Source organism: Microtus oregoni, unplaced genomic scaffold, assembly GCF_018167655.1.
Source record: "Microtus oregoni isolate MIOR12 unplaced genomic scaffold, Mior012 000000F_ref0000247, whole genome shotgun sequence".
In the NCBI taxonomy this organism is placed as follows: Eukaryota; Metazoa; Chordata; class Mammalia; order Rodentia; family Cricetidae; genus Microtus; species Microtus oregoni.
In genome coordinates, this window is record NW_024543059.1 from 55,114,900 (window position 1) to 55,259,078 (window position 144,179).

General features: G+C 43.8%; 1 protein-coding gene across 1 annotated transcript; it reads left to right on the forward strand.

Annotated features, from left to right (window-relative positions):
- The first annotated feature begins 1,143 nt into the window (after window positions 1–1,143).
- Gipc2 (GIPC PDZ domain containing family member 2) lies at window positions 1,144–61,344 on the forward strand. Its single transcript, XM_041650752.1, has 6 exons — window positions 1,144–1,530; window positions 24,649–24,834; window positions 30,521–30,701; window positions 48,167–48,273; window positions 52,097–52,178; window positions 60,397–61,344. Exons 1-6 carry the CDS (start codon window positions 1,291–1,293, stop codon window positions 60,543–60,545), a joined length of 945 nt encoding a protein of 314 aa, XP_041506686.1. The 5' UTR covers window positions 1,144–1,290; the 3' UTR covers window positions 60,546–61,344.
- The last annotated feature ends 82,835 nt before the right edge of the window (window positions 61,345–144,179 follow it).

Sequence of the window (144,179 nt, forward strand, 5' to 3'; positions counted from 1 at the left end):
AGACTAGAGACCTTGTCTTCAATAAGGTGGCAGGTGAGGACTGGCACTGTTCTCTGAGCTCCATATACACACTTGCAGTATACAGACAGATGTGTGCAGGAGCTTGCGCACGCGCTTTCTCTCTCACACACGGTTTTAAAGAGAGCCTTGATTGTCGAAATCAAATGGGGTGAGATGCAAGATTGCTTCAGAGCTTAGAGACTGAGGTGGACAGAGTTACTGGCAAGGCATGGGGAGCTGAGGGCACACGCGTCTGAAGAGCAGGAGTGAGTTTCTCTGAGCATGCGGAACAATGAACTTGGGAGTGTTGAAAACCTAGGGGAGAAAGCCCTCTTTCCGAAATGAACAGGTCAAAGAGATGAGCTGAGGGCCTGGCTGAGAGGTTTGAACTTGACAGACTCTCAAGGTTGTGTGAGTTTCTTACACAGGTGAGGAAGGGTGACTTCTATATGAATGCCTATAGACAGAGAGTCACAGGCTGTGATTACCTGAATGTGACCAAATGCCACCTCTACTACAATTTCCCCTTTAAAGTTAGCCCACAGAGTTATGAGCTTCCTTGTGGCGTTTCCCTGCACGCAGGCCCTCGCTCTTTGTTCCTGCGTCTCTTCCTCCACTGATCACTTTCAGGTCATATGTATTCCAGTGCCCTGTCCCCGCTTCTCACATTTTCTTTTCAGCTTGCATCCCCCCCTCCCACATATAGATTCTATGTATGAGAAAAGAAAAACATGTAACATTTTTCTTTGGCCGAATCTGCATAATGTAGAGGGCATAACATAATGTCCTCTTTCCATCTTTTAATTTTCCTGCAAATATTATAATTTATGAGACATTTAGTCTCTAGCCAAGGCAGGCCTTAAACTTGTGGCACTGACCCAGCCCCACCCTTAATAGCATGGGCTACTGGCTCGAACCACTGTATCTAGCTGAAAGTCCAGATAATAAAAGGCAAGGCAGGGCCAACATGCTAGTTTTTTCGTTTCTTTGTAAGCATCCCCAGGTCTTCACAGAAATCAGAGGAGGCCTGGGCGGAGAAGGGAGTTGACCCGCCCTGCATAGCTTTCCTTCTGACTGAGCTGCAGAGAGCCGTGACTGCTTCGCTCAGGTGCCCTGTCCTCTACTGGGAGGGGGCCTGAAGCCTGCGCCTCCAGACGGAAGCGTTGCTGCCATTGGCCCAGCAGCCGCTGTCACCTGCACCGAGCCCAGGGCCGGAGCTCAAAGTCCGTTGCCCGAGGCCAGCGAGCTGGCGCGGGCAGCACAGGTGGTTCACGCCATCGGCCCTGCAAGATGCCGCTTGGACTGCGCGGGAAGAAGAAGTCGGCCAAGTTCAAGGAGACGGCGCGGCTGGTGGAGGGCGAGAGGTCGAGCGTCCACGAGGAGGTCCCCAGGCCCCCAGCTCCGGCACGCAAGCTGGTGTTCCACGCACAATTGGCACACGGCAGCGCCACGGGCCGAGTGGAGGAGTTCTCCAGCATCCAGGAGCTCTACGCCAAGATCGCCGGCGTGTTTGAGATCGCGCCGTCCGAGGTAAGCACAGGGAGATGTAGCCCAAGCTGGTGGCGCAGTCCCGGAACCGCGAATCGCTTGCAGGGTGGGGTCGGTCCCCAGCGCCTCCCGGGGAAGAGAGAACTCAAAGGAAAAGGGCAGTCCTGGGGCCGGCTGGAACTCTCCGCTCAGGTCCGGATTGTGGGTCACAGGGGTCGGGCGACTTAGACTTTCTTTTGTTAAGGAGTCTGCCTAGGTCCAGTCGTTCAGGGTAGGTCGTGCCCCAGCTCCTACTGGGACTCAGATCTGCCTGGACAAATGAATGCGCTCCATCGGACCTGAACTTTACTCTTAGGCGCTCTGTCATTAAGTTGCACTGGGAGTCTAACCAGAGATAAAGGGGAGGGAAAAAGTTGGAGTGGCTTCCTGGACACACCAGAGTAAAGGGGAAAGACGTCCCCGGAGCGTCCAAGGTGAAGCTCATTTTCTTCACCACTGCTTTTCTTAACAGACCCAGAAAGAAATGCTTTGGTGGTAAAATATAAGAAATTAAAAGCCTGGGTTGAAGCCGGGGAGTGGTGGCACACGCCTTTAATCCCAGCACACGGGAGGCAGAGGCAGGTGGATCTCTGTGAGTTCAAGGCTCCAAAGCTACAGAGAAACCCTGTCTTGAAAAAAATCAAATCAAAACAAAACAACAACAACAACAAAAATCTGGTTGTTATTCCAATGGAGGTACCTGAGAATATCAGCCAATTGTCTGACTAGCAAGCTTTTACGGAAGAGCTCAGTTTCATTTTTCCAAGGTATCTTTAAAAAGGGACCAAGAAAATTTAGCGGAAGTATATGGTGCTTAGAATCTGACCAAGGTTCTATCTTGAATGTATTAGTTTATGGGGATTTTTATTGACCCTTTATGTTTACCCAAAATAGTTACCTGAAAATTCATTTGTGAGATAAATGTTTTGGAGCTTCGGTCAAAGCAGGAGACTCTTGAGTTCAAATTCCTGAACTCAACAACCTGTGTTATCTCCCATTGGTAGGTAACCTCAGTGCCTAGGGAGGCTGATTCCTGGGGCCTGAGTCAGCCTTGGCTTCTGAGAGTGTTATAGGCTCCTGAGACAACTTGTCTCAAAAAAGGAGGAGGAGGAGGAGGAGGAGAAGAAAGAAGTGAACAGAGCCCAAGAAACAGTTCTCAGAGCTGCCTCTGGCTTTCACACGCGCCTCTTGTGTGAATGTGTGCATGCGTGCGCACACACACACGTACACACACGGACATGCACACGTTTTGTCTCTTTAGAAGTGCAGACTTTTGTTGCTGTGGGCTTCCAGAAGTGTAGAGCTGACACAGAGTGGCCTGCACACATCTGTAGTTGGAGGCTGCTTGTTCCTTCCCGACTGCCCAGAACAGAAAAAAAACAAACAAACATAGAAATTGTGTTAATTTATTAATTAAAACACTGCTTGGCCTATTAGCTTATGCATTTTTAGCTAGCTCTTATATCTTAAATTTTATAAAATATAAAATATTTCCATTATTTTATACTTTACCCTGAGGCTCATGGTTTATTGGTAAAGTCTGTCGCCTTTGGCAGTGGCTACTTGGCATCTCACTGACTCTGCCTACCCTCTCTCTCCATCTTTTCCAGTCTGGCTATATTCTGTTAAGCCATTGGCCAAGAGCAGTTTCTTTATTAACCAATGGTATTCACAGCATACAGCAGGGAATCACACATCACGTATCTGTTTTGTAATTAATTGTGTGTGTGTATGTTTTCTTTCTTTTTTAAATTAGTTGTTTATTGGGTCTGTTTAATGAAATTGAGGTCAAGATGAAGCTTCAATAAGAAAGGGATTACTTTATTAATTTTGGAGATTAAAGCAATTGTTTTATGTATGTGGGTGTTCTGGGAGCATGTGCCTGGTGAACCAGATGCCCTGGGACTGGAGTTACAGATGCTTGTGAGCTGCCATGTGGGTGCTGGAAATCAAACCAGGGCTGTCTGCAAGATCCGTCAGGGCTCTTAGTCACTGAGGCATCTCTCCAGCCCCAAGAAAAGAGTTTTAAAAAGTGTAACACTTGCTTCTTTTAGAGTTCCCGGGCTCTAAGGACAAATCAGAAGCCTTTTTTGTTAGTTGCTTATTTTAATAAAGGCTCACCAACACAACACTTCAAAGTGACTCTTTCCTTTAACCTTCCCAGATGAGGTAGGTGCCAGGCTAACCAGATACAGGTAACTGTGGACCCAGGTTCTAGTCCTGGGTGGCTTGGCCAAGGCTGACTTCTGGAGATAAGGGCGTCTGTGAATGAGGCTGTGAGACAGACCCGAGGCACTGGACTTGGTCAGCCCTCCGAGACCTGTAAATAATACCACTGATACAGGCTGGCTGACGTGCGAAGAGGTTGGGTCTTCACTAAGGTCACGTAGCTTGGGACCGAAAGCACAAGTTTTCTCTTTAAGTTTGGGTCCTCCAGTTCCCTTTGTTAAGCTCTTGGCTGTAACCAGGGACTCCAGACTGTTTCCCTTATCGCTCATCGGTCCATTATTCTTAGTCAATCTACTTGAGCCTTAAGAAGTTAGGATTACTGTGTTCTTGCTTCCCAGAGAAGAAGCGAGGGCTTTGAGGTTCAGGCACGAACCCACACCTGGCAAATGGCAGAGCCCATGTGTAAGCCCATCTTTCTCCTGACCCCCAAATTCTACAAAGCTGCATCCATAACCAGTTTTTCCAGTCTTTTAGCAATAGCTTGATAAACACGGTCTTTGTTTTTGGTTCACGCCGCACTGATTTTCAAGATAAAATTCCAGGGCAAATAATAAGCATGAGGTGTTTCCATGTGCAAAGTCCATAAACCCATTTTATAGCAGCGATGTGTATATTAGGGTGTTTATGTGAGTATCCAACATTAGTTCTCCATCTGGAGCATAAAAACCGAATGGTGGGTGAGATAGCTTTGTGGGTAAGGGCCTGGCTGCCAAGACAGACCCCTTGAGTTCTCCCCTCAGGATCCACACGGTGGGAAGATAATGGACTCTTGCAAGCTGTTCTCTGATCCCTATTCTTGGACTGTGGTACGGTGGCCACTCCCTACCCCCGCCCCGCCCCCCCCAAAAAAAACAGTGAAAAAAAAACTCAGCCATGCATAATGAGAGTAATGACTAAACGCAGCACAGAGTATCTGTCACCTTCTCCTTCCTGGGAAGCAATTGTCTAGTGGAGGGCTCCTGGAGAGAGGGAGTCCTGTCTTCGGTGGTGTAGATGCTTGGAGTCACCCATACTCCAGTGGACAGCGCCACACCCATGCTCATGAAGGCTGTCCTAGCTAAACTCAAACCAATATGAAAGTGGGAGGGGGACTTGCTGGCAAGAGGCGGGGCTTGGCAGGAGTTAGAGGAGGGATAAGAGAGCATGGGAGGAGAGTTTGACCAGATAGCATTATACGCATGTGTGAAATTGTCGAATAATACATTTATTTGTTCGTCATTGTCTAGTGTAAATACCCCAGTAGCTGACGCTGAAACTGAAGTTGCTTAATGAAATCAAGATCACATCACACGGTTCTGTGACCATCATGCATGTTGCACACACTCTCTGTACTAAGGAAACTAAAAACAAAACCGAAAACCTTCAAATGTACATTAAGAGGCTCAAGGATCACAAGTTTGAGGCCAGCCTGGGCTACAGAGCAAGTCTGAAGCCAGTTTGTGCTACATACATGGCAAGATCCTGTCTCAATAAACAAAGCAAAAGCTGGGAGGTGGTGGCCCATGCCTTTAACCACCTACACTGGGGAGGCAGAAGCAGGCAGGTCTTTGTGAGTTCAAGGCCATTCTACTTGACTCAGCCAGTTCCGGCACTTCTAGGACTACGCAGAGACGCCCCGTCTTGAAAAACAAAACAAAACAAAAACTGAACAAACTAAACAAAAACAACAAAAAAACCAAAACCACCCACAAACAGCAACAGCAAAGAGCACAGCACAGGGATTCCGTTCCCTACCCTGTTCTCCAACGAGGAACATGGGGCTGTGCTCTTGCTTTTTGAGATGTTAGTGTATACTATGACGCTTCAGAGAATGGCGTAGACAGTAAGCTCAGAAGCCTCCTGACTCCAGATAAGTGGCACAGGGACAGGAGTGGCACTGGACCAAGAGCTACGCTCCTTCCTGGGAGGAGGAGGGAGTCTGAGGTTGGGTGAGGCAGATGCAGGCAAGCTTCCAGACACTCCTATGTGCTCAGCTGTGCCAGGCATGCAGTGGGCGGCGTGGCTACTCTGCTCTCACTGGGTTTTGTCTCACTTTCTAGTTGGACTGAGTGCACCTCTGAGACGTTAAGCAGCTTTCCCCGAATCTGTAGGCTCACAGGAGCCAAGACTTGATTTCAGTTTCCTGGTTCCAATTGTTTACATAGAAGCTGGGAAGTTCTTAGTAATTGCGCTCAAATTCTAAATACAAATCCAGGAAAACTGTTTTTTTTAAGACAGGGTTTCATTATGTAGCCCTGGTTGATCTGCAATTCGGCATGAAGACTAGGCTGGCCTTGAACTCACAGAGATCCGCCTGTCTATGCCTCCTGAGTGCTGGGATTAAATGCGTATGTCACCATGCCTAAAAATTAAAATCAAATGTTTATTTCTTAAATTTTTGTGTGTATGGATGTGAGCCTACATGTATGTATGTATGTATGTATGTATGCAGTGCCCTTGGAGCCCAGAAGGAGCATCAGATCTCCTGGGGCTGTAGTTATGGATGGCTGTGAGCCCCCATATAGCTGCTGGGATTTGAACCTGGGTCTTCTGCAAGGACAGCCAGTATTCTTAACCACTATGCCATATCTCCAGCCAAGGAAAACCTTTTAAGCAAACAGTTTTTCAACTCAGACACAAAGATACTTGTTGCCCTTGTACCCAAAAGATGTTGTATTAGTCATTAGGAGAATGCAAGTCAAAACACCATTGAGATCAATTACCAAATTCAGAATTGTTCTCATTAAGAAAACAAATAGCAGGGTTGGCAATTTGGCTTAGTGGTAAACCCTTGCTTTACGAACTTAGTGACTTGGAACCATATCAAGGGGGAAGAATCAACTCCGCAAAATATCCTCTGACCTACACATGTGTCATCCGGCATACAGGCACTCTCTTTATCATGCACACACACAGACACACACACACAATTACAGCAACTACAATAATAACAGAACCAAGCACTGGGCAGGGGGTGGAAGGGGAGCAGCAACCCTATGTGTGGCTGGTGGGAGTGTAAGCTAGTGCAGCTACTAGGAAATTAGAGTAAATATTACCAAACCAAGGCTGGAACGCGGTAGAATCCAACTGTCCCATTTCTGGGTAATTGCTCGAAAGGACTTTTCATCAGCGTGCCGTAGAGGGACCTACACAGCCGTGTGTCTTGTTGTACTGTTCCTAGTAGCTGAGCTATGACAGCAGCTTAGGTGTCTGTCAGATGATGGATGGACAGAGGAAATTATATATGTATGTGTGTGCATGTATGCATGTATTACACACACTTAATGGAGCTTTATTCAACTATAAAGAAGAATGCAATTATGTCATTTGAAGGAAAACAGAGCAATTGTAGATAAACATATTGAGTGAAAGAAGCCAGACTCAGACAAACATTGCAGATTTTCACATATATATGAATATATATATATTCTAGATTATATAAGATGTATGTGTAGATACATAATAACATATATATGTCATGAAAGTAGACACAAGGCTGTGGGAAAAGGAAGGGTCCTTACAGGATAGGGAGTGTATGAGGAGTGAACACAGTCAAAGCACATGATATTTTTGAATGAAATCATCTCTACGGAACTCGTCATGGCGCACAGCAAACATATGCAAAACCAAGAAGGCGCTGCTGTGAGCTCACTGCTGTGGGTGTTAGCTGTCTCATGGCCGCTGCTGTGAGCTGACTGTTGTGGGTGTCGGCTGTCTCATGGCCACTGCTGTGAGCTGACTGTTGTGGGTGTCAGCTGTCTCTCGTGGCTGCTGCTGTGAGCTGACTGCTGTAGGCATCGGCTATCTCGGCTGTCTCAAGGCAGCTGCTGTGAGCTGACTGTTGTGGGTGTTGGCTATCTCGGCTGTCTCTCGTGGCCGCTGCTGTGAGCTGACTGTTGTGGTGTTGACTGTCTTGTGGCCCCTGGAGGAGGAAGCCTGTGAACTGATTTGCATTTGTTACTGATGTTGGCTGGGTGCAGACAATTGTGATCACTACATAGAAACAGATGGCCAATTATGCAAAAAGCCTCTTGCTGATGCTTTCCCCCCAACAACTAAATGAGCAATTCAGTAAAAAGAAAGAGAAAGAAAGAAAAAGAAAGTAATTGACTCTAAAAGGCTGGTTAACTCATCACACACATGAAGGATATCTCTTCAGAAAGTCAAATGATACTTTTCATTTTCTGTGTGTGCATACGTCTGTTGGAGAATGGGCTGTGTGTGTGTTTGTGCATGTGGGTGGTATGTGTGTGTGTATGGTATGTGTGTATGTAGATGTGTGTGATATGGTGAGTGCATGTGGTATGGTGTGTGTGTGGTATGTGTGTGTATAGATGTATGTGGTATGGCGTGTGTGTGGTATGTGTGTGTATAGATGTATGTGGTATGGCGTGTGTGTGGTATGTGTGTGTATAGATGTATGTGGTATGGTGTGTGTGGTATGGTGTTTGTATGTGGTGTGTGTGTGTGGTATGGTGTGTGTGTGGTATGTGTGTGTGTAGATGTTTGTGGTATAGTATGTGTGTGTGGTATGGTGTGTGTGGTATGTGTGTGGCATATGTATGCATGTTTGGCTCATGCACATGAGGTGTGCACATGTTCGAATATAGAAGGCAAAGCAGAATCGGACACTCACTGAATCTGACCATCTCCTCTGCACCGAGGCGGACTGACCAGTGGGATTTTCCTCCTTTGTCCCACAACATTGGGCTCATAGGCATACATAGCTATACTCAACTTTTTACGCGTGCATTAATTTGAACTCAGGTCCTCAGGCTTGTACAAGCATCTTAACCACTCAGCCATTTCCCCAATCCCGAAAGTATTTAAAAATATTCGGGTTACATAAAGAAGCTGAGTCATTGTGGCTGTAGCTCCTGAGCGTGGTGGTTATACATTTTGTTGAAGAGGCGTTTTGAATATTTAACTACTGTAACTCTGTTCAGCAAGTAGGTGGTGGCTGTTATGTCTTCTAAATCCTTATCATGAGGAAAGATGCAGGAGCAAGTCATGTGCTTGAATGTGGTTAGAAGTTTGTATTTCCAGAAACCAGAACCTCAGACTCACTTTCTTTACATGGTTCAGGAATTATTTCCGTGGTCTTGATTATACTGCTCAGTGATCTCCCTTACCCAAAGTGCTTGTGACCAGGGTGTTTCAGTGTAACTGGAGGCTTCTCTCCTGCCCACCAGTTCCTGAATAACCACTCTCAGGCTTAATGTAAATTACAAACTGAGCCGGGCGGTGGTGGCGCATGCCTGTAATCCCAGCACTCGGGAGGCAGAGACAGGCGGATCTCTGGGAGTTCGAGGCCAGCCTGGTCTACCAAGGGAGTTCCAGGACAGGCTCCAAAGCTACAGAGAAACCCTGTCTCGAAAACCCAAAATAAATAAATAAATAAATAAATAAATAAATAACTGTTTGGTCTATTAGCTCAGGCTTATTATTAGCTAGCTCTTACAACTTAAATAAACTCATTTCTATTCTATATTTTGCCATGAGGCTCATGACTTGTCACCTCACATCTTGCTTCTCCAGCAGTTGTTGGCATCTCCCTGACTCTGCCTTCTTTCTCCCTATCTTTCTGCTTGGATTTCCCTACCTGCTATATTCTGCCTGGCTATTGGCCAAATCCACTTCTTTATTAACCAATGGTAATAAGACATATTCACAGCATACAGAAGGGTATCCTACACCATTTCAGACTTTTAAAAAATATTTTTTAACATTTGCATATGCATAATGGAATGTCTTGGGGAAAGAACTTAAGTCTAAACAGAAAATTAACTTCTGTTTTTTATATACTTTATAACACACAGCAAAATTAATTTTATGCTTTGTATTCACCTTATACATAGCACTAATGTAATTTTATACACCACTCTGAATGTATGCCCAGATTTTATCTGTGTCCCAATTTCAGGTGTGAAATTGGTAGAATTTTATACCCGTGCCATGTTGATACTTAAAAAGTTTCAGGTTTGGCAACATTTCGGCTTAGAAAGAGGCAACCTTTATCGGTTTGTATAGTTAGATGCCCAGTAGCTCATCAAATGAGTGAGTGACCCATCTAGGGGTTGGTTCTCTCTTGACATACACACAAACTGCAAGGCAGCGTCATTGCCTGTTGAGATGGAGGTCTCACTCTGTTGCACAGACTCACCTCTAACTCGTGGCTTCAGTCAGTTCTGTCTGTCAGGTAGCTAGGACCATGGAAATGTATGTGTCTTCATGTCAGGCCCAAACCACAACGTGATTTTAAAATTTAAAGCTCTCCGTTTCCAAATGTGTCATTACTAATGTTAAAGGGAAAACAGCCTGTTCTTCCCATGGCCTTTGTTCCCATCTCTGGAGCCTGTTCTCACCTCCACCTTATTGAGGAAGGGTCTCTCTTTCTCTGCCACTACATGTACTTCAGGCTTACCATCTTCTTCTTTTCCATGTTAAGCACCTTTATTTTATTTTGTATCTTATTTTGTCGACGTGAAAGGCAAGAAGGCAAAAACTACAAATGGGCTGGGAATGGAGGCACATGCTTGCAGTCTTGGGCTCAGAAGACCATGCCAGGAGAATCAATATGGGCTGAATAGTGAGTTCTAGATTAGCCTGGGCTGTATAGCGAGATCCTGTCTCAAAAATGAATCCTATAAACAAAACAAAGCAAAACAACCTCCCTGAACAACAACAAAACCCAACAAAGAACAGCTGCCTAGAGGGCAGCATGCAGGCTTCTTCCCTTCCATAATGCAGGCCCACCATCTTCTGGCTGGTTGCCCAGTGTTACCTCCCATCTCCCTTGCGGAAGCCTGAGATTACAGACACACTCCAGGTTTTGATTAGGTGGCTCCGGAGATGGGCCACCCAGCTTCCAGGATCTGCCTGTCTCTGTCCCGCAGTGCTGGTGTTACAGACATATGTGGCCATGCCCAACTGGGGAGCCAAATTCAGGTTTTCATGCTTGTATATCTCCCTTTACTATATATCAAAGAAATTGTATGTGTTTAAGGTGTAAAACACAGCATTTGGTAGATGTATATGGTGCAATTACTGCAGTCAATCTAATCAGCATATTCACTGTATAAATGGTGACATTCGCAGCTGTTTGGGAGCAGAGTCACTTGCTAGGTGGCTTCCAGCATACAGGGAGCTGCCTTCGAGGCTTAGGAGCACTTTCCTTTTTCAGCTCTTTGGCACCAGTGCCAGGCTGTGGAGTTCTGGAGAATATAAAATGTTCTTCAGTCTTTACCATTTCCCAGTGACACAGAAAACAGGCAGGTAGAGCTGCTCTTGACCTGACTCATACGTGTGAACTCCAGGAAGACCTGGGGGCTGGGACTCACAGGCTCCCCCACCCCCAGTGACAGGATGGCCACAGAATGGCAGGACTTGGAATTTGGAATTAATGTTCCTGTTGATTTCTGAGGACAATGAATTAAGCCCAGCAGAGTGTGAGGGAGAAATGTAGCTGATGCTCAGGAGGTACTTACGGTAGCGTTGGCAGCTTCCTGTTGCGCAGAAACAACCCCTTCAGACTGGCTGTCAGGTAAAATCACCCCAAGACTACAATGTTTTCCCCTGATAAACAGCTTTTTTTTTAAAATTTATTTATTTATTAAGGATTTCTGCCTCCTCCCCGCCACCGCCTCCCATTTCCCTCCCCCTCCCCCGTCGATAAACAGCTTTATCAAGGTCCATGGTTGTAAGATCAACACCATTTCCTGAGCATGCACAGGGCAAACCTATGCTTTGATGACCTTGCCCCCAGTCACTAAACACTAAACCTAAAACCTTCCAATTGTCATTCCTTCCATCCCTTCTTTTTTCTTTTTCTCTTTCTTCCTTTCCACTTTGAATTTTTTTGTTTATTCTTTGACAGTTTTATGTATGTGTATTGTGCCGTTTGATCAGATTCACTCACCATCACCCTGTCTGGTTCCCTCCCATTTCTGCTGTGAACCCTTCTTCCCGACAAGCCCCCCCCCCCCCATTTCATGTCCATTTTGTTCAAACCCAGTGAGTTTCATTAGGGATGCATTCATGGAGCATGAGTGGGGAGTTATTTAATGGAGCGTGGGAGACTTTCCAGTAGTTACGCTATTGAAGAAAAATGACTCTTCTCCTCCAGCAGTCATTAATTCCCAATAACTCTTAGTTAGCCAAATGTTGTCTTACAGACACACGTGCACGTGTATATGGGGCCAAAGGTCAGCCTTGGGTGTCAGTCCTCAGGTCTTGTCCATTCCAGTTCCTGAGATGGGGTCTCTTACTAACTTGGAGCCCAGCAGATTGGATGTGATTGAGCACCAAGACTCACCTACCTATATTGCCCTTGAAGTGCACAGCACCATGTATAGTTTTTAATTTTATTTATTTATGTGCACCATGTGCATGCAGATGCCCGTGGAAGCTAAAAGAGGGCGTTAGAACCTGTGGAACTGGAGTTGCAGGTTGCTGTGAGCTGCAACCCGTGGGTGACAGTGATCAGTCCTTTTCAAGAGAAGGGAGAGCTCTTAACCACTGAGCCATCTCTCCAGCACCACCCTCCCACCCCGGTTTAGTGTGGGTTATTAAAACATGAACTGAACTCAGGCCTTCACACTTGCAAGGCAAGTGCCTGAGCTATCCCTCCAGATCTTCTAGCCCAAGACCCCAAAACTCCCCTTGGAAGTGTTCTCGTTTATAGTTTATCATACGTAGGAATGAACTCTGGGGCAGAATCCCTGGTGGTCTTTGGACAGGCGTTACTGATGGTTGTCACTGCTGGATCAGTGATGTGTGTGTACTAAAGAGACACCCTGAGTTTGGATTCCCTCACTCCACCCATTTTCTGTTCTAATACTCCGAGTCTTTGTTATTTTCAATCTTCAGGGCTTCTGATTGCTTCTAAGTACCTTCCACCAAGCAAGGTAGCTTCCCACTACCTCCTGCATCTTCCCCTGCAATTCCTGCTCCCATCATATGCTTCTCTTTACATTTCAGACTTTTTAGTTCAGAGCTCATGTATCCCAGGCTGGTCTTACAGTGCATGTAGGCGAGGATGGTCTTGAACTTCTGATCATCTTGCCCCCACCTCCCGAGTGCCAGGTTACAGGTGTGTTCCACCGTGCTCAGGCTATGTGACGTTGAGGAGCGAATCCAAGGTGTTGTGCACGTTAGTCACGTCTCCAACCCCACGCTTAGTAATCTTGGAGCATTCTATTCATGCCCTGCCAAGGAACGTTTCCTATGGGCCTACCCATTTTGAAAGCAATAAGTGCACACTGCACCCCAAGGCATCAGCACCGTGAGTTACATTCAGAGACTTCTCTCTCTCTTCCTGAGAGCAGGGCTGTTTAAAAAAAAAAAAAAATCTAGTTTCTTAAGTCCCCAGATAACGGTTAGGTGCTCCGTTAACCTTCGTTAAATAAGCATACACAGTGAGTACGGTGAGGCGAAGTTGACGGTTAGATGGCGGTGGGACTGGCGGCTCCAGGAAGCTACAGGTAGAGCTAAATCAACCACGCGTTTGCTCTGCTTCCTTTAGAAATAATGTTTGCTGGTATTGCTGGATTTGTGCTGAGTTGTCTGAGAACTTAGGAATGTGTCAACAATCACTCTGTGTGCTCAGTGTTCCCCTTTGAGCCTAAGTTTCGTTGCCATGTGAAAATGTCAGGAAAATGACTCATTTTGAGAAGGAAAAGGGGAGGGCTGCTGAGACGGCTCAGTGGGTAAAGGCGCCTGTGGCCAGGCCTGGCCGCCTGAGTTCCATACCTGGGGTCCGAACTCTGGATAGAGCTGTTTGCAGCAAGTTGTTCTCTGACCACCACATTCCCGCTGTGGTACGTGCTCATATGTGCACACACACGCAAATACACAAATAAAATGCAAAGAACAAAAAGAATTTCAGAGATGAGTGTATGCTCTTAGCCGGAAGGAGCTGATGGGATGGCGGGCCCCTCACTTCCGCTCATCACTTCAGCTGTGTGAAGTAGGCGGTAGGTGTGTTATGCCAGAGATAGAGACACTCAGATAATCTCGGGCATTTAGTCTGTGTGCCTGTGTCTCTCTGGGCTGCTGTCCTAGACGAACTGTCCTAGCCCGAGTGGCTAATAGGTTTTTTTCTAGGGCTGGGAGATGTCACCTTAGGTACAGCACCTGCTCTGTGAGGACCTGACTTCAGATTTCCAGAGCCCACATAAGGCTGGATGTGGAGCGAGTCTGTAATCCCAGTGCTCCTGTGGAAAGACAGAAAGAAGAGGAAAATCCCTGCAGACTTTAGGGCCGGTTGTCCTGGTGAACACAGCAGTGAACAGTGAATGAAAGACCCTGCCTCAAACAAGGGAGGACTGACCTCTGAGATCGTCCTCTGACCTCCATCTGTCCTCCAGGTGTTTCAGTTTGTTCGCGAGTAGGAGAAAACACTCGCACCCTCAAACACGACTCACGCCAAAGACCAAACACTCTGTAGGCTAAACCACTCCCTGGGTGAAATCCCAAGTTATTTCCTTAAAGGGAACTGGAATTTAGTTGGATCCTTAGACTTTTGTTTTAAGTAGAAACAAACTACTTCCCTATTCCAGGAGCCCGTGGTCTGGCAACTAGCCACACCTGTTGACAATAACCTTGAGCTAGCAAAACTCTCTGATTAACAACTAGGTGGGACTTTTGTCTGAGGGGGAAGCACAGTAACCTTGAAGGGATTAGAAACTCCCAAACTCTCTGACCTTTGGCCTCTTTGGGCCTCCACACTTTTCTGATCTTCAGGTTGAGCCCCAATTTCTCTCTGTGTGTTTTAATTGTGCTACACGGTGTGGTGCCACTCTCCCCCGACATTAACAAGGAGGCTGGTTAGAAGCACATTGAACCCCTGCTCTGCCCCGTTGGTAGTGAGTGGCAGGAGAGGAGAATATCTGAGAAAGAGACAAAGGCCTGGGAGGTGAAGCCCCTGGGAGCTCACAGTGTCCCAAGGGCCAACATCCCCTCCCCATGCATTAAGAGAACTGCTATTGTGTCATCAAGGAGGAGCCAAATTTTAATGATTGCTAAGAAATCTGTGTGTCTTCTGGAAGGCTCTTGCACTCTCTGTCTCCTGAGGAGAAAGCCCTGAGCTCGCCAAGGGTGCTCCTTGAAACTAATTATTCAGAGAGGAGTAACTAATTAACAAATACCTTTGAGCTAGATTCTTGCTGAGCTAGACAGGAGAAAGGCAGAGAAGTGTGTTGTGCTTTCCTGTCCCTTTAAGGGACAAGCCACGCCCACTCCCATTACCTCTGACCTGCCCTCCGCCATCTTGCCCCTTTTCTGCTTCCTTGGCGTGCACACGCGTTCTCTCTGTCTCTCTCTCCTTTTATGTCTTTTTCTCCTTTTATCTCTCTCTCTCTCTCTCTCTCTCTCTCTCTCTCTCTCTCTCTCTCTCTCCTGTAATAAATATTTTACCTTTATACCTATCTTTTGTGTTTATGTGTCTGTTCCCCGCTGCCACCTCCCGCGTGGCATGTGCCCTCCGCTGGTGGGAAACTGTAGCCACTTGTAGCATGGCGGCTCCGCCCACCCTGGGGACCGACAACAGTCTGGCAGCTGTGCCGCAAACATCTGAAAAATATTTTAAGAATAACAAGGTGGCTTTTCTGGGTTAGGATACAAGTGTATGCATAGCTGGAAGTCAAAGCTTGGACTTGGCTGACACCAGCAAGGTCCTGAAGTAGATTGGTGCTGCTTGGTCTCATTCTCAAAAAACATCATGTTATTAAAACATCTTAAATGCCATATTCTGTAGATCTCTGAAGTGTTTGAAGACAACCTATCTAAAATATATCTCTGTTTGACCTTGAAAACATAACAGTAAAAGGACTATAAGTTTGATTGTAATAGGTGCCTAACTACTAACCTGCACTTCTCTATTAATAGCCTGCAAGGTCCTGCAGTTTTCTGGAAGGGATTTAGAGCTTGTTAGTGGCAGGATGTTCAGTTTGACCCTCTGTTAGTGGCTGGGCAGGCTAAGAACTCAAGCATTGAGAAAACACCATTGTTGTGTGTATAAAAATGTCCCTGGAGACAGAGTGCTTGTAGAGCGACAGGCCCAAATGTTTTCATTTGGTGGCTGACACCCAGGATCCACAGAATAGTTTGTAAAAGTAACAGGTTCCTAGGTTACAGCGTTGAAGTGGCCTCAGAGGGATACATAGTGTCAGAGCTAAGGAGATGGCGATTCTGTATCATTGTTACAATGATACACACATCAGTGTGTCACTTTCATGCAGTGGTGGCCGTTTGGTCTGTGTTAGAGCTTTTTCCTTCCTGATCCAGGGCCAGTTCTGATTCAGCCTCCCCAGATTCTCCTCATCTGGACATTGGTTCACGTTCTGGTTGTAGTTAGGGTGGTTGTAGTTAGGATGTTCCCCAACCCTGTTACTTGATTCTCTGCCTGTATTTTTTTTTTTTTTTGTATTTCCCACTTCCAAGCTTGATTTTTCTGTCTGCATAAATGGGGGCGGGATGCACACACTAAGAAACAGGAAGCACATGACTGCTGTTGAGTTAACACAAGCTCTCTGATCCAATGTTATGATTCCTTCCAGAACCTCTAGAAATTGCCGTGATTCACAGTGGAGGCAACTGGCACAGCACATGTGAAGTGTGCAAGACAGGACAGGGCAATGTTTTGTTTTTTCTTTTTTATTCCTTTATGAGGAAAGTAAGATTCAGACTAGTAAATTTTTTACATTTGGAACACAATTTTTATTTGATAATTGTTCTTACTGTATACAGTATGTTCAAGTTTAAGTTTTGCCTTTTTGTTTAGAAAAAAAGTGAGATATGTTAGGAATAGTATTTTTTAAATTGTTTTCCCCTCCCTTTCTCTCCCCTCCCCTTCTATCCTCTTCCATGGTCCCCATACTCCCAATTTACTCAGGAGATCTTGTCTTTTTCTACTTTCCATGTAGATTAGCTCCTTGAATGGCTCTCTCTTAGGGTCCTCTTTGTTGTCTAGGTTCTCTGGGATTATGAATTGTAGGCTGGTCTTTCTTTGCTTTATGTCTAAAAGCCACTTATGAGTGAGTGCATATGATATTTGTCTTTCTGGGTCTGGGTTACCTCACCCAATATGATATTTTCTAGATCCATCCATATGTTTTGATCCCATGTGTCTGTCCAAATCCAAAGCTCACTCCCTCTTCCTTTTCTCTCCAAACAACACAAGGTCTTGTTATGTAGTCTGGCTTGGCTAGAAATCTCTATGTAGCCCAAACTGGTCTCAAAATCACCATCCTCCTCCTGTGTGCCTTCCTTCAAAGCCAGTGCTCTCTCTTTCCTTTATATAATGATTCTTCTTTTTTAATAGACAGGATCTCTCTATGTAGTTCTGGCTGTTCTGTAACCCACTAGGTAGACCAGGCTGGCCTTAAATTCACAAATATCTGCCTGGCTCTGGCTCTAAAGTACTGGGATGAGCCTGTGGTAATTCAGTGTGAACCTCCCAAATGCTGGGATTACAGGTATGGACCACCATGCTCAGCTTTCTTTGTCTTCATACGTGACATTTAAACCTTTTAAATTGACTGTGTGGTTGTGGTGTGTGTGTGTGCTATGATATGAAGCTCAGAGGACAACTCTCAGGAGCTGATTCTCTTTCCACTGCATATTACAGGAACTGAACCCAGGCCTTGTATGGCAAGTGCCCTTACCTGCTGAACCATTTTGCTGGCCCATGATATTTAAATTTAGTTTTATGTTTATTGGTGTTTTGTCTGCATGTATGCCTGTGCACTCTGGCACTCAAAGAGGTCAGAAGAAGGCTGAAGAGTCCCTTGCAATGGAGTTACAGGCAGTTGTGAGCTGCCACATGGATGCTGAGAATCTGGAAGAGCAGCCAATGCTCTTAGCTTCTAAACCATTGCTCTAGCCTCCTTCTGTGAAAATTTAAAGTAGAGAAGAGCCAAGTAATATTTATGAACAGTCAAAATTATTGCAAAAGAACACCACCAGGAGCTGACTGAAATACTTGTTAAAAAGTAAATAATATGGCCGGGCGATGGTGGCGCACGCCTTTAATCCCAGCACTCGGGAGGCAGAGACAGGCGGATCTCTGTGAGTTCGAGACCAGCCTGGACTACAGAGCTAGTTCCAGGACAGGCTCCAAAGCCACAGAGAAACCCTGTCTCAAAAAAAAAAAAAAAAAAAAAAAAAAAAAAAAAAAAAGAAAGAAAAAGTAAATAATATGGGTAGGGTTATGTTAGTGACTTCATTTTCTCAAACGAACGATTCTTGGTGAGCATTTGCATGAAGCAAATGGGCCTTTGATTTGCATAGTCACTGTGGTCCAGGAGAACTCAGAACCAAGAGTTCTTACTTCCCTTGTGACACAGAATTAGAGCCTGGACTTAAGTGAATGTGTTCCCCACCTTCTCAGTGTGAATATCTACTAGGACACTTGAAACTTATTTGGAATGTTACCCACTTCTTCACCAAGCCAGGCGGTTCATGTGGCATCTCCGAGCCCTTCCAAACCTCCTGCAAATGCCAGCATCACACGCTTATCGTGGCAACCAGGAGCTCTAGCAGGTTTCACTTATTTCCTTAGAGGTTGGTGCCACCCACCTTTGCCCAAAGCCGTTTGACTCTCGGCTTCTTCAGGTGCTGTTCTCCAAGGTGCTGTTCTCCACCGGGAGGACAGGAGGAGACCATTGCTGGGCTTAGACTTTTAGAATCAATCGTATGCAATGTTTTGGCTTTTCTCTAGATGCTGGAAATAGGAAGCCAGGGATTGGCACATGCCAGGCAAGCCCTGAACCACAGGCCCAGCCCTTACAGGAATATCGTTTGCGGAGAAGAGCATGCTGTCACACTGTCTCGGAGTGTCACAGATTGCCGCAGCTCTGAACAGGTTTCCAGTGTTCTAGACAGGTGGGGCGTCAGTGTGGGGTGACAGAAAGCACAGGCTTTGAGATCAGATGGGGAGGTGGGTTTTGGGAGGGTGTTTCTTTGTGTATTATTGCTAAGCATAGACAATACTGTGATGGGATGTTTCTTAGCTTATAATTCTGCTAATTTACCAAACATTCTATTAAACATGTATCCATTTTCAGCAGCTGAAGCTAATTTTGGGCTCTTTCCACACTACATCTTCTAGAATCTTGGTAATTATGTTCTTATCACGCCCGAGAAGCCCAGACAGGGGTGGGGTTGGTTATCTGTGGCAGAGCATTCAAGAACAGCCTCTGCTCAGCTCCTGACATAGGGTTTTCCTTTTATTTTAATATTATTATTGTTGTTGTTGTTATCTGTGGTGGTGGTGGTGGTGTGCATCTGTCTGTCTGCTGTCTACCTGTTCCTTTTCAGACACTTGAGTGTCATGGGAATGACACATGGGAGTGTCATGCCAGAGGACAATGTTCAGGAGATGGCTTCCGTGCCTTCACTTTGTCAAGGAGGGGTTTCCCTTACTCTTCCTGCCATACTTGGTATCCCAAGCTATTTGGTCTTCGGAGATTCTCCTGTCTCTGCCTCTCCTTTTGCTGTTGGATGCTGGGATTTCAGATGCCCACCACCAAATCTGTCCTTTTAACAAGGGCTCTGAGGACCAGACTCAAGCCATTAGCTTCATACTGCAAGAGCTTTTCCCACTGAGCCACTTACCAGAATTTTCTTTTTACATGTTTCTTAATCTCAGTGTGCTAACACAGGGCCATGCCTGTTAGTCTTCTGCAGAGGAAAGGAAACACGAACAGGAGACCATACAAATACATCCCACAGCTGAATAATCCAGAGAGCAAAGGCAGTGCTACTCATAATTGCTTTGAGACAAAGGATAACCTGGGACCAGAAGTTAACTGAATGATAACCAAATTGCCTGAGGGCAAAGGAAGCCAGGAGGTGATTTGCTGCCCCCCTCTCTCCCCCAAGCCGTGAGGAGGGTTATACATCACAGGCATCTGAGGAGGGCTGGAGGAGGGGAGTATGTGTGGGCATAAAAATAGAAGCAGGTAGCACAGTCACAAAGCCAGTACCTAGTCTGGAGCCAGGCGCCTGGTACTCTTTGTCCTGGCTCTGGTGTGGCGACACATTCTTGGGAGTTGAGCCTGGAGCCCTGTAGTAGCCTGCCAGCCTTTAGGGAAGACTTCTAACCCTGCTAGGTCCTCTCTCCTTCTCCGAATTCTCTGCCTGTCCCAGTACTAGGAATCTCACAGGCAAGCAGAGGGTGGGAAGAGGCTGTATGGTGGGAACTGGGTAGGAAACGGTGGTGGGGGGAGGGGCAAGCATAGGCAACTCCCAGCAGAGAGCTCTTTACTTAAGCCTGTGACCTACTCTTCCACAGACTTCCATCCACCCAATCTTTGGTTCTACGGATCTCTATCTCTGGATCGTCTCTATCCCTGGAGCGAGGAGAGGGCCAACCTAGCACCTCTCGCTCATCCGGAACCTCACACATATATACAATAAGGGAAACCACACTTGTGAATTTAGCCACTCCCCCCACTCTACCTGTTGGTTTCTTACATTTTCCAACCTCCTAATGAAGATTAAAGTTCCTGTTCACCCTCTTCTCCCAAATTCTTTATTTGCCTCATCTAGGGAGCCCACAAGAACCTTTTCCTAACAGTTTTCAAATGTCTTGTTCCGGAAAGAATATTTATGTACCCTTCCCTCTGCCCTTTCTTTCCGATAGTTTCTCTAGTGTGCTCTTACCCCAGTGCAGCTTTTCGTCAGGATTTCTGTTCTAGACTGTAGCAATAGACCATCTTCCCTTATCGCTCTACTTTGATGTCTGCTTGCCTCATTCTGGTCTTATTTTAATATGTGCGCGTGCGGGCACGCGCACGTGTGTGTGTGTGTGTGTGTGTGTGTGTGTGTGTGTGTGTACACCTGCATACGAGAACCCACAGAGGCCAGAAGGAGGCACTGGATCCCTGGAGCTGGAATTAGAGGTGGTTGTAAGCTCCCTGACATGGGTGCTGGGAGCTGACCTCCAGTCCTAAGCTCAGCAAGTCTAACTGCTAGGTCTTCTCTCCAGTGCCCGTTTAGGTGGTTTTAAAATGTCACCTGCTCTTTAGATTTTCGTGTGAGTGTTATGGGTCAGACTCCCTGAAGGACTCACCGCAGTTCTTCATGAGCATTTTGCCAAACAAGGTGGGATATTTAGGCTAAAGATTCTCTTAATGCCTAATGGCCCCTTTACAACCGTGTGTGCAGACTGGCTGATGTGCCTAGAGTTCAGTTCACATAGCTCACCAATGTGTACGATGTCAGGATGTCAGGATGCTGACCCAGTCTCCTTGCCTGCCTGGGTTTTCCTTCATCTTTCGTATCAAGGAGCAGGAACCTTTATGGAAGGGAATTGTTAGGAGAGCTGGAAGCATTGCAGCATTTATGATTTATGATGTCTTAAGATTGGCAAGTACCTTACGTTACTCAGGTAGGATAAACTCAATTGCCTCGTCTCATTGCAGGGATATTGTGGAGAGGGCGATGTCTCACTTGTTGGGTGAGTGTCTGGGCCATGTCCACACAGGCAAGATTGAAACCCATGCCCTTGTAACCTTCTCTTGTGTCTCAAGAGCTGCCTTGTGATTCTGATTTTCTTAGACACACAGCTTCCCTGATTAGACTTCACAGCAGAAAAATATGTTCCTTGGTTATTCCGGGAAGTCAGTGGCGATCTAAAAATATGGATTTGGCTTTCATTTTTTGGATAGAATCCTTTTGTCTTCCTATTTTAGTCATGAGAAACACTGGGGAAAAGCACTCGTGTTGTGTGGGCGAAGGATCACAAAGAGTGGCTCAGGGCTTATTCAAGACATGCCACTGCTGACCTGGGGCAGCTGATTTAAAAGTGAATCATTTATAGAAAGTTCCACCCTGTTCGAGGCAGGGCTTACTACAATATCCCCATGAAGGTCTAAATAAAGCATACAGTATCATGTTGCTAAATGTCTGTCTTGTTGCCAAATTTGTATCTTCTCTAAGCCGTGAAACTGTTTCTAGTGACTGCAGGTATTAAGGACTTTTATATAGGATGATGCATTGTTTAAAGCAATACTAGGAGAAAAAGACAAGATCTCCTGAGTAAATTGGGAGCATGGGGACCATGGGAGAAGATAAAAGGGGAAGGGAGGGAAGCAGAGAAAAATATATAACTCAATAAAAATAATAAATAAACAAAAAATAAAACAATACTAGAGATTTGTTATGTATGTTATATTGAGAAAAAATACTAGGCAAGAGATTCTGGAATGCCTATTTTTATAATATGAAGAAATGAATGTAAATAGTTTAAAATTACCAGAAGCAACATTAAAAAAAAAAACTCCTCAATTACTATAATTCAATTGAGCGATCGTGCTTTGCAGATATTTTGGTATTTGTTAAAGTAACTGGTATGTACGATTTTTTTTTTTTTGGTTTTTCGAGACAGGGTTTCTCTGTGGCTTTGGAGCTTTGGAGCCTGTCCTGGAACTAGCTCTGTAGACCAGGCTGGTCTCGAACTCACAGAGATCCGCCTGCCTCTGCCTCCCGAGTGCTGGGATTAAAGGCATGTGCCACCATCGCCCGGCGTGTGTATGATTTTTAGAGCCACTTAGAAGTAATTCCTTTTGGAAGCTGTCTTTCTCCTTTTAGGAAGTGAATAATTTACTACACAAACTATTTAGTTCCACACAGTAAAAATGCAGTCTTTGATTGAGAGAAGCTTTTGATTGAAGACTGGATTTACATTAACACCACTGTGGGTTAGACAAAAGCCACTGGAGCCTGAATTCTTGCTTTGACTTTGACCTTAGACAAACGAACACTCTTTGGGGTCTGAGCTGACATCCTCATCTGCTGAGAGCAGAGGATACTCGCCTTCACACCTGACTCCCAGTTGTGCTAACGCATTAGGAAGTGACAGGGATTTAGGTGGCCCTATGCAGTTGTTAGATCTCAGAGAAGCACTGAGGATAAAGAGATTGGAGTCAGTTCGCCATGGCTGGGGTCCTAGACAAGGTTTCCTTTTCCTCTCTAAGCCATTATTTTCTAAGTTGGGAAAAATAAGTGGAAAAGTAAGCCTGGAGATGTAGCTCAGTGGTAGTGTGTTCGTAATGATTATTTTGCGAGGCAGCATGTATATGACATGGCACCTGTGTGGAAGTCGGGGGACACCTTTCAGCCAATGGCTCTCTTCTTTTGTCTTTCTTTGAGGCAGGGCCTCTCTTGTTTGATTTGGGATGGCCTTCTGTATATGTGATGCTTTTATTGGTTAATGAATAAAGCTGTTTTGGCCAATGGCTTAGCAGAGTTAAACCAGGTAGGAAATCAGGAGAGAGAGAGAGAGAGAGAGAGAGAGAGAGAGAGAGAGAGAAGGCAGAGTGAGAGAGATGCCATGTAGCCACCTAAGAAGCAAGAGTTAACAAACCATGATCCTCATGGTAAAACATAAAATAATAGAAATGGATTGATTTAATATGTAAGATTTCGAGGACAGTTTCCAAAACTACAGAGAAATGCTGTCTCAAAAATCCAAAAAAAAAAAAAACTCCCTAAAAACCTAAGAGTTAGTTAATAAGAACCCTGAGCTAATTTATTAATTACGGTGTTGTAATTAGCATAGTTTCTGTGTGATTATTCAGGTCTGGGAGTCTGGAAACAAAAGCGTGGTCTCCATTTGCCCTTGTTTCTACCTGGCTGAGTATGTGAGCTTCTGGTGGGTTCCACTCACCTCACCTCTTTATGGAGGAGTACTGAGATCAGAGATGCAAGCAGCTGCATCTGCCTTTTTGTGTGGGTTCTGGAGATTCAACTCGTGTTTGTCAGTCTTGCTTGGCAAGCACCTTCACCACTGAGCCACCTAACTGCCCCTGAGGCATGTTCATATCGTGCTTGGGACCCTGAACTAGAACCAACCGACAAACACACCTGTCGGCTGCACGTCCCTTTGGATTTCAGCTTAATTTTGGATTTTGAAATATTTGCATATTTAACACAAAATTCATTTACATTTTGTTTAAATTGTATACATATAGACTACAGGCAATGGCGTATAATATTTTAAAAGTAAATTTGGGCAGGAAACAAAATTTTGTGCTATAGAGTATTCTACGTCAGGTTGAGGTACAAAAAGTTTTGGATTGTGGAACATTCTGAATTTGCACTCACGAGGCAGAAGCAGGCAGAAGGAACTCTGAGCTGAGGCTAGCCCGGTCTAAGGAGTGAGTTCTATAACAGCCAGGTTTACAAAGTGGGCCCTTTGTGGGCTGGCCACTTTTGACAGGAAATATGTCTTTCCCCCATAAACCCACAGCCTGATTCATGGTAGGCAAGAGGTCCACCGCCTTCAGTTAAGTGCTATTTTGAAGCACTATGATACAAAAGAAATAACATTTCTCATTTAAAAAGGTCTGCTTACTGGTTTTTATATGCATTCCCATCGTGTGTGTGTGTGTGTGTGTGTGTGTGTGTGTGTGTGTGTATGTGTGTGTGTGTGTGTGTGTGTGTGTGACTATCATGCGCATGCGTCATGCAGACCTCTGGGATTAGGCTCTTACATTTTGGAGGTGTGAGCAACAGGTCACCACCTAACTTAAACCACTTTGAAGTTGATAAGCATTGAAGTCAGCCCCTTGGCTTTGACAGCGATAACTGTGACTCTAAGCAAATTACTATATCTTGCTAAGTCTCCAGTTCCTGTTTGTGATGTAAGGATAACAATGTCCTTTATACACTCATTGGGAGGGTTATGAGATCTTGGATGTAAATGACTTAGTTTAGGGACTGGCCTTCAGAAATATTCAGTCTGTTTGGTCTAATGTTAACGGATGAAAACGTTGCTTCAAATTCTACCTGTCCACCAATTTACTAATCTATGTTACGGCAGAGGCTTTTACAACAGAAGTTGAGGACTGTTACTGAAGACAGTTGCTAATGACCGGGCTGATCTAAAAGGTTTCTTTCTCCTTGCAGATCTTATTTTGTACTTTAAACACTCCCAGGATTGACATGGGGAAGCTCCTAGGAGGGCACTTGGGTCTTGAGGATTTCATATTTGCCCACGTGAAGGGGATCAAAAAGGAAGTAAACGTCTATAAGTCAGAGGACTCGCTTGGACTCACCATCACAGATAACGGCGTCGGCTACGCTTTCATCAAGGTAAGCTTTTGAAAAAGAAAATACAGGGTGGCCCCATTAAGGAAGCTGCCAGGTCAAAGAGAATTAGAGATTATCTCTAGGAAGAGCTAGGTAGCTCAGCTGGGGTCACAAATTGGTATTTCACTGTCATTTAAAACATGTCAAAGATAGCATTTTTTTGGTACTCTTTTTGAAATTCTTCCTTTTGTTTCAAACATCCTCAACAATTTAAGCTTATTGAGGGAGGACTGGCCCTAGTGCCTTCCCTTCTCTTTACTAATTGAACTGCCCTGGTGTATCTCTGAGGACGTACTGAATAACTTCCAGGGATTTACTGTTACTTTTAAGTGCGCAGATTTCATTAAAAAAGCCTTCTTGGAATTGTCTGAGCAATGTCATTCTTTTGGGTGAATACACAGAAAGAGTAATACAGAGTTGTAAAGATAAGATGCTAAAAATAGTTTGAAAATGAGAACAGCTAAGAAATAAAAGTTCTGCTGTAATCAGTACAGTTGTCCCCCTCCCCCCGACTTGTGCCTGTGTGTGTATATGGGTTGGTTCAGGAACTCCCATGCCTGCTCAAGTGTGTAATACAAATAGCGTAACATTTGCATGGAACCTATGTCCACCCTACCGTGTGGCGTAAGCCATCTTTAGATCTCATGGCATCTATATAACATTATCATGCCACATTGCTTAGAGACCAAGGAAATATCTCCATATGTCCAGTACAGACACAGCTCCTGAATGTTCTCTTGAGACAGTGTCTTGCCCTGTAGTCCAGGCTGTCCATGAACTGGGCTCAGTTGATTCTCTTGCCTCTGGGTGGACAGACATGGGAGGCTTATCAAACGCTAGTCACGTCACACTCCTTTTTTGTTTAATCTTCGCCATAATCCTATTTTAATTTATTTTGATTTAGCCCTATACATACAATGGACTTGTGTTTGTGTGGATGTCTGCACATGCATGTAGGTATGTGTGTGTGTTCATGTGTGTGGAGGCCAGAGGTTGATGTTCCTCAGCTTTCCGCAATCACTATCTCACTTTTTGAGACAAGGCCTTTCCCTGAGCTATAACTCACTGATCAGTTTAGGATGGCTGTCAGATGTCTTAGGGATCTGCTTGTCTCTGCCTCCCTATTGCTGGAATTACAGAGACATGCCTGACTCTTTATGCGGGTGATAGAGACCCAAGCTCTGGTCCTCAGGGTCTCACAGCAAGCCCCTTTTCTACTGACCTGTCTCCCATTTTCAGAAGAGTCTTATTTTATTGGCACTATGTCTTTTTAAATTTGTTTTTACGTTGCAGTCTAGAGCATTAAAAATAAATCTTCAGCTTAATGAATGTTCACTTTCTAATGCCGGTATAATGCTATAAGACCTATTGGAATTGCGTTTCTGCCACTCTGAAGGCGCCCTTGTTTGCCCTTCCGGCTGCCCTGAAAAGTGTCATCTGCTGCCATTTGCTTCTTGAAGTTTACAGAACCATGCATTATTTACCCTTCCATCTCTGCCTTTGCAATCTATCTGTGATGGGCAATGTTACTAACCCCCACTCCACAGCGCCAAGATAGGATCCAGAAGCTTACAAAGCTTGGCCAAATTGTACAATTAAGCAGGTTCAGGATTTGGGCCCAAGAAGTCTGACTCCAGACCCAGCCTTGCTAGGCACTGAGAAGACTCAGTGAAGGGCTTTCTGTGATACAGCAGCACAGCTTATGCCTTCCTTTGCTAATGCGCTGTCACCGTTAAAGAAACAGTCCCAGGGATGCTAAGTGAGCTGTGGATGCTGCTCTAACTGGCCTCTTGATAAGATGGTTATTTTTAGCTCTGCAGAAGATAGGAATGCACTGGAGGTTGTTGAGTGGATGACCAAATGGAAAACCCTTGAGTTGGGAAAGTCACGCGGGACGGTCCAGGGGAAGTTCAGGACACCAGGCGTTGGCAGCAGAGCCTGCTCGCTGTCCCTGCTGTCCCTGCTGCAGAGGAGGGCTCGGAAGTTTCGCAAACGCCTGTGGATGCCTTAGATGTTGGCCTCTAACATTCAAAGCTGCTGTTTCTATTTTTTTTAAATGTCTTGTCAAACATGTGCCTGCCTCAGAGTACTCGTCATTGGTCCTCTGGGGACAGAGGGCATGGTGAGACTGTGTACTTTAAAATACGGATGACAAAAATTGTACAAATTGGATAATTTCAAAATTGAACACATTACAATAATTATAAAAATAGGTTTTATATGTCATTTACATAAATATCCAGTTTTTACCGTTTGCTAATTTGAAATTATTCCTCAGGGGACCATTTTGGAAGGGATATGGGTTTGTTGTCTCATTATTTGTGGTAGTGTATTTTTCTTTTATAAATGAAAAATGAGAAGTGTGGAGATATGCTGAGAGACAGGAGGATTGCTGTGGCTTGCTTGCCATCATTCTAGATCCAGACTAAATATGCCTTCTTTGCCTTTTGCAGCATCGATTTCCAAAACCAGATGAGAAAAAAGCTCTTTTGATTCTTAAGTAAATATTGAATAATATAAATGACTCAAGAGACATTAGCAAATAATGTTTCTCTTTTATGCCTCTTGATACTTAGGTCTAGATAATACTGAGAAATACTATCAGTCTCTGTTCAGTGTTTGAACTGTGTGATTGTTCAAACACATTGTATTTCAGAAATTTGTATTCATTGACACTTCATTTAAATTTGGAAAGACTTCGTTCGTGTGTACACAGGTACAGTGGAGGCCAGAGGTCAATACCAGGTGTCCCTCAGGAGCTATCTACCTTCTTTTCTAAGACAGGATCACTCCCTGGGATCTAGGCTCATCAATTGACTAGACTGCCTAGCCAGGAAGCCCCAGGCATCCTCTTGCCTCAGCCTTTCCTGAGCTGGGGTTAGATACACTGGTCCCCATGCTTGCATAATTAACCCTTTACCAACTGGACAATCTTGCCCAGCCCCACTATACGGCTTGGTTTTTTGTTTGTTTGGTTGTTTTTGGTTTTGTTTTTAATTTTCCAGCTTAACACAAATTAGAATTACATGGGAAGAAGAACCTCAACTGAGAAACTGAGAAAAATCTGTTTCCATCAGATTGCCTTTAGGCAGATCTTTGGGGTATATGCCCGACTCACTGTGGGCACTTCCATCCCTGAGCAGGTGGTTCTGGGCTGTGTAACAAAGCAACTGAGCATGCCAGGAGGGACAACCCAGTAAGCAGCACTCCTCCAAGGTCTCTATCAGTTCTTGACTCCTGGTTCTCGTCTTGAGTTCCCACCGTGGTTTCCCTCAATGGATTGTGACCCAGGAATGTAAGCCAGATAAACTTTTTCTTTCTCGTTGTTTTTTGCTTGTTTTTGTTTTTTGTTTTTTTTTAACTATCCTGAAATTCTTTATGTAGACCAGGCTGCCTCAAACTCACAGAGATCCACCTGCCTCTGTCTCCAGAGCACTGGGATTAAAGACATGTACCATCATTCCCGGCCTGGTTATTGGTGTCTCATCACAGCAACAAAACCCTGATTAAGACACCCACCATCTCAGTTTTTATTCTGTTGGCTTAGGAGTTGACTTAGACCACACGTCAAACAACCAGGCATCTTCCGGCACTCCTCTGCAGGTCACTGTCGTGTTCTCTCCCATCCGCAACCCACTTCTGTCCTCACAGAAGCCTTGACCTCCGCTGCTGCCTGGGTCTCTCTCTGCTGCTGCCTGGGTCTCTCTCTGCTGCTGCCTGGGTCTCTCTGCTGCTGCCCGACTTCTGCAGCCTGCCTCTCCTCCTGGACTCTGGTCATTCTCTGGTGACCTTTCTAGCTTCTTGCAGACTGGGGTGACAGTGTCTCTCCATGACCCTGACCCTAAACTCACAGGTAAGAGTCATGCATCACCACTAAGTCTTTTAGCTGATTAATCTTCTCCATTTCATTATTTTATTTTTATTTTTTTTGGTTTTTCGAGACAGGGTTTCTCTGTGGCTTTGGAGTCTGTCCTGGGACTAGCTCTGTAGACCAGGCTGGTCTCGAACTCCCAGAGATCCGCCTGCCTCTGCCTCCTGAGTGCTGGGATTAAAGGCGTGCACCACCACCGCCCGGCCTCATTATTTTAAATGAGATTGCAAGTGTTGAAAAAACTAAAGGTGTGTGTGAGGTTACTGAAATTCGTTTGCTATAACTGATCAAAGGGAAAAAATAGCCTCCAGGTGTATCAAGATGTCAATTAGAATTTTAAAAAGGTCAAAGTTAAATGCAGATTTTCAAATGTCATGGTGGCCTAAGAGTGGTTATTTAGCAGTGGATTTAATAGGTTTTTTTTCTTTTAGAAGGAAAATCTTTTGTTTAATCTTGTTTTTTGCAATAGTTTAGAAACTGTAGGGGCTGGAGAGATGGCTCAGCGGTTAAGAGCACTGGCTGCTCTTCCAGAGGTCCTGAGTTCAATTCCCAGCAACCACATGGTGGCTCACAACCATCTGTAATGAGATCTGGCACCTTCCTCTGGCATGTGGGCATACATGGAGGCAGAATGTTGTATAATAAATAAATAAATAAATAAATAAATCTTTAAAAAAAAAAACTGTAGATTGTTTTGAGGGGGGCGGTTTTGAGACAGGGTTTCTCTGTGTAGCCCTGGCAGTCCTGGAACTCACTCTGTAGGCCAGGCTGACTGCAAACTCACAGAGATCTGCCTGTCTCTGCCTTCCGAGTGCTGGGATTAAAGGCATGTGTTACCGCTGCCGGACAGAACTGTAGATTTTCAAGCAGTGTGCTGTGGTTGTCACGCTTGTTTCTGTCAGTTGTATAAGAGATGATGAATGCCAGCGAAGCAATGTCAGTTGGATTTGGAAACTTCTGCTTGCACTACATCTTGTTTGTAATAATAAACGAGGGTTATTTAAAAGTGTGTTAGCATGCCAGTTTATACAATGGGTTAATAATTACTAGAATGGAAAAGGTAACCCTGCTTTTAGAATCTGGAAGTAACATGAAATCTATTGTTGGTTGTGGTATGCAATAATGCAATTAAAAAATGCTTATCTTGGTGGGACGGTGCTGGTGCACGCCTTTAATCCGAGCACGCGGGAGACTGAGGCAGGTGGATCTGTGTGAGTTCAAGGCCAGCCTAGTTTACAAAGCAAGTTCCAGGACATCCAGGGATATTACACAGAGAAATTCTGTCTCAAAAACCGAAAATAAATATCAATCAATCAATAAATAGATAGATAAAAAAATAAAATTTAAAGAATGCTTCTCTCTTTAAGCTCCATATCAACTTTTCCCTGATGACAGCATTATAAAAATGTTGCTGCCTCTCGTTTTGCTCAGCTCTTGCACGTGGTGATCAGGCAGGCACGGTGTCGCGTGTCTACCTGGTAAGGTTAGGGTACAGACACTTGTATCAGAGCAGCCAAGCCCCTCCCCTGCCTGGCCTGTCTTTCCCACTAAGGACTTATGGCCGCTGTTTTGTTCTCCTCCTTGTCGTTGGGGAGATCGTGTATGAGTTTTCAGGGCTCTTAGCTGCCGAATTCTGAATGGAAGCAAGATGAAGAATGGGGGTGGCGGGGAGGATGCTTGCTCTTTCTTGCTTGGTTTTCTGTCTTTAAGTGAGCAGTAAACTGTACTGTGAATATGTCAGTGTGATGTATGTCAGGGGCATGAGAAGTCATGCCGCACAGTCACACTTGAGAGCATCATTGATTTTCTTTCTTTCAGAGAATTAAAGATGGCAGCACCATTGACTCAGTCAAGACGATCTGTGTGGGGGATCATATTGAGTCCATAAATGGAGAAAATATTGTCGGGTGGCGTCACTATGAAGTTGCTAAGAAGTTAAAGGAATTGAAGAAAGAGGAGCTCTTTACTTTGCAGTTAATAGAACCCAAGAAGGCATTTGGTAAGTTGAGTGTGTGTGTGTGGTGTGTGTGTGGTGGGGGGGCATGTGCCTTCACCACATCATCTTATCTACTGTACTAGTGAAGAACACAGAAAATACAGACAGCATTTCTTAGAAAATAGCTATGGAAGGAGAAGAAAATTTCCCGGTAAAAGGACAATTTTCGTTGTTTTTGGTTTTCCCACCCCTGACCCCCTGAGACAGGGTTTCTCTGGGTAACAGCCCTGACTGTTCTGGAACTCGCTTTGTATACCAGACTGGCCTCAGACTCACTGAGATCTGCCTGCCTCTGCCTCCTGAGTGCTGGGATTAAAGGCGTGGGCCACTATGCCTGGCTAGAAAGTCCTGTGCTGGAGAGATGGCTCAGTGGTTAAGAGCACTGGCTGCTTTTCCAAAGGTCCTGAGTTCAATTCCCAGCAACCACATGGTGGCTCACAACCATCTGTAATGAGGTCTGGCACCCTCCTCTGGCTTGTGGGCTTACATGGAGGCAGAATGTTATATACATAATAAATAAATAAAAATCTTTTAAAAAAAAAAAAGTCCTTTTACTAAACCAACTTGGGGATCGTGGTGCCTGATGTTGGTGTGGAGTTGGAGGTGGGGCTGAGTCGGCCAGCCTCTGCAGTATTCTCTTGCTCTGCTGAGCTGGGAGATTTCTGACAGAGCTTTTCAAAGCACCATTGTTTTCCAGGGACCCGAGCAACCGAGGGCTCGCTCTGCGTGGAAGTGGTATCTAACACAGTCATTCGCTGTTTCACAGACACCGTCAACACTTTCTCCCGTAATGTTCAGAGTTTGGATGTCATGACGTGACTCCTTTCCTGTCACGTCTGTCCTTGCCTGGTTTTAGCCACGGCAGCTGTGTCTCAACTGTTGCTCTAACCTCCAGGGCCATCTCATGGGTGTGGGAATGTACCAGCTCCTCTCACTACCCGGCACTATTTTAATAAGGCAGATGGACGCCTCATGCACATCAGTGCGAAAATATCTTCAGCGGAAGCATCTGGGCCTGCCCTGACTCATCCCTGACCCCACCCCCCACACCCTGTGTTCTTGCTGATGCCCACAGAACACAGATATTTCTCGTAACTTGTCTCTAACGTTGTTTTCTCAGGCCAGCTAATGGAAACAGTGGACAAATGACAAATCTCTTTCCCCCTTCCAGTGAGTCACAGGCCGCCTCTATCTCCGTGGAATTAGAAAGTTCTCTCTTCCTGCGTGACTCTGTAATAGAATTGTGATGGGAATTGTGCTGCATATGGGAGACAGCCCCACAGGAAGGCTGAGAGGAGGATGCTCGCAGCCCCATGGCTGCTCAGGGACCACGGCAGGAGCTAACAGTGACGCTAACACTCCTGCCTGGTGCAGCGGCATCCAGCCTTTCTTCTCCACAAGGAAGGCGGAGTGCGCAGGCGTCTGGGCAGCAGCCCATTTCCACATGGCTCTTCTGACATTTGGTTGTTTCACTGATGGGAGTAGGTACCTCAGATGTGTGGTCTGTCAGACTCTTTTTAAATCAAAGTTATTTTCTGTGTAACTCAAGAAATAGATTTTTCTTCTGATGTTTGTCTCAAATGCATAATCTGTCTTCAAGTTAATCTTTTTCTGTTTTTTTTTTCCCCCGTTGTATACACTTTTTTTGTAGTATTTATTTTGTAGCCTAACCTGGTTTCAAATTCATTGTATATTGGAGGATGACTGTGAACGTCTGGTCCTTTTCCTTCCTCCCAAGTGCTGGAATTACAGGCACATGCTATTACACCCGGCTGTTGTATGCACTGACACTCTTGGGGTCCCTGTGTCTATCTGGGCATTGCTCACACCCCTTAATTTGGGTGCAAATTGCAGGTTACGGGGGTCGCTGTGCTTAGTCATTTCTGTTCTAGACTTGGCTTTTGTCCTCCAGCATCAGAGACAAGAGTAATAAATGCACTTTACTTCTGTGCCAGCTGCTACCGAATCTTCTCTCTGTTGCCTCAGGGCGTCCACTGACAGACTGAAGAAGCCCCTGGGTAGGATTTTTCTGGCAGAAATGTATTGGAGCATTGTGGCACTGGAGCAGTGACTGGGTTTTGCTTTGTGAGTTGATTGATGGTCTATGGGGCTTTTCTCCCTCAGTGGACTGAGCCCAGAGTCTCCCTCAGAAGGAAGCCTCGCTACTCTGCCATCTTCTGAGCCTGTGTTATGGTGCTTCATTTTAGTCTCTGGAATATGGCTAAAGTTTTCTGTTTGCTTGTTGTCTTTTTCCCAGGTTGTCTTTGTAAGGGTCAAGCCTGTTATGGGGTCAGGTTTCTCCCAGGTCCCTTGATCCCCACCTGCCGTTTGAGTATTTCCTTGCTTCCTTTCTGTGTTTTCCAGAACTATCACTGATGTAGGGCCAGGAACTCAAATTTCTTTTCTTTCTTTCCCTATTTATTTATTTATTTGTCAAAGTTTTGTTGATGCGAGACATCATGACCAAGGCAATTCTTAAAAAAAAGAAAGCATTTAATTAGGGCAGCTTATAGTTTCAGAGGTTTCGTTCATTATCATCATGCTGGGGAACACGGGCACACTCAGGTAGAAGTAGCTGAGAGTTCTACATCGGGATCCACAGGCAGCAGAAAGGAGAGTCACTGGGCCTGACTTGGACTTTGGAATCCTCAGAGCACAGCCCAGTGACCCACTTTCTCCAATGAGGCCACACCTAATCCTTTCCAACAGTGCCACTCCCTAAGCCTTCAAATGTATGGTGTCATTATTAATCAAGCTACCGTAGGGATGGAGGGAAAGAACATTCCATTGCCTGTTCTTGGACTATAGGTGAAGATCTTGGGTTCTCTAACAATCTAGCATGTACTGATATTTTAGCATTTATTGGGTCTTGATAGATGGCAAGAGCAGACAGGTACATGTCTTTTTTTTTTTTTTTTGGTTTTTCGAGACAGGGTTTCTCTGTGGCTGTGGAGCCTGTCCTGGAACTAGTTCTGTAGACCAGGCTGGTCTCGAACTCACAGAGATCCACCTGCCTCTGCCTCCCGAGTGCTGGGATTAAAGGCGTGCGCCACCATCGCCCGGCTGGGTACATGTCTTTTACAGGAACTTGTGGAGCCATTTGTGTGTGCTGGGTTTGGGTACTAGAGAATGATACTGACCATTTATTGATAGTCTTCTGTGTGCCGTCTCTGTGCCATGTGCTCTTATATGCTAAGATCCAGGTCTTAGCTCCTCTCTAGCGAGATGAGATGAATATGAAAACAAACCAGTTGAACAATGGGTGTTGAGGCGCTAAATACACTAGAAGTATAAACACTGGGAACGGATGAACTCGGTATGGAATGCCATGTGCATTTGGGAGTGTTGCACACATCAGTGTGCTGGGCACAGAAGCGTGATGTGGAGGTGTTCCAAGGCATGAAAGCCAAGAGTCAGGAAGGCCCAAATTATCAAAAATCCTGTTTGTGAAGACAAGGAGTGGTCCATGGAAGACCAAGGATGGGGTTGAGGAGGTAGCAGCATGGTCGGCTCTGGATTTCAGAATAATATTTGGAAACTGTATCCGACGAACAGGCAGGATTTGAGGTTGAAGTCAGGAAATCTCATGTTGTGTTATCTGTGGAGAAGACAGAATCCTGAATTGAGGCTGTCTAGCAGATGTGGAGAGAAATGGCTTGGAGGAACAGAAAAGGGTGAGCAGGAACCATTTGTGGGCATGAATGTTTTCTCATCCCCGCCATGGGGTGTCAGCTGGACTGCTTAACCTTGTTAGAGTAGTGACTTCCACCTTAGAAGCAGAGCAATCCCACAAGGCATGGCCCCCCTCCACTCCCCAGTACTTGCTATCAATCCCAGGGCATACTAGGTAAATACCCTACAACTGAGCCACCTCTCCAGCCTAAGATGGAACTTTTATTTATAGGGCTGACTGTTGAATGTTTATTATTATTCCTGAGTGTTAAGAAGATTGGATTGCAAAGCCATTTAGTACAGAGCTAAAGGAATGAGGTGTTGTAAATAATGACCCTCAGATCTGTGGCGTGGTTGAGAGATTCTTTGCAATGAGGAAAGTGGGGGAAGATTTAGGAAGGAGACAGGGAGGAGGGCTGAGAAGTACAGCTTGGGATCGAATGCGTTTGCAATTTATGACGCAGTTTAATTGGAAATGTGGGGCTGGAGGGCACCGAGAACTGAAGCCTAGAAGGGTTTTATGAATGACTGAACTGTAATTCTCTGGAAACAGATCTATTCATTCAGAGTTAAGACAGAGGACAGAAACCAGAGCTTCATGGGGGATGCCAGCATCCAAGCAGCAGAAGGAAGAGGAACTAGCTTAGTGAGGAATGGGAGGACTGCCTTGTAGGTGCCCTTCTCAGTCTTCCTAACAGCAGATCCACGGACTCTCCTGAGTTGACCTTGGGTCTCAGGTAGCCTGGGCTGCCGTGGCACGTGCTGTGTGGGCAATAATGATTGGACTGTCCTAGTCACTGTTTTATTGCTGTGAAGAGACACCGTGACCACATCAACTCTTATAAAGGAAAAAACCATTTAACTGGGGTTGGCTTACAGTCTCAGAGATCTGGTCTCTGAGACTGTAAGCTACGGTGTGGAGCATGGCAGCCTCAGTACAGACTTATGCTGGAGAAGGAGCTCAGAGTTCTGATGAGGGAATTCAAGGACAGCAGGAAGAGAGAGAGCCCTGGTCTTGGGCTCTTGACATCTCAAAGCACCCCTGCCCCTCCCCCCCCCCCCCACCAGTGACACACTTCTTCCAACAAGGCCAGACCCCTCAGGACATTCCTCCTAACCTAAGTTTGCCTTTTAAGTAGTGACTCACTGATGACTAATCATTCAAATCCATGGGCTATGGGGACCGTTCTAGTCCCTACTGCCACAATGACCTTGAATTTTGGATCCTCCTCTACCTGCCAAGCACTGGAGTCATAACTGAGTACTGACCACCCTGTTTCTGCTGTGCTGCGGTCTGAACCCAGGGCCTCATGAAGACAAGGCCAACACTCTCCCAACTGAGTTACATTTCCACGCAATGTTTCTTTTATTACAAACATATGTCTGTTTCAGTTACGTATGTTTGTATATGTTTATAGTATTCTTTAAACAGTAGCACATATCTGTTTCTCACAGTGAGTCAGGAGAAACCCCAACATTTAAAACTTGTGGGTTAGAGGGTTTCCCTGCTGGAAACGGGAGGTGTAGCCTTCCCCTTACCTGACGTGGATTCTCTTGCCTAGCTGCTGTCTGATCCGGTTTTTCTTTCTCCAGACCTTATCATGGCAGCCTTCCAACCCTTATCAAGTGTTGGCTGGAATGTCTCTAGAGATATTTTTTAGGGCTTGGCTCATTTCCTTTCTCCTTGTGCCAGTACAGAGGGACAAAACTTTCACAATGAACTCAACCCAGACTGTCCCAGGCTGTGAACATCTACTCTACCTTGGAGACGACTCTTGAGACCAGATCAACCGGTTCTTTTCTCAGGAGATCTTTGAACTGTAGGGATTGGGTCCAGGTAGCTCTGCCTTTGTTTCATGTATCCTGGAGAATCTGCCCACTATAGCACTTTCGTCTTTTGTGCCAGGAGATTCCCGGAAGGAGACCTGTGTTTACCGAATCAGAAAGGGAGCTCTGCTATGTCTGCTTTCAGAGGCTTCCTTCCTGTGGTGTGTAGCCATCAGAACAGGATGTTAAGTATGCCACCAGTGTGCTTGGTCCCCGAGTCATGCACAGCTGGGCACGTCATTGTCCCAAGTCAGCTCGCTAAGCGCTTTCTTCAAACTCTGCCTTGCAGCACCTTAGGAGGGAAACTTCGGTTCTTCATTGTTATACATCTTTTTAAATGTTTCAAACATTAAAAAAAATAAGACTTCTCCCCCACTCCCCCTCCCCTTCTTTCCTTCCTTATTAAGGTCTCACTATGGAGACCAGGCTGGCCTCCATTTTGCAGAGGCAATTATCTGGCTTCTGTGTCTTAAGTGTTGGTATTATAGGTGTGAGCCATCACATATATCTCAAGGAAATGCTTTCTACTATTTGTAGAATATATATTGAATATATATTCAGTAGCAAATGCTTTTGATTGTTTGTTGGATATTCTTCTGGACGCTACAAACTACCCTGGAGAACATGAAATGAATTACAGAAGATGAATTGAATACTTAAGTATGTCACTCTGCCAGGTGTGTGATAACAGGTAATTTCTCAATCTTCCTGTGCCTTGGTTTCCCATACAAAAAGTGAAGCTGTCACTAGAGTTTACCTCATTAATCTGTTGTGAAGACTAAATACATTAAAAAAAAATCATTCAGTCGTCCTTGACAGAGAGTCTTCAGTAATAGCTGTTGTCACAGGGTAAGCTTCTCTTGCTGAAAAATCTAAAATCAGAAATATTCCCTAACTAAAAGGTTTTGAGCATTGATCCGGACTAGAAATGGAAAAATCTATATCTGACCCAACATCATGGGCCATAGCAAGTGTTCAGGTGCATCAGAAATGTTGTTTACAGTGACCTTCAGGCTGTGAGTTAGGGGTACATGAGATGCAAATGAAGTTCACGTGTGGTCTCCTGTCCCAGGCTATCCCATCATACACAGGGCTGTCCCCAAATCTGAACACCTGATAACCAAAACACTTCTGACTCTAAGCATGTCAGACAGGGACTCTTCAGCTCTTTGCAAAGGTATAACCTTTTCTGCAAGTAGACAATTTTAGCAACGAGAGAAACTTAGAGGACACAGGGACGGGTGAGTTGGTGGTGAGCAGACATTTGTTGACAGCTGGTACTGTTTCACTTCAGATCAAATGGTGAAAACAGCAACATCCCATGGTAGTAGCTGCCATTCAAGTTTGTAATAGTTTTCTATGTGTGTGTGTGTTTACAAGGGGATAATAAATGTGTGGGAGGGACGTGCATGTGGGTGTGGATTAGATGTGGAGACCAGAGGACGTGGGTATCTTCTTGTGTGTGTGTGTATGTGTGTGTGTGTGTGTGTGTGTGATGATACATGTGTGTGTGGGAGGGACGTGCATGTGGGTATGAATAACATGTAGAGACCAGAGGACATGGGTATCTTCTTGTGTGTGTGTGTGGGGGGGGATAATACATGTGTGGGAGGGACATGTATGTGGGTGTGGCTTACATGTGGAGACCAGAGGAAGTGGGTATCTTCTTGTGTGTGTGTGTGGGGCAATACATGTGTGTGAGGGACATGTGGCTAACATGTAGAGACCAGAGGACAGTGGTTATCTTCTTGTGTGGGTGTGGCTTACATGTGGAGACCAGAGGACATAGGTATCTTTTCTTACCCTCTCTGTCTCATTACCTTGGGACAGGGTCTCTCATCGAGCCCAAAGCTCAGAGTTTCAGCAAGGCTAGCTGGCCAGTGAGCTCCTAGGTTCTGCCTGTCTCTGCTCCTCCACTCCCCCAACCCTGGGGTTTGAGGTGTGTGCAGCTTTATTATGTAGGTGCCGAAGATTTGAACTAAAATCTTCAAACTCAAGTAGCAAGTGCTTTTATCCACTGAGCCATCTCTCCAATCTTCTTTTGTAAGTACTTCCTAAGCAAGAAATCATTTGCTCCCTATAGTTGTCCTAAACTTAAAGCTGTTTGCTCAGGGTCTCAGTGAGAAGGGGTGGGCAGTGCCCAGGGTGTTAGTGAGAAGTGGTGAGCAGTGCCCAGGGCCTTAGTGAGCAGGAAGTGGGCAGTGCCCAGAGCCTTAGTGAGCAGGGGCCATCATTTTCTGTCCTCAAGAGTTTATATTAGCACAAAGAGGCAAACACACTAAGAATCTACTAATATAATGGCTATAGCGGCATTTATCGGATGTGTGAGTAAAGTACCTTAGGGTGAGAGAGAAGGTTAAGGACTCTGACCCAAAACACTGGTGTTTGCCTCCTTTCCCTTATTCTTGTTAGGTCCGCGATCATTGGTGTTATAAAATACAGATTTATGTGCCTCCTAACCCATAGCAACGCTGAATCTTACCTGGACTCCGCATGCAGAGTGCTTGGAATAGGTCTGGAGTAGCCACAGAGTTGGAAGCTAGCACTGGCAGGCCTAGCACTGTTATGACCCAAGTTAATCCTCATGCTATTCTGCTGAGACTTCTCCAATTGAGTGAAGTGAGGCCTGGGGTGGTTTAATCAGTCATTGAGTCCCATAGGGTGGAGCGGAAGTGCAGGGAGAGATGAGTCTGACTGTCTGTGTTCCTGCGTCAGAATATCACACAGGCTCAGAGACCGATACATGGCTGATATGGGCCATACAGTTCACTCAGGAGCTGACTGATGGTTGGAGGGGCTCTAAGAGAGTGATGGAGCAGGGAGGAGTGGGAAGACTGGATGGGAACTTTCCCAAAGAGAATGCATGAGACAGATGGCTATGCCAGGCTCTTGTCAATGTCAAGGACCAGATACTTCCCAGGGAAATACTGGGCTGTCTGACCAGATGATGCAGGGTGTTAGAACCTTGAGTGGTGGTTTTGCAAGAGACTTCCTTCACTCTGACTTGGCTCAAAACTGGACACACTGGCCTAGCTATTGGCCAGTTAGCTTTTTATTAAACCAGTGAGCTCAACACATCTTCACAGTGTACAAAAGGATTATTCACAGCGTTTCATGACATGGAGAATTATTATTAATTATAAAAGCTCAGCCAATAGCTTGAGCTTATTACTAAATAGCTCTTACCACTTAAATTAATCCATTTTTAAAAAAGTCAATCTACTTTTTGTCTCGTGGCTTTATTACCTGTACTCTACTGCCATGCCGCTCCCTCTGCATCCGGCTGTGACTCTCTCCTTCCTTGCATTCTCTGTGTCTGGCTATCCTGCTTATACCTCCTGCCTAGCTAATGGCCATTTAGTTTTTTATTAAGCCAGTCCAAGTGGCAAATCTTCACAGTGTACAAAAGGATTATTCCACAGCAATTTTTTTTTTACACTTTTTGAAAAGATTTACATGTATAGTGTTTTGTCTGCATGTATGTTTGTGCCTGGTGCCTGAGGAAGCCAGAAGAGGGTGTCACCAAGAACTGGAGTTTAAGGTGATTAGCTGTCAGATCTGGGTGCTAGGAACCAAACCCAAGTCATTGAGAGAGCAGCCCATGCTTTTAACCACTGAGCCATCTCTCCAGTCCCCATACTGACATTTCTTATGCATGGAATTATGGAGTTACATTTAAAACACACTGTGGGAATTCAGTGGGCATTATGAGAGGGTTCGTAATAGCAGGTTAGACTGGGTCAGATAGATTCTCTGTGAAAACTGCACTTGAACTTGCCCTGGGAGGGTGAGAAGGACATGTTCCAAGGCAGGAAGGTTTCTGCGGGTGACGGTGAAGAGCATGGCCCTGAAGGAGCCGTAAAGGATCAGCCTGCAAAAGTTGCTTAGAGTAATGTCACAGGAGCTTGTAGACAGACGGCAAACACATGTGTTCCTTGGAGTAATGTCACAGGAGCTTGTAAACATGTGGGAAACGCGTATGTTCCTTGGAGGCTGATATTGAGCCGTTGCATACTGTCACAAAAGGAAGTTACGGGGGTTTATGTCAGAAAGACGAGTATTGCTATTGCTAGCTCCCACTAGAGGAGAAGCTAAGGGAGGTGTTTTGCTAACAGTTTAGGAGAGAGGGCGTGGTAAATGCTGAGGTCTAGGAACTGAAGTGGGAATTCTTGGGAGAAAGTAACCCGGTGAGGGTGGGAGCTGGGTTGCTGAGACCTAGGCCAATGGCAGGGAAGTCCCCAAGCCAACCTTCCTCCCAAGATTTCTGTCCTGCGAGGCTGAACCAAAGAACGGTGTTAAGATTAGAAAGGGGCACTTGGGGTGCAGAGCTGCTCTGGGGAAAGTCAGGAAAGCTTCGGTTTTGCACATATATTGCATTTTATCTGTTACCGAGGCATTTTAGACACGTATTTTATCTCTCATTGACACAATACTGTGTTGATCAAGGTTTAAAGTATTTACAAGGGCAAAATGGCACGGTCACTAATCATGTTTCAGTGTAGTAGAGCTCACTCACTCTGGCCTTCTAACATCCAGCTGGACATGGGTTTGACATTTGTCACAATTATCCCGTGGAAGGAAGTGAATGAAGGGCCAGGTTGGCCCTTATGGGGTGTGCCCGATGTTTGAGATGAGTTCTAAGTGAAATTGGCCTAAGTATTTTCGGTCTATGATCCAGCTAACTACCACTATAGAGACTCCTTTTAGCAAGCTGTAAACTTTTACTGAAAACAAAAATTTGCCAGGTATGGTGGCACATGGCTTTGACTCCAGCATTCAGGAAGCAGAGGCAAGCAGATCTCTGAGTTTTGAGACTAGCGTAGTCTATCTAGTGAGTATGACCCCTTCCCCAGTCCCTACAAGGAAAAAAAAGCATGAGAAAAGAAAAAAGAATCAATGCTGGGATGTAGCTCAGCTCTAGAGTATTTGCCTAGAATGCCCAAAGCCTTGGGTTTGCACATAAGCCAGGACTTTAAGCATCTTCTACCTGCAATCCCACCGTGTGGGAGATGAATGCAGGAGAATCAGGAATTCAAGATCATCTTTGTCTAAAAGTAAATTCAATGCCATTATGGGCCATGTCTTAAAAAAAAAATTGACAACCAAGAAGTTGTCAACTAATTAAAAAAAAAACCCTCAAAACTAAAAACACGGTATGCCTAGAGCATGCACACCTGCTTCTGACGTGATTGCTAACTCCCTGTTTAGAGCCTTGACCTAAGGAAACGCCCTCCATGCCCAGCCCTTTGATCTGCTGCCAAGTATCCTCAGCGGCTCAGGTATCCAGTGGGAGGGAATTTCAGATGAATCATTCCAGGGAAAGCTGGGGAGTGCGAGGGCCTAGTCACGCAGCTGGGAGGGACCCTGAGACTCTCTGGCTCTCTCCTTGTTTCTGGCGTCTTTGACTTTGCCGGAACACTTTCTCCTCTGTCCTCCTCTCTCCTCTCTTCCTCTCCTTTGGCTGTGGTCTCTCCATCTTTACCCTCAATGGCTGGGCTTCTGCTTACACATCACTTTTTAAGGGAAGACTCCTGCCCCCGTGCACGAAGTCCAAGAGCCCCGTTGGGGGGGGGTTATTTGCTGTTACTCTTAATCGAAGTGAGACATTATATAGTTTTATTTAAGAGAGGGGTAAAATCTATGCTAATACATATAAGACACAGAGACAGAGAGAGAGAGAGAGAGAGAGAGAGAGAGAGAGAGCAAGAGGGAGGGGCCTGTGACCCTAGTGTCTGAAATGACAATTTCTTGAGTTTATTTATTTATTTATTTTCGAGACAGGGTTTCTCTGTGGCTTTGGAGCCTGTCGTGGAACTAGCTCTTTAGACCAGGCTGGTCTCGAACTCACAGAGATCCGCCTGCCTCTGCCTCCCGAGTGCTGGGATTAAAGGCGTGCGCCACCACTGCCCAGCTAATTTCTTGAGTTTATGAAGAGGAGCTTTGGCATATTTCTTTTCTTTTCTTTTTTTTTTTTTTGTCTGTTTTGGTTTTTATGAGACAGGGTTTCTCTGTGTAGCCCTGGTTGTCCTGGAACTCACTTTGTAGATCAGTCTGGCCTCAAACTCACAGAGATCCGCCTGCCTCTGCCTACCCTTCTGAGTGCTGGGATTAAAGGCGTCACCACTGCCCGATGTTTTTGTTGTTGCTGTTGTTTTGGTTTTTCATCTTCAGATAGAATGTGAACAGCTATGTTCTGGAGCAAGGGAAGAGCAGACTGCAGACACCCCTCTCTCTTGGCAGCAGCAGTCAGCTAACAGGAGTAGGCTGCTGGCTGCAGCCCTGTCAGCTGCAGTCCCTGGTGCCTGCTTAGCTCTGCAGGCGACTTCTGCTTACAGATTAGGTGGAGGCTCTGAGGATGCTAACTCAGGTGTTCAGATCCTAAAGTCCATGCTTTCAACCACTACCTGTGGGTCACAGCGCAGATTTGGCCAGAGGGTGATTGTCCCATAGGGGGAATCATTAGCCACGGCCCGGCCCGTAGAACACAGATGTGAGATATGAAACCGTATGAGCCACACTGAAAACCGAGTGTGAAGCAGGCTGGCAGGCTCTCCTGGCAATCATCTTTGTTCTTTGACTCCTGAAAGGTCTTTCCCTTGGGTTGACCACACAAACCAGCTCAGCCTGTTTCACTCCTTCCTTTCAGGGTCTCACGTAACTGGCCTTGAATTTACTAGGTAGCCATGCTGGGCCTTGAACTCCTGGCCTTGAACACCTCCGTCTCCTGAGTGTAACTGCCATACCTAATCGTACATTTTCCTTATATAATTACAATCTAATGAACACTTAGTCAGCTGTGTGAAACGACGGTTGTTAAACTACTTTCCCTAATCTCTCAGGGCCTTCTTGCCCACACCCCTCTTTTTTCAGCTCTTCTGGAGTTGTTCCAGTGCACTCGACCTAATTTACATGGTGATTGTAGCTCCCCGTGCCATTAGCTCATGTTCTTTAGAATTAAATCATTTAATTAGAATGAAAGATGAACGGCTGTGAGAAGGTCTGGGGAGGAACACAGCTGTCTCTTGCTGTGTGAAATTCAACTGCAGCAGCAGCAGCCAGGCCTCACAAGCTGGGGTGTTCTATACCCTCGGTGATATCTGAGGCTCTTGTCCATGCACCTCCTGGGTGGCCTGGGGAGCCCTCAGGAGTGGGTGCAGTCATTTCACAGGTCAGGACTGGTTACCGTAGTCTACAGTCTGGGTGATGTCGTCTCCTGACTCTTCCCGGAGAGAGGCCTTGTGTCCATCCATTTCTGTGAACTGACAGATTTAGGGCTTGCCCAGACATGCTTAGGTAGGCTAGACCCCAAATTAGGCCAGACTATCAGCCTTCAGAATCTTTAAGACATTCTCTGAACACTAAACCTGTGGTCTCCTCCACCACCTCAGCCTGAGTTGCAGGATCATCCTGCCTGTTTTCATGTTGGGACAAGTTGTTTCAAACCTCCCTGGAACCTCCTCTAATCTTGGAAAACCTGGGCTATGGAAATCTGGAGGCTGGTCTAAACCAGAGCTTAATGTTTAACTTCTGCTTTGGTGCCACCAAGTGGTTAGTTTGGATATGACATGCTCCAAGGGAAAGATGGCTGTCAAAAAACCAAAGCAAATAAAACAACAACAACAACAAACCCCAAACCAAAAAACAAACAAAACAAAACAAAAGATGATGATAAAAATAGATTCTGTGACAAGGAGATTCCAGGTCAGTGACAATATTCTGCGTGATATCGGTGATGGTGCATGTCTTTAAGCAGCTTCCCAGACGAATAGGATATCAAAGTGAGCCTCAATGTCAGCAATGAACTCTGGGTGATGGATACAGTCGACATCTGCTCCTGCTCGCTCAGGGTGCTGATCACGGGGTGGTGGTCTACGAGGGCGTGGACTATACGAGGGTGTGGAGTATACGGGGGAAACTTCTGTCCTTTTTGCTCACTTTCTGTAGCTCTAAAAGTAATTTATGAATGATATATACACGTCTACTTTTATAGTTTCCCCTTCTAGATTCTGGTGTGGGGCAAAGAGTAAGATATAAGGTGGAGACTTGTCTGAGCCTCTTTTCTGTTGCTGGGATAAAATATCCTGGCAAAAAGTGGAGGAAATGGTTCTTGTAGCTCACAGCTCCAGGCTACGGTCCATCCTAGCAGGGCAGTCATGGCGGCAGGAAAACACCCGTTTCTCATCAACAGTTGAGAGCAGAGAGACCCGATGCACACATACGCACGACTCAGCTCAGTGCCTCTATAATCCAGGAGCCAAACTCAGGGAGTGGTGCTGCCGACTTTCAGGATGGTCTTCTCACATCAATTAGTGCGCTTGTGACAGTGTCCCATGGCGGTGTGCAGGCCCTCCTGATCCAGACAGCCTCTCACTGAGACTTCCCTCTCATGTGATTCTAGACTGTGTCAACTTGACAATTAAAAACTACCTGTCACAGCTATCTACAGAGGTCAGACGAATTCACAGATCATGTCTTTCTGAAGGTACATGATTCGGCATCATAGTCCTTAGCTTTGTAAACACCAGAAACCTATTGGTTCAACAGTATGCAGAGCTGTTTCATTTTCCAGATCTGGCTCCCAAACCTTCGAGCAACACTTGTTGAATCAGAGGCTAATATGCACTCAGTTAGCCATGTGTACGCAATGCTAGAATAAAACACGTGTGTTGAGTGAGCGGTTTACTGTCGACTCTGCAGAAAAATGTTTGGTTGAAGACAAAGGGCAAAGTATGCCTGGCAGGTGGCATCGTAGTGGTGGTGGCATCACCATGCCACCTACCTGCCGTACTTGCTGCGCTGTTTAGTCTTCAGAGGAATGAGTGGATTGATGTGGGCTTGCGTGCAGTGCGTGTTTAGTCTTCAGAGGAATGAGTGGATTGGTGTGGGCTTGCGTGCACTGCGTGTTTTTGAGCTCGGTTAGCACATGGTAAAACTTTAGTGTGTGTGTCCTCGTGTGTGTTGTTGTGTTCTCTTGTTGATACCACCAAGCTAAGTCTGACTGTAGCCAGCTTTCTTTTGGGCCACCAACCAGCTTCTAAATCATGACATGGAGAACTAGTACTAGTTTTGAATGCTTTGCCTTAGCTCTCTTATTTTAATCCATTTCTCTTTACATTTTTGACTTGAAGGTTTTTTTTTCCCTGTTGTTGTTGTTTTGTTTTCGACATAAAATTTCTTTGTAGCTTTGGAACTAGCTCTTGTAGACCAGACTGGCCCCAAACTTATAGAGATCCACCTGCCTCTGCCTCCCAGAGTACAGGGATTAAAGGCGTGCACCATCACCATCTGGCATGCTTTGAGGGGATTTTTTTTACCTTTCTTTCTTTTTATGTATCTTATTTTCATTGCTTCTTGTGTCTGACTGGTGGCTGCCTGGCTTCTGACTCTAAAGTGTCCCCTTCTCTCTCTCTCTCTCTCTCTCTCTCTCTCTCTCTCTCTCTCTCTCTCTCTCTGTCTCTCTCTCTCTCTAGTTCTCCTACTTATTCTCTCTGCTTGCCAGCCCCTCCTATCCCTCTCCTGCCTAGCTATTGACTGTTCATCTTTTTAATTAGACCAATCAAGTGTCTTTGGCAGGCAAGGTGAAACAACACGTTTTTTCATAATTAAACAAATGCAGCAGAAACAAATGTAACACATCGTTACATAGTTAACAAAGGCAGAAGAAACAATGTAACAGCTTCACACAGTTAAAGTAACAGTCTGCAGGATAAACAAATGTAACACATCGTTACATAGTTAACAAAGGCAGAAGAAATGATGTAACAGCTTTACACAGTGAAAGTAACAGTCTGCAGCATAAACAAATGTAACACATCTTTGCCCAGCTAAAATAACATTTTACAACACCGGACTTTCCTACCTTAGGGATGTGACCCTTGCTGTGAACACTCCTATTGTTGGCCAGTGCTGAAGACAGACTGACCTAATCTTTCTCATTGGGCACTCTCTTTGGAACTGTGCTCTAGTAGCTGAGAATGCTTTCTTGCCCAGGGACATGTAGTGACTGACAAGGAGAGGCTGGAAGGCATAGTGTCAGGGTTCTGGAAAGCAGCTCAGTCACTGACTAGCATTCAGGTTCTCTCGCCACCATTTATGGCTTACTGCCTTGTGGGGAGCTCATCTGGCCATCCTGTGGTAACTTTCAGAAGAGAACTTGGGCTTTGGAGAGTCTGTCCCTAACTTCAGTTAAAATGAATGTGTAAGATTCTTAATCACCTTGCCCTAGATCTCCAGCAAGAAAACAAAGCTTGGCAGGAGATAGGAATGTGTCTAGGGTTCCTATCAAGAATGCATTCACGTGTACCTAGGATACTTGCACCTCTAGAGCTTGCACAGACCTCTCTGCCTGCTGTATCTAGCAGCCTGTGCTGCGAGTCCTCACTGTCTGCAACCCCAGCTGTCTCCTCAGTGGCTGAGCCCCTGGACCACGCCGTAAGCTGCAGCTGCAGAGACCTCAGCCAAAGGGACTTGGGCACATTTGCAGAAGCTATGGACTGATAAGTAACTGATAACTTACTTGGATGCTGATTTCTTTTTATTTTTGCCAGTGTGGTATTTTTAAAGGACTGGGTATAACGGTTTAAACTGGAAAAAAAAAATCAGAAAATTCCTACAAACCTCTGAATATCCAGTTTCTCTGGCTAAGCAGGGTTCGCGTTCCCACAGGGCATGTGTTACTGGAGAGGTCTAAATGGGGCACACGCCTTCCAGTTACCCTCCTTGCCCTTCCCTCGTTTGGTTGCGTTGCTGCTTAGGATTAGTGCCTTGCAAAACCACTCTTGGTGTGTTGCAAAAGAAAAACAAGCAGGCAAAGCCAGTCCCAGGACAGGGCTGGACTCTTTCGGATGGGTCGTGGTGTCCCTGGGGTATTCCTTCTGTGGAACTGCTCCAGGCTCTTTTCTTTCTGACCTCATTCTTTGGTATTGCCATCTTTTTTTTTTTTAAAGATTTATTTAATTACACATACTGTATTCTGCTTGCATGTATGCCTGCAGGCCAGAAGAGGACACCAGATCTCATTACAGATGGTTGTGAGTTGCCAATGTGGTTGCTGGGAATTGAACTCCGGACCTCTAGAAGAGCACCCAGTGCTCTTAACCTCTGAGCCATTTCTCCAGCCCTGGTATTGCCATCTTTGAGTTTGTTCTTTCAGCTTCTGGTCCCAGTGGGTCTGCAGTGTTGTTGAATAAGGAGTGAAGAGTCTGGGATCACATGATATGGTTTTAGCAATCCCCTGCCTCAGTTTTCAAGTGCTGAGATTAGTCATGAGCGACTATGCCTGGCAAGACTTGGTTTTGGATTTCAGCTGCACTGATTTGTAAAATGGGGTTGATAACAGGCCTCACAGGCAGTCCGTGTAGTGGGTGGAATTTTGTCTACAAAGCATCAAATTACTGTGCTCCATCTCTTCTTTAAGACTGAGAAAAAAAGCTGGGCTATGGTGGCGCACACCTTTAATCCCAGCACCGGGAGGCAGAGGTAGGCGGAGGCAGAGGTAGGCGGATCTCTGTGAGTTCGAGACCAGCCTGGTCTAGAGAGCTAGTTCCAGGACAGGCTCCAAAGCCACAGAGAAACCCTGTCTCGACAAACCAAAAAAAAAAAAAAAAAAAAAAAAAAAAAAAAAAACCTGAGATCAAGGCCAGATGCGATTTCTTGACTGCCTTCTGGCCACTCACACCTTTTTGACTCTGAGAATAAAGTCAACTCCTATGGTTTCGTCCCTGAAGCTTCCAGCCCTTCTCACTGTGTGTGCTCTTGCTTAGTAGATCCAACTGTCCCTTAGTTACTCCCATCTGAGAATAATGGAGGCAGGTGGGCATGCTGTGTGTTAGGTAATTCCATGGAAGGCATGCTCCATATCAAACCTTCCACAACTGCGCCTTGTTTCCTGAAGGAGACGACTCCACTTTCACACAGTCCGTTGGAATTTGATCTGAGCTCATGCCTTTCCTATTCACGTGTCTCTACAGAAATAGGACCACGGACCAAAGCTGGAAAGTCGTCGATAGAAAAAATTGGTACTGCAAGAGGGACTCTTCGTCTGAGATCCAAGGGTCCTGCTACCGTGGAAGAGCTGGTATGTCATGTTCAGTGAGTCCCCATTCCGTTTGCACACATGCAGTTATGCACACATACAGTTATGCAATTCCATTAGCACATATACAGTTATGCACATTTATTAGAGCTAGAAATAAAACTAAGTAATCATAGTAAAATGCAAGGTTGGGTGCTTTGAATTCATCTTCTCATCAGTGTTTCCTCCTCCTGCAAACCACCGAGGTATTAAGAGGAAAATACAGCAAAGCATGGGAGGGAGACTGAGGCTTTTGGGAGTCTCCTCTTCCAGCAGGTCACTAGTCTAGACTTGCCTGTGGACGTTTGAATTGTCAGAGGACGTGCACTTGTGAAGGCTGCTATGACAGAAGACTATATCCTAGATATCCAGTCTCCTAAGAAAACTATTTTCGAGTCATGCCTGACTCTGCTCGTTCATGCTCTGCACTCCTGCCAGGGACACCTTGGGGATCCAGCTCTGCACAATTTCAGACTCCTACAACCTCCCCCTGCATGCACTGGGACTCCAGGCACCTGGAGGCTGCTGGACCATTCCCTGTTCTCCTCCCTTTCCTTCTGTGCTGGGTACAGCAGCCAGGATTATCCTCTAGAGATGCAAGTTGGGGGAGGTGGGGGTTTCCTGTGTCCCAAGAATGAAAGCTGTGGCCTGACCCCATATTTCTGGTCATTACCACCACCTTCTGCCACTCCCTCAGCCATCCCCACCTTCTGCCACCTCCACCTTCTGCCACCCCCTCTGCCACCCCTACCTTCTGCCACCCCCTCTGCCACCCCCACCTTCTGCCACCCCCACCTTCTGCCACCCCCACCTTCTGCCACCCCCACCTTCTGCCACCCCCACCTTCTGCCACCCCCACCTTCTGCCACCCCCACCTTCTGCCACCCCCTCTGGCGCAGCCAGGTTCCGCTCATCCTCACCAGCTCCCAGTGTTTCCCTTGCTCAGGGTGTTAGGGCTGCTGTTACCACCGCCCCCTTCCTGGTGTACTCTCACCTTCTTCATTTTTCTGCCTGTGTATCTCCTTACCCACACAGTCTTTTCAGAATATCTGGCACAAGTTGCAATTCTCTGCCTTTAGCTCTTCTTAACCTTAATTTTCCTCAATGCACCAAATATGGCTGACTCATATCTTTATTTTATTTAATTTCATCTGTTGTTATTTCATAGTCTCGGTCACCCAGCCTAGAATCTCATGTGCCAAAGGAACTCAAGTTTTTGCAGCATCAATGAATTAATTATGGATTTATTTTAGGTTGAGGAAAGCAAGGGCTTCACTTATTGACTGACTGTCAGGGCAAAGGTCAGTCTCCGAGTGGAAAATGCCAGAAGGTGAAGAGACAAATGGAGGGGGAAGGTGAAAGAAGAGATCAGGATGGGCAAGGGCAGGAGCAGGTCTGCCCACCCCAGTGAGGACAGTGCGCGATGAAGTTGACGCAGTGACATCCAAGGCTTGCAGCTCCTGGGAGCAGAGCTCAGGCAGGGGCCCTCACAGCCTGTATGTGAATGTTACCCTCAGATCCCCAGGTTTGCAGAAAGGAGAGTCAGGTGACCAGTAGGTGACTGTTTACAAACTGATCCTGTCCCTAGAATCTGTTGAATGACAATGTCCAGGGTCAGTGAAGGGCTGTTTGGTTAGAGCTGATACGTAAAGACCACTAGGTGAAGGCCATCTTTGGGGCTGTGTGAGGAGTCGCTCAGGATGCTGTGTGTTTTGAGGAACCCTGAGGAGGATGGTGAGTCAGGGACCCAGTCCCTCATGCTGGAGAAAGGATGGTGGCAGGGGTTCGCGCAGCTGCTTGTGACGCAAAAGGAAATGCGTGCTGGAGCTCAGCTCCTTTCCCCCCTTTTTATTCAGTCTGGCCCTCAAGGAACAGCGCTGCCCGCAGTTAGAGCAGGCCTTCCTAATCGAGGACCTAATCTAGACCCTAATCACAGGTGCACCCAGAGATGTGTTTCCATGGAAATGCCACCTCTCATCAGGTTCACGCTTAAGATTAGCTAGCAGAGAGGCAAACACAGCTGTAAAACACGGCAGAGTCAGAGTGTTTGGAGAATGAGCGGTGCTGAATTCTGTACGCCTCAACAGGGTGGGGATATTTGGCTGAGCCTTTCCTTTTTCCTCTGCTTATCTTACCCCCTGGTGGATTGCTGAAGACTGTCCCTGTCTCTTCAATTGATGCACAAGCCTGCACAGAGGACATTCTGTAGGAGAATGTAAAATCAGTGGGCACAGCTTGCAGTGGGCCACTAGGAAAAGGCCCTTTTGATTCTCTGTATGAGGCTGTGAGGAAGATGAGCAGCCTTGACACGTTGTGTGGAGGAAGCAGGGCATGCTGGGCAGTTCCACATCCTGTGGGGATGAGCATTGTTTCCCAACAGTGAATATAACTAGTGACTATGTGTTAAGCACCCTGTTGTACATGAGGTGCTGCAATGAAAGGAAGGGAGCTAGGACATCTATCTGCAATCTTTGGGGACCTAGGAAGAAACCATTCAAATGTAAGCATTAAAATTCCATCCATTTGCATAGTCTGCATAATTAATAGGTCAATTAAAACTATCTCATAATGAAAGGGAGCTAGTTTGATGCTAATATTGAATCAGTACAAGTACACCCTCTCATGCGATTCACACTCACACACATGCACCCAAAAGCTCACTCATTTATGTATATACACTTAAAAAATTTATTTATTTATTTATTTATTTATTTATTTATTTATTTATTTATTATGTATACAATATTCTGTCTGTGTGTATGCCTGAAGGCCAGAAGAGGGCACCAGACCTCATTACAGATGGCTGTGAGCCACCATGTGGTTGCTGGGAATTGAACTCAGGACCTTTGGAAGAGCAGGCAATGCTCTTAACCACTGAGCCATCTCTCCAGCTCTGTATATACACTTATATAAACACATATACCCACACTCCCCGCACAAGTATACAGTGACACCTAATGCACTGGCATTTTCTCATGTTTGCATTCACACACACGGGGGAGGTGGAGACTGGAGGCTCCTGGGACTTTGCAGCTGAATCAGTAAACTCCAGGTGCAGTGAGAGACCCTGTCTCAAAAGTATAAGGGAGAGCAATTGAGGAGAGCTCTTAATATTAGTCATACATGTGCATATACACGGAATACACAGACACAGACACACAAAGACATACACACATGGACACAGACAGACAGACAGACACACACACACACACAGGCAAAGAGGAGTTTGGAGATTCCCAACCTTTTAGTGGCCCATTGTTGCGGGAGGTCCTCCCACTCCTCCAGCCTATCACCGCTGAGGTACCAGCCCATTGGGGCGTGGTTTCTCTCCCTTTAAAAAAGCGGCCACTTCCCTCTCCTCTCTCTCTTCACTTCCTGCTCCGCTGACGACTAGACTCCTTTCCTGGTTGCGTAGAGGGCTGTTGCCTGGGACAGTGATCTGTAAGTTTTTTCCCCTTTAAATAAATACCACCCTATTAATCATAACCCCAAATTGGTGTGGCATTGTTTGTGACTTACGCCTTCAGCCCATGACCCTAACTTCTAGTCGTGCAACTGTTCTCTCCAGGGACTTCTTACTGTGACTGTAATATTCTCTTCTATCGACTTTAACTCTCTCTCTCTCTCTCTCTTTCTCTCTCTCTCTCTCTCTCTCTCTCTTTAGTGTTGACACTACAGCTATTTACTGTACTGATTTACATTTAGCTATAAGGTTACAAGGTATATTCCAGATATGTCCATTAGAATTAGCTAATGGACCAGCTATTTCCTGCTGTCAAGAGATTTTATTGTGTAAATGCATTATCTTGTCATTCTCTCTTTAAAGCCCTCTGAAGCCAAAGCAAAGGCGATCGAAAAGGTTGATGATCTCCTCGAACTGTACATGGGAATTCGAGATATCGACTTGGGTAAGGCCACACTGTTAACGGTAATTTCCACGTTGTTTATAGATGATAGCCAACTATATACGCTTCAGGATGAAAAGGATTGTGGAACCCAAAAGAGCATAAAAACAGTAAAAAAAGATGATTTTCCCAGATGACTGCTAATTTAACTTAAAATTTTAGCTAAACTGGGCGTGGTGGCACGTTCCTTTAACTCTGGACAGCCTGGTTTACACACTGTGTTCCAGGACAGCCAGAGCTACATAAAAATTTAATAGGATTCCTGAAATAGGAAGACAAAGATACAGGACTCGTGAGTAAGGATGACGCAACAGTGGGGTTTCTGGGTGCTTCCTAGCTTCTTTCTTTCTTTTTTTTTTTTTAAATATTTTTATGGTTTATTTAACTTTATTTTATGTGCATTGGTGTGAAGTGTCAGATCCCCTGGAACTGATCTTCAGACAGTTGTGAGCTGCCATGTGGGTGCTGGGAATTGAACCCGGGTCCTCTGGAAGAGCAGTCAGGGCTCTTAACCACTGAGCCATCTCTCCAGCCCTTCCTAGCTTATTTCTTTTGTTTCTTTGTTTGTTTATTTGTTTTTTGATACAGGGTTTCTTTGTGTAACAGTCCTGGATGTTCTGGAATTTGTTTTTGTAGTCCAGGGTGGCCTCGAACTCACTGAGATCCACCTGCCTCTGCTCCCAAGTGCTGGGATTAAGGACTTGCACCACCACTGCCCAGCCCTGGGTTATTTCTTATGTTACCATGAATGTGTCAAGTTCTTGTTTTATCAACTAAAACTCTACTGGTAGCAAATACTGCAAAACAGAATGAATGCAAAAACCCTAATTCCAACTGTATTAAGTAGGAAAAAATGGGGGAAATTTATGGTTTTTATAACCAAAAAATCCAGAGATGGGTCTTGTCTTCAAAAATGGCTGAATCTGGGTGCTGAAGAGATGGCTCAGAGGTTAGGTGCTCTTAATGCTGCATTCAGTTCCCAGCACTCCTATGGCAGCTCACCTCTTATGGCTCCAGTTCCAGGGTCTGATGCCCTCTTCTGGCCTCCATGGGTACTGCACGCAGTGCAGCTGAAACACATAAAAGAATGCTAGATCTGTAACATAAATACAGTATAACAAAAATCACTTTAAATTTGTATCAATATGCAAAAATCCATACCACTGTAAAATATTTGAGACTAGTGATTATTCAGAAGTGGATTCAACAATCCACCCTTTTATACCATCATTTCTATACTGTATCCCTCTTTTTTACCCTCAGAAAGAGATCCCTGAATCTAATCTCTTTTGTTCAGCTTTTGATCAATAAAAACTTGTAATCAACCCCTCTAGCCGGGCGATGGTGGTGCACGCCTTTAATCCCAGCACTTGGGAGGCAGAGGCAGGCGGATCTCTGAGTTCGAGACCAGCCTGGTATACAAGAGCTAGTTCCAGGACAGGCTCCAAAGCCACAGAGAAACCCTGTCTCGAAAAACCAAAAAAAAAAAAAATCAACCCCTCTAAATGATTACAAGCATCCATAACCCATTGAATGACAAGGGAACACCCACCCCACCTCTTAAGAATGTGGCATCGTGTTATCTAGACTACTTCCTGTTGTCTGGGGGCCATGGCATCTTTGGGGAATCCTGAGAAAACTGAGATATTGGTCAAGTTCAGGAAACACTATCTGTAATATTTGCTGTCTAGTCTATGTGATGGGAAAGCACAAAGCTTATCTGTCGTCCTGACTGGAATAGTCTATGAGGCTGGACCACCTTAGTGAGCAGCCTTGAAACCATTCTGGACATGGAACTCTGAGGAAGCTTCAACAGAGGCACTCTGAGAGGCCGGATCACCTGGACCACCTCTTTGCACTGGTGTCTGGTCCCCTTACTCTGAAAACACACAAACTTTCAAAGGTAACATACATATCTTCATTAACACAAGTATAGACTATGCATTGTACATAAAAGCCAGCCAAAGATAATTTTTTAAGTTTGAGCTGTAAAATATATATTACCTGTCTTGTAGGTTTTCTACATTTATTTCTTTATGTCTTTAGCCAGGATTTTCAGGGCGTCTCTCCCAGTCAAACCTGATCCTCTTTAACTTTGAATGAATCTTCAGCCTTTTGTTTTCTGTGGAAATAAAAGCATATCCTCTTTCCCTAAGCAATACATCTCCTGAATTCTGTTTTAAAGTTCAGGCATCCTGAAGTATTGAGGTTTAACTCAGCAGTCATTTCCACAGTCCAGTGTCTCCAGTACCTGTCATTCTCTGTTCATTTGCATCCAAAAAATTAAAATTAACACAACACCATGTAGGATCCAGTCTGTGTATTTTCCATCTTTGTGTGGCTTATCCTTTTTATATTATTTTATTTCTTCTTTAGAGACTTTACCTTGCTCTTTATAAACTATTTTTTTTGATTATCTATACCCATATTTTTTTCTTTTTTAACCTCTGTGCCTTTCCAGAGGTTTTGTGTATCTGGACCTGATTTTCTAAGCATTTGTAGAGTTCTCTGATGACATGAGACAAATCTTAAATGGCTATGCCAGCCACCAGTGCATCTCAGCTTAGCACATAGTGCTGGCCACTGGCTCCAGCCCACAGGCAGTCTCTGTAAGCTGAGCCTACTGAGAGACCTTGGTCACCAAGAAGCTGCATTTGACTCTGTGTTTTGAACTTTTTTTTTTTCTTTCTCAGACCTTATGTGGATGTATGTGGCTGGAAGTTGGGCACCATTTATTGGTAGATTTTTCTTTAAGCAGCCAGTTCTCTCTCTCTCTCTCTCTCTCTCTCTCTCTCTCTCTCTCTCTCTCACACACACACACACACACACACACACACACACAAACCAAACCAACTCTACGGAGACTCATTATTGATTATGAAAGCTTGGCCTTAGTTTCTTAGCCTTGTTCCTAACTAGTTCTCATGCCTTAAATTAATCCATGTTTTTAATCTGCACTCTTTGATGTCACTCTGTCCTGCCCATTCTGCTTCTTCAACATCTGGCTGGTGACTCTTCCTTTCTTCCCAGAGCTCTCTGTCCCCAGAAGTCCGCCTAGCCTCTTCCTGCCTAGCTAATGGGCTCTTTATAAACCAACCACGGTGGCATATCTCACACGATGTAAAGGAATATTCCACAACGCGTTAGGGGAACAGCTGACACATGACCTCCATAGGCATAGACGTGGCATAAACTAAGGAAGACAAGCATCTGCAAGTTCAGCTGCCGTGGCTGACTTCGCCTGGCTTTAAGGGACCCAGGAGAAGACACACTCTCTCTCACACTCCCTCTGTTCTTCTATTTCTTGTTTCCCACTTTCCTTTTTGTCTACTCTGCCAGGATATTGTGACTTTTCTGTATTTCTAAAGCTTTTATGTTTATACTACTTCTCTGGTTTTGTTTATGTGTTTTTGCATTATCAGGCGACCTCCTTTTGACTTTTGTTTTCTTTTATAAAGGTTTCCCTTCAACCCCCTCTTATAGCATTCTCCTTCACCCTTTGTTTCCTTCACCTTGGGCCTCTTCTGGCCTCCTCCTCTCCACCGTATTATTCTCTCGTATTCGTTTCTACGCTAACCTTAAATAATTTTAACCTCATCTCACAGTCTACGTTGCCCTTTTCTGTTTTGTGATAATTGTTTTAATCTAAGTGCACCACTGTACCTTGTTTGGTTGCGTTGTTGCTGCTTGAATAATTTTTCTCCTCTCTGAGCTGTGCTGGGGCTGAACCTTAAGAGCAACTGCTCCCTAAGACCCCAGATGAAACTGCACACCTCTCAACACAGAAAAAACAAGAAACATAAAATGCGAGGCAATATCACTTCTCGGCTAGTCAAAAGATCATAAATCTGCAATAGTTGGATTCAAAGATACTAACTAAAATGGGTAAAATGTCAGACAAAGAATTTAAGAGCTTGTAAAAATGACCAGGGACTTCACACAAGATACATAGATACATAAAAACACAAATATGAAGTAATAAAATCAATCTTGAGTGTAGGAAAGAAAGTCAGTAAAATGGAAAGGAAATTCAACAAGAAAATTGAAGTTTTTTTAGAAAAGAAATGTCCCAGGTGCTATGATGTATGCTTTTAATGACAGCACTCAGGAGGGAGAGGCAGGTGTGTCGGGGACCAACCTCAACAAAAATACCACTTGCCAGGGTAAGGGTATGGGGATTTAGAAAATATTAGTAAAGAATATGAAGACACGAATAAAAACAATAAAACGGAGAAACATAGAATAGTATTGGGAGGGAATTCCAGTGAGTACTGAAATTTACCCGTGCTTAATTTCCAATTGCTTTAAATACCCCTGACCCCAAGAGGTAGGAGTAAGACAAAAAACCTGCAGCAACACGACACAAGGCGATGAACATACCAGTTGAAGGTCACAGGCTACATTCTGTTGCTAGAACAAAACTAGTTTCGCTCACACCACAGACCAAAACATTCTGTAGGCAAATCACTCCCTGGGTAGAATCCCAAGTTATCTCCATAAAGGAACTGGAACTTAGCTGGATCCTTAGACTTTTGTTTGAGGTAGGAACACATCTACTTCTTTATTCCTGTAGTAGAAACTCTGGCTATTAGCCACACCTGTTGACAATAACCTTGAGAGTAGAACTCTCTGGTCTAAATCTAGGTGGGACCTTTGTTTGAGGTAGAAACACAATAACCTTGAAGGACCTAGAGGTAAGTTCCCACTCTCTGACCTTTGGTCAACAGGAAATAGGCTCACATTTTCTGGCTTCCACACAGGTGGATCTCTGAGTTCCAGGACAGCCATGGCTACACAGTGAAACCCTGTCTCAAAAACCCTATAAAACAAAGAAAAAAATTGGAAATGAAAAATTAAATGAATCATAAACAAAATAACCACAAAATAAATAAAACAATTACAGCAACAAAACTGAGAAAAACCACAGTGGACACCATCACCAATATACTACATCAAACAATAGAAAGACTGTCTTGACCAGTTGGCTAGGCCAACACATCCCACTTAGACACCAGTGAAGAAGAGAACTGAATACTCCAGCCCGCAGATTTCCAAGATCTCTGGACCAAACTGATAATCCATGGGACAGACAAAGGAACTGAGATAAAGCTAAAGGAACAGAAAAATTCTAGCTAATATAAGAGAAAACTCCCAAAATCTGGGGAACGAAATGAACACCCCAACACAGTAGAACCCCAGATCGTTAAAGATGAGTTTTCTGGTTGATGAGATGGCCCAGCAGGGAAAACCACGCCCACCAGGCCAGGTGACCCAAGTGTGGTCCTAGGGATCTGTGTGGTGGAAGGAGAACGCTGCCTCCTGCAAGCTGAAGTTGTCCTCTGACCGTGAGGTCCACACTGTGGTGTACCAGATTTCCCTTCCTCAAATGCATGTGCATGCACACACACACACACACACACACACACACACACACACACTATATATATATATATATATATATATATATATATATAATTTTAAAAAGAACCTAATAAAAAATAATGAATTTTATCTTGTTCTCAGAAATCTAGACCATTGCATATTCTAAAAATTTCATTGAAATCACCCAGTGGTCCCTTGTCAGTTTAGTTAAATATCTGTAGCAAATTCCTTCAATTGACATGAAGCCATTGCCATCAAACATGATTAGTAGTGAGATCAGTCACTTAGGGAGGCAAAGTGTGAGGGAAATAATTATTTGAAGAGTGTCAGCTGTTGTTATTAGGAATTTCTGTTGCTCAGATACGATTAACATGAGATATAATCCAGAAATGTGAGCCTATCTTAACAGAAAAATGGATGCCTTTATTTTTTGCATTTCCAGTATTTCTTGGTTTTCAAAAATGTCCTTCCTTCCTTCCTTCCTTCCTTCCCTCCTTCCCTCCTATCTCTCTTTCTCTCTCTCTCTCTCTCTCTCTCTCTCTCTCTCTCTCGATACAGGGTTTCTCTGTGTTGCCCTGGCTGTCCTGGAACTTGTTCTGTAAACCAGGCTGGCCTCAAACTCAGAGATCCACCTGCCTCTACCTCCTGAGTGCTGGGATTAAAAGCACGCCCCACCCTGCCCCCACCACCTGGCCTCAAATGAGTCTTTGTAGGAAATAACTTTGAGGATGAATGCGCTTCAGTGGTTGTGAAGTTAAGTTGTGAAATGTGATTTTTTCAACCAGCTAAGCTCACATGGAGTACCATGGGATGCTATTTGTAAAGGAATAAGTGCTGGAAGCTGTGGAGTCCCCTGGAGTGAGCTAACATAAGGATACATTGTCATACTTTCAATTGGAAGCTTTAGGCAACAGTGTTACTACCTGTGGACCTACATTGTTTTCTGATACCAATGCAGGATTTTGGAACTATCTATGGGAATGCCAGAATTTTTTTTCAAGGCAGGGTTTCTCTGTAGCTTTAGAGCCTGTCCTGGAACTAGCTCTTGTAGACCAGGCTGGACTCAAATTCACAGAAATACACCCTGCCTCTGCCTCCCAAGTGCTGGGATTAAAGGCGTGTGCCACCACCACCTGGTGGCAGTTTCAGAATTTAAAAAATTATCCCATTAAAAACACTAGAGATGTGTGGGAAGGCAATTCAAATGGTAGTTTCTAAGTTGTTTTTCCCACAGCGTCTTATGCTGGTTTTCAAAAATGTCCTATATACTAATGATGTTTCATAGGGAGGAACCCATTTCTCCCTTGGGTTCCTTGCTTTGGTCAGTGAAGCCATGCGCACTGTGAAGAGCTCCTTCTACGTTGAGATCAATGAAATCTGGAGTAGATTTTTATTAAAAAGTGCTTTGTAGGGGCTGGAAACGACTCATTGGTTAAGAGCTCTGGCTGCTGTTTCAGAGGAGCTGGCCCACCGAGCATCTCAGTCATGTGTGACATTCCGTCACAGGGTGTACCACCCTCTTACAGCTCCACAGGCACTGCCTACATATGGTGTACAAACATACATGCTGGCAAAACACCCAAACAAAAAATAACAGATACATCTTTTTTAAAACGTGCATTGGAGGGCACTATGTATGCTACCTGGCATACATAAGACCCTGAGTTAGATAGAGTTCCAGTAACACATGCGCACGTGCACACACACACACCCACACACCACACCCCATATATGCAGTTGCCTTTATATACATACACATATACACACATATACTTACCTATACATATATACATATAAATACACACATTTAATAAAGATTTTATGTAATAGGTTAATTTTTATACCTAAAAGTTCTTTAAATATTTACAAACTTAATGGAAACTGTATATTGGTCAAAGTTTTGTGGCAGTAGGAACATAAAAATATTCTCAGAGTGGCCACAGGAGGTCAGCACTTAGCTGTGCTATGTGGCATTAAAAAAAATCCTTTATGGTTGTTAGTGCTTATAAGGGGTGGGGCAAAAATGTAGGTGACCTTCAAGGGCTTTCAGATCCTGGGGAAAGTCCTTTGGGAGTGTGCTCACGGGATGCTCTTTCCCAGACCTGGAACACGGGGTTTGAGTGTCTTCCTAGGAAGGCAGACCACACACACTATCTTAATTTTCTACCCTAACTTAGAAGGTGATCAGGAAAGATGCCACAGAACTCAGACTGCTGTGCGCTGTAAACTATTCCTTCGTGGAGGGAAGCGTATACTGCGGCTGTCTGGGAGTAGGGCATGGATAGAAGACACAAAGAGTGCTAGCCTGTGGTGAAGTCAGGGGCTGTGTGTGCTGATGTTCCTGGTGAGGGTAGCCATGGAGCTTTCTTAAACTGTGTCTTCCATCCATCAGAATGCTGGAGGGTTTGCAGAGGGGACTCAGTAAAATGCTTCTCTTGGAAACACAAGTTTGATCCCCAGAGTCCATGTAAAAATGATAGGCGTGGTGGTGTGGGCTTTAAAACTTAGTGTTGGGGGAAGTGGAGACAGGAGGATTCCTGGAGCTGGCTAGACAACCAGCAGTTTCCCTAGTGATCCCCAGTCCAGTGAGGAGGGCACAGTCTCAAAAAGAGGCGAATGACATTTCAGAGGTTTGACATCTGAGGTTGTGTTCTGGTCTCTCTACGCACGTGCGTAAACTCCACACCAAATAAGACCAGACAAAACAAAACAGCCACCAGAGAATGCTAAAGCCTCCCCAAGTGATGGTCTCTCAGGTTGGGGACAGGGCGGTGGGGACAGGATCAGTCCTCCAATGCTGACGCATGACTCTTTAACTTTGAAAAATTGTCATTGACAGCTACGACCATGTTTGAAGCCGGAAAAGACAAAAGCAACCCCGACGAATTTGCTGTGGCCCTTGATGAGACTCTGGGAGACTTTGCCTTCCCTGACGAGTTTATGTTTGACGTGTGGGGTGCCATTGGCGATGCAAAACAAGGAAGATGATGCTGTGGATGATCGTCCTGCAGAAATGACCAGAGCACTTCCGGAGGCAGCCTTCTTGGGGACTCTTAGATAACTTCATGACCTCTACTTCAGCTCCATGTGTATGAGATTCAGTCTATGAAATGTGATTTGATTTATGGATAATGTTTAATATAGTTTCCTGTGCAATATGCTTAAAATAAATTGAAGTCTGATCCATTTTAATATTTGTTCCAAAGCTTCTAAAAGTGACTTTTGAAGGAGCGTTTCTACACAGGTGGACTTGACCGTATTGACATGCCTTACTTCCCACATTACATAGTTTCTTACAACAGCTTTGTGGGTATCTTTTCCTTCAATATCTTTAAAAAAATTGTGTATTTATCGTTGCTATATGTGCTTGGTTATGGGTGTACCATGTGCATGCATTGTTGAGGAGACACAGGAGGGTGCCTGTAACTGTCTATCACTCTCCGGCTGGACTTATACTCACTTGTGAGCTTTCTGAGGGTGCTGGAAACTGAACCTGGGTGGTGGGTGGTCTGCCAGTGGTCTCTAGTGCTGAACCATCTCTCCAGACGCCTTTCTTCAAAATCTTAATAGATGGGAATTAGGCTCAGAGTTCGGTCTACCTTGTAACATCTTTATTTTGTTATGTTACATTTAGAAGGTGAAATACAGTGTCTGCCACAGTCCAGAAGCGTGGTCTTCATCTTTAAAGGAGCAGGGAAGAGTTTGCTTTGGCTTACTGGTTCCTAGGACTCTCTTTGTAAAACAAAGGTTGATTGTTCAAATAAAAAATATATATAATTACTCTTAATAACAATTGGTTGGAGTTTGTGCTGTGTGCACAAATGTGTGTGTGTGTGTGTGTGTGTGTGTGTGTGTGTCTATGTGTGTGCTGGGCTGGAGGTGAGGGGCTGGGGCAAGTGGGATCTCAAGATAGAAAAGTGACAGGAAGACGCACGTGTGCTGCTTTGTTCTTTTCAGACTTTTAAAAGTATTAGTTCTGTTTTTATCTATAGCTTCTTTCCTGCTAACTTTTCTAAGGCCTCCAGGCCAGGATTTATATTTGTAGAATTTTTATTTTGAAACATATTTGCTCAGAAAATAACTAGGTTTGAGATGCTGTCTTTGGCGTGTGAGTATGGGGTTTAAGCAGCAATCGCTTTCAGCCTCCTAAGCGTTGGAGGAAATGCTGTCAGAACTTGACCCCCTGGTGGAAATGCAGGAGGCGGGCAGAGTGAGGAGAAGTGCGTTAGGCTGTTATTTCGGAGTTGTAGCACCCTTGCTCTAACCCTTACTTCATTGAGAAGATAGAGGGGAAATGACAGTCTCACTCTTCTCGGCCACTGCACGGATGTAAGAGGAATGGAAATAAATGACTCCGGCACAGATCATTTAATAAGTGGAAGACGGCGTGGCCAGGCACTCTCGCATATTTGATGGAAGATGCTGGGCACGGTGGCAGGAATCAGAAATCATAACCGGGGTGGGGGGTGTGTGTGTCCTAGGAAAGCGGAAGTAATACCTTCTTCATGCGGGGTTAATGCCGACATAACGCTGTCCTTTCGTCGCAAGACATTCCTTCTGCTGTCACCTCCTTGGTCACAATAGAGCAATGCCCTGCTTGATTGTCTTTGTTATGCTGAAGCCTGTCCAGGTGCTATTTAAGCCATCAATGTGATGCACAAGTAGCCATAGGATGCAGACTGTTGAATTCTTCTGTGTTGTCTGAAACAGGATTCCGCTTCAGCTGTGATCTGTGGGTAGACCTCCAAGGTGCCTAGATGGTCTTCGACACAAAAAGAGAGCTGATGTTTCAGGATAGGAAGTTAGCAGATGAAGTAGGGGGCCCACAGAAGCACTGCAGTTTAAACAATAACAAAAATGTAGTTTTTTTTTTTTTGGTCACTAGATGTTAGATTTGAAATGTTTATTGCATAGTTTTATCATCATTGTGTTTTTTGGTGTGTCAGCATGAGTGTGTGTGTGTATGAGAGAATTACTTTGGGGCTTTGCACCTTTTGGCAACACACAGTGCAGAATTACTTTGAGCAGCTGTCTATTTGTGTGTGGGGTACTGTTTAGCCAGACACAAAGGGCCTGGGGGCCAACAGGCCCTCACTGGCCTAAACCAGACTAAACCGGCTATGTGAGCAAGTGGTAAGGTAACTTCCCCAAAATGAGCCAACCTAGGTCTATCAAGGGGACAACAACAGCGCGGAACCACGATACAAGAGGTCCCGAATCCGTCCCCAGCCGCCATGAAAGATCCTCGTGCTGGTGCGGCTGCTTCCCTGAGCAGGTGGAGGGTATATAAGGCTTCCCCTCTGCTGAATAAACTGGATCTTGTATTTCACAGTCTATCCATTGCCGTAGCAAGTTCTTGCTAGAGTGACTTCAAAAAGAAGATTAAGAAAATGAAGGTTGGGCTGGAGAATAAGGCCTGGCCGTATACATCTGACCAAGCCTTCCTGGCTAAAGTGATTTCATGGTTTAATTGATTTGAATCCCGCTGTGAGTACTTTGTTTTGGATATAATGAACAAGGTATTTTGCTTTTGGCCGTTAATAAATAAGGGGTGTTTGAAAAAGGCCCCAAATGAAACTAATGAAACAAACAAACAAGCAAAAAATAAAGGAATGTTCCTCCTTCATGTAACCAAATATTCAGCGTGTCAGGGGATGTACTCATTACTTCCACTTTAACTGAGGTCCTGGATCGGGAAGGCGGACCGCGCTGGAGTCAGTGGATTTAAGTGGTCATTCTAAAGTTCTATGGAATATGACCACATTGCTCCTTTAGTTTTCTTGATTAAACATGACCAGTCAGTTTGGATTAGTCTTTTCAGGTGAACTAACCCGGGGCTGGAGAGATAGCTCAGCGGCCAAGAACACTGGGCGCTGTTCCGGAGTGCCTTGGTTTGATTTGAAACACCCACAGGGTGGGTCACGACCCTGTGGAGCTCCAACTGTGGAGGATCCGGCGCCCTTTCCTGGCTTCTATGAGTAGCAGGCACATACGTGGCGCACAGACGTACAGGCAAGCAAAACCCTCAGACGCATAAAATAATAATAATAAAAAGTTAGAGTGAGCTAACTCCCTGCCGGAGAGATTCGTCCAGGTGAGCCATATTCGTTTCACGGCACCGCTAGTTCAACCCTGTTTCTTTGTTTTCTGCCCCTCTGACCAGTAGGTGGCGCTACCTGTCCAGGTTGCTGCTCCCTCGAGGCAAGTCAGGTGTTTGGTCTAGTCTGATTTTTAAGCATAGCCAGCTGAGAGCTAAAGTGTGTCCGATACTCAGCTTCTTTTCTGAGCCTTGGGGATTGCATTTGGTGGTCTCTGGGAGTACTGAGGCTGAATGACAAATTCTACTGAAACCATTGCAGGTTCCAGTAGACCAGAGAGGCTCTGAGCGGTGCTGTGGGAATGATTGTGGGTCATATCCTGTGAAAATCATAGAAGACTTCATACCAAGCATAAAATTAAACAGGCACATTAAAAAAATGAGAACTGAGAAAACAGGAAATTATGGATTAAATTGTTCTTTGCACGAATAAACAAGTCACGTTTCTTTGTAGCTAATAATCAATATTCTGTAGATCTTGAAAAAATGTTTTATCTTGATTAAGATAGAATTCCGACCGGAGGTTGATTCAGGTCTTACGGTTTCAGCTGCAGTCAGTTAAGCTTTTTATTCTTTGTGACTTCTCACGTTTAAGTAATTTACCAGTGCTTTGGGCTGTAACACTGCTTTATCTCAGGAGTTGTTCTTTTTATGGATTGTGTTTTAATTCTCTTGTCACCCTATGCTGCCTGGGAGGTTCACTAGCTATATAGTTAAAGGCCATTTGTAAAAACACAAATTTTCATTTATTTTTTAAAACTGTATGCAGCCTTGGTACCTTTGCTAATTAATTAATAATTACCTCTGTGTTTGTTTGTACGATGCGTGCGTTCCGTGCCACTGCATGCCTGTGGGGGTCAGGGAACACCTTCTAAGGTTTGGTTCTCATCTTCCTCCTTTGTTTGGAGTCAGGGTCTTTTCTTGCTTTTTGCGGATGCACTCTGAACTCCAGGCTCGCTGGTCCTTCTAGCTAGTTCTCTGTCTCCACCTTTGCATCTTTGCACCTTTGCATCTTTGCACCTTTGCATCTCCACCTTTGCATCTTTGCACCTTTGCATCTCCACACTGTTGGAGCTCTGGGGTATCAGGTGTGTGCGGCTGAATCCAATGTTTTACATGGGGCCACAGGTTCTTAGACTGTGCAGTGAGCAGGCTTCTTGATCTGAAAGTTTAAAAAGTGGCATTTGCTGTAGTTTCTCATAACGATAACAATAAAGACCGTCTACTTTATAGGGGAGGCTTGCGTCTTTGTGGTACAGTGATGATCCTGTGGGGTGTTGTCTAGGAGAGACAAAACCAATCAATTCCTTCAACCGAAAGGTTTGCTCCGGGCTTTATAACTGGTCCTCACATCACAGATTCATAGGAAACAACAGAACTGTAAAAGCAAAGGGACCCAAGAGGATACTAGGTAACTTCTGGAGAACTCCATAGAAGGCCCATGGGAAAGCCCTGTCCTGAACGTCACTCACTGTGTCCAGTTTCCTCAAGTTGCTTTGATATTAGGGCTGCACAACTTTCCAGAATTTAGTCACTGGCTCCAGGAGTGGCAGGGACAATCATGCTGGTCACTCAGTTATTAGAGATTCATTGCCATTGCTGATTTGTGGTTCATTTGCTCACACCGCTGCTTGTTTTCTCTGTCCACACTGTTTTATTAGGTATGTCACCCTCTTCCCAATTGAAACCAAAAATCCCAATCAAATGTTGGACATGCATCTTAGTTGCCTGTAAGAGATTGGCTTTCTTGATTGACAGTCACAGGGATCTATATGACTCATTTTCTATGGATCTGGAATATCCTAACAACCCTTTAGGGGCATATACTGGCTAGTTTTATGGCAACTTGACCTGAGTCAGAGTCATCAGAGAGGAGGTGACCTCATTGAGAAAATGCCTCTGTAGATCTAGCTGTAGGCAGGACTGTATTTTTTTAATTAGTGGTTTGTGCGGGAGGGTTCAGGCCACTGTGTGTGATAACAAAGGTGGTACCTCATTCTGGTGGTCCTGGGTTCTAGAAAGCAGGCTGGGAATGTCATGAGGGCAAGCCAGCAAGCAGTACTCATCCATGGCCTCTGCATCAGTTCCTGACTCCAGGTTCCTGCCCCGCTTGAGCTTCTGTCCTCACTGCTTTTAATAGAACTGGGAGAAAATTATATCATCATATAGGACCGGGAGAAAATTATTTCCTTTCCTCCCCACATTGCTTTGGTCAGGTGTTTCGTCACAGCAATCCTCACTCTGACTAAGACAGTTGGTACCAGGGACTGGGGAACTGCTGTGACAGACCTGACCATGTTGTTTGCAGGAGGACTGTGGAAAGTCTTTGGAACTCTGGACTAGGAAAACTACTGGGTGTTCAAAGCTTGGTGAGCTTTTCTGTGGGAACTTGGAAGATAAGAATGTTGAGAGCAGTGCAGACAATGGAGGCCTGGCCTGAGGCGGATCTCTGTGAGTTCGAGGCCAGCCTGGTCTACAAAGTGTGTTCCAGGACAGCCAGGGCTGTTACACAGAGAAACTCTGTCTCCCCAAAACAAACAAACAAACAAACAGCAAAAACAAAATCCAAAAACCAAACCAACCCCCAACCCTCCCCAAACATCAAAAATAAACAGATGAATGAACAAACAAAACCCAAACCCAAACCCCAAAACAAATTTTTTTCTTCCAGTTTATTTATTTATTTATTTATTAAAGATTTCTGCCTCCTTCCTGCCACCGCCTCCCATTTCCCCCTCCCCTGATCAAGTCCCCCTCCCTCATCAGCTCGAAGAGCAATCAGGGTTCCCTGCCCTGTGGGAGGTCCAAGGACCACCCACTTCCATCCAGGTCTAGTAAGGTGAGCATCCAAACTGCCTAGGCTCCCCCAAAGCCAGTACGTGCAGTAGGATCAAAAACCCATTGCCATTGTTCTTGAGTTCTCAGTAGTCCTCATTGTCCGCTATGTTCAGCGAGTCCAGTTTTATCCCAGGCTTTTTTCAGACCCAGGCCAGCTGGCCTTGGTGAGTTCCCAATAGAACATCCCCATTGTCTCAGTGTGTGGGTGCACCCCTCGTGGTCCTGAGTTCCTTGCTCATGCTCTCTCTCCTTCTGCTTCTGATTTGGACCTTGAGATTTCTGTCCGGTGCTCCAATGTGGGTCTCTGTCTCTGTTTCCTTTCATCGCCTGATGAAGGTTAATATTCAGGAGGATGCCTATATGTTTTCTTTGGGTTCACCTTCTTATTTAGCTTCTCTAGGAATGCAAACTTGTGCAACCACTTTGGAAAGCAGTGTGGTGGTTTCTCAGGAAATTCGGGATCAACCTACCCCTGGACCCAGCAATACTACTCTTGGGAATATACCCAAGAGATGCCCTATCATACAACAAAAGTATATGCTCAACTATGTTCATAGCAGCATTGTTTGTAATAGCCAGAACCTGGAAACAACCTAGATGCCCTTCAATGGAAGAATGGATGAAGAAAGTATGGAATATATACATATTAGAGTACTACTCAGCAGCAAAAAACAATGACTTCTTGAATTTTGCATACAAATGGATGGAAATAGAAAACACTATCCTGAGTGAGGTAAGCCAGACCCAAAAAGAGGAACATGGGATGTACTCACTCATATTTGGTTTCTAGCCATAAACCAAGGACATTGAGCCTATAATTCGTGATCCTAGAGAAGCTAAATAAGAAGGTGAACCCAAAACAAAATTACAAAGAGACTTTCAGGGCTGTTTGTTATTTTGAGTTGAGAGTCTGTGTTTCTGGTTGTCCAAGGGTGGAAGAATCAACTGTGATTAACAAGAGACCAGAAGCGGAACCACTGAACTAAAACTTGTGCTTTAGTGGACACCTACTATTGCTCAGCTGGAGCTAAGAAATTAGCTCTGACTAAGAAGAGACCAGCATCACTGAGGTGACATCTTCCGGCAAGTGTTTCCATAGAGTCTGCACCACAGAAGCCGTGTTCTAGAGGCAGCCTAGGTTCTAAGAGTCACCAGGTAGTACTGGTTTGAAGGCTTGAAGGGGTCATGGAGAGCAGCTGAGGCTTAGCACTGTGAGAGGCCAGGAGAGGCCGATGGAGAAGGTGCAGCTATGGCAGTAGTTGAAGGGCCAGGACTGAAGGGGTCATGGGGAGAAGCTGAGACTTGGCACCATGAAGAGAGCACAGGAGATGCTATTGTGAGGGTGCAGCCCAGTAGCAGACGATCCCAGCACCATGGGACAATCACTAAGAGAGAGAGCAGCACAGGAACAGAACCTGTTGGGGCCTAGAAGACAAGCTGTGTGTGCTGCAGAGGTCGGCGCTGGAGAAGCACCCAAGCCCCTTAGAGGAGCACAGCGGATCCTGTGTGAACCCCAGATATTGCTCATTGGGCTGTTTACTCTGTTGGAGCTTGCTTTTGCTTTGGTTTTATTTTGACTATGCCCTGCTATTTCTTTGTTGAAGTAAGGGAGTATTTAATTTATTTTTGGTCTTATAAGAGCCCATAGTTCAAAGACTGAAGTATTAAAAGATACTTTAGGTTTTTAGAAAAGATTGTGACCTGACAGGATGTATGTGTGTGTTAAAATGATGGGGGATCAGCTGTGCTGAATAGTGTTGTCAACTCGACATGAACTAGAATTATCTGAAAGGAGGGAACCTCAGCTGACAAAACATTTTCTTTTTCAAGATCTAGCTGTAAGGCATTTTCTTAATTAGTGATGGGAGAGGGCCCAACTCATATTAGGTGGTGCCATACCCGGGCTGGTGGTCCTGGCTTCTATAAGAAGGTAGACTGAGCAAGCCAGTAAGCAGCATCCTTCCGGGCCTCTGCATCAGCTCCTGCCTCCAGGTTTCCGCCCTGTTTGAGTTCCTGTCCTGACCTCCTTCTTCAATGACGAACTGTTATGTGAAAGTGAAACCCTCAAACTCTTTCCTAAGACAGGGTATAATCTCCACATGAGGGTCAGACTCGTGGTGTTGACACAGGGTCCCTCTTCACGGTCTTAACACTGCTTGTGCCTAGGCCCCTCTAGGTTGAATTTCCTGTACATGATCCTGTCAGGACCGAGTTACAGACCGGCCCTAGAATTGTTAGAAGGAATCAAGAGAAAATGAAACAAGGCAGCCTTTAGGACGAAGCCCAGAGCCTTGCTGCCCTGGTGGACCACGGAAGGGGCGACTGCTCCAGCCAGAGCCTGTTTCTGCTCTTCCCCCAGCCTGGGACCCAGTGTTTCTGTTCTTTGTCCTAGCACAAGCCGAGTCTTATGCTGTGGAAGACTCCCCCACAGAATTTGTTTTGGAAAACGATGATTCATGTTTTATATGAATGGTTGCAGAACATAGAAGCAGTGTACTAAATTTTACCAATTAAATATTTTAACGTAGCATGGTGCTGTTACAATGACCAAGTTATCACATTTATTTGTGTGTGTGTGTGTATAGCCACAACTGCTGTGTGTTCATGACTGCAATGGCCGCGTCATGGCCAGAGACAGCCTTCGCGCACTCCTTCCCTTTCTCCAGCTATTCCACTCTCTGCCCGGTCTTCTGCAATCATTGCTCGGTTCGAGGGACAGACATTGCTTTTTGCTGTGGCCTGAGCACATGGCAGTCACTTACTCTCAGCTTGTGACCAGAGTGAAATCTGCAGAGGCAGCTCCTCTGCAGCAGGCAGCGAGCAGGAGCAGCCAGAGGGTATTAGAAGCCAAGTGACCACTCGCTCACTTAGCAAAGCATCACCGTGACTTCTCTCCTCAGGCCTGTGACCGCCTGCCGCGCAGTGGGTGCTCACTGGTACCTGTCGTGCAATGGGTGCTCACTGGTACCTGTCGCTCACTGGTACCTGTCGCTCACTGGTACCTGCCTTGCAGTAGGTCCTCACTGGTACCTGCAGCGCAGTGGGTGCTCACTGGTACCTGTCGTGCAATGGGTGCTCACTGGTACCTGCCGCGCAATGGGTCCTCACTGGTACCTGCAGCGCAGTGGGTGCTCACTGGTACCTGTCGTGCAATGGGTGCTCACTGGTACCTGTCGCTCACTGGTACCTGCCGTGCAATGGGTGCTCACTGGTACCTGTCGCTCCCTGGTACCTGCCGCGCAGTGGGTCCTCTCACTGGTACCTGCCGCGCAGTGGGTGCTCACTGGTACCTGCGATAGTGGCAAAGCTGTTTTGTGGATAAAACAAGTACTTTTGAGTGGATGTGAGGCCTACTCCATCTTTTCGTGTAAGTCTGGACAGAAAATATTTGAACTTTTACTTTTTCAGGATGATTTGCTTAATGGAATAGTGAATGTTTTTATAACATTTCAAAAATACATTTAACAAAATAAGGCCTTTTAATAAAAGCCTAAATATGGAAAAATTGACGGCAAAGATAAAATCATGATTTGCCACTGCAGTGAAACTAGAATTATTATTTTGATGTGTGTTTTCCCTCCTGCTTTCCATAAGATCGGAATTATATTCCAATAGTGTTTTTCATTTGTATTTTGTTTTCTACCATAACTATGTAGTGCAGACATATCTACATTTCGAGTTCTTCCATATCTTTTTTAATTGACGGCAAAGGCTGCCCTTGTATAATCTATTATCATTTATTTAGGAAAACCCTATTATTAGATAGCTCAATCTACATTTAAATACACAAAATTTGGATAATCCTAGAAAATTAAGGTTGTATAAATGACAATTGTTTTTCTTCAGGCTCTGACTTAGCTCAGGGATGCAAGTGCTGAATTTATAGCGGTGATAACTTTTAAACAGATTGTCCATTAGTCTTCAGAAAGTTTCTCGAGGGCCGCTTTGAAGCTGTGTCAGATAAAATGTTTAGATGAACAAAGGCTGACAGAGGAAAGAGGTTCAGGGAATGTGAAGTCTCCACAACATTGTTTATGGCAAACCCTTTTTTTTTTTTTTTTAAACTTTTTTTTATTTATTTACTTAACTTTATTATGTTTGTTGGTGTGAAGGTGTCAGATCTCATGGAACTGCATTTTCAGACAGTTGTGAGCTGCCATGTGGGTGCTGGGAATCGAACCCGGGTCCTCTGGAAGAGCAGTCAGTGCTCTTAACCGCTGGGCCATCTCTCCAGCCCCCAATGGCAAACCCTTTTACTTCAGGAAAAGACAGGACATCTTTGAATGTGTGCCTCTTAAAGCCACAGAGAAATGCTAGCATAGAATCCCTGGCTCCTGTGTGAGCGGAGGACCATGTTGGTGGGCAGAGGTCCCAGGAGCAGTGAGGCACTTGTGAGGGGCAGTGGCTTTTCAACATTTTAGAGAGAAGTAGTACTGCTACGTTTTATTCAATTAGAAAAGGAAGAATTTCCTGAGTAACATTTCATCTTGCATTTCTTTGGTTTTTGGTAAGTCATTAAAAAAATTAAAAGCATTTAAAAGTTCTTTTCAGACAGTGTCTCATTAAGTAGCCCGGACTGGCTTGGATTCCAATTCTTTTGCTTGTTGCTTAAGCACTAACGTTTACAGGTGTTATATTATGAAGTGTTATTCCAGCAGCACAGAGAACAGCCAAGAAAGCCATCTGAGGGTCCAGGGGAATAGTGAATTTATATTGGAAACTAAGATAGTGTCAAAGTTCCCTGTGACACCAAAGGACTTAGATTCGGTTTAACCTTGCAGTGTCTGTTCAGTCAAAGTGCTGTTCATTTAATGTATATAAAATTGGCAGCAACCTAAATGATGTGACTCGCAGGCCTGTCCTCACTCGCCTCCAGCTGCATTCCATCTAACACAGGAAATAAGTTAGCAAAGTCTAAACAGCCATGTGTGCCTCTTGTTCTTGACTGGTCAGCTGGATACAAACCCAGAAATATCTGGGATCTTAACCGAGAAAATACCATCATAAGGTTGGCTGTGCACATTTTATTTTTAAATTAATGATTGGTGTGGGAGGACCTAGTCTGTGGGCACTGCCACCTCTGGGCTGGTGGTCCTGGGTGTATAAGAAAGCAGGCTGAGCATGCTATGAGGAGTAAGCCAGTAGGCAGCACCCCTCCGCGCTTCTGCCTCAGTTCCTGCCTCCAGGTTCCTGCCTCGAGTTCCTGCCCTGACTTCCTCAGATGACTGTAATGTGGGAGTATGGAGCAGATAAACCCTTTCCTCCCTGAGATGCTTCAGGCCATGGTGTTTCATCACAGTGCAGAAACTCAAGTAAGACACCCTGTGTCTGGTAAAGTGCATTGCCATTGAGACCAGGCAGAAACTCAAGTAAGACACCCTGCGTCTGATAAAGTGCATTGCCATTGAGACCAGGCAGAAACTCAAGTAAGACACCCTGCGTCTGGTAAAGTGCATTGCCATTGAGACCAGGCGGTCTGTCGATGCCTTGTTTGTGGTGAGCTCCTCTGATTTTACGATTTCATTAGTAAGAGTGTTTAAAAAAGTTCCCAGATTGACATCTAAGCCCAAGTCTAGACCTTTCTATTGTTCTCTGAACACACCTTAATTCCAGTGAGATCTCCTTCCTAATGTGGATTAGAACACATGCTGGCCGTGATAACACCCACAGAGAGCGTCCTCCAGTTTCAGGATTTCCAGGGGTTTTCTCCAGATGTGGAGGTCCGGACCCCACACCCTGGGCCAGCAGTCCTGTTTCTCTCTGAAAGTTTTGAGAAGGTTTCCCTGAACTGGTCATGGATCGATTGTGAAAGTTTTGGATTTCTTCCCAGGAAATGTATTATACAAAGTGAAGAGTTTTTTTTTTTTGATGGCTATATATTTATATGTCTGTGTGAGAATTTTTCCAGTTGGGTAGGAGTGTCTGACCTCTGACTGCATCAGCGTTCTCATAACGGCCACAAGCAAATCTAAGTGGCCCTGCATTTCTACTCTGAGCTGCCGTTGCCACAAATCTCAGTATAAATCTGTCAAAAGAGTCTTTCCCGTCATAGAGACCAAGCCCAAGTGCTCAAAGGCGGTAGAAAGAAATGTCAGAAGAGAGAATTTGGAACACCGTTTCTTCCCAGCTAACCCAGAAACGTTGCTAGGTTTTAGGGAAAAAGGAACAGCTGAGCGCACGGTGATTTAGTGTGGATTTAAGATCTAAGTTTAGTAAGGTCTGTTGCCACAGGGAGGAATGCAAGCGCTTCTTGGACTCAGCTAGCGCATCAGGACGTGGGAACTGCCTAATGCAAAGAGAATGTCTTGGTGTCTCTGCCTCTGAACCTGATAAATCTGCTTCTAAGCCACCGACACCCACTCTCTTTTTCCTTCCATTCCTTCTGCTAAATTAGTGCCCTGTAAGTATGCATTACCGTGGCTTCTAAACATCTTTGCGGCTCCTATTATTATGAGGTCTTGGGGACATAGAGATGGATTCTTGCTCTCTGGAAAAAGTCCAGTCTCAACAATTAGTCCAGCTCTGAGTTTCAGCTCCCAACTGGACGGTTCTGGATGTCATCCTCACTGTCCGGTTTGGTTTCTGCTCTTCTTTTTCTACCTAGTTTACCATTAGCAGACATTCATAAGCTAAGCCATCCTTTTTGTCTCCTAAGTACTCATTTCTTGCCTTCAGACATTTTTCCTCTTTTATTTTCTCTACTATTTGGTAAGTGTGAAAAATAATAAACAGAATTCAATTAAGAGTCTTAGCAGCAGTATCTTACTTCTGAAAGAATTACCATCACCTTTAAATCTTGGCGAGTTTGTATTCCCTGAGGGCTTAGTAATAGAAAGGCTACATTTAAAGTCTAATGGGGACTTCCGATTACTAAGTTTAAAAGCAAAAGTACAGATGTAAACCTGGCCCAAACTCTTCACAAATATTTGAGACTGAAAAATACTTCTATTAAATAAATTCCAGATAAGTTTATAAACTATATAAAGGTATAGTAAGAATGTATTTGAAAGCTTCATTTGATTTTATTTTGCTATTTTTAAGGTTTAGTTTTATCATGTATGTATGTATGTATGTATGTATGCATATGTGTGTATTTGTGGCTGAGCATACAGAGGCATCAAGAGGGCATCAGATCCCTTAGTACTTACGCTATAGGTGGTTGTGAGTCACCCTGCCTGGGTTCTGGAAACTAAACTCTGTCCCCTGAAAGGATAGAAAGGGCTTTGCATAGCTGAGAGATCAGACCCATTTTAGTGTTTTTTTTTTTTTTTTTTTTTTTCTTTTTTTAAATCTGGGTCTTAACTGTGTGTCCTAGGGTGGCCCAGAACACTAGGAGTGCTGGGATTCCAGGCGCATTTTACCTTATCTGGGCTAGAAGGGCTCTTTCCATGTTATGTGTGTGGCGTATTTGCTGGCTGTGTGACTGTCATTTCTGGGCCTCACTTTCTCCACCCTGCTGACCGGGATGGTAACAGTAACTGTTAGGGTTGTTGTTAGGAAAGATGAAGAGTAGGGAGTGAAGCGGTGACTTTGGTGAGATCGCTGATCATTTACACTCGATTCACGGCCTCGTCAGAACCTCAGCATTCCTGCTTACCCAGCAGCACCTGCGGCTGGGTGCAGACCACTGATGCTATCAGTACAGACATTGCTGGAGTGCTCGCCGCTCAGCCTTCCTCCTCTCATGCCACCGAGAACTGCGTGGCCTCTTGGTACCAACCGTACCGGACCTGTTATTGAAAAATAGTCGTCCTTGACGATTGTAACAGGCCACTAAATATGGAAACCATTGTTTTTGTTGCGTTATTCCATCTCCTGAAGAAACTAATGGCACACCCCCCCCCCCCTTTATTCCCCCGGATTTGTGAACTTATATAGAAAGCTGAGATACTGCAGAAATTCTCCGTAGCTCTCAAAATCAGACCAGATCAGGCTTGATCTTCTAGCGCCTGTGAAGGTAATGTCCTGCTCCGTTTGTTGGGGTTTGCTACTCCTATTCCCCGTGTTCTGCCTTACTCTTACTTTTTTGCTTAGATAAACTCAGTGGCAAGTCCGGAAGCTCAGCACCTTAATTATCTCCCACAACATTTTAAAGTATATGTGTGTGTATATACACACACAGACAGAACTGTTTGATTGGTTATTGCTCCCTGTGAGGCCTTCTGTCTTCTTTCTTCTTTCTTGCTCAGCTTCCTTTTGTCTTGATCTCAGAGCCCCAAAGTCCTCGCATAATCCCTCTCACAGCAAATGTGATCTTCTGCCTTGCGCATATGTTTTTGAGGTGCCAATCTCTTCCATTGTGCATGTTCCCCCTGAGGAGTAGCATTCTCTACTGACAGCTTCTCCCACGGGCGTGTGGCCCGCTGCTTGCCTGGCTCCCTCAATCTATCCGACCATCGTTGCTCCTCAGCGGAACCTCTGTGTCTGTGTCAAAGGCTGGCTCGTGTGTGTTGGGCACGTCATTACAAATTCACCAGTGTGGCTTGCAGCGTGTGCGTGTTTAAGGACTAACCTCAAACCCCAACAGATTGCTTATTATTCCCACAAAATGTCAGTAAATTAACAAATCTATCTACCTTTTTATATTTTGATGCTATTATCTCCTAGCTAACCAAAGCCCACCAAGAAAAGTAGCTTCTACTTTTACTTGCTCTGAATTTACTTGTTCTGAATCTGAAGCATTAAGTATACATCTTCTCTATTATATTTTAGATTGCAGTCAGCAAATCTGCCATATTTAATATTTCATGGACATTGATCTCTTCTGCCTTTGCTTTGGCCATTCTGTACCGAACAATGCTGTTTAGACTGGAGTTTTTTTTTTTTTTTAGATTTTATTTATTTATTATGTATACAACAGTCTGCCTCCATGTATGTCTGCAGGCCAGACAAGGGTGCCAGATCTCATTACAGATGGTTGTGAGCCACCATGTGGTTGCTGGGAATTGAACTCAGGTCCTCTGGAAGAACAGTCAGTGCTCTTAACCGCTGAGCCATCTCTCCAGCCCTAGACTGGAGTTTTATCTTTCAGGTCTCTGACCATATCAGTGTGGGGATGTTATGGAGAACCAGTGTTCTCCCTTTATTTCCTGCCCTCTTGTCAATACCATTTACTAATGGACTTGATGTTGCCAAGACAACGGCCTGTTTCCTCATTGCTGGATCACGTAAGAGAAAACCCTTGCATGCCATCTTAAAAAGTTAACAGAGATTCTGCTCAAAACAGCGTTTTGCCATAACGAAGACCCAGAGAGTGCAACCTCTTCTAAATCAGTAAGTTAAGATAAGCTCGAAGGATAATTTTAGTGACACAATTGTGCAATACTTAGAATCAAGTATGTGGCATTATTTATACTTTTTTCACGATCATTGGGTTCTCTTATAAAATTCCCCTTCTTCCTCAAGAAAACATCATATATTTCTTAGCACTTAAGCTCTGCACCAAAGAGCGAGTTGCCATAACCACTAGTGTGTGCAGGTTTTGGACGTAAACGTCAAGCTTTCAGAGAATTCTGACTGAACATCTACATAGACACACAAGAAACTCTGCTTGGTATTGGAAACTTAAGAAAGGAACAGAAATGCTCCTGGTCCTCATAGAGCTTAGAGTTTAGAGACTGGAAGAGAGCAGTGAGTCAGGAAATGGTGATGACAGAAGGCAGGTAATAGTGATCCCCTGGAAAACAGTGGTGTCATAAAGAAGTGAAAGAACAAACTCCAGCGGAACTAGGCAACACTTCATGGGAAGAATCATAGCGGCGCATCAAACACTAGCCAATAAGGGGCAGGAAAGAGCTCTCAGCAGAAGACAAGGCCCTGGTTATAGATCCTTAGGAAAGAGTCTTGAAATAAAATGGTAGCCATCTTCCAACTTAGCTCCTTTCATGTTGATTGCCACAGGTCCTCTGCAGCCCCATCCAGATTTTACAATCATTTGTTTAAGTTGCTACATGAAATCACATTTGGGTGTGGAACTCAAGGTGAGGAAGAAATAGTTTGAAGAGTGGAGTTGGCGAAGGAAGAGTATCTAAGGAGCCCTCTGGAAACCCTGAACTTGGGGACAAGCCAGAGCCGCAGAGTCAGCTGGCGTGGGACTGAAAGCACTCGTGTAGAAGTCTACAGAAGCTCTGCTGCTGGCTGCTACTTCTGTGACTATAGCAGGCGTCTGGTCCTGCGTTGCTGCTGGTCAGCGGGAGCGGCAGATGGAAAGAACAGTGAGCACAGAGCGAGCAGACCCACCAGATGTGGAGCTGAGAAGACACGGGGGAGGAGGGAGGGACACCTTCCAGCACTTTCTCTCTCTTTGAAGGGCGATAAACCAGAGACCATCAGCGAGAAAGTGTGGCTGCTACTTCCCTTTCTAGAGTTTGTTCAAGTTTCTCTTTTAGCCTTACCAGACTTAGAACTGAATAGGGAAGGAGGTCCTAAAATGTAGTCCTAACTTACTCAGGAGGAGTCTTTAAAGTAGAAGACTTCAACCCTGAAGAAAAAAGTGTGGTTTGAAGCTAAATTATAAATTATACCCCAGGGTTTTAGACAGATAGACAGACAAACAAACAGGAAAGGGAGCAAACATGTAAGGAATTTATTAAAAAAATTTCTGTGGACCAAGTGATGTTCTAACTGAGATTACCATGGAGAGGATTGAGGCCCATAGAGTGCATGGGAGGAGGGAGAGGTTTGTAGTCACAATGCAGTGTGGAAAGTTCCACCCTAGCAGGGTCAAGGAAGGAAAGGGTGCAGGGTCCAGGTGTTTGAAGGAGAGAAGAGGACAAGAGACAAAATAACCGCACCTGAGGCAAGAAGGAAATGAAGTTTGACCACCAGCAACAAACAGGAAGGTAAATTTTGGGCCAAGTGATGAGGAATGGGCTCTGATATACTCTTCTTTTCTGCCCTTAAGATGGGCAAGGAGCCAAAAGAGCAAGGTAACAAGGTTGGAGCTGACAGGACCCAGGGGTACTCTTGGAGGGCCAGAAGCTGCTCAAAGAAAGGAGGGTTGCTGTGTAACCCACCAGGATCAAAACTTCAGCCTGCTTTCACTGGCTTCAAGTAGAATTTTATTTTTTCTTAACATGGTACTAGTGACCCCAAAGAGCTGATATGTAACTTCTATAGGGTGTAGCTAAGAGCAGAACCAAACATTACCCACAGAGTCATGGGAATATCTACTAACTATATGGGGTGGAGACATGCCAGTGGGCTGCACACCTATTGCTTGAGAAGCTCTGGTCTGTTTGAGCAGGTTTGGATCTTTGCTATTCTAAGTTTTAACTGGAATCCTCATCAAATATTGTTTTGGTACTTGGTGAAGTGCAACTCAAAGCTACAGCATGGTCTTTATTTTGCTCTTGTTCAGTGATGTTTGGATGATCAAATACAGCATGGCGGTGTCTTCCAGCTGCTGATGTCAAAGGGGATGCATCGCCCTTCGGGGCAGGGATGTCATCAGTTCCGTTCTGGTTTATGCCATTCTGTCACCGTCTCTTTGAAGTGCACTCTCAGAAGACCCATCATTGCGAATTTCTGGGCAAAGCCACAGCGAAGAGGATAAGGACATTTACTATCTTCCACTGTAGCCAAAGTTTCTCAAGCTGATTTCCTAGTAAGGACTCACGAGAGAGTAGGCAGTCACGAACTTCGTTTACATTTCAATTTTGGAATTAATGCAGTCCAATTTTTTTCACTTGCCACAATTCCAGGAAGGTGACTATTTGCACAGGAAATACAAGAAATAAATATTAAAACGAGCAACATTTAAAGGAATTTTAGCCTTTCTCTAGCTTTCCTGAGGCCAGCAGAGGCCAGGATTAAAGCGGTGGCAGGGAGAAGGGGCTGAGCAAGGAGACTGTGGGACTGTCCAATCTCTTCCCACTCTCTGCGGTTTATTGGTACATATCTACACAACCCATCAAAGCAGGATAGGTCTTCCAAATCATTCCACGAATTGAACTAGTGTTGATTTTTACACTTCATCTACTGTCTTAAAATTTATCCATAACTATTTTTCTCCTTCTTAGAAAGGGTGGAAACTCCAAATCAGGGCAAATTCAAATGATTCTAGAAATTAACAAAACACTAATGAAGTTTGCTTTTGCTTAGGGGAAATCAAAACTTGACAGCGTTTCATTGCCCAGAAAGGCCTTACACTTGGCTAACTTGGGTGTTACTCAAGTGATATCTGTGAAGCCAACGTAAACTCCATGGCCTCGTGAACGTAGAGACTGTGCTGGGTTGGCATTGACCGGGGTGAACACTCAGAAAAGTTGGTACCTTTCGGGAGTCGAAGGATGTCTCCTGAGAGGAGCCACTGATTTCCATCGGAACCGTTGTGTTAGGATAATTTTACACTTGGCCACTAACCACCGTTCCTTCCCATCTCTGGCACTCGGTTCCAGGCTTGATTGTCCTGTAAACAATTTACTGATTCATAGCATGACTGAAATGCATGGAAAAATCTCAGAGGGAAAAGCTGTTGTTTGGTCTGCAGCTTCCACACCAGATGGGGACATTCTTGGGAGCCTTGGGTATCCCCCTGCCTTTCCCAGTCTGCCTTCCTTGGTGTCTGCATGCCATTCCGCCTCATTTCTGGAAGCAGAGGTTTATCACCGACAGCACACAGCTCACTCAGGATGCTCTTTCCTTGCGAATCTTTAAAGCAGCCGCCCCGGGATGTTTCTCTGCTTCACCTGGACACCATTTGCTTCTCTATTGAGGTGTAGACTTTTTGTCTTGGCTTCTCCTGCACCCAAAATGAACTCCAGGTGACAGAGAGAGGTTGCCCTAACACTTGCTGTTAGTATAAACTCATTAGTGGAACAGCCGCTTAGTTCTCTTCCTGTAGATGAAGGTATATTGATGGTCAGACTCCATCTGATTCATTTCAGAGCCCCTGGTGTCCTTAAAATTAGTTATCAAGCAATTAATTGTGTACATATGTGCATCTACATACTTGTGGGCATGTGGATCATGGGGCCTCTGTGGAGGACAGGGTACCTGGGAGGAGCTGTTTTACTCCTTTCTCCAAGTCCATCCTGGGCATCTAACTCAGGCTGTCAGGCCTGGAGGCAAGCACCTTTACACACTGAGCCAGCGTGTTGGCCCAATCCCTCTCTCTCAACACGTGATATGGTAGGCTCTCAAGGAAGCTTACTGAATAAATGAATGTTAATCTGGACTATCCAGATGGACCCCACCATATTATAAGAGAATAATAAGCTCCCATGTTATAATCGCAGAATATACGGTGTGAATGTGGTGAGGTCTCTTGGGATGGAGGAAGAGAAGGCAGCGAAGAATAAGAACTTGGAGGAGGTCACAGGTGTGTGCTCCTGAGGCTGCCACTGCCAAACCGAGTACATTCCTGGTTCAAAGCTGAGGACAAAAGCACCTTTCCCTTCCTCGGATGCAATTCAAGCGTTAGACAATTTCTTGAAAATCATTTCTTTTCAGCCAAGTGTCCAGGGAGGGCTGGCATGCGAGCTGCCCTGGGTCAGGCAGTTGGCACAGCACCAAGGAGCCCCTGTTTGTGTCACTGCTGATTCGGTGAGGGCACATTCCATTTACCCCCTCAGGGTGCACCCTAGCCGACATCAGCCAGCAGCAGGGGCAGGAGGAAGACAGCCGTCCCCTTCTTAGTGGTAGGCTCAGGCAGACAGTAAGGTGAGGTGATTATTTCCCCCTATGTATACTCCTTTCAAATATTTGCAGGAGCAAACCTGCTCTTCCTCCTTTGCCCAGGGTTTCCTACACATTTTAATGCCTGGGAAATGGTAATTTCTTCTGCCATAGAGAGCATCTTATTTATTTATTTATTTATTTATTTATTATGTATACAATATTCTGTCTGTGTGTATGCCTGCAGGCCAGGAGAGGGCACCAGACCTCATTACAGATGGTTGTGAACCACCATGTGGTTGCTGGGAATTGAACTCAGGACCTTTGGAAGAGCAGGCAATGCTCTTAACCTCTGAGCCATCTCTCCAGCCCCCATAGAGAGCATTTTAGAGTCAAAGCATCTCTGGAGTTTCTACATTAGTTAACTTGTCGATTATTTTGAATTTGCATGTGCGTATTTCTGTTCTTTTTTTCTATTCTATCCAGGCTTTCAAAAAAAAAAAAAACTATCTGTATTTGAACACTACTGCAATTTCTATGTGTGGTGTTATCCAATGGGAAGATCGCAGGCTTTACATTCACACATACTGGGCTCCTGTCCATTGCAATAGGATGAGAAGCCCTGAGTATGTGTGTGTATATGTGTGTGTGTGTGTGTATATATATATCTCACATCTCCTAGCTTACAATGTTGAAAAGAGTTATAAGAATTGCTTGAGTGTTTAACAAGTTCAAAGACCTTCTTAATATATAATAGTTAATTTCTTTCTTAGGCAAACATTTCAATTAATAATGAAGTTTAATATTGGCCCCAACTTTACTTCTCAAAAGACGAGTTTATGACTTGTGTGACTATCAGAAATTGCAGGAATAATTAGCACAAAGAACTGAGATTCTGTGACACTGGAGCAGAACGCTAGTGAAATAGAACGCTAGTGAAATAGCCTGAGGATTATTTTGAGCGTTGCTGAAAAGGACATGGCAATACAGGTGTAGCTCAAGATTCTATCCCCCCACCCCCGCCATGGGAAAGTATTATTCTTCAGACTCTCTTCTGTAGGCGAACTGCCCGTGGGCTTGCAGGCTTCTTCTGTGTCTACCTGCTTTCTCCTGGAGGAACGCTAGGGTTAAAGACAACACTACTGCACCCTGTGTGGGTGCTGGGGATCCACACTCAGGTCCTCATGCTTTTACAGTAAGTGTCTCACCCACTGGACCATCTTTCCAGCCCTCGACTTTCTATGCGGATAGAGACTTTATTCAGTTCTTCCAGAATGACAATGGTGTCACATGATCGCCCTGTCCTCAGCTCCTCTGCAGACTCATCACCCACAAAGAAAAAATATCCCTTAAACAAAACCTCTGGGGCTTTGATCGAGTTTCTAGGTCTGCACATTTGTTCCACTCAGAAGGAGAGAAAAGACTGTACTTTTAAGGAACTCACAGGATTGGGGATTAAACCTCTGCTCTATGTTTGCTTCCTTGTTTCTTCTCATTGCCTTCAGATGTTTGTCATGACAGAGTCTGGAAGCTTTGTGTTTGAATCATTGTTTCTACAAAATGCTTCCTGGGGTCAGTAGCAGTAGCCTCTGCCCCTGTCTGCTCCATCTGCCGCCCTCCACTTTTGTGCATGCTGTTTACTTCTGGTCCTCTAAACGCTTTGCTTTTATCCCTAACAAGGAAACGCCTGGGAGTTTTACATGACTGACTTTATGTTTAAAATGCTCCATCTAGTCATATCCAGAAGTCTGTATAGAGAGACACATGGCTTTGCTATAGAAAGGGGCTTAGAAGTTAATTCTATGAGAACTTTGAAATCACAGGAGAAACTTAGAAAGTGGGATTAACTGTGCGCATCTTTATTTTCTTTGCACTTTCGTTTTTCAGGGCCACAGCTGTGTCTGACAGGTGTTTTTCAGTCAAACAGTGAAGCAAATTTGTCAATCAGAAGACATCAGACATCCATAGCATGAGAATTTCACAGAAGAAATGAACATGGTTGGAATTCATCTATCCATTCATTTAAGTTACATTGTGAAGCAAATTTGTCAATAAGAAGACATCAGTCATCAGTGACATGAGGTTTCTTTGGTCATGGAGTAAAATTTCATGGAAAAAATGACCATTATTGGACTCCATCTATCCATCCATCCTTCCATCCATCCATCCATCCATCCATCCACAACTTACCTTACTGAGCACCATTTAAATGCCCAGGACTATGGTAGGTACTAGGAGAGAATGGTAAACACTATTGGTTCTACCCTTATTGTCCTTATCATCTAGAAGAGAAGGACAATGAAGCAGGGTGTGAAATAGGCTAGTGTTTGTTGTGGTAGCTCTGATTGCTGTGGCATGGCTGAGGGGGTACTCGATCAGTACTTTCAGCTTTTACAGAGTGTCCACTCCCCAATACACCACATGACCCTCTCCAACACCTGTGTAGTGAGCCCTGCAGGGATCAGTCTTCTCATTTACAGATGAGAAATTAGTCTTGGGAAGACCAGAGAAACCTAAGGTCCTGTAGACTGAGCCCTGGGCTTAGGACTCTAAGTCTGGTGTGTTTCCTGCTGCTCCCCACTGCAGCTGGACAATTGGGAGTATAAGGCTTGTGGTTCTTCCACATCTGCTTCCAGGCTCTGTAGTGCTTTCATCTCAAGCTTTCAACTCACATTGACATCAATGAAGTAATTTTTAGCCTCAGCCAGAGGCCCGGAAGCCAAGAGGATGCTCTGGTTAGCAATGGCGCTAAGAGCTTTCAGTTTGGGCTAGTGATCCAACCTCTGCAATTAGGAAAGGTAGCAGGGGTTCTTGTAAGTTGTCAAAGAAACCTCAGACACTCAGGCGTGAAGTCTAACTTGGATGAGCATGGTAAGACAGTCCGCTCAGTTGTCTGCTTTCCTGCCTTATAAAGGGAAAATCAGATTCTCCGAAGATAAAACAGCCTATACACTACAGAACCCAGCAACCAAGTCTTAGGGAATATTATGGAAGAAGGGTGGTGGAAAGAATTTAAGAGCCAGACAGACCAGGAGGATATCTGCTGCGAGGTTGTGTCTTCTACACAACTAAGAAACTGAACCTTGAGTCCCAACAATATGGTCACCTAAGAAAGACCTGAACAATAACAATACTAGTTGATATGCCAACTTGATGGGGGAATTCTCATGGGGCCCCACCCGTAGATGAAAAGCTACAGGTAATTAATGGCTGTTGAGAGAGGGAGAATCAGTCTTCCCCAGGGAGGACCCCCTAACTGGTTATCCAATGCTAAGTAGTCAGCCCTAAAGCATAAACGTATAAGCATCGCTAAATGAACTCAGCAAGTTGTATTTAAATGTTTGTTACTATGTATATGCAACAATAATAATTAAAGACAAAGAGGCTATGAATTTGAGAGGGAATGGGGTGACACAGGAGAAGTTGGAAGAGGGAAAGGGAGGAGAATGACATACACACACATATACAGTATACATATATGAAATTTAAAAAGAAATTAAAAAGTATAAGAAGGAGAAAACAATCTCAAAATGTTCAGAGATCAAGTTTCTTTCATGTCATATCAGAGTTGAGTGGAAAAATGAAAGCTGCTGAATGACATCCTGATTTTGTACATCCAACTGCTTAATAGTCTCTGATTGTTCTGGAAAGTTTTTCTTCTCACTTATAAAATTGTCTTACTCTATTGGAAATTTCCAAGTGATACTCCAGTCTTCAAAGGAGAAGAAGCCGTGGCAGCATCGAGGTGGAGGTCCTTGCTGCACACTGAGTAGGTAGGGGAAAGTTCATGACTTCAGGGTCAACCACATTATCTCAGCATCTTCATTGTTCTGTCAGCCTGGGAAATTCAGAGACTTCTTGAGTTTCCATTTCTTCATAGGACAGCTGTGAGGATTAAACATGAGCAATACAGTTAATACAGAGCTCAGCATATGAATAGCCCTCAATAAATCTCATGTTAAAACTTCTCTCTGGAATTCAATGTAAACCCCAGCCTCTTTCCCTCGGATATCAGATTCTCTGGACTCTTACCATTATTGTGTATTTCTTATTTTATCCCCCTTCAAATGGGAGCTTTTAGGATTACTTAATCTATAAATACTCAATAATTCTAATTCATAGTCTATCTGGATAAAAGAAATAGGTAAAAAGAGGTCAGGTATGGTGGTGCATGCCTTTAATTCCAGAACGGCAGAGGCAGGCAGATCTGAGTTCAACGCCAGCCTGGTCTAAAGAGCAAGTTCCTGGACAGCCAGGGTTGTACTGAGAAACCTTGTCTTGAAAAAACCTAACACCAAACTGAAATGGAAACCAAGCCAACCAGCCAAACACACAATGAGGACAGTGGGTAATAGGGCCATAATTGATAAGTGCAAATAACAACTTAAATAATTGGGGCTATGGGAATTCAAGTAAAGAGAATGTAAACATGAACTATAAAGTTTGAGGATCAAGTACAGAGACCAGTTTTAATAGAAAGGACTGGGCTGAATTCTGAAGACCAATCTGGCTAGGTGGTGGCCAGGGGAATGGAAAAAAAATGATTAGATTAGATATTCATGAGCAAACCTGTGTTCCAGGAGTTAGGGAAATAGGTCTGGGAGTTGTATAGGTGAGACACAGACAGTATATACGATTCTCAGATCAAGTGCATGCTGATTTTAGGACAATACTTCTCAGTTCACCTACTTCAGAATACCTAGGAGCTTGAAAGGAAACACAGAGAACTGGAATATCTGGAGTTAGATTGTGAGGATATATATGAGGTAGGAACCTTAAAGAATCCTGAATACTTTAAAGACTTCTGGATGATGCATCTGAGAAGCCAGACCTCATACTCAGAGTCCCGAAACAATGGAACTAACGGAAAGTTGGCTTTTCCTCATTCCATGAAGAGGGTCTGGTAGGAAGTCTCAGTTTAAAAGAAAATGAAATACGGGCACAAATCTGTTTTCTGACAGTGTCTTGGAAAGCTCGTCTTTAAAAAGGGTGGAGATTTTCAGAACAAGAATCAAGACAGAAGGAATTCCAAGGAAAGCAAATGGAGCAGAGAGACTTAGGATTGGGCAAGACAGGGCAGAGGAGCGTCCGCAATGGCCCCGGTGCCTACACCATTTCCATCCTTTTCAGGGAGACTGCTGCTCACTGAGGGGTGGCTTTTCTTCTTTGCATCGATACAAAATATGCTTTCTAGTGTGCCCTCAGTAAATTAATAAGTGGACGCCAGTCTCAACCGGTGGCGGGGCGATTTGACCTTGAGCTCTAGAGTACCTGTGCTGGCCTTTGAAACTCTCTTTCCTTTGCCCTCATTAAGCCTGAGAGTTGGGACTTAGAGGTGCATTTTAGTTTTGCAATTGGAAAGAGACAGGAATGAGCTTTGCTCAAATTACAGTTAGGATACTTCGCTGCCTTCTAGAAGAAGGTATACTTTCGGTCTGAAGGCTAGATATACACTAAAAGATTCAACTGGATTAAGGTCACACATATTGACTTGTCTTCCATCTACTCCAAAATGGCTTACAATCCAATGGTAAATAAGACGCAGTTCCCATCCTGGAGAAAACCGAGAGGTAAATAATGTTCCTTGTGATATGAAGTGGAAGAGGGATATGGGAACTGTAAGGGTACAAGGATGTAGCTGGGTGACGGTGGAGAGGAAACAGCAGAGGGAAGGTCAACTATATTTGAGCTTGCACAAATGCCACACGGCAACCTGCTACTTTGTAAGCTAATTAAACTAGAACCAGATATAAAATAATAAAATACAGTGTTCTTAGTAATGCAGAGAACAGGCAACTTAAAAAGGTTTTCTTAAGAAAATGTCAAGGTCTTCTCTAGCCGAGGTGGGGGAGGGCTTTCAGTGGAGGAAAAACATTGTAGAGGAACCTGCGTGATGGTAAAGGCTGCTTGGGAGGTGGTGCCCGCGTGATGGTGAAGGTGGCAAGGGAGGTGGCCTTGCTGGACTGGTGGGTGAGATCACAGGATGAATCATAGCTGATGCTGGACCTCATGGGTCTTGTTAGCAAGGCAGATGTTATTCTACAGTCATTTGTATTTGTTCTGTGCGTAACACAATTATGCAATTCAGCTTATGTTTAAAAAGAGAATTTAGGTCAGAAGGTACAGGAAGGCCTGGAGGACAAGGGCGGGCAGGGATTTGGAACCAGGATGAGTGAGTAAAACTTAATTAAATGCATTCTGATGGATAATAACGTAACCTACAGGCTAAAACTGACCATCCAGTGGAGCAGTTGGCCCCGGAATGGGCTCTTCCTGATCTATAATAGCTGTGACTTCTGAGGACAGGTTTTCTAGCCTCTGGGACAGGTGCCCTGGTTGTCACGCTAGTTTTCTCTTTGCTGTGACAAAACTACTTGACAAGAAACAGCTTGAAGGCTTCTCTTTGTGTTCCGTTTGAGGGAGTCAGAGTCATTACCGTGAGGAAGACATGGCAGCAGGCAGGGAAAGTGTGGGGCGGGAGAGGGAGGCTGGCTGGTCACATTGCATCTTCAGCCCAGAATCAGAGAGCGAACAGGAAATGGGCCAGGCTGTTCAAGCGCAAAGCCCACCCCTACTGATCCACTTCCAGGAAGGCTATGCTTTGTGCGTGCTGTGCGTGCTGCAGCCTTCTCACATGGTGCCACCAGCGGAGGACCGAGCGTTCAAACACGTGAGCACACTGGAGATGTTCACATCCCTATCACGATGACTGTCCCTTGTCCATCCCCCCTATTCCAATAGCTGGTTGTCACCAGCTGACTTGCCTGAAAACGACACGCTGTTCTGTGACCTGGCTAGGTTCTTAGGATGCAAGTTTCTCTAGGGTTTAAATATTTTTAAAGTGTAGTTGGTTGTTTTTGTGGCACTACTGGTAATATAAGGGCTACTGCCATCTTAGTCTAATTTAAAGGGACATCTCTGGAACTCCCCACCTGGCACAGCTGAAACATCCCATTTTTTGACTGGCTGTTCTTCATTTTCCTCTTCACTTCAAGCCCCCTGGTAGTTACCCTGTATGCTCTGCTTCTTCGAGTTTGATAATCTAAAATATTCAGGTAACTGGAGTCATGAAATCTTTGTCCTTAAATAGAGCGACCACATAACCTAGTGACCTCATTTCACGGTGTTGCCTAGAAGAAATGAAGTTAGGATCCTGTGTAGATAGAATATTTTGAAAATATTCCTTATATTCAAAGATATCAGAACTCTTGGTGAACTCCACATCTGAGTTAATAATGCACCTTGAGGTCACTTAAGACTTAAGGTTGCTGTCCTACTAAGTGCTCAGCCCACTTGTTTAACTTGTCTTTAATAGCACTTTAATAATAAACCTTACTTGCCTGTATTGTCCATGTAATCAGCTCTTACTTCCCAAGCCAGCGCATAGCCGTCATCTTAAACTACTCTGCCATGCTCCTGACCCAGTGTTTGTGTATTACAGTAACAAATGCTGAAAACAGCAGATAGGTTGATTATAACACGAGTAGCAACCATAAATGGCGAAGACAACACACGGATATTGCTTGATAGATGTGCTTGTTTGTCTTCTGGGTCAGCTGGGAGAGATAGGGAGAGAAGCAGAACTCAAATCTGGGCTTGCTCTTGGCTAGACTACCCAAGGGAAAGTGTTTTGTTTCTTCCTTTATTTTGACACAAACACAATTTTGTTACTCCCAGATAATTACTACTGCATTTAACTCAACTCAGGATTCCAACAAATATTTGCATATGTGCACCCCCATGGCCATTGCAACACTACCCAAACAGCTAAGGGGCAGGCAGAACATACCATGGTGTCCAAAGAGTGGATGAAGAAAGTGTGTTATGTTGTGAGGGTAAAAGCCTGGTCCTAGATGCCCCAATGAACCAGGATTGGCTACCACCCTTAATAGGCCAATTAAAGAGACAGATAGTGAGAAGTAGAAGAAGATTTGTTTGATTTGCCACACTGGGAGAGCAACAAAGAGGTTCGGTGACCCACACTCCATTCGGACCCCTAATAGTAGGTTTAGGTTTAAATAGTAGGTGAGGGAGGTGCATAACTAACATCCTGGCCAATGGTCCCAGCCATCACTGTCACCTCTGCCACAAGGTACGGATCTCCTGGGAGACAAGGTCCACCTCTGCCAGGCTCCAGTCTCCTAGCCACTTCCTTTTTCCAGCAAGAGAGTCTGGTGTACCTGGTGTACGCTGATTCAGGAGGGTCCCAGATGTCTCTTTAGAGTATCTTTATTCCTGCCAGGACAGTGACAATGTGTACATATGATAGAACGTCATCCAGCCTTACGAAGGAAGGAAGTCCACCATATGTGACAATATTGATGAACCTTCATGACATCACCAGCTATGACTTTTGAAAGTCAACTAGGATGAGATTTCCTCCTTGTACCCTGAAGAGTGTCTCCTCAGGTCCAAGTCCTACTAATGAGCACCCTGAGGAGGGTCCAACACACAGGTTGCTGAGGGCAGAGCAAGGACTTGTCTGTCTCCCAATCATTGCTCACTCCTGGAACCAGGACTTATGGCCCTAACTTGTTACTGTTTGGATCTTATCATCGATGTCCCCATGTCACATATCCTCGCCACCCCCCCCCCCCAGAAAAGCTCTGGGTTTCTATGAGGTAAAACCAAATTACAAGATATTATAGTGCTCCCCAATTTCACTCTTTATTCCAATTTGCCTTCCTTCGAAGTCTAGCAAACACACTATTTTTGCCAGTAAACTCTGTGTTTACAGAACAACAGAAATGATACATCACATGGCCTGATTTTCACCCTGAGTGTGTAGTAATAACATACCAGGAGGGTGAGACCACAAACAACAGCACCTGGGTAATGTTCTTTTCAGGGGCCTCATGAGATGTGTATCCCCAGGCGCAATGCTTCAATTTTCTGCGCTGTAATTGCTGAAACATGAAGAAATTAGACAGGGCTCTAATACTAAGGACCGAGGAGTCCGTAAGTTACATAACAAAGATGACTTTATTTCATGGGGGGTGAAAGCTCTTGAGAGTGACCTTGGAGAATTCATATCCTCTTGTGCTAGCCATTTGCTGATTGCTTTTGTGTGTGTGTGTGTGTGTTTATTTTTTGGGTTATTATTTTGGTTAGCCATGAAGTGAATATCACATCTGGCTCCAGAGGTTGACCCTGGCTGGCTTAAACCAATATATTCAGTGTTTCCAAGATGGGCACATGGCCCAATTTAGGGGAAGAGATTCCTTTGCTGCATGAAGAACGAAGAAGGGAGTGAGACTTAGAACATCAGCTGCCATGAGGGAAGCTGAGAACAAGCTTCCCAGGGTCGTTCAGAGAACCGGAGTGGATTTCCTTCTGCAGCCTTCGGAAGGACCTGGCCATGGAAAATACCTTGGATTTGGCCTCTAAAAAACCTTGAATCAGATGTAGCCACAGCATGGTGGGATCCTGACTTACAGTACTGTTTGGGGCTGATATTTGGACCCATTACATTTATGATAACTTCCTTTTCAGCAAAAGAAAGCACCTCTGAACCCCAGCTCTTTACCTTTTTTTTTTTTTTTTTTTTTTTTTTTTTTTTTTTTTTAGAGAGTAATCCCACAAAGCCAGTGGCCCACTGCAAAAACTTCTTGCGGTGACTTTATTACACATGAGTAGTCGGGAAGATATGTTGGCTAAAACTTCAGATTTTAATGGATGTTTTCCTAAGGCTGCTTTATGGCTGAGATGAGTTTTGGCTATACCAACATTATCAAAGTTTAAGAGCAAAACAATTTTGGTATTTTGTTTTTTCTGTGTTTTCTAGGCTGTTAGTTCATTTGTCAAGAGCTTCATGCTACCCCAGCAGTGCAGACATAATCTCGAGTCAGGTTTGAAGTATGTCAGATTGTGTTGCTGGCTTGGGTCATGGATAAGCCGCTCCCCTTGTCTGCCCTGAGGCTGCCCTTAAAACTTGGGGATGGGCAATGTGTGACTCAACGTCTTCCCACCTTCTCTGCCATGAACCCTTCATCCTTAGCTTCTTTATAAGATATTGTTTTTTAAAAAAAGACATTAAAATAAACCAAGGAGAGGAAACAGACATCTTTTAGAGGTTATTATTGGTTCCCTTCATGGAGTCACTCGTCTATAGAACTATAGCTTGGTACTATAAAGAACACAGGCTAGACTTCTTGTGGTTTGTCTGTCCTGCTGTCTTTTGCTTGGTGACAAGGGTATAGTTCCTTTAGGGAGTGGGACTGCTCTGGAGTAGATTATGAGCACAGTAAGGAATCTTTGCACAGAGACTGATGCATCCAGGAGAGTGGAAACAAAAGGGGGGAATGTGGGTTCCTTCAAGGTAGGGGCACACGTCGACAGCCTTCATCACTGTGTCAAGCCACAGAGCATGTAGACATAGTCATGGTAGTTTTGGAGGATGGAAAAAAGCCAATAACCAAACTGGGGTAGCTACCATTATGTGCAGATAACAAAATGGGGGGCAGCAGCATGGGAGCCAAATGCTTGATCTTGTTGAAGATGCTCAAGTATGTACTTTTTTTTTTTGAAAACTCAATTCAGTTTTTACTAATTGTTTACCAAAACACAGAGATGAAAAGCAGTCTTGTGTGGTTGACGCTGGCCAGAGTCACACACATTTTTACCAAGCTCCAATAATTTCCTCCCATAAAATCCAATGGAATTCTAATGTTTCACTTGGGAATTGTGTTTGAATTCTTAATGCAGATGTGTGTGTTTTTGTCTTAATTTCCCACCAACACAACTATTTACTTCAGAAAGGCAATCATTCTAGATGCTTCCTGGAATTTCACACATTTTTTTTTTAACCAAGAAAAAATATTATCTTGTAGTGTGTTATGCAATCCCACAGCTGCTGGTGTCTTATGGGAGGTTTGCTAGCTTTTTGTTTTCTAATGGATGTTAAAAGCTGCAGGGGTAGGGTCATTTTACATTCATTAGATTTTCTCTTTGGAAAGAAGCTAGTTGAATCCCACAGACTGAGACGTAGGAAGGAGACTGTGGCTATAGAATGAGTACAAGAGATATCGGTGTTATAGATTGCTAGTCACAGTAAAGCAGAAGAGGGAGATGAAGATAATCAAACATCATTCTTGTTTATTAATACAGATAAGACAGGGTGTAGCGCACGACGCCTGTCTGTGCTCTATGGGCTACCATACAGTTCATGATCTTCAGGCAGGGGCTGGAGATTGAAAGACCAAACACATACAGACAGAGAGACAGAGACACGGACCTCTAGTCACTGGTAAAAAGCCCTGTTTTCAATAGCACCATGGAGGCTTGTATACCCAACACAGTCAGGTGAGCTAACAGGTGAAAACCTTATCCTCTGATCCTCAAGGCCAAGCCAACATGTGCTCGTGAAGCAGAGCCGGTAAACAACTTTGACACAGCTTTCAGTAACTCAAATCAGAAGGAAAGTAAAGATCTCTAGCAGGGAGGAGCAGTTGGAGGCCAGGACTCCAAACAGTTCCAACAACGGGGAGTCTCCAATATTGTAGTTTGCTTTCTAGGTCCATGGACAACAATAACAGACTCAGTCAATAATAAATGATACAATTATACTCTTCACTCTAAAGATTTTCTGTGTTTTTTCTTTTCATGCGTTTGTATGCATGCTATATGTGCATGCATGTGTTTGCATGCATGTGGATGCCTGTATGTATACTGTATGCATATGGAGGATGGAGGTTGAGCTCTGAAACGTTCCTTGATTTCTCTTCCTCTTAACTTTTTTGAAGCAGTTTCTCTCAGTCAAATACAGAGGTCCTGTATATTGTCTCTTTAGATAGCTTGCTCTGAGAATAACTGTTTCCACCTTCTGATGCTGGAATTACAGGCAGGCCACCTTGTCTTAACTTTATATGACGTATAATGACGTATCCGAGACTGGTTTCATCAACTGGATGTCTAAGAACGTAACGCTGACATCTCAGCTTCTGCTGAGGACCTCTGTGCTGTCACTATTGCTGAGGTCACGGTGACAGAGCAGGCTGTTGTTAGCTCGAACCTCTCTTTTTCCTCTTATGAAGGCACCGATCACGCATATGAACCCACAGAGACTGTGACAGCAGGCATGGGGTCTGCAGAGACTCAAGCCATATGGGGTCCCAGCACTGAAAGGAGAAAGTGGGCAAGAGCTCCCATTCCTAACCAAGATGCTATCAACAGCTGACAGCCTCTTGCAAAGGAAAGATTAGTTTTCTCTAATAGGGTCTCACTTGGGTAACATAACAATAGATGGGTAACATAAAAACAAATTCAGTGATATTTTTGTAGATAACTTTTCTCATATTGCTTTGTTTGGGAATTTATTATTTTTTAAATCTTACTGGTGTTTTGCTTGAATATTATGATTTCCAATTTTGTGATTTTTATCTGTGTCTTTTTCCTTTTCCTATTCTTCTCTTCTTTTTTTTTTTTTTTTTATTTTTCGAGACAGGGTTTCTCCGTAGCTTTTGGTTCCTGTTCTGGAACTAGCTCTTGTACACCAGGCTGACCTCGAATTCACAGAGATCCACCTGCCTCTGCCTCCCGAGTGCTGGGATTAAAGGCGTGTGCCACCACCGCCTGGCTTATTCTTCTCTTCTTAATTTACCTGTTTATTTAAAGATCAGGGAGGAGGTGGGGGAGAAACTGTAATCAGAACATACTCTATGAAAAAAATTATTTTCAATAAAAATAAGGCTCTAATGCTACCATGGGGCCTCGCTCTGATGACCTCGTGTCATCATAGATGCTTCCCAGGGACCATACCTCCTCAAGCCGTTAACACATACATTTGGAAGTTAGGTTTCCAATACATGAATTTTTCTGGAGATAGTCAAACCATAGCACCAGGATGTGTCCTTGCAAAAATCCCACCTCCATCATGTTTCCTAAGTCCCAGCTGTCAGTGTCCCCAGCTGTCATTTGCTTCTTCTTCCTAACAGGGGTCAGAATCACACTTCTCTCCTTTGCTTTCTCTGCCTGAGATAGTAAGAGGTGAATCAAATGCTATCCAGGCGATCCATGACTAAAGACCAGCAAAAATGAAAGTCATGTGATTTGCAACCATGTTTCATATGTGCTGGGCGGAGCAGAGCTGCGGCTGAGCCCCTCTCAGGGAAGTGGACCTCACTGCCAACATGCGTCCTGACTGTGAGGATGAACTGACAGGAATATTTGCTGGAACTTCAGTCAGGCATCTCGGACTCTATCACTATGTGTGACAGCAACAGAACAGTTAGGACAAGTTACTATCTTTTAATAAATATTGAACTTGTCTGCTCACAATAACCCCTATGCCTTAGGAATGGGTTCTGGGAAGGCACAGTGGCCATGAGGCCAGCACACCCTGGCCTAGTTTCGCCTGTCTGTGTTAGCCCTGTGATCCGAATGTTTGTTGTGAGCCCCGGGACATTTGCACTGACTCTTTACTGTCTTCAATGCTTCTTCTTCTGCTAAAAATCTCACCTCACCCTAGCGGAATCTTCATTGAGCCTGGAGGGCTACAGGCTGTGTGAGTCAAAACAAGTAATGATTGCAGTGATGAGGGGAAAATGTGCCCTGCACTCGAGCCTTGGGCGTGTCCCCTAGCAGCTGTGTTTGCACAGCCATTTCATCTAACTGACCTTCCCTCCCGTGAGGGCTCAACCCCACATCTCTCCTCTTTTGCATCTACTCCCACCTGTACTTCCTCAGCATCCTACTCAGCGTATAAACTATTTTTGAAGAAGTTTCCATTAAATATTTGCGAACGTCCTTGGAAATCTACCTCTTGGGTACAGCTCGCTTCTAGGAGAAAGAATCCTGGAAGGCTCATGCCCATTTCCAGCAACAGAAGTGCTATTCCCAAACTCTGAAGGGGCCATTGTGTTTTTTTCCAGGTTGGCAGGACTCCTTTCGGGCTCACTGGAAGTCTTCTACCCATGGGAAAGACGCTGGCTGCCTTTGAATAGAAGATGTTGGAGCAACACTAGTAAGTTTTGGCGTGAATACAGTTTGCAATAGTTGAGTCTCATAATTTGGAGTTTCCTGTGTGACTGGGAGGCTCCTAAGGTGGGTACATCCCTCAGTCATTTCCTCACAGTACTGAGTGTGGCTGAACTCTGACCCTTTAAATGTCTTGACAACACCCAGAAGTTCGGGAAACAAATGTATTCAATTCATTAGTGTCATTTCACAATGATGAGAGTTAGCAATTTTTAAAACATCAGTGGGTAGGGGGAAAGGGTTGGGACTACGTTACTGGTTTATATTCTCATAAAGAGCATCCTTAACTTTTTTCCCCTGAGTGTGAATTTTTTAGCAATGATGCAGCACTGGCTAATTGACCTTAGTCAATATTCTGCAGGAGCTCTCTTGCTGAGGATTGAGTCAGAAGGTTTTCTGATGGATTATGGGAGGGACTTCTGTGCATTTTTATGTTTGTAGCATGCAGCCAAATGCTGGAATGTCTGTCATACATAGTTTTGTTTTCTCTTAGTTCCTGAAAGTTGTTTTCAGTGTCAACTTAGAGCCTCCTCTTTTCTTCTCGATTGTACATTTTGTGTTTCAATGACATAGAACTTTATACACCCTTGGTGCATGCCCAGGACTTCACCGTAATATCCCTCAGAAGGGATGTAAGCTAGTTAGTCTGGTCCTGTAACTTTATTTGTATGGAAATCCCACTGTTAATACATAGATGGAGTTGGGCCAACATCCCTGGAATCCTCTGAGTCCCCTTTCTCCTTTTTGTTAACTCCTTCTGCTGATGTGTCCAATCTTCTGTGATAATTAGTGCTATTTACCACCTTGGCAGAAATCCAGAATCACTTGGGAGATTAACTTTTGGGCATGCCGTTGTGGGATTATCTTGATTAGGTTAACTGATATGAGAATCTACCTTAATTGTGGACAAGATGAGTTCACAAACTGGGTCTTGGACTGAATGAAAAAGAAAGATGGAGTTGGTTTTCTCTGTTCTTGATGGCAGAGGCCATATGTCCAGCCTCTTTCCTGATGCCTTGATTTCCCTACATAATGAACTGTACCTTTAATTGTGAGCCCAAATAAACACTTTCCCAGATCACTTTGACAGAATATTTCATCACACCAACATGAAAAGAAACTAAGGCACCCTCCCCCTTAATTTCACCTCTTCCTGATAGCCATCGCCTTAGTTCGAGGTGTTTCCCTCTCCTCTGAGATCATTGCAATGGCCCAGATGACCTCTGTCTTCAAGTCTTTGTTGCACAGTGTGCCCCGCGTCATTTCATAGTCTCACACTCTTGTCTGCATAATCTCACTAAAACAGAAGACAGGGCAGCACTTGAGGAATGAGAACTGAAGTTGTCTTTGGTCTCCACAAGTAGACATGTATACACATACCTGCACACACACACACACACACACACACACACACACACACACACACACCCCAAATCTGCAGTCACCTTGTCAGGGTCAGAGTCTTTAGGTTCTTGTCCAGCCCATCACACTCCACAGCTTCACCTCAACTTTCTCCCAGTTCCTGAGAAAGGTTTATCCCCCTATTTCTTCTGTGCTCTTTCTTTCAAGAGCCTTCATGATTCAATTTGTTATTTATAGCCTTACTATATTTTTAGCTCTCTTATGGGTTCCTTCTCTTGTTCTGCTAAACACACTGACATAATTATTAAGGAAGGCCCAGCAGTTTTAAGCTCATGTGACCCAAGAAAGCTGGCACAGCTCATAGAGCTCGAAGGGGAGGGCAGATTCTGTTGTTTGGTCCTGATTCGTCCAGATATCCCCTGCTCGAATCCCTAGCTGCCGTGTGCTGATGGACTAATGTGTCTTGTTTCTCTGCAGGCGGCAGTGAGTGTAGGTCCCCATTATCGCCATTAATCGCATTCAAAATCTTGCCCGGTTTTCTCTTTAGTGACTTGTAGATAGAAAACCTCACGGCATCCATAATTCTCATAAAATGTGAAGATTACGTTTCAAGTTATCTCCTGATTTTTCTTAAGAGGAAAAGGCCCTTGGAACATGGGCTACAAAGGGGGGGGTTGGATCACATGGCAATCACAATGGGAGGAGGGAAGGTATCACTTCTGTGTCTGGGAGAAGACTGAAAAAGACTTTCTTGAAGGTATCATTTCTAATTTTCTTTTCTTTCTTTCTTTCTTTCTTTCTTTTTTTTTTTTTTTTTTTGTATGTGAGATCCAGTGAGTCTAATTTGGGTCACTTACAGGAGCAAAGGTGAGGGATTATTTATATGAGTTTGGGCTAAGAAAAAAATCTCTTTCTCTTCCAACAATGGTTAACTATCTGCAACTCAAGGAAGGGTAGGGCCTAATGAGTCCTTACTGCCTTCATGATGGAGTGTTGGTGGGCCCAATCTTGTGTAAGCCTTGTGCAGGTAATCACAGCCGCTGAGACTTCAAGAGTGCAATGGCTGTATCTTTCTTGGAGGACGGCACTCCATCTCTTTCTCTCGGCCTTACAGAGGTTTTCTGTCCACTCTTTCACAGTATTCCTGAGCCTTGGAGGAGTGAGGTCCCATCTTGGGCTAGGCAGCCAGCACTCATTTCTTCTCAGCACCTCCCCTGGTTATGAGGCTCTGAGCTGTTTTGGTGAGCTCACCTGGAAGGTGGCTAAGCAGGGAGACCTCTCTAGATCAGGGAATCTTATTGATTTCTTGAGGGACTTTCAAACCTATATGCTATTCACACTGGTAGGTGATCTCAATGTAGGTGAGTTTATAGGCAGGGCAATTGTTTTGCTTAACTCAGAGAAGCTCAGATGTTGGATTTTTGTAAGTCCATATGAAGGAGGCTCAAGCCATGAGTAGCTTCTCTGGGATGTTGTAACACTTTTGATATTTAGGAACAACATTGCTGCAATAAATTCCCACACCAACATGGCTCTCGAATGATTCAGAGACATTTGCTGGATGGAACACAGAAGTTTGGAAAGTTCCAAAGGTCGAATAGTATGAGAATATTCTTCCATCTTGGCTGAGGAGTGGGTAAAGCTTCTTCTCTTCCGTCCACCACTCACTTCCTGTTTTCACCCCCACTGGTTTCCTAGGAAAGGGAGTGGCTTAGTTTTGGACTGAGGATGCCTCCATTCTTGTTCAGAAAGAGCATCTTTCTTTCTCCCCAGGCTCTAAGTCATTGGAAATCACTTAGGTATATTCATACTGGGTTGTAGTATAGAGCAGCATTGAATTGAAATCCCAGTGTCTCTGGGACCATTTACTCATTTACCTACTTGTTAAGTATTAAATTTCTAGGTACCTGGAAAATATCAAAAACCATCTTGTTCTAGTTTCCTAGACTTTTGCAGTCTGTAGTGGAGAGTTTTAGGAAGAAGGTAGAAGTTGTTGGAATTCAGGCTATGGTGTAGAGGGGATGAGACCTTCAGCCAAGCCTGGAGCAAGGCCGCAAGAGAGAAAAGTGTTTGCTTGGGACTTGGAGGTGGTGATGACATAGCTGGGAAAGGAAGGTGAGATTCGGACTTCTTCCATTTCCCTCTTCCACTCGGTGTTTGGCTTCTTTTGAGTCTTACCACAGAGAGCTCTGAGTGGTTTGTACACAGCAGGTCGGTGGTTGGATAGAACCACTGTTTACATATCTTCATTAGCTTCTTATTGGGTTGGAATGAAAATATTCCCCACGGCTGGCTGGCTGACCTAGCTCAGCAGTTTACTCAGGGCTGCTTGCTGGATCATGCTCAGAGCAGAGCACATCTATTTACAGGAGTCCTGCTCTTTGAGGCAAGGCCCAGTCACCCCGTTGGCTTCTTTTGAAGTCTCCTCTGCCTGCACTTGCTTGTTTGTGGCTAGGTGTTGCCAGCGTGGACAGCCACAGTGTGGTGAGCTGCCTGTGGACTGGGCTGACTCTTAGAGAACGTAAAGGTGACCTTGCTCTAATTGTGCACAACCCAACTTCCTCCACACTTTTTTTTGTGTGCTTGTGATAGTTCTAATGATCAACTTTTCACAATCTAGAATGACATTATGAGAGAGTCTCAGCAAGGGAGTGTGTAGATCAGGTTGGTCTGTGGACATGTCTATGAGGGTTTCCCTAATCAGGTTAATTGCTGTGGGAAGACCCGGCCCATTTTGGGAGTTACCATAACCAGGGGTTGGGCTCTGACTGAGGGAGAAGGAGCTGGGTATTAGGTATGCCCAAATTCATTCTCTCTCTCTCTCTCTCTCTCTCTCTCTCTCTCTCCCCCCCCCCTCTCTCTCTCCCCCTCTCTCTCTCCCTCCCTCCCTTCCTCCTTCCCTCATTCCCTCATTCCCTTCCTCCCTCCCTCTTTCCCTTCCTCCCTCCCTCCCTCCTCCCTCCCTCCCTCCCTCCCTCCCTCCCTCCCTCTCTCACTAGCTACCTGAAGTTCCTGCCTTGACTTTCCCACAATCACACAGTGTAACCTGGAATCGTGGGGCCAGTAAACCACCTCTGCCCCAAGTTCCTTTCTGTCAGAGGACTTTTTTTTTTTCACAGCAATAGAAGTGAAACTGGGATAATTACAATGCATTTGTAAAACCCTCAGAAAATCTGATAAAAATCCAAACTATGAGAAATGTTTGTGTTGAGACAAAAGTAAAAGTCTGGGGATCTCAGAGTTAACTCATGCCCATTCCCATATATATATATATATATATATATATATATATATATATATATATATAGAGAGAGAGAGAGAGAGAGAGAAGGCAGAGTCAAAGAGACGCCATGTAGCTGCCTAAGGAGACAGATACCAGAATCTTACCTGGTAGGTCACAATCATGTGGTGATATACAGATTAATAGAAATGGATTAATTCAAGATATAAGAGCTAGCTAGAAATATGCCTGAGTCACTGGCCAAACAGTGTTGCAATTAACATAGTTTCTGTGTGATTATTCGAGTCTGAGCAGTTGGGAAAAAGGACAGTCTCTGCAACAGGGAATGAGCGCAGTGCAGGAAAACAAAAGGCATATTAGTAAAACAAGCCCCTCCTTCCTTCTTCTCTTCCACCTTCTTTCTTCTCTACTTCTTCTCCTCTGCTCTCCTCTCAAAGAAGACACATAAATAGTCAGCAGCACACAAGAAAACACAGAACTTTACCAATTATCAGGAGAATGCACATAAAATCACCGTAAGATAGCATCTCATCCTGGAAAGGCTAGTGTAAAAAAAGGGGGGGGGGGGAGAGAGAGAAAGAGAGAGAGAGAGAGCGCACAAATTACATTCTAGAGATGTTGTGGAGAAAGGGGATGTGCTTATACGTTGTTGGGGATATGAACTAGTCCAGCTGTTTGAAAGCAGCATGAGGTGTCTAAAACCTGGAAATAAAATTGATATGTGGTCGGGCGTTCCCACTTCTGAATAGTTAACCAAAGGAAATAAAATTAGTATTTCAGGAGACATTTATAGCAGCAATATTCACAGCAGGCAGGATTTGGAACAACACATGGTGTCCATGAACTGGTGAATGGAAAAGGAGAATGTGGCACAGTCAACTCTTAGACTATACAGCCACAAAGGAATGAAATTCTGACGGTTGCTGAAGCATGGATCGGATTGGACAGCTCAGGTGCAGAAAGACAACTATTATATATTCTCACCGTGTAAGTTAATACACTGGCATCAGGGAAGAGCTGATAAGTGAACGCCAGGGCCCAGGAAGAGCGTGGTGACTGGGGGATGGGGAGGGGATGGCCAGTGGGTGCAGGCAAGCACTGATTAGCACATACTTTTCCATGTTCCATGGCGTAGGAAGCTATCATGACATCGGTTAACTGAATAGTTCAAAGTAGGGAGCAGAGAGAACTTCCAGCATGCCCAGTGAAGAGAAGTACCACTTACCTGAGATGGAAAATACATCTGTACTGGATTTCATATCATACTCATACATATGTACAGCTAGGAAGGAGTGTTTGGGCACCTGAATTACTATTATTAAAGGATACAACGAATCCTTTTAAGATTTGTTTTGTTTGAAGTGAATTATGTGTCTGTCTGTGTGTTTTTGTTTGGGTATGTACGTGTGCATGCCAGGGTCTTTGGAGGATAGAGACCTTAGATCCCCTGGAACTGGAGTGACAGGCTATTACAAACTGCTAGATATGGGTGTTAGGAAGAAAACCCAGCTCCTCTGGAAGAAGAATATATACTTTCCTAACTTCTGAGCCATTTCTCCCGCCTCTGGGGTCTGAGTTACTGAAATAGTCTCTAACCCTGACCGTCTACCATCCCTTTCCCCCTATTTTTGCATATGCCAGCCACACTGTTCTTTAATGTTAGTTGGATGATATTATTTCTTGGCTTGCATCCATTTAATGGCCTCTGTAGTTGTATAAGTATTAAGGGAGATGTGACTCCCCCCCCCATTCGTATTAATTTTGTGGTATACGAAATGGTGCCACCAACATTGGGTGGGTCTTCTTAGCTTAATTAATTGAGAAAAATCTTCCACCAGTGTGCCTAGAATCTTGGTTGCTAGGTGATTCTAGGTCCCATCATGAGTATAATACACCTTAACACCCCCCTTTGTAATCCTTAACATGGCCTGTCAGAATTTTCTTCGATTTGCCTCAATAGAACAATAGCCCAAGAGGTAGGAACTCATCCAGTATCATTCAATCTCTCTCTCTCTCTCTCTCTCTCTCTCTCTCTCTCTCTCTCTTTCTCTCTCTCTCTCTCTTCTCTCACCAAGTCCTTAAAAACCATTCAAAGAGCAGTGGAATATAATGGACTTTTAAAGACCAAACCTTTTGTTTGTTTATTTTCAGACAGTATCTCACATAGATCAGGCTGGCCTTGATCTTGCTAAGCAGCTAAGAATGATCTTGAACTCCTGCCTGTACTTCCCAAGAGTTGTGATTGCAGACACGTTCCATCATGCCTGGTTGAAGGCCATTTTTGTTTAGTCACCTGTCTGAAATAGCTCCTGCTCATGTGCCGTGTTCCCTTCAGTTATGGCTGCTGGGCATCCATACTGCTTTCTTCACTTGACCCTTGAGTACATCTGTACAGCTCACTCTCTGCCCCCTGACCATTCCTTTCCCTGGCTTTGTCCTGGCTTCACCTCTGTTGCCAATTCCAGGTTATAGTCCACCATTATGAAAAGTTGAGGCTGCAGGAACTTAAACAGTTCGGCACAGCACACCCACATTCGGGAGAAGAGGGAAATGCATGTATGCTCAGTACTCAGTTAGCTCTCTGCTCCTATGCAGTCCAGGACCCAAACCTGGGAACAGTGCGGCCCACTTTGACTCTGAGTCTTTCCACATCTATTAAGGCGATGAAGACTACCCCCACGGACGACCCCATTCTAGACAGCCCCTTAGCCTCTCCAGATGGTTCTAGGTTGTGTCAAGTAGACAAGTGGAGCCAACCCTCATAGGCTTCTCGGCATCCAGACTCCTGGCTTTCCTTCCAGCTGCAGACACCCCCGCATCTTCTTCTCTCCTTTCTTCTTGTTCTTCTCTTGGCAGCTCCTCAAGGCTTGATCTTTGGTTTTCTTCTTGTCTGACTCTTGTTTTTCTCAAATGCAAAAAGGATTACTGCCCACATTAATGCCTTTAGCTGAGACTTTTTATTGTAAATTAAGGCTCTGGAGGAACTTAGACATCAACAAATTCAAATCCAAACTGATGATCTTCATTCCACAGTCGGCTTTTTGTTTGTATGTTGGTTGGTTGTTTGGCTGATTACAACCTATAATCCACCCAGAAGTGGAAAGTGCCTCATCCATGTTTCCAGGCTTTGATGAAAATGCCTTTGATGTGTGTGACTACCGAAGCATCTTTCTTAACTTCCCACCTATCTCTCCATCCTTATTGCTGCCACCAAGTCCAAGTCCATGCTCTCCGGTGGGCACACACTGCAGCCATTCCCTGTGTCTCGCTACTTAATTTTAATGGTGCCTTGACAGCCTTGTTGTCAGGGGGCCATGGCAACTCAGTAGACGGTAAAGCTGAGCAGAGGGCAGTCAAATTAAGACAAAGTGGATAAACACCTCGCTTTTTCATATGTTCTGCCTAAAATGTCCACAATTAAGGGTTTGCTGAATAGGCTCTTTGGAAGCAAGCTGCTCTTATAAATGGAATTACTGTGGAGCAATTACTACCATGGTGGCAAAGAAAACCCAGCAGATCTCTGTTCTAATGAACCCAAGATGTTTCCTTAGGGCATTAGATTTGGTTGTTAGCTCTCAACTTGAGAACATCCTGAGATTTTTGTCCCTGCTGGGCACAAGCTATTCCCATCACAATGACACGGCTGTTAGTGTGGTGTGCCACACGCACTGTTTAGTGGGAGACAGGGTACTGCTAGCTCTTGGTATTTATCAGGTATGAATGATAGATTGGGCCAACAACTAGCCTGCTGTATCTGCTTACATTGCTCTGAGATGCCCTATTGATTATCTTTTGTTATTAGTCAATAAAGGCAAAAACATATGTGTTTTTCAATGAATTATTTTTCTTTCAATTAATTCTTTAAAAAATTCAAAGCTTATTTTTACATGCATATACACACATGCGAGTGTGTGTTTGTGTGTGTGAATGTATGCTATGTGTATGCAGTGGATGCTTAAGGAGGCCAGAAGAGGGCATTAGATTTTTCTGAGCTTTGAGCCACTTATAACTATACCCAGTGTGGGTGCTAGGAACCTAATGCAGGTCCCTGGAAGAGCAGGAAGCACCCTTAACTGTTGTTGAGTCCCCTTTCCAGACCCCTCTGTTCAATTATCTCTTAACAGCACCTCTTTACAATATGTATGTATGTATGTATGTGTATATGTATGTGTGTGTGTGTGTGTGTGTGTGTGTGTGTGTGTGTCTGTATGTCTGTTTTATCATATCAGGGACTCTGGTATTGGGTGTCAGTGTGATGCTATGTCTGCTGTTAATGTGGTCAGAGCTGCTGGGCTTTGGATGAGAGCATACCTGCCCTGAGTCCATTGTCTCACCCTGAGCCTTCGCCACACATCACCTTCATGACCTCACTATCCCCTCCCTTCCCTATGTATTTCTGATCTATGCTGGATATTGGATTTGCAGATTAGTATGTTGAGGGTGTATGTGAATGCCATGTATATTCTTTTGCTGTTTTTAAAAGTTCTCCTGCCACTGTGACCTGTCAGGCATTACCTATTGATGTTGAATACAGTGGTGCATACTTAAGCCCTTGCTCTGCAGGAGGCTGAGAGAGGAGGCTTCCTTGAATATAGGAGTTCAAGGCCAGGCTGGGTAAAAGTCACATCCTCCATCTCAAGGTACTGCAGCAGCAGCAGCAGCGGCAGTGTAGCAGCAGCAAATGTTAGATGCTGGAGAGCCAAAGGGAAGTCCTGGACCTGCCTTTCATTAGTGGGGTGGGGGGGCGGTTTTATAGAAAAGATACCGCTTGAAGTACGGTCAGTTTGGTATTTGAAGGGGGGCTGGAGAACTTGAGGTCTAAACTGAGCAGTTCTTCCTTAGGACCCAGGCTGGAGTGTTCTGCTGCCCAGGAAGGTGATCACTGGAGAAGTTAAGGGCATTAATAAAGAAGAAGAGCCACAGAGAAGGGGTCTTTGCAAGATTGACCTGCAGTTACAAGGTTTTCCATGCTCTGAATTCTAGAAACTTGTGCAAAACAGAATCCAGGCCATTCTGGAAACAAAGAGGCAACCAAATGTCCAAACAGAAAAGATCCCTGGCATCTAGTTACCACCTTATTGGGTACCCATAAACCCCACACTTTGGAGAAGAACAAACAGCAATAGTTTTCAGACAGCACAGCATAGTTTATAAAGAACAAAAATATAGCTATTTCAGTGGGTCAACAGGTCAGTTGCCAGTCAGACAGGGATAGTGGGGTTTGGGGAAATTGTTCGATTTGTACACACTAAAATATTGGATGAATACTGACCCTGAAATACTGGCTGTTAAGGACAGGTCCCCCCCAGGTCCTTTTGTCTTGGGGTCTGTGAGGTCTTTGGGACAATCTGCCACTCAAGATCTTTCCCAGTTCATCATCACGGTTCAGGGTCAGCTTCCCAGGGCATCCTGATTTCTTGCCATTCTGACCTGAACACTTCCAGAGAGACTTCTCAAATTTAGTTTTGACCTTGTCAAATTTAGTTATTTAAATAAACATTGCAAAGGCTTGGGAGAAAATAAATGGCTGCTTCTGTCTCAAGTCTGGTATTTTTGAAGGTTTTCACAGTGGTAGCTGATGTTGGGGACAAAAATGGATTACAGTGTGGAGGGTGCTCACCTGCCTACTTAGAAGTGCTTAGAAGCATGGGTCTATAGTTCCACAGTTGTGTCTCTTGGGTTCCAGCATTCTTGGAAAGAGAGTTACAAGAATATCTGGCATCATTAGGCTAAACTTTGCTTTTGTTCTTTCTAGGGTGTTCTATAATGATGTGGGTGGTTCTTACCACTACCTCCTCATGGGAAAGATTTGTAAACTTCAACAAGTTATGCCTGCTAATAACAGACATTGCTTAATAAGTGTCCTTTCAGCCAGGGCACTGTGAGAAGATATCCTGAAAGCCATCGTGTAAAGCAAGCATTACCATCTCTGTTATAGAGAATGGGATTAGAAAGACTATACAGGTTCTAATGTTAAGTCATTTAAAACTTGATTAGCTTCATTTTGCCTCTAAAACGTTAGTTATGAATGGTTCTATAAATACTGTTAAAAAGTGCAGAATGGTGTCAATTCTTTTAAAGCATCGTTGTTGATGGAGACCTTTGCTAGTGAATTTGTCTAGCTATGAGTTTTGGTCAGGGTTTGCAGTGCAGCAGAGCTGGGGTGTGTGCAACTGTAGCTTCCTTTCCTGGGGGTGTGTGGGCAGGCAGAAGAGCGCAGCGTAGCTCTGACCTTACATGGATCCCCTTAAATACCCAGTTGTTTTTCTTTTTTCTTTTTGTTGAAGCTTTCACTTCCTCTGTAACTTCCGAGTCAATGAATTGAAAATGTTCATCTACCTGAAGACAGGTAGATTGCGACCCAAAAGATTTATCTTCGAGAATGTCCTGAAGGGAGGCCTATTTTTTTTTTTTTTAGTGAGAATCTTAAGAGTTATTTCTAATAACCGAAAGCCTGATTTCTTCTATGAGTCATGCTTCTCAGGAAGTGACTTCAGTCTTGGGGAAACATCTGGCTCAAGCCTCCCTCAGTACATCTGGGTGTAAGGGAAATCACTGGCAGGACAGCTGTGGTAGAATGGGCTTGACCCAAGTTGGAAGGCTGGACTTGCTCTCCGGGTCCTCCAGGGAACCGGCTGTATGACTGAATCTGTGTGCAGCCGCTACCTGTCTAATCAGTACCCAGACTCCCCGAATTCTGAGCTTGCATGTGTTTCCCAAGGTTTGACAGGTTGTGCAAGAACTCCAAATTCTCTACCATCCTAGAATGAACCTTAAGAACATTTACACGGAATATCTTGATCTCCTAACCCATATGATATGAGTTTATTGTTGCTAATATTTTAATTTTAAGAATTTGACTTTCTTTTTGGTGGAAGGCATGTAAGAGTTTGGGCTTGTCTTAGTGCAAGTTATAAAGAATCCCCCTTTCCTTCTGCTCCCCAGTCAGTAATACACAGTCACTGTACGTTGCAGGTGTGCTTTCTGGCTGTCTGGAGGGCCCTGGAGAGTGTGTAAGGGGGTGTTACAGCTCAACATAAAGAAAAGTAAACAGCTTAAAAGTGGACTATTGGACATGGCTGTGTCCAAATGATGACCAGCCCTATCCACTGGTGTCTACTCATGCACCCACCAGCAGCCCAGGTGTTTGCTCACGTGCCTGTCAGTCAGCAGCCCAGGTGTCTACTCACGTGCCCATCAATAGCCCAGGCTCTACTCATGTGCCTGTCAGCAGTCCTGAGGCTCAGACTGCTGGTGTCTCCCAGTCGTCTTTGCTCTGCATCCACCTTAGAGGAGCCCCCATCTTTGTCTTCCTTGACTTGCAGGGTCTTTATGGCCTGGCTATGAAGTGTCTCCTTAAAAGGCTTGTGTTGAAGGCTTGGTCACCAGTTGGTGATGCTATTAAAAAGTGATTGGCTCACTAGAGCATTAACACCGCCAAAGAATTCATAGCTGAACGTCTTGTCACCAGGCTGTTGTTTGTGCTCTCATCCTGGCCGCCAGGGGATGAGAGGTTTTGTTTCACTGTGGTCTCTGTCAAGATGGACTGAAACCTCAAAACTATGTCAAAATAAATTCTTCCTTGTGGTGTTTCGTAGGTGTTTTGTTTCAGTGGCAAGAAGTGACAGATACTGGAGAAAACAAATGTCCTTGTCAGCTTATTGAAAATCACTAAGCCCTCTTTTGCACGCGTTTCTCTTCTCTGGGATTTGGCTGAGATGGAGTGGCGGGGTTTACCTTCCAGAATAGACCTGCTCACTATGGAGAGAGTGCAGTGTTTGGGAAAATTCTGGTTTCCACTACAAATGTGTTCTCGCGGCCACAAACCAGCAGAGGGACTGTTCTGAATGGAGCAAGCAAGATGTTTCTCCCACAGCTGTGTTCTCATGGTCCCTGGAGCACAATGGTTCTTTACCTTCCCACGCTGTGGCCCTTTAATACAGTTCTTTATGCTGTGGGGACCCCAACCCTAAAATTATTTCATTGCTCCTTCGTAACTGTGATTTTGCTACCGTTATGAGCTGTATTGTAAACACTGATATGCAGAATGTCTGATATGTGACCCCAAAGGATAGCAATGGCCCCACAGCAAGCAGAGGAACTGTTCTGAATGAAGCAAGTGGCAAGAAATTTCTTTTTCCTTTAAAGTTCCCACAGCCCAGGGAAGTTCAGAGTTCTAAATATGCTGCTCTTTCAGTCCCCTCTCCCTTCTGCCACCTGTCTTGCCCTTCTCACCCTCTCCTGCCCCTCTGCCCTCTCCTGCCCAGCTCCTGCCCCTCTCCTGACAGCTAGCCTCTTTCCATCTGATGTCTGTGCTGACTCCCTGGCTCTGTCCGTCTCTCTGAGCTCCTTTTGCTCCTCTGACCTCTGTCTTGCCCCATCATCTCTGCCCTCTGCCTTCTGCCCTGCCCTGCCCTTTGACCTGTGTCTTCCCATCTGACCTCTGCCCTTATAACCCTTACGACTTCTACTCCCATCTTGCAGTTTCTGCTGAAATGTCCTAGAATTGAGTCTTTTCGCAATGTTTTGTAAACCCACAAACTTCTACTGTTCTGTTGTACTAAGACATTGTCATTTAGCCATTTGTATAATTCTTATGTTTACATTTTGTCTCCCATATTCAGTGAAAGCTATTTGACAGTAGATCTGTTCCTGCTTCCGGTGCTTTGCTTGTCCCACATCCCTTAAGAAGATGCTTTGCAGCCAGTAAGCCTAGACACATTGTTTGTTGTCTGAGTGAAGGTGTGCAACCACATCGGCAGGTCGCAGCTTCTGTCTCTGTAGATTATGTTGTGAGAATGAGACTCACAAGGACCCTGAAGATCAGAGTATTCCCCAATGTGGAAAGTTCTTCCTTGTTGGCATGTTTTCTGTTTCTCCTTCCCTTCCAGGTACCCAGGTGCCCAGTGCTGTGGACCAGGAGTTGGCAAACCTTCGCTATGAAGGATCCTTCAGCATCAGAATGGCAGGGAGAGACACACTTCCTATGGGCTAAACCTTCACTATGAAGGATCCTTCAGCATCAGGATGGCAGAAGAAACACACTTCCTATGGGCTGCAGTATATCAGAACAGCGGTTCATATGACTCACAGTTTGAGGGTAATGTCCATCACAGCATGGACGTCATGGCAACAGGAACATGAAGGCGCTGATCACATTGCATGCATAGTCAGGAAGCAGAGTGATAAATGCTGATGCCCAGTCCATGGAATGATGCCATCCATATTTAGGGTGCGTCTTCCCATATCAGTTAACCAAGCAGAGGAACTCTCACGGACTCTTGTCTGCAGATTTGTCTCTAAGGAGATTCTCGATCCTGACAGTCGATTTACACCGGCTCTCTTTCTCCGTGAAAGAATTGTCAATCTAGAGAGATTGAAAACTTAAGACATCTGCAAACTCATTCAGGTCCAAGCAGCACAGAGTGAAATGGCTTGATCTTTCATGATCAGACCCTACCTACGCAATGACCAGCGACGGTCCTCGGCTCATGAGCCTCCTTACCGCACAGCCCATACCTCCACCTGCTGCTCTGTGGCAGAGGGGCAACGTATGGTTCAGGCTTAAGTTCTGCATGATCTACAGTCTGGTTTATCGTTCACAGCTTTATTTGCTAGATCGCATGAGCCTGAATCGCATGAACCTGTTCTATGCCAGCACCACATCTCTGGATCTGCAGACGGGATCCAACCTCTTTAGCTACAGGACAAGTTGTATTAATTTAATTGTTAGGTCACAGGGGGCCAGTGTGTTCCACATGCTCACTGTCTCACGCCAACTCTGTTAATTTGAAACATGCTGGTTTCTGACAGGGCCAGAACAAATTTTTGGCCACTCAATATGCATGTGGATATGTGTAGTGTTTCCTTCGCTTACACACAAAAAATTGTTATGGGGAAAAAGAGCTGATGAGTCAGGCTAGTTCGTAGAACTGAGTTTCCACACGTAGGTTGCAGAGAAGATGCTCTTCATTAGGAGATGCTGTTGTGGCCTGCTGACTAAAATTAAAAACACATTCACAAACGTTCCATTGCCTGTTTAGAATCTCAAGTTCAGCCTAGATGGGTTACTGGCTTTGTATTATGTGTTCATGTGTATTGAATGATGATTGGCCGTCTCCCAAGGATGCCCTCAAGAACAACATAAGCCTACGTTAGGTCTGGTTTCTCTGGGTTTGTGTAGGACGGACTCTCTAACCCAAGGTTAAGTTAAAGCATAAATTAACAACACAGGCTTGCTCTGAAGCAGAGGCAACAGGATATCTACAATGGAAAGGAGAGTTTATTTTGGAAGATTGTCTTATTACGTCAGAGGGAAGATGGGAAAAGGAGGAAGGGACATTTATGGAAAGAGATCACTTTCACACCTTAAGTAAATAAGTCACGAGTGATTCCAAAGAGTTATAACATTATCTGATGGCCTAGGCTTTGTTCTCGGGGCATGTTGTGTTAGTTGGTTGCCAAGGTTGAAATTTTTTTAATTTTATTATTTTGGAAAATAGATTTTTGCGTGTATTTAATAATAAGGTTATAAATGAAGACACTTAAAATAGGCATTTACTTAAATTGATAGCCATGTCTCAAATTGTTTTTACTTCTTTTTCTTCTCGAAATTCTTCTTTAATTAATCCCTGGTCTCCTTTCTCATTTTCCTTTTCCATTTCTTCCTCGTGAATCGGCTGTGAAAGAGAGTGCACATTTAACAGAGATGTTAGACAAATATTTAGTATCCAAATGAGAGGGACCTGATAGCATGGACGGAATTCTCACATGTTGAGGAGACCTGTGTAGTATAGATGGGATTTTCACATGACGAGGTGACTTGCATAGCATGGATGGAAAGTGCAGAGCTCAATGGCCCTGTTCTAAGATGCTGCCCTTTCCCGCCCAGAACAATATCTATTACGTAAAACCCTACTTGTTTTTCCCTTTGCCATCCAAGTTAGCTCTGTTATGCTAGTATCAGCAGATGGGTTTGATTTGAACCATTTTCACTCTGGACCACCTCATGCATTTTCCTAGGAGCCAAAAAGGAGAGTGAGCTCATAAAAGGGATTGCACAAGTTGCCTCTTTAGTGTTACTTAAGAACTTGAGGGGATATGCCGAGCGGATGGCACAATTAGGAAATAGCAATAATTAATAACACTCAAAATCCTACAAAAATCTCTTTTCTGTGTGTCTGAATATTATGGTAGGAACTAAGTCATATATTTTGACTCATGTATAATGAGTCAAACGTTAATTTTAGAACAGATTTTTTAAAAACCTAATTTAAGTTTAATATATATATATTTTAAATAATGTATTAATTTTTTTTTATTTTTAAGTGTGTGTATGTGTGTGCTCATATACACACAGGTGTCCCTGGAAGCCAGGAGAAGGCTTCGGATCTCCTGGAGCTGGAGTTCCAGGCAACTATGAATAAGCAGCCTGATGCTGCTGCTGCTAGGATCCTAACCCAGGTCCTTTGTAAGAACAATGAGTTCTTAGCCACTAAACCATTATTCCATCCCCCAAATAATACATTTTAAAGGCAACATATAACCTTTCATATTATCTGTGTTATACACAACATTATTTTGGGCAGGAGTGGTGGCTCAGTAGATAGACATACTTGCCACCAAATCTGATGACTTGAGTTCCATTCCCGGAACCCACATAGTATAAAGTTGTCCTTTGACCTCCACATGTATAACCAAGGGTACCTGTCTCCCCCTAAACAGATAAACGATGCAAAATCACAGAATTTAAAATATAGTCGTTCTTATTTTAATTTACAGATTCAAAGACTTTTTATCTTTACTGTTCAGTTTCTCAGCTCAACCTCTGTTGCCTTTGGTTTGCTGGAGCAGCTCTTCCTGAATGTAAAATGATAGAATGGAAGTCATAAGACTCTGGCGCTGGGCTCTTATCCTGTGAGTGCTCAGATTTACTTGAGTGATCGTGAGGTGGTAGCTTCTGCAGGCCAGCTTTAAACTAATGAAAACACTCTGAATAATTAAAGGATTCCCTTGTCACAGACAATCACCTAACATGTCATAGTACTAGAGTTACACTAATAAAGGATGGTGTATCTTTACCTCATGCTGAACAGAACAAAACTATTTTAGGATAACTACATGTTGGGGCACTATGTGTTGGATCATGTTGTAGCTATTGAGTAGGAAGACAGCCATGCTGAACATTCCTTCTGTGTTGGCATCTGATTCTTACCCCCTTCCTCTTCTCTGGTCACATTTTGGAGACATTCTGCTCTTAGGAACCTGGGTACAGCCATTTGAGCTACTGCCGCCAGTGAAACACAAGGAGAGGGGTATCTGGTATATCTGGGAGCAGCATGTTTCCCCAGTTTCCTCTCGTCCACTTTGGCAGGAGTGCGGGGAGATGCTGGAATGATGCCATTTAACCGGGGCAGCTGGGATGCCACCCACATATGGGGAGCAGCTGCTGTGAAGGGTGTCCTGAACCAAGTCAGCTTGAGTGAGGAGTGGATTTTTGTTGTTGAAAGTCCCTGAGATTTTGTACTTGCTTATTACTGTGGCAGCCTAGTCCTGGCCAAGTCAAGAAGACAGTAAATAGTTGAGCTAACTCAGCCTCTTTCATTCCCAAGGGGAAAATGACTGGTTCTGGGACTAGCTTGAGATTTCTTTTCATCTGCCCTGGGGTTCAGGAAAGGAGTCTGAAAGTTTAAGAAATATGAGGACTTACCTCATTGGCTTGAGTCCCATGCTACTCAGAGTGTTATGTTTGAGTGTGTGTGTGTGTGTGTGTGTGTGTGTGTGTGTGTGTAGTGCATGTGCACCCAGAGAGAGATGCTGAATGTCCTGTTCTATTGCTTCCCTCAATTTCCCTGAGACAGGGACTCCCATGGAGCCTGGAGCTGGTCTAGTTGCTAGGAAGTCCCCTAGAAAACCACCCCTGAGCACCAGGGTTACAGATGTTTGTGTAGGCACACCTGGCTTTGTAGGTGAGTGCTAGCAATTTGAACTACATCAAACTCTAGTGCCTCTTTGCTAAGAAATGCCTAAAAGCACAGAATTATTTGCTTAATCAAAAATTCAACAAATCAAGTGTACAGATAATGAATGAAGGCCTTTGTAGCCACTGCTCAAGTCAAGAAAAAGAACAATCTGAATGTCTCTTAAGTCCCCCTGTGTGCCACATCTGTTCTTCCTACCACATCTATTCTTTTCTCCCTATCAAGGAGTCACTCACATTTATTGTATAATTATTACCTTGAATTTCTTTTTTAAAAATTATTTATTATATGGGAAATTCATACATGCATATAGTGCGTTTTTGCTATACCCATCCCCCACTATCTTTCTCTTACTCTCAGACTCCTCTTTCTCATCCCCTTCTTCCACACTCATGTTTGCCTATTCATTTTATAACTCACTGAGTCCACTTAGTACCATCTGTGTGTGCCTGGACCACTAAGGGTGCATGGGCAACATACCAGGGGTCAAAGCCCTGAAGAAAATTGACTCTTCCATAGCGACTATCAACTGTATCAGTAGCTACTTAGCTAGAAGCCGGGTCTCATGAGTCCCTTTTTACAAGACTTCCATCCCCTTTAACCCAATGTTTCCTGAGCCTTTGGATGAGGAGAGGGTGTTCCGTTCAGAGCTGAGCACTGCAGTCTCTTAGTTTCTGCATATTGACCAGTTGCAGGTCTCTGTTAATCACATCTACTGCAAAAAGAAACTTTTGTGGCAAAGGTTGAGAGACGGATATAAAGATAAAACAGGATGAAGTTTATTACTATGCCCATTTAGCAGAATAATAGCGCATAGGTTCAAGAAAAAGCATGGATATAGAGAGTCATTGAAAAAATGCAGGCAAGAAGAATGGCAGAGACCCGGAGAGTCGCCAGCCAGAGACTGAGGAAGCAGGAAAGCAGCATGGGCAGTTGTTAATAAATCCATGAGACAGAAAGCAAATTAATAGATATGCGTTAATTTTAGTTATAAGAGCGAGTTAGAAACAAGCCTAAGCTATTGGCAGAGATTTCATAATTAATAACTGTAGATGGAAGTTTCTGTCCTGTCTGATCCCACAAATGTTCAGTCTCAAAGAAACACACAGAGGCTTATATTAATTATAAACTGTTTGACCTATTAGCTCAGACTTATTATTAACTATCTCTTACAACTTAAATTAAGCTATAATTCTTATCTATGGCTAGCCATGTGACTTGGTAACTTTTCTCAGTGCAACATTCATCTTGCATCCTCTGCTTCTGGGTGGCGACTGCAGAATGAGCCTTTCCTCTCCCCAGAATCATCCTAGTCTGGTCACCACACCTATACTTCCTGCCTGGCTACTGGCCAATCAGCATTTTATTAAAGCAATGTGAGTGACAAATCTTTACAGGGTACAAGAGCGTTGTCCCACAGCACTCCCCTTTTATAGTGATTTTATTTTATTGTGATTTCAAAGCTGGCAGGAGGGATGGAAGAATCTACTTACTTTAGAGAGAAGCTACGGTGGGTGGGATATGGCCTGAAGTTTTGAGAGAGCGAAAAAAAAGCAAAGACAGAGACACACAGAGAGAGGTAGAGAGACAGATGGTGACACACACACACACACACACACACACACACACACACACACAGAGGCAGTTAGACTACTTGTAACAACACCTCGCAGCTGGAGTTCAGTTTTCTCTGAGTTGGTTCCTCATCAAAGCCAGGCAGAAGGGTTTGGTTGGCAATTGATCCACTCTCATTGGCTCTGCTCACACACAGGAAAGAGCAAAGGAGCAAAGGGTGGCGTTTAAAGAATAGGACAAGGTTCTGGCTATTACAAACAATGCTGCTATGAACATAGTTGAGCATATACTTTTGTTGTATGATAGGGCCTCTCTTGGGTATATTCCCAAGAGTGGTATTGCTGGGTCCAGGGGTAGGTTGATCCCGAATTTCCTGAGAAACCACCACACTGCTTTCCAAAGTGGTTGCACAAGTTTGCATTCCCACCAGCAATGGATGAGTGTACCCCTTTCTCCACAACCTCTCCAGCAAAGGCTATCATTGGTGTTTTTGATTTTAGCCATTCTGACAGGTGTAAGTTGGTATCTTAAAGTTGTCTTGATTTGCATTTCCCTGATCGCTAAGGAAGTTGAGCATGACCTTAAGTGTCTTTTGGCCATTTGAACTTCTTCTGTTGAGAATTCTCTGTTCAGCTCAGTGCCCCATTTTATAATTGGGTTGATTAGCCTTTTACGGTCTAGTTTCTTGAGTTCTTTATATATTTTGGAGATCAGACCAGGACCGCGAGGGGTGCACCCACACACTGAGACAATGGGGATGTTCTATCGGGAACCCACTAAGGCCAGCTGTACTGGGTCTGAAAAAGCATGGGATAAAACCGGACTTGCTGAACATAGCGGACAATGAGGACTACTGAGAACTCAAGAACAATGGCAATGGGTTTTTGATCCTACTACACGTACTGGCTTTGTTGGAACCTAGGCAGTTTGGATGCTCACCTTACTAGACCTGGATGGAGGTGGGTGGTCCTTGGACTTCCCACAGGTCAGGGAACCCTGATTGCTCTTCGAGCTGATGAGGGAGGGGGACTTGATTGGGGGAGGGGGGAAATGGGAGGCGGTGGCGGGGAGGAGGCAGAAATCTTTAATAAATAAGTAAATTAAAAAAAAGTAAAATAAAAAAAAATAAAAAAGAATAAAAACCAAAACAAAAAAAACTGGGAAAAAAAAGAATAGGACGAGGAAAGAGCAGCACAAAGTTAACAGCCTTGGCAGAGGGCGGCAGCTCGCTGGAGGGTCAGATCATCCTCTCTGCCTCCCTTTCACACCAGGGCCTAGTTGAGTGTGCCTTGTCACTAGGTACTTAGCACACATTGGTGAGATGAGTGTACATAGTCATCAAGCACTTAACACACATTGGTGAGATGAGTGTGCATAGTCACCAGGCACTGAACACACATTGGTGAGATGAGTGTGCATAGTCACTAGGTACTTAACACACATTGGTGAGATGAGTGTGTATAGTCACCAGGCACTGAACACACATTGGTGAGATGAGTGTGTATAGTCACCAGGCACTGAACACACATTGGTGAGATGAGTGTGTATAGTCACTAGGCACTGAACACACATTGGTGAGATGAGTGTGTATAGTCACCAGGCACTGAACACACATTGGTGAAATGAGTGTGTATTGTTGGGAACACGCTGCTGAGTGAGAAAACTTACACTTCTGTGGCCCTATCTCAAGAGTGTTTCTTGACCCCGTTAACATTCGTGTTAGTTTTAGATGCTAACATTTATTGTGTCTGTCTGACTTATAAAGGCAAACCTGGAAGGCCTTAGGCTGACAAAAATATTAGGAGGTTTTAAAAAAAGTTATCATTAATAACTATTATTGCTCTAAATTTAGCCTGTGTAAGAGGTGAAATTTGTGTTTTGTTATTATCAGAAGGTTTAATTTGCTAAAATAGGTTATGGACCATGTTTTAAAACTGACGATAATTAAAACTGGATAGATAGTTAGATGAATAAATTCTCTGAATTATGAGTGTGTTAGAGTTGATAATGTGTTGAAACTTTCATCACATGACTCTTAATTCCTAAATGAGTAGTCCCGAAGCAATGCCACATACGATGAGAGTACCACAACTGGGGAATGCTTTATAAATTTATTATTATCACTGTTATTGCTATTTAGTTTTTTTTATTGAGAAAAGGAAAGCTATTTAGTTTTTGAGACAGAATCTCATTGTATAGCTCTGGCTGGCCTGTAACTCTCTCTGTAGACCAAACTGTACTTAAACTCAAAGAGGTCCACCTGTCTCTGCCTTCCCAATGTTGGGATTAGATGTGTATACCACCATGCCAGTCCTTCATTAATTCTTTTATTTAATACATTTTCAGATATTTTTTTCCCACCAGATTTACAACTAAATTTTTGAATTTTAACTTGAGTTAAAATAATTATTTCCTTGTCTACGTTGGTTAGGTGGATATTTCTTAGTGTTTATCTGATAGTTTCTGATGCTTTTAATATTGGGAAACCATAAAAACATATACTTTCAGATTTAATTAGGCAGAAAAGGGAACTGACTGGGAACGATGCCAGCCTCTGTGTATGCAAAGTTTGGGGGAAGAAGGATAAGATTTTGTGTTTTTTACTTAGGTACTGTCTTGATTGGGTTTGCATTAACAGTGGGTTTTAATAGACGGGGGATTTAAAAGACTGTTGAATCAAGCAGAAATTACATCCTAAACAGAGATAGGCACTGAGATCGTTTATCTAGGGCTACTATTTCTTGGTGTGCTGAAAGTAAATCAGGGGGCGCTTGAAGAGTTTTTAAAGTGGAGTCAATGAGAACTCAAATATGAACGGCTAATGTTACCTCCTTCTGTGTGTTTTATCTTGGTACTTAAAATTTAGCCGTGACTGACAAATCTCTGAATGAGATGCCCATAAGAAGTGTGAATCAAAGTTTGTAAGACATCTCTTTTTTTAGCACATTGGTTAGTTTGTGATAACTGCCTTGGGCCTGGCTCTGCTCAGCTTTCATAAATATTCTGGTAATAACTGTGTCAGCACTGGGATTTCTAGCACAACAGCCTTGTTTTCTAACAGAGATTAAAAGAGATTGACCTGTGTTTTAGGGTTTTTGAAATTAGTCATTTCTTTTGCCGATCTAACTGCTTACTCATCTGCCTTTGATTCCAAAGTTTCCAAATTATTGCTGTATCAATGCCTGATCATTTTTTTTTTGGTACCAAAAGAAAGAGAGAAGAACATAGAAAATATGATCAAAATAAAATTGGAATTTAAATATATTCTCTCTTTCCTTCCAGCCTGGATGTCTCCCCTGCCCCAAATATGGGCCCTCTCTAGAATTCTGGTTTCTCATTTAGAAAATGGATGTAAAGGGGACTTAAGTGTAATAATGCTGTTAGATTTAACAAAGCGGTCGTATAAAATACCGACTGCATTTCCAGGTTTGTGGCAAGCATCTTAGACAGGAACAAATATGATATCCTTGCCATCTTTGCTGGAATGTCAGCTGAGATGGCCTAATGTTGAGAGACAGGCCTTTGAAGGACAATAAGGTGAATGGCTGCCCGTGGGGACATTAAAGTCACCCAAGATGGTAGGAGAAAGGCTGAGTTGTCAGTTAATTAAAGAAGCAGAGGAAGTCCCTTGTAGCAGTGAGGAGGAAATGGGCAGATGTGACCCCTAAAGAACCACACATTGGAGTGGTACACAGCAGAAAAAAAAATAACGACATCTTGAATTTTGCAGGCAAATGGATAGAGCTAGAAAACATCATTTTGAGTGAGGTAACCAGACCCAGAAAGACAATTATCACATGTATTTACTCATAAGTGGTTTTTAAACATAAAGCAAAGAAAACCAGCCCACAAATCACAATTCCAGAGAACCTAGATAACAATAAGGACCCTAAGAGAGACATACATAGATCTAATCTACGTGGGTAGTAGAAAAAGACAAGATCTCCTGAGTAAATTGGGAGCATGGGGACTTTGGGAGAGGGCTGAAGGGAAGCGGGGAGGCAGGGAGGGGAGCAGAGAAAAATGTAGAGCTCAACAAAAATCAATTAAAAAGAGAAAAAAATGAATAGGCAAAAAAAAAAAAGAATCACACATTGTTTTGCTAGAGGGATAAAAATTTTGGATGGAAGCATTAGACCGCAAGGTTGACTCCAGCACCTGAGACTGATGGATGTGAGAAACTTTGTCTCCGCCCACTGAGAGACGTCAGGGGAGGCTGAGTACTTGGAGTACATCCAGGATTCAGTTAAAGCAAGAAGGTGGAATAAATTGAGGGTGCCATAAAACCTGGAAGGGAGTTTCTCTGAGACATAATAAATAGACGTGAGAGAGAAAGGAATAATTGGTCTGAAGAAAATAAGCCCAAGGCACCATGAGGATGGGACTGTGAGGGAGGGGAATGAACTGGAGGGGATTGTATTTTGGATGCTGGTCAGCAATAAATAATTAAGGGTGTGAAGAACAAGAGCTCCAGAAAGAATTAAAACTATGTTCTGGTTCCTGTCAAGATGGCAAAATCAACACGAAGAGGCTATAAAAGTGAGGGGTGAGGCCAAGACACCCTGAACGGTGTGTGTGTGTGTGTGTGTGTGTGTGTGTGTGTGTGTGCATGCGTATGTGTAGCCTCAAGTGCAAGAGCCAGTGTGGATATGCAGGGAAGTTTCCAAGCGATGCTCTCGCCTCTTCCCTTTTTTCTCAGGAGAGTCAGAACCTTCAGTACCCACTCCTTCGATACAGAAATCTAGCCATGATAACAGACAATTACAGCACAAAGATTCTGCTGGGCTGAACATCCATGTAGAGACCATAGTTCTCCCCCTGCTGCTTCTCCTTCCAAAGGCCCAGAGGTAGTGAGGTGACAGTGTTGGAAGACTGTTTGCCAATGTTATCTCTTCCAAACTATTTACAGACATCTGCTTCCATCAGTTGCTTGGTGAAGGTTCAATGATGACAATTAAAGTAGTAATCAATCTGACAACAGGGGAAGGCTAGTTCAGGCAGCCTCTCCACTATTGCTTAGGGTCTTATCTGGGGTCATCCTTGTGGATTCCTGGGAATTTCCCTATTGCCAGGTTTCTTGTTAGCCCCACAATGGCTCCCTCAAGCAAGATATCTCTTACTTGGTCTTCTCTGTCCTTCTCCCATCCTGACCATCCTATTTTCCACTTCCTCAAGAAAGGTTATAAATATGCAAACGAAGTATTGAAGTGATTAATGTGCTACCAAAAGCGAAGCATGAAGAAGTTTTAAGAATGCTCTTCCAAGGCTGAGTTTACAGCTCAGTTGGTTGAACTTTTGCTCTTTGTAAGGTTCAGGGTTCAAACCACAGCACCACAAAAGCAGGAGAAAAAGGAAAGAAGATGCACTTTTGAAGTTTACTAGTCTATATTTCCCAAAGCAAATGTGTAATGCTAGATAAACAATTTCTTAGCTGACAAACCACAAAGCTATCAAGGAGCAACTAAACTTAAATTTTACACACAAATAAAATCAGAATTAAGTGCATTTTAATTTCAAAAACAGATCTACCCAATCATGTGAGGTCAGCTTTCTCTCTCGTCTCCATTTCTCTTTCCTGCTTCTCTTTCTTTTTCTTTCCTTCTTTTCCACCCTAGCTCCCTATTTCTTCTCTTTTCTTTTCTTCATTGCCTCTATTCCTTCCCTCCCCCTGTATTTCCCTCCCTCCCTCCCTCCCTCCCTCCCTCCCTCCCTCCCTCCCTTCCTTTGAGTATAGGTGGTTTACTTGTGTGTCTGTGTACCACGTGTGCCTGTCATCTGTGAACCTGAGAAGAGGGCGTTGGATCCCATGAAACTGAAGTTACAGATGGTTGTGGGCTGCCATCTGGGTTCTGGGCATTGAACCTGGGTCTTCTGCATAAGTAACCTGTGTTCTTAACTGCTGAACCACCTCTCCAGCTGCTCTCCCTTTCTTTTGCTATCATTTCTGTGACTTCCTGTTTTTCTTTCTCCTCTTGTCCTTCCTCCTTTATCTCTTCCTTTCCATCTCCAGTTCTTCATTTTTCACTCCCTCTTCTGCCCCATCTTCTTTTTCTTTTTTTCTCCTTCCAGTTCTCTGTATTGATCTTGTTGTGGTGACAATATGGCTAGGCTTCTTTTATGAAAAGGAGAGGTGATTGTCATCTACTCATTGTAGAAATTTAACTGGAGAAACTGTATGGCTTTGTTCAGGATACAGATATCTCCTGGGAAAGGACTTTTTACCAAGAAGGAACATTGGAACTCACTGACCTAATCTAGTGTGCTAACTCATGTGTACAGAGGCAGAATGATTCTTAGAAGCTTAGAGCCTGGAATATTCAGAATACTTGGATATCCAGTGATACAATGGCATGAAATGTATGGGAGGAAACCTGAGAGTGTGTTTTCCATAATCTTTCATCCCTCCTAATCCTTGTGACCCATCAATGACCTGTAGTTGCCCCTAAGTTATCAGGTCACTTGCTTGTGTTATTATTATTATTATTATTATTATTATTATTATTATTATTATTATTATTTACTTGGCAGACCCCTGGAAGTTCCCCCCTTATCATTCATTGCTCAGCTGTAAATTCATCTCTTGAAGCTCACAGGGTCACGAAATATGTAATGTCTTGGCTTTGAAATTCTATCAGTACTCTCAAATCCCCCTCCTCTCCCGTGTATGTGTGTTTAGACTGCTACTTGTAATTAATTAGGTCTCTAAAAATGTCGACAGTGACTTATCATTTTTTTATACCATAGAAAAGAGCTCCATATTTATCAATCCTCATGCATTTATAGAGCATTATATACAATGGAGAGAATCTTCATTTGTATAAGCAGGTCAGAAGATTATTTTCTTGATGCAGCTATTGACCTCAGTGGCGTCAGCTTTCTCTCAGACTATACCAACAGTCTCTCCTCACCCTGGTATTTGGGTTGCTGTGTATCTGGTGTGGGGACAGAGATAAGGTCAGGTATAAATTCAAAATGATACCATCTCCAACCATGAGCAGGTGACCTTGAGAAAGCTTTTTTGATAGCTCAGCATCACACATATTTTGTGTGTGTGTAAACATTTTCTTACCCATTAGTTAGTGAGTATCTAGGTGGGTTCATATCTTAGTTATCATGTGATCAGTGCTGTAATAAAAAGCACATTTGTTTGGTATGCTGGTTTGTTTTCATTTGGAATTATTCCCAGAAGTGGAACAACTATGGGACAGACATGCTTTTTGCTTCCCGAGGGACTTCTGTATTGTTCTCCTTAATAGCTGTATTAATTTACACTCCCACTGGGAATATATAAGGGTTCCTTTGTTTACACATCTTTGTCTGCACTTTATGTCTTGGTACAACAGTAATTCATTTGAAAGGTTAATGTCTTTTCATTGTAGTATCAAGTTACATTTTTCTGATGGGTTATGCTCTGCAGTGGTAAAGAAATTTCTTGTTCCTGTCTAGTTGGGTTCTTGTTTTAGTCAGTGTTCTATTGCCGTGAGGAGACACCATGACCATGGCAGCTCTTATAGAGGAAAACTGTAGTTGGAGCTAGCTTCAACAGTTCAGAGGTTTAGTCTGTTATCATGGCAGGGAGCGTGGTAGCATGTAGGCAGATGTGCTAGAGAGGTAGCTGAGAGTTCTACATCCAGATTTGTAGGCAACAGGGAGAGAGTGTAAACCCCTAGGCCTGACTTGAGCTTCTGAATCCTCAAAACCCACCCCCAGTGATGTTCTTCCTCCAATAGGGCCACACCTACTCCAACAAGGCCATAGTTTGATGTGGGATCTCCTTCTGTGTGTTGTGAATATGTTTTATTACCACTGGTTAATAAAGAAGCTGCTTCATCCTGTGGCAGGGCATTTTCATTCAAACTACCAACATCCCACAGATATCTTATGTCCTACATGTGGGCATCCATATCTTCCTTAAGATAAGGGAAATTTTTTCCTGATATATCTTTGATAGGATTTTTAAACTTTATTTTTTCCCCTTCAAATAGTATTTGGAAATGCAGATATTTGTCCATTTCAGTGTCTCCTGAAAGTCTGAAGGTTTCCCCTTCCATCCCTCTCTTCCCTCACCTCCTTCCCTGCATTCCTTCCTTCTACATTTTCTTTCTTCTTGACAAATGTTACCAGTCCAGTCTGGTTCCAAACTTCCTATGAAGCTGTAGTTGACTTTGAACTGCAGATCTTTATGCCTCTACTTCCTGAGTTCCAGGACTATGGGCATATCTCACCATGGCCTGTTTACAGAGTGTTGCAGTTGAACATAGGGCTTCATGTGTACTGGGAAAACACTGTGTTTATGAACTATATCCTCAGCCATGTTTTTGTTCATTCTCTCAATAGTGATCCCAAGTCTCTGAAACTCACAAGGTCCCACTCTCACTAATTTTCAGAATTCTTCCACAGTCACTGACCCTCCAAATGCACCTTCGTGCCTGTTAGTCTGGCCCCTCTTTGTGGAGGAAAAGGTGTGTGATGGGAAACTCTCTTCAGTTATCCCGAATCTTCTAGTGTAGTGGCAATTCAACTGTATTTTAATAAATAAAGACTGCTTGAAGATCTGAGAGTAAAACAGTCCCACTGGTCAGCCTTAGAGACCAGATTATGGTAACACACACTTTTAATCTCAGTAGCCATAATGACACATACCTTTAATCCCAGTAGCCACACTAGTTGTCATAGAAAGTAGGTGGTGCATTCCTTTAATGACAATGGTGCAAGCCTTTAATCCCAGCCCTAGAGAGGTTTATAAAATGGGAAGAAACAGCTCTCAACACATACTCTCGTTCTCAGATTCCAGGAGGCAGGATTGCCATTTTGGCCTGAGATCCAGGTAAGAGCCAGTGGCTGGCTGTTTTGCCTTTCGGATCTTCAGGTTGAACCCCAATTTCTGATCCTGAGTTTTTAATTAATCGTGTTTCATTATAGAAAGCAGCTTTTCAATTACGTTAATCTTGGACAATTTTCTTGGAAAAACCTAGTTGGTCACATAGCTTAGTACTACAGAGGTAGAACTGACTAAATCTGCTGCCTCTTCATCCAATTACGCTTAACATAGACCTAGGTCATTTTCAACTAGAGAGTGCAATGTTAGGTACAGTGTTCTTGCTTTATGTAATTGAAATGGAAACAAATGGTCATGATCTATGCCACATTTCTATAGCCTGGAGATAAAGTGGCTTTCAGATATTCATTAGCATTGCGTTCTCTTCAGTTTGGCATGGACTCAATGATCAATTGTTTCAACTATTCTCAAATATCTCCAAATCCTTTATGGTATTTACTGTTAACCTCATGCTTTTCCAGATCCTAGTTAGAGATCAATGATCTCTTTAATGCTTCTGGGTTTCTGAGAAAGGCTTGAGAAGGTTGCATAGCCATCTTGTCTGCATCTTACTGTGCCTATGTTCGAGGCTCACTGCATCTATCACAGTGCTTGCTTGGCAATTCTTTTATCCACTCATTGCAGGATCCCTTTTCTGGTTTTGTAGTTTCATTGGGCTCTCGTAAACATTCCTCCTCTTCTCAGCCCAGTCCCATCCTTGACGTTTAGCTGATTGGATGGTGTTTCCTCTTTGTACTAGACCATTGGTGACTTTGGTACTCTTCCTGCTCATTCCCAAGCTAAATGCTATTTCTTCTCTTTTCTTCCTTATATGAGTGTGGAAAGTTATAGAGTAAGGTTCTTGAGCACCCACACAGCTTAATTTAAGCATTCCACAGTTATATATGTGTCAAATATATGTTGTAAACAGCATCTCTCTCTACACATATGACTCACAGAGCATCTTAGGTCTTCTGTTAGGTATGTATCTTTATGGCAGCTTGCTTACTTGTTCTGTGTCTTCACCACTTCTCTGTGAAATGAGGCCAACACAGGCTTACTGTGCTGCAGGAGGACAGAAAGACAGATGTAAGTTATCAGGTCGAGGTCCTTTTACCATTATTTCTGTTGAGAAAATGTTATGCTGTTTCTGTAGCTTGTTCCAAATCTTCTAGAGTTTTGAGCAGCAATTAACTCTTATTTTTCTTCAGCCTCATCCATTTAGTTTAAGACCATATTAATTTGTTCCATATTAATGGACAAACACTAGACTCATCAGTTTAATTATGACCCTTGTTCTAAACTTAAAGATGCCTTGCTCTTGTGCTTTTGCTAGCTGCTAATAGAACTCAAGCTTAGAATTCATGGTTGGGTGTGACAGTAGTCCAGATTGCAGAAACTTGAGATGCTATGATATTATGACAGAAGATGCAATACATTATTGATTAGTGTGACCACTATCTATCAATTATTGTGTGGGAGAATTAGAAATAAAGTTATACAAATTCTTCTGTAGACTGTAGAAAACCCTGACAATTAGTGAGTGTGGGACCTTGAGAGGTTCAGAGAGCTGGGATAGCAGTCTAGGAAGAGAACCTGTGACTAATCCCTTTGTCAGCACAGGTGATAGAAGACTCTAAGCTCCAGCTTATAGATGCCATTCCCGTCCTTCTCCAGGTCTTGATGGCTGCTCCTTTAAGTATTAACTCTATTGTTATGCCTCCACTCAAGTCTGTAGAGCTGCACTGTTCATGAAGAAAAGTGGGGAACAACGCCCTTTGGAATTTATCGCTAATCCTCGTTTCTGACCCCAGTTCTGACCAGTTGGCTCAATGAGTAAATTTTCTTGAGTTTATCCTGGCTCTTACTAATGTCTACTTGTGACTTACTTAGGTTGTTTAAACACACCTCTGCCCTTGCCATCCTAGGGCCACATTCGTGCACCACCACTAGTTCAAGCCCCAGCTTCCCCTGACTAACGCTCCTTCTGCAGGAACCAGAGCAGTCTCCACAGTAAGAGAACAACATATCCTGTCAGAGAGAGTCTTCTCAGAGGGACAGTTGCTGAAACGCCAGATGTGGGAAGAATTATACCAGGAACAAATGAAGAAACAGAAGACACTGAGAAGAGGGTTTGTATATTTATAAGTAGAGAACAGAGGGAAGAAAGAAAAAAACAAGGGTTAGAGATGTTTCAGACTAAATTGTTGCCTGAAAAAAACCTGAAATTGTTTATTCTGGGGGACTAAGTGCTTTTAGAGCTACTTTGTCTAGAACACTTTGCCCTTGAGCATTACCCCAAGAGTAGTAGTATTATTACTGGACTCAAGTAAGCTGAGACATATGACATTCTAGAACAACTTGTTACAGTAAGAATGAGTCAGGAGGGCAAGCCAGTGACTCACGTGTGCACACTGTCACACCATCTGAGAGCCATTAGGTCTCATTTGGAGCTCAGGTCAGCTAAAGAGCGCTTGTCTCTTCTGCTCAGCTAGTGCTTTGGACAAATTAGTTTGCATTTCAGCAACCGTTTAAGAACTTACTCATTCTTGGGGATCCTTGTTCAGATGCAGACCTGCTGATCCTTCAGGTGGGTGGGTTCTCTGGAAACTTGGGCATCTTGTATACCCACCTCATTGAGCACCATATCTCTGCAGAAACATCATGCCTGATGTATTGTACATGCCCAGTAATGGAGACAAATTGGTTCTTCTCTGAGAAGACATAATTTGTTGCAGAGAGGGGCCCCTTCAGAAATTTTTATGGAAAGCGACGGTGACAACTTCCAACACAGTTGGCAAGGGAATATCATTCTGTGGGACATACAATAATTTATCTATTGTAAATTCCTTTGGGGAAATAGATTGTATTCTTCTCTGTGCTTTATGGTTTTACTAGGGGATCACTTAAGACACCAGTGCCTGGATGACACCATACATTTAGAAGTCCGTTTAGAAGCAAGCAGATGGTTGTGTGGTAAATACCTGAGATATGTGTAAAAGCAAATCACTGCCCAGAAAATTACTAATGTATGAGTTTCCCAATATAGGAGAAGACCATGCTTAAAGAGTCTTGTTCATAAGATTGAATGCTCTTTTGGTTTTATTATTTACTCATCCAAAAAACATTTATTGGACATCTGTTATATCCCCCCCCTCTTTTTTTAAACCAAATTGGCATCTAATGTAATGATGGATGCATTGCTTAACAAAGGTATTTTAGACAACGCATTGATGGATGATCATATGAACTCTGTCGTCCAAGAACTATTTCTATGACTCAGATGGATGGTTTGGAGGACAGAAAAAAGTATCCTTGAAAATCTTTTATGTGCCTTCTGCTGCAGCCTCAGACTTCACTGTGCAATCGAGAGTCTGTGAAGTAGAGCAATGTGCAGACCCCAGAGTCTGAAGTTTCTGATTGACAGGCCTGGTCCAGCCCTTTGGATTGCACATTTCAGGTTGAGGTGATCCTTATGCAAGTGCTGCCTATACCACCGATGAGAAGTACATTTTTGTGACCTTTCACTAGATTCCAGTAAAAATTTAAATATATGGTAAAACTATCTTGTTTTCTTTCCACTTAAATTAGGGATAGATTGAGGCAAAAAAAATATATAAAGGCAAAACAAAACACAAAACAGACAAAAACAGGTCAGGGAGCCATATACTGCTCAGGAAGAAAGTACCAATAAAAGTAACGTGTCATTGGCAGGGGTCTTCCTGGGCTCAGGAGGTGGCAGGTTCTTAAAGCCCTTACATGGATCCCAGTGGTAGGTGGGTGTTGTGGGGAGTGTCCAGGGTTGTGGTGGAAAACAATTATGTCAAATTTTTATTATCATAATGATGGGTAATTGAAAACTGCTGTGGGACAATGGTTTGTACCCTGTCAATTGTATTTTAATAAAACACTGATTGGCCAGTAGCCAGGCAGGAAGTATAGGCAGGACAACCAGGCAGGAAGTAGAGGTGAGACAACAAGAATTCTAGGAAGAAGAAAGTTCTTTCTACAGTCATGACCCAGCCACAGAAGAAGCAAGATGTGACTGCCTTGCTGAATAAGGTACCGGACCATGTGGCTAGCATAGACAAGAATAATGGGCTAATATAAATTATAAGAGTTAATAAGAAACCTGAGCTAATGGGCCAATCAGTTTATAACTAATGTAGACCTCTGTGTGATTTCTTTGGGACTTAACAACTGCGGGAACTGGGCAGGACGAAAACCTCAGACAGCAGAAAACCACTTTCAAGCCTTATCTTCCTCCTCCTGAGCTTCTGTTTCTATAGCTGTTAACTTTTGTCAGTTTGACTTTGGTGACTTTATAGTCATTTCTATGACATGAAGCAATCCAAATAAGATGTGATATTTCCATAAACAGTTTTGAAAAATGAATGTGTGTATATTACATGGCAGCCTTCAGCAGCAGCAAAGGACCTTCTGCTTCCCTTGACTTGGTTTCATTATTCACTGTCTTACTGTCCTATTGCTATGAAGAGACATTATCATCAAAACAGCTTATAAAGAAGCATTTGATTGGGAGATTTCATACAGTTTCAGAGGTAGAGTTTGTGATCATCATGGCAGGGAGCTTTACAAACCTCAAAAGCCCACCCCAGTGACACACCTCTTCCAACAAGGCCATACCTCCTAATCCTTGCCAATGGTTCCATCAACTTTGAACCAACCTTTTAAATATAGGGGCTGTTAACATTCAAACCACCACATAAACATTCTCAATATAACACTATTTTCAGTTTCCAAAGTAAAAAGTTGAGAAACTCACTTGTGGGAAAAAGAAATGTTAAAAACAAAAGTCCATCCAGGAGTTCTGTGATTTCAAGTGCTGTGGAGCTGAATGTTTTGATGCCTTTGGTAGAGTAGGGATGTAGTCAATCTTGGTGAAAGGGTTAGCCATGAGTGCTAGAATGCTCATTCAGCAGTAGCTAATCTTTTGAAGGTGTGTCCCATATTCTCAGTATTATATTGGACGGGAATAAGAGAAATAAGAACCAGCTGTTGGTCAATACTGCTGAGCTCAGCAAGATGACGGTGGATAAATTTCTCCTGGAGATGCAACAGATGCTGGGCATGGCGAGTCGGTGTAGCCGAGGTGAGCCAGGAGAGGCTGTGCTTGAAGCCAGTCAAAAAGTTTGGGTCTGGAGCAGATGGCAGAGGTTGGATCTTTCCTCTAGCTACTGCCATGAGTGTTGAAGGGAATCTGTCCCCCAAGTTATGCTTCCTTGTGGGACCTTTACCTGTACCAGGCAACCCCAGGTTTGGAAAAAACCTCCTTGCATACTTCTCCAGTCTCTTGAGAGGGGCAAGTTAGTCCTACAGTGCCGAGTAAGACCACTTCTGGAAATCCATGGTCCGTTGTCTTCTTATCCCTTTAGGCATTGGCTTCCTCAAGGATGAGGTAGAGCTTTTTACTTTGAATCTTTTTAACTTTTATTGAAGTAGAGTTCACATGATGTTTTGTCATTCAATGATTTACGATAATGACCCAATGGCATGAGCACAATCGTGGTGTGCACAGTCACCACCCCTGTCCAACTCTGGAACATTTTTTCTACCTCTGAAAGATGTGGTGGTTTTGCCAAGTTTCTGTTTTCTGTCTCTTTCATTTATGTTTTCTGGCTACTTTGTATTAGTGAAACTCGTACTATGGTTTGGATAGGTATCTCCCAACAGTCCATTATGGAAAACTGCATTTCTGCCCATGGCATTGGAACTTGGTATAGTTTTTAAGAGGTAGGGTCATGTGGAGAAGGGTGAGAACTTTCTCAGGTATGTCTCTGATGAAGACACTGAGACAGTGACCCCTAGCTGCCTAGAGAAAAGTGGCTTTGCCATTCAATAGACTTCTTAGTAAGCTATGCTGCTGTACCCCAGGACAGGATGGTAGAGTGAAACCTCTGCGGCTGTGGGCCAAATAAATGAGTTATTAGTGAGCGATCGCGGGTATTTGTTACAGTAATGGAATGTCAACAAACTGGTTTTGGATATCAATTTGATCGCATTGGAGGTTATGCACCTAACTGGCAAGGCATTGTTTCTTCCCAAACATCACATTAATTATTCTCAATGCTTAGGTAGATGTTATGTACCTCTTCCATTGAAAGGGGAACCCATTTGGTTTGACAAAATGTGTTGATGTCGGGGAGTCCCAGGTGAGATTAGCAAGTGAGCCAATAGACTGAATGAGGAATGTTTGCCTTCAACGCAGGTCTATGAGTTATCAGTGTAGGACCTGACTTGATAGACTCAAGAAAGAAGGGACCTTTGCTGGTGTTTAGACTGGGGCTCTTGTCTTTTTGTATCCTTGGATGCAAGAACTTTAGGATATCTTAATTTTTGAACTCTACAATTATTATCAGAGAATCCATAGGTTCTTGAGCCATTAGGTTTGAACTGAGAGATACATCAGTGTCTTTCTAAGTTTGGATGCCTGTAGTTAGTTTTGGAATGAACTTTGCTCTGGTTCCATGGTTCTAAAGTATGGCTGTATTGTTTGTAATAGCCAGAACCTGGAAACAACCTAGATGCCCTTCAACGGAAGAATGGATGAAGAAAGTATGGAATATATACATATTAGAGTATTACTCAGCAGTAAAAAACAAGGACTTCTTGAATTTTGCATACAAATGGATGGAAATAGAAAACACTATCCTGAGTGAGGTAAGCCAGGCCCAAAAAGAGGAACATGGGATGTACTCACTCATATTTGGTTTCTAGCCATAAATAAAGGACATTGAGCTTATAATTCATGTTCCTAGAGAAGCTAAATAAGAAGGTGAATCCAAAGACAAACACATAGGTATCCTCATGAATATTAACCTTCATCAGGCGATGAAAGGAGACAGAGACAGAGACCCACATGGGAGCACCGGACAGAAATCTCAAGGTCCAAATCAGGAGCAGAAGGAGACGGAGCACGAGCAAGGAACTCAGGACCACGAGGGGTGCACCCACACACTAAGACAATGGGGATGTTCTATTGGGATCTCACCAAGGCCAGCTGGCCTAGGTCTGAAAAAGCATGGGATAAATCCGGACTAGCTGAACATAGCGGACAATGAGGAATACTGAGAATTCAAGAACAATGGCAATGGGTTTTTGATCCTACTGCACGTACTGGCTTTGGGGGAGCCTAGGCAGTTTGGATGCTCACCTTATGAGACCTGGATAGAGGTGGGCAGTCCTTGGGCTTCCCACAGGTCAGGGAACCCTGATTGCTCTTCCAGCAGATGAGGGTGGGGGACTTGATTGGGGGAGGGGGAGGGAAATGGGAAGCGGTTGTGGGGACGAGGCAGAAATCCTTAATAAATAAATAAATTTAAATAAAAAAAAATAAAGTATGGCTGTAAGCAACCCATGATGGGAATTTTCAGTCTTCACAAATGAGCTAGTTGACCTATAAATTCCTTCTTGTCTCTTCCTACGCTTCATATTGGCCCTGTCTCCCTGGAGAACTAAGGTTAAACAATGTACTAAGCCAAAATTCAGCAATGCTAGGTGTTTCCTTTTACCTATGTAGTTAGCTTTACTCATGTTTTTATAACATTTCTTCATAAGTATTTGAGTTACTTAGTGACCTTTTATTGAAGACATTTCATATTTCTTGTTTTAATTCATTCTTGTTCTTTTTTTTTTAAAGAATAGTTTTTCTGGATAGAGAATTCTGGGGCAACGTTTTGTTGCAGTACTTAAAAACACCAGCTTGTTCTGTTCCAGGGCCCAGAGTTTTTCAGGAGAGATCATTTCTAATTTCACTGAAACTCTCTGCTTTAGGAAGAACCAGCTCCTCCTGGCTGCTGTCAAGACTTCCTTTTCTATTGAGAGTGTTTGTGTGAATATTTTAGAATTTAACTTGGCGAGAGCTCGTTTGTGAGGCCTGAATGTATAGATTCATATCTATCTGTCCTCTTTTGTTCCTGTTCTCCTTTAGGATCCCATGTTGTGTCGCTGATGTAGTTGGTTGCACCTCACAGAACTCTGCTTTCTTCAGTTCCTCCTTCCTTCTCTCCTTAGACCAAATCTCAATGAATCTCTTTTTAAGTTTGTTAATCTTCTTCTGTCAGTCCTAATCTACTTTCATACTACTTTTGTGAAGTTTTTATTTTAGTTTAGTTATGGTACTATTCAGACCCAGAGTTTCTTTTTATTAATAGTTATGTCTTTGTTGGTTCTTAAAAAGAAACTGTAGTATGATTAATAAAAACCCAGAGACAGTTATTAGGGTTCAAACTGCAGATCAGCAAAGTGAAGCAGCCAAGCCACTAGAGAGCTCTTACCTCTACAAAATTCTCAGACTAAAAGAGATTGAGTTCGTTTCATCCCGACTTACATTCCTCTCTGGTGCTGGCATTAAAGGTGTGTGACTCTAGTACTGGGATTAAAGGTGTGAGACACCACTGCCTGGCCTCTAGTGGCTTAGTTTTGCCTTCTTGTCTTCAGGCAAGCTTTACTTATTAAAATACAAATGAAATATTACTACAAGAACCAACGTGTGACACTATTCGCTTGATTTCCTGTAGTGCTTGGTCATGGTTTCTATGAGCCCTTTGAACACATTTAAGGTAATTGATTTAAAGTCATTGTCTAGTAAAGTCCAGTTTGTGAGATTGTGGGAGGATAGTGCCTTCTTATTATTTTTCCAATTATGAATCTTCTTATCTTTTCAATTTTTTAAAAGAGTTATATGTATTGGAGTTTTACAGGTGTGTGTGTGTGTGTGTGTGTGTGTGTGTGCATCCTTCATGCCTGCCTAGTGCCTCAGAAGCCCAGAAAATGGCATTGGATCCACAGGAACAGGAACTGGCTCTTAAGTGCTGAGCCAGCTCTCTATCTCCAAGTCCTATCTTCTTATTTCAATTTATGTATTTGTTAAAAACACAGTATTTTGATAATGCAACATGCTAACTCTGGAAATACCCACTTTTCTCTGGGCATGGCTAGTGTCTATTCTAGTGACTTTTGCAATCAGTCTTGTCATAGCTGTGCTCTTTGTTGTGCATAACCATGGAAACGTTGGTTCTGTTAGCCAATTACCAGCCAAAGATTTTTTTTAGGCCTAAAATGTTGCAACTTCTGTTTTCATTAAACAGCTTCTTGTTGTGCATTTTAAAACTAGAGTCTAGTCTTCAAGGGATTCTGGCGTTTTAGGTGTAATATTCATTGCTTTTGGGACAGGATAGAGGTTTGGACTTCTTTAGCCTTCTGTTTTTAGTGGTGACACCTATTCCTATTTTTCTCTTTTAATTGGGGATTTTATTAGGCTGAGTAATCACATTCAAACATATAATATCTGGATCCTCTACTCTTTTAAACACTACCTTATAAGGAAAAATGTCATGGCAGTTGCGTTTATTGAATTAGGCAAGATTATCCTGGATTATCTAGAAAGATATTAAATGTCAGCACACATATCCATATGAGAGATGGGAAAAGGTTCATAAGAAACACACAGAAGAGAAGGCAATAGGGCCACAGAAGCAGAGGTTGAGGTAACGTGACCACAGAGAAAAATATTCTGGAAGCCACCAGAAGCTAAAAGAAGCAAATCCACTTTATTCTGAGTTCTTTGGGTGAGGTCCTTTCAAACCTTCTAAACCTTCACCAGCATCCGGGGCCTGAGATTTTAGACACAGGAGCCCATGGGAAGATGTATCACATCCAAACTACCACAAGTAGCTCAAGGCAATATTAGAGAGAAATTAAGAAATGAAAATGTATTTAAAAAAAAAAAGAAAATGTATTTTGATTAAAGGCGTACTGGGAAAGTCATTTTGATGAAGATATGTAAGATAAAGAAAAGACAAAGAAAGCATTAAAGATGAGAAATCAAGCAAACTTAAAACAAAATTGAAATACCATCACTGGAAAAGAGCAATCATTCAACAAAAGCAGCATCAGGCTGATCAAGAAAATGAGGAAAAGGAACAATAATACGAAGAGTGAGACAGAAGCCCGCAGACCTAGCATGCATGGATATTGATTCAGCTTCAGAAGGGTGAGCACTTACAGAACACTGCAGTCTCACATGCTTATGCATTGGGTTAGGGAGCCAAGGCTATCTGCATAATATTGATTTGGTATTCGCCTTTCCCTTGAAGGTCAACAAATCACGTGCAGATTTATTGATAAAAATTGATCTATTTGCCATCTTAACAGAATGCTTGTATCTATTTTCAAATTGCTTTGGAAAACATTTTTCCAGTGCCGGCCATGAAAGCAGAAATACATCTCCCATATAAAGTTGATGATTCTGTCTTAAACTATTTATATATAAATGATTATGGAAAAACCTTTGAAGATTATTATCATACTAGAACATTTACATGGTGTGCCTGTTAGTTTTAACTGTCAATTTGATACAACTTAGAATTTCCTTGGAAGAGAGTCTTAATGAGGAATCTTCTGGTCTGGATAAGGTTGGTCTGTGTGCTTGTCTGCAGGGGATTCTCTTGACTGATAATTGGCGTGAGAGGACCCTAAGCACGGGATTCTGAACAGGGTAGGAAAGAAGAAACCTAGCAAGCAAACAGGGATGTATGCATCCTCTTGTTTCTTGATTGTGGATGTGACTGACTAGATGTGTGAGTTCCAGCCTCGACGTTCCCGACCTGGAGTTATATGCTGAATAAAGTCCTTTCTCCTCTAACCAGCTTTGTTCTCAGGCTATTGAAACACAACATGGGGATGCACTTTCTTTCATAATAGAATAAAAATACATATCATTAAAATATAATGTGAATGTGGATGTAGGTCTTCTTAGTTTGTGATCTTCAAAATTACTCTGAAAAATTCTTTTCCTTTCTGTATCTCTACAAACATTTTGAGGCTGAGTACTTAGTCATTGCTTAGTTATCCTTTAAATCAATGCTATTCTGTTGCTTTTTAAAGTTAATCACCATTAGAAAAACCACAAGCATTGCCATAAGTAAATAAAATTCAACTAATACATTTATTCATCAAAAGCAAAAGACTGAAAGTTTGGTTTCTTTGATGAGTTGTGAGATGTGGTTATTTAAAGAACATTGGCTGGGGTTAGGGAGACAGCCCAGCTGGTCACATACTGTTTCACAAGCACTAGGACCTGTGTTTGGAGTTCTGTCACCCATATAAAAACCCAGACTTAGTGATGTGTGCTGTAATCCCAGGGCTTGGGGGATGGAGACAGAAGGATGTGGTTGTGCCTCCTTTTCCTGGATAGACCTCTGGATGTCTCTCTGCTTAGTCAGCCTAAAAAATGGGTAAACTCTAGGTCCTTGAGACTCCATCCCAAAAACATTTGATAAAGAGTGATTGAGAAAGCTGAAGAAGACACTTGATGTTGACCTCCTCTGTTCTCCACCTGCACCTGCACTGGCATACAGGTGAACATGTCTGCACACACACTCTTACACAGACACTCACACTCTCTCACACACACTCACACACACATATATTGGCCGCCTTTACCTAGTTTTAGAAGTACATGACTGTGTTTACACGGTAGACTGTCATTACGTTATGCTTTATTACTGCAAGTTAATGGGTAAAGATATGCAAATTTGCCAACTTAAAGTTCTGGAAGTTCAAATTCCAACATGGGTCTTACTGAGGTAAAATAAGGTACCAGCAGAGCTACATTCCTTCTGGAGGCCAGGAGAGAAAGAATGCGTTTCTCTGCTCCTCTTAGCACTGGGCACGGCAGGGAGGGGTGGGGATCATTGTATTCCTTGGCTTCCGGCCCCAGTCTCATTATTCCATCTTCAAAGCCAGCTGGTCAGATCTTTCTCATAAATGCTCTCTCTCTCTCTCTCTCTCTCTCTCTCTCTCTCTCTCTCTCTTGAGATGGGGCTCTTGTTATATAGTGCAGACTGATTTTAAAATCCTGGATCAGCCTGGTTCTTTTATAAAATAGTAACCCAATTTTGGGGCAAATAATGGAAAAAGTAAAAGGATAAACAGAAAAAAAAAGGATTTTTGAAATTGAATAGTTTTGAGGAGATATAGCCCATGTTACAAATGCTTACCTCTGCAAGAGCCTCAGTGGGGACATGCTTGCTTTATTTCCTTTTCTCGTATGTCTGTTTTAAGTGAATGGGAGCATTAAAATGTTAATAATTTTCATAATGGCTTACAAAATGCATCTCTTTATCTAAGAGACCAATTTCACCTTAATAGCTCTGTTCTGTAATCAACAGTGTGCTAGAAAACAGAATGTGGGTAAAACCCCAAATCTTAGCAATAATCCCAGACTTCAGGTAGTTTCCAATTTAACTGGAGTTTCCATACATAGGGAAGGAGGAGGGAGATAAATACAGAAGAAGGAGAGAGGAGGCTAATACAACAATAAGGATGTCTAAAAAAAGTCATTATGAACCATATATTAACAATGTTCCTAAAATACCTACAATACATGTAAGTCTGTCTGTAACTATTCATATATAGTTTAAATGAAAGTTTCCCATCTGGTCTTCAGTGTTCCCCCTATAAGACAAAGACCAGCTAACAAAAACCCTAACACCAGGTGTGAGAAGCCCTCCTTTGGGTTTTTGGTCAGGGTTGTCCAAGAGAATTCCCAAACATAACAGACTTTTGCTATTGCCTTTGGTTGCTCTATGTCCCCAGAGGTGAAGGGTAAGTTCCCATTACTGAAGGCATTATGCACTTCAGAGATAGGACACAGAACTCCTGATCTAAAACTGGTTCAAAAGCCACCTCCCCTTTCACTATACCAGAAGGCACCGGACAAGCTTACAAAGGAGAGAATGAAGCAAAGATCTTACCCAACTGTGACGTCTACAGAATGCAACAATGACCAGCATGGCATGGTAACCTATAGGTACAGTTGTGACATGCATCATTTTGGCAGTGACCAGCTTTGAAATTGAATTTAAAACCTGCTCAACAAGAGAGAAATCATTCTTGGTACTGGAAACCTAGGCAACTCCCCAAGACTAGTGAAGTCATGAACCATGGGGAGAACCTATAACCACTAAGTTACTAAGCCAGCATATCTTTAACAGTAGCCTAAATATCTGTCCTTACACACACAGGTAAGTGTGTCTTCGCCCCTCACTAAGGGAACTTTTCATTGGAACAGACAGAGATCGTTACAGAAAACCACACACAATCTGAATGTAGAGTTGTGGAGCCCAGTCCTGAGTGAGACATCTACATCACAACTCCTGTACCTAGATTTAGGAACCACTGTGGAAGAGGGGGTGGAAAGATGGTAAGAGCCAGAGGGTCAGGGAGTTTGCTGTGAAATTGTGTCTCCTAGGAGTGTCGGGAGCCACACTCATAAAATCTCACTTACATGACTCTAAACATGAGCTGACCAAGGACAACAGTAGACATTCTAAAATGAACCAGGGAAAGCCCACGAGGCCTCAACCCCACACAAAGACCTACAGGCAATTAAGGAATGCTGAAGGCAGGAGAAATAATCTTCCCCAGGGGAAAGCGTATCAGCATTATCCAATACCAAGTGGTTAGCCCTGAAAGCATACATATAAGTGACCTTATACAGACTGAGCAAGTTATATTTACATATTTACATACATATGCATATGGATTATGTATATATGTATATAACAAAATTAGTAAATAAAAAGGGGAGGGTCATGGACTTAAAACAGAGTAAGGAAGGGTATATGGGAGGGTTTTCAGGGAAGAAAGTGAAGGGGGAAATGATTAAATATGTTATAATCTCAAAAAGTAAAAGGAACAATTAAACACTGGTTTCAGCTTGGCGTGAGCATGGCTGAGGGTGTAGGTTGTGCAGTGTAGGGAAAAGCAGAGGGAACAAACTGACTTCCTCCGGCTGCTCAGGGATGGCTTCCAAGAGGGGCTAGAAGTGACCTGGGTGTTTGTTCTGTGGGGAGTTGGCTCAGCAGAGAACAGAGTCCACACATTCTAGGCCGAAGTGGAATCGCAAGCAAAGGTAGATAAATGCTGAAAAGCTTATCACATGCAGAATTTGAAATGGAGCGAAAGATGTCTCAACTTTGGTTTATTCCTATGTCCACAGATGAAGAAGGAAGCCTGTTTCCACTGTTGTTAGATAAACTGTTACTTTTATACAAAGGAAAGGAAGGGGCATACATATTCAAGTGGCAAAATATATAAATAAATATTATAGAGCCATGGTACTATAGAATAATTATGTAATTCTGCTACCAATTGAGATATAGGCCAAAGTAATTTAGGCAGTTTATTAGTAGAACAAGAGGCTTGGGACAAGTTCAAAGTTATCTGAGAATTCTATGAAGCAAAACAAGTGACTGATTTTACAATTTCTCCATCTGACTGGGACGTTCTGATGAAGTCACTCAAATTCTTCAGACTTGCTCACATGGGTGCAGAGACTGTTCATCATCTCTGTAAGCTGTGGAGGCCCAAAAATGTGAGCTATTTTCCACCTTGTCTGATGGTCAGAGAGTTTGGAGGTTGCTAAAATTTGTTGACAACAACCAGGGCTACACATCCCGACCCAGGATGTGGTTACTTGGTTCTTTTGACATTAAGATGGCCCAGGATATGAAAGCATGGTTCTTCTTCTTCTTTTGTAATATGAGGTTACCTGGGGAGTGGTGACTTCAGGAGACTCAGTCTAGGGTAGCTTCACTGCCCAAACATAGAATGTTAATCACCTGATGTCTCAAAGTGTTGAAGCAATTAACTCTTCAATTAACAATTCCTGTATCATGTTAAAGAAGTCTTTTGTTGCCTTCTTCCCCCTTTTGTATTGGGGTATAAAAGTGTATGGAAAATTAACCAGGAGTGATTTCAGTATTCGCTGGAATTCCCTCCCAATACTCTTCTATGTTTCTGCTTTATTATTTTATTCGTGTCTTTGTAGTCTTTACTCATTTTTCTAATCCCCGTGCTCCTACCCTGGCAAAAGGTATTTTTGTCGAGGCTGGTCCCCCATCATGAGGCATGGTGCCTGAAAATGTCTCTTCAGAGTACGGCAGAGACTGGAGAACTAGAAGCAGTGTGGCATGGGGCAGCGTTTGCGAGTGCACCTCCCAAATCCTTTGGAAACTGGTTTATCATGTTGTAGGGTCTCCTCTGCCACCCAGCCCTTCCTCACAGATCAGAATGTCTTCACACAGGGGAGTGCTGTGTCAAATGTATTTTATTTGGATACTTTTCTGGTTTATCTCTCTCCTGGACTGCATATGACAGAGAAAGCAATTCTTTGAAATCGGCAGTTCCACGTGTACCGTATTTTTCTCATATTTTAGCTGCTAGCATTTTCTCCTTCCTGCAATGAAACGTTTGCTTCTTAGGCTTTTTGAGAAATTTATTTTGGCTTTTTGACTTTCACGCTTGTAGTTTTCTGCTGGGAATCTTGGACAAGGTCTTACAACTGCCTGTAAGAGAGATTACAAACAGTTGAAGTAAGCAAGGGTGGGGGATACTTTTAGAAGATGTTGATGAGAGTAAACGATCTGTGTCATTTTCTTCCAGTGAGGCACACAACACACACTGCACTGTGAGAACGCGCAGGGAGTCTCTTGCCATCTTTCATGGTTACTCTTCACCTCTGCAGGATCTCAATAGTGACTGAATATGCCTTTGCTGTCTCACGTGAACAGAAAAGAAAAGGAAGTTCTGTTTGATGATTTCCAAAGGTTGTGATTCTGACCGTTGGGCTGAACTAGCCTAGGCTAATTCCATGACACGTTGACTGCTGTTTCTTGGTGTTTAATGGTTCTGATCATGGCTGAGATCTGATTACTTTCCCGCAGCCTTGCTAGAAGGTTTGTGGACCGAACCATTGCCAACAACAGATATTTGTTAACCAGTGGTCACACACTACTTAGAGGAGTAGTGATGTCGGGTTTCTCGTTGCTCTTCTTGGATGGGAAGTGTCTCTCCAAAAGGCTGGTGATGCTTTGAAAAACAAATAAATCATAGGGTGCTACTTAATCTACTAATGAGCTCATGGCTGAAGAGCCTGAGAGGAGAGGAGGCCCGGATAGAGGAAACAGTTCCCCGAGTGCCGGCCATGCCCTAGAAGGCTGCATTTTGTCCTAGCCTTTGCTTTCAGTCCCTCAAGAGGCAATCATTTTGTTTCATCACCTGCTCCTTGACATAGTTTCCGACTCCCTCCCGTTGCCAGGAATGATGGAGTCAAGTGACCATGACTGAAACTTCTCAGACATTGAGTCCAAGCAAACCCTCTCCTCCCTTACATTGTTTGGCTCAGATGTCTGCTATAGCAATCAGAAGCCGACTAACTGATACTTTGTATACTGATACTACCTTGCGAGAATGGGTCTCTCAAAGTTAAGGTAACATTTTTGATGGGATCCTGCTTCTCTTAAATTAATATCACACAGCCAGAAATCCTTTAGTAGCTAGACCTAGGGCCATTAGGAAGGCCAAATATAGACACCATCTTTAGGTGTTAAGGTTCTGAGAATCACTTGATTTTTATATGTTGCTCATGTCAGGGCCGTTGAAGCTTAAATATTTGTCTGTCTACATAACTTGAATACTTAAAATTTATCCCAGGAGACTACATTTCTGTATTCGTTTTGCTAATAAGACACAGATTTCACCTATAAAATTTTATTTTGACATGAATTATGTTAACCAACTGAAGACCTGCGGATGATCATGTCATTGGTGAGAGAAATATTTCCAGTACACAGCTGGCTGATCTCCCAGGAAGCACTCTCTTGATTAGACTATTTGGTTGGATCCAAATTATAATTCAACTGAACACATGGCTGGTTATATTGGACCATGCTGTCTCTGCTGCAGTCTTGTGCATACACATGCGTGTGCTTGTGTGTGTGTGCGCGTCTACACATACATGCAGGTGTGTGCAGGTATGTGCAGGTGTGTGAGGTCAGAGGTCAGCGTTGGGTATTGTCCTTCAGGAGCCATCCATCTTGCTTTTTGTATTTTGTAAGACACTTTCTCACTGGGAGCTAGTTCTCAAAGGTTAGGTTAGGGTGACGGGCCACTGAGCTCCAGTGCTATGCGTGTTGGTTTCTCCAGCTCTGTGTTATAAATGTGTGCCACCACTCCTGGCTTTAAAGTACTGTGTGTGCTGTATGCATGTGTGTGGAGGCCAGCGGCAGACTCCTGAAACTACAGGCTGTCATTTTAGCCAGACAGGCTGCTCACCTCTGATCCTCATCTCTGTCGCACAGAGATGGGGTTGTAGACATGTACACCATGCCTGGCTTGTGTGTAGGTGCTGTAGACCCCAAGTCAGTCCCCACAACTGCTCAGCAGCAGGCGTTCTGCACTCTAAGCCCTCTTCTCACCCATACCTGAGGTTTTTATGTGAGCCCTGCAGATTGGAGTCCTCTTTCCCGCTTGCCCAGCAAGCGCTTTCCTAACTGAGCTCTCTTCCCAGATCCTGTACTTTAGTCTTTTAAAGAAAATTATAGACAAATGCTCAGTGCAGCTTTGGGCCTCAGTTTCCTACAGCTATTGTAACAAAGTGTCCCAAGCAAGCTTAGTTCGTTGAAGGATCCAGTTTTATTACTTTACGATACTAGAGGTCAGCCAACATGATCCTGCTCCACTAAAACAGAAGTGTTGGCACGGCTGCACTCTTTCTGGACACTCTACAGAGGGATTCTGTTTCCTTGCCTTTTCTGACTCGACATTCTATGCTTGCTCCTTGGAGCATGTCCCCGTTCCAACTGCAAATCCAGCAGGCACTGGCCCTGGGACTTCTTGGTTCATTCTGTTGTTCTGCTTTCAGTATCATATCTCTCTAGCTGACTCTCGGGTGCCTCTCCTCAGACAACAGCAGGCTCTCCTCCATTGTCTAGAACAGTTCTTCTGTCTCCAAGCCCTCCCTTCAGTCACAACGGTCCGGTTATTCACTGTTATTGTATGTTAGCATGTGGACATGGTCAGGGGCCCGGTCGTCTGCTCACCACACTCTGATGATATGCTGAGTTATTTCTTTAAGACTAGTTTTAATTTCAATGACGGGTCTTATAAAAAGACAGGAAGGAGATGTAACTGTTGCATCTGTTCATGGAAAAGAAATGATAGAGGTTTCATACATCCCAGGGTTGTTATGAGGATGTTTTGAACTAATGAACGTGAAGGAATTGGTGCCATGTCAGGAATATAGAGGCACCGAGTAAAAGCTCACTGATGTTATGGTGAGTGACATTCAATAGGATATCAATGCCAAATGACTGCTCAGTGGTTCTGTATCTCTTTTGGTGGCAAGAATACCATTCCACAGTTCAGACAAAGTCATTGACAGACATTCACGAAGACCTGGGTCCATAAAGAGGGTAAAGGCAGCGGATAGCTCCCTTGGGTTCCGTTTCTTTTTCCTTATTCTCCTTCTGTTCTTCTCCCCTCCTTCCATCTGCTTCCATTTTCAATTTCCTTCCATTTTCCGCTCCTGCTATTTCCTCTTCCTCTATTCTCCTCTCTGAACTGGTACTCTGTCGAGAAACTGGTTCAGGATTCAGTACTCTTGGTTTTCAGCTCTTTGCTTCTCTCCTTATATCACACCAGAAATGTGTTGGGTAGAATGAACACCAAACTGTTACAGAAATACAGTTTAGGAAGTCAAATCGAGGCAAAGCACCCTTACTGATGGCAAGGAAAGAAGAGCCCTTTCTCGCGGAACCTGATCTCGTATACTGCAAAAACAAGACTTGAACGTGCAGTGAGTGCCTGGCCCTTCATCAACAGGACATGAAAAAGATGTTTGTTAAAGTCCTACACCAGAGACAGATTGACTGCACCAGAACAGACTTAGTCGTTTTATCTGAAGCCTGGGATTCTCCACAAGGATTTAAGATTTGGACCTTAGGTTCCAGAGCTTATTATATTCCGAAGAAAGCCTGGGAACACGGGAAGGACAACATGGTGCTGACACAGAATGGCTGTCTCTCGCTGCCCAACTGCTTCACTGAAACCAGACGTCCTCATTTTCAACTGCTTAATTCTGAGTGGGTTTTCCCTCTGTCAGGCGCCCTGAGATGTCAGAAAAGAGACAGTATAAACTACCTGTCCAACTGGGCTGTAAGAACTATTTTAGCCCAGCATAAATCTCAGACACAAAGTACTTTTCCTTCTAGACTTAAAAAGTTGACAGTCACTGGAAAAAATTTGTAATTAGCATAGGAAGATGGGTAAATTATATTCTATTTAATTATTTAACTGTCTTATGAATAAACATAGAGATACCCTCTGGGTTGTACAGTTTTCATGGGCATATTCAGTGTGATATCTTGGGCGTTTACTTTATGTATACCAGCAAAATGCATTTATTATCTGGATAATAAATTCAGTTCATAGGAAGGACTCACTCCCAACTTACTTAGCTCAGGTTACCCAATGGAAAACATTACAGATGAATGTTGGAAGATTTAAACAAAACAAAACAAGCTAAGGGCAAGGATTGGGAAGGAACATAGCTCAGATATAGGGTGTTTGTCTAGCATCCATGAAGCTTTAGGTTCAATTCCTAGCCTGGGGGTGGAAGAAACGAGGGACACAGGGAACAAAGAGTCAATGTTGTTGCCAAGAGAACAGTCTTGTTTATTAAAAATGCAACACACCACGTATCTAAGATGATGCACTTGGGTCATGTTTGAACTTCAGCTGGTTGGCTCTTTTGTGTTATTTGCAACGAGTGTAGTAAACTTGAGAGTAGGATTTACAAATAATCACTTATCAGTATCGATTTCTTTCAAGAGGAAGTTGGTATATTAATGTAATAGCATAACCATAGGATCTAGTTTAACTATAGTTAGGCCAGAGTTTTAGCATTAGCACTTAGTATCCTAGCAACTCCAAGAAATTTATTTTCAAGAAAATAAATCATACCTGCTCTGTCTAGTTTTTGAAGAATTTGAATATGGCTGTAAGAATGTTTTATGACATAGTATAAAATGCTAACTTTTGTTTTTCTGTTGTGTGTCAGACAGCTGCCCTAGGAAGATCATATGCTTTACCAGCCATGTCATCTAATTTCTAGCTAGATCTCTAGTTCCAGCCTGCTACCCCCATGCTGGGATGGAGATGGTAAGCTTCCTTCACTTTCTATGTGTGTGGTCTGCTCATGTTTCTTCTTGTTGCCTCTCAAGGGATCCCCATTGAATTTTAATGATAACAAGTTACTCTTACCTAAGCTCACCACAGTGTTACAATTCTTTTCTTCTTTCAATTTGGTACAAACATTTCTGCTAGCCTGCACCTTGATGGTCATTTTGAGCCTCATTGTGTTTCTATGGAAGTGTGTGTGTGTGTGTGTGTGTGTGTGTGTGTGTGTGTGTTGTGTCATTTCTTTTATTCCAAGTAAAAGCAATTCAAGATGGATGCAGGAGGCAGGAGTGAAAAAGCTTTCCAACCAAAGCTATGAAACAGTTTATTATAGAAATAAAAACATCAGTGCCCCGTGTTTGCAGTAATTCATCTGCGAACACAACCGAAAGAAAAACAGTCATAAAAATCGTATTGCTTCAGATCTGCATGAACACATACCTAGTGTTTAATGCGATTTCTGTTTGGATCTAGAATTGTAAGGGCAGAAAGTGGCAATCAGCGGATTGGAACCTAAAATTAGCAAATTATTTTAGAAAAAATATGACTTTGTTAAAGCAGACAACTATCTATACATAAAGAATGCACCTGGAACAGTATATGAAAATTTGACATTCTCAAGTATAATCAAGAAAAAGATCAGAGTCATGTACAGGATCAATCATTCTGAGGTCATTTTAAAAGATGGATCAGTCAGGAAAACTGATTAATGTAATTGCTAATTCAAAGTGTAAGATTGTCGAGAGATTGGATATCCTACTGGGGAATCTTCCAATGTCAGGGCCTGTTGGGAATCTTCTCAGGCTAAATCAAGGACATTTAATGAAGAATGCTCCACTACATTGAAGAGTTTCACTTCCCTGTGACTATGAGGACTGACCTGGTTAACAAAGTGGTAAGAGCACCAAGCCAGTGACCGCCGCTCCCCACACCCTGCCCCGATCCACTTCTCCTTTGTTTTTGTTACAAGAGCAGACAAAAAAGTTAGAAACACCTCCACTACCACTATTAGGGGTTCTACAAAAACATTTAGCTAATAGCCATAATGTGTATGCAGAGGACCTGGGCCAGTGCCGGCGCCATGATTGCCTCTTCTTCAGTCTTTAAGGGACCCTATGAGCACTACTTAGTTGAAGATTGTGAGCTGTGTCCTCCTAGTATCCTCAACCCCTCTGACTCCTACATTTCGCCTTTCTCTCTTCTTCCCTGAGCCCAAGAGGAGGGACCCAATGGGGATATTAAATTTGGGCTCTTTCTTCACTTAATATTCTGCTGTGGGTCTCTGCATCTGCTCCCACCGGCTGTTGGCATAGCCTCTTTGATGATGACTGGGGTAGGTGCTGATCTATGAGTATGTAAAGATATCGCTAGGAATCATTTTATTGATTTTTTTTTATCATAAGTCTCTGGGCTATCCAGCCTCTGATTCCTGGCCATCCAGGCAGTGTCAGGAATGGGATCTCTGTGGTGTAGGTCTGAAGTTAGACCAATCATTGCTTGGCCACTCCTTGAAGTTCTGTGCCTCCCTGGCCCCAGTATTATGTTCATGTATGTTCCTTGTATCCTTGCTCTTTCCAAGACTTTTATCATAGAGGACTGTTAGATTTTGTCAAAGGCTTTTACAGCACCAAATGAGATGATCATGCTTTTTCCTCTTTTATTTGTTTGGTAATTTTGTCAATTTGGATATTCTCTCTCTTTTAGTTTGTTTGGATTAGGGTGTTTCTTGTTGTTGTTGTTGTTTTTTTGGTTTTTCAAGACAGGGTTTCTCTGTAGCTTTGGAGTCTGTCCTGGAACTAGCTCTTGTAGCCCAGGCTGACCTTGAACTCACAGAGATCCGCCTGCCTCTGCCTCACGAGTGCTGGTATTAAAGGCATGTGCCACCACCGCCCAGTCTTTCAATAAGGGTTTATCTATCTTGTTAATTTTCTCAAAAAACCGACTCTTCATTTCACTGATTCTTTGTCTTGTTCTCTTTCTATTTTATTGACTTCATCCCCCTCTTACTGTGTTTGATAATTTCCTGTTGTCTACTCTCTTGGGTGTGCTTGCCTTTTTCATTCTAGAGCTTTCA

Excerpts from the sequence above, each read along its gene's own strand:
- Gipc2 (XM_041650752.1), top strand. The coding sequence starts at position 1,291 with ATGCCGCTTGGACTGCGCGGGAAGAAGAAGTCGGCCAAGTTCAAGGAG. Across the intron at positions 30,702-48,166 it reads AGAACCCAAGAAGGCATTTG|AAATAGGACCACGGACCAAA; the intron begins GTAAGTTGAGTG and ends GTGTCTCTACAG. Across the intron at positions 48,274-52,096 it reads CTGCTACCGTGGAAGAGCTG|CCCTCTGAAGCCAAAGCAAA; the intron begins GTATGTCATGTT and ends CTCTCTTTAAAG.